The 131756-nt window shown below is 37.5% G+C and overlaps 1 protein-coding gene across 1 annotated transcript; it reads left to right on the top strand.

Moving 5' to 3' along the window:
• Positions 1 to 16924: 16924 nt before the first annotated feature.
• On the top strand, positions 16925 to 95901 carry Vwde (von Willebrand factor D and EGF domains). The gene is made up of 29 exons (XM_035451400.1): positions 16925 to 16994; positions 21650 to 21834; positions 26369 to 26600; positions 38693 to 38758; positions 41367 to 41614; positions 42581 to 42670; positions 44917 to 45061; positions 46644 to 46861; positions 47285 to 47358; positions 48804 to 49077; positions 51489 to 51697; positions 51839 to 52788; positions 54264 to 54400; positions 64041 to 64196; positions 64300 to 64404; positions 65836 to 65950; positions 67868 to 68118; positions 75648 to 75867; positions 77834 to 77971; positions 79807 to 80355; positions 81661 to 81756; positions 81840 to 81935; positions 82640 to 82735; positions 83323 to 83418; positions 84560 to 84655; positions 91078 to 91173; positions 91263 to 91358; positions 92810 to 92905; positions 95468 to 95901. Exons 1-29 carry the CDS (start codon positions 16925 to 16927, stop codon positions 95899 to 95901), a joined length of 5634 nt encoding a protein of 1877 aa, XP_035307291.1.
• The last annotated feature ends 35855 nt before the right edge of the window (positions 95902 to 131756 follow it).

Below are 131756 nucleotides of genomic sequence, written 5' to 3' on the forward strand. Positions count from 1 at the left end.
AATATTTTTAAAAATGAAGTGTGAGTTGAAGCTGGGAAACAAACCCAAATCATGGGAAATCCTCTGTGTGGTAGGTGGGGTGTAATGAAGTAAAGATCTGGATCTTTTGAATTCGGAAATTTGTATTTTTTTTAACTCTTTGGAGGCCTAGCACCCAGCTTCCAGATAAATACATGGAGACTTATTCTTACTTATGAATTCTTGGTCTTAGCTTGGCTTGTTTCTAGCCAGCTTTTCTAACTTAAATTATCCTGTTTCTCTTTAACTACATTTTGCCTCTGGGCTTTTTACTATTCTTTATTCTATATCTTTCTTTCCTTCTTATTCTGTGGCTGGCTGTGTGGCTTGGTGGATACTCCCCTCCCTCTGCCCCCCTCCCCCAACATCCTCCTCTCCTTGTCCTTTTCTGGCTACTCGTCCCTCCCTTCCCCCAGCCTAGATTTCTCCTCCTGGCAGCCCTGCCTATCCCTCTCCTGCCTACCTATTATTGGATATTCAGCTCTTTATTAGGCCAATCATGTGTTTTAGACATGTGAAGTCTAAACTAATATTAAACTAAACTAATACATCTTAAACTAATATTCCACAGCAGAGGCTTATAATATGAATCTGAGGATACACATGTCTCATGTAGTAAGCAAAATAATGGACAAATCAAGAGAGAATGGTTTTGCAATAATAAAATATTGCCAAGCACAATGGCATACACTAATATTCCTAGTATTCAGGAAATGCAGACAGGAGATTGTTATGATAAATCTTTCCGACAAAAGCGGCCTGAGCCCTACCGCCATGCGGGCAGTCTCCGCCAGCCACCTGCCGGAGTTTGGCCCAAATGAATACACAGAAACTTGTATTAGGTACAATGCTGCTTCGCCAATGACTAGGACTTCTCATCTGCTAGCTCAGTCTTAACTATCATAAATCTATATATTTTATAAGACTTATCTTATCGGACACCTTATTGGCGTCCCTCCTTGTCGGTGGCTCGCATCCTGCCACTGGAGGAGGCGAACGGGAAAAAAGGGGCCCTTTCTGTTTCTCCTTCGCTTAAATATGAGTCTTCTTGCTATGTCACTTCCTGCCTGGATCAGCACTTCTATACTACATTTCCCAGAATCCTCTTTGACTCCTAGTTCTGTCTAACTTGCTGTCTCATTGGCCAAACAGTATTTTATTTAACAATCAATAAGATAAACATATACAGTGGTACACTCCCCATCATCTCCTCTTTTCTGTCTAAATAGAAAGGGTAACTTATCTTTTATAATAACTGAAGAAAGCTATAACCATAACTATCTGTCTTCAACTCTCTCAAAGGCCACAGAAGGATAATATATAAACTCTAGAATTGACAGAGACATTTTTCCTACCTGGACAGTCACCCAAAGTTCCTCTGTAACGTTGGGGCATCCATCTTCAACTTATAGGCCATAGTGTGTCCAGCACACTTCTCCATTTTAACAGGAACCCTTCAGTACTGTCTTATTTTGTAAGTTCAGCAGTCACTTTCTTGTGGGTCCTGTATGTCCAGCTTATACTGTAACAAACAGTCCAGGCAAGAGCAATTTCTTGCCCAAATGGCTAATCTTGCCATGTTGAAAGCAAACTCCATAACGAGTTTCTTTGATGCCCATCCTCCTTTCTGACAGAATTGGTGTGCCAGGAGCAGTTGTGTCTCACAGCCAAGAAAAACCCTAAACCCAATTGCCATATTTCTGTAGGTCTTTGAAAGGTTTGAAGAACACCCAACCATCTCAAATACATGTCTGTAAATCTAGAAAATCTAATTGACCTAATTATAAGTTCTGACTATTATAGATAAAAGATCTATATAAACATAATACCTAAACAAGAGGAGACATATACCTATCACAAAATTAACTTTAAAGTTGTATCAACAAATGAAAATCTATACCAATGCAAAGTACTCATTCCTATATCCTATCCCCCTTTTCTTTCTTTAAAAAGAGATTGACTGTGCTCATTATTATTTATAACTAACCCCATTTAAATAAAAACAAACATTTATAAACAGTATTTGGGGATTTTTGGTGTCATTCCTTCTAAACTGCTTCCTGCTGATTGGGGGCGATGTTCCTATACCATGGGGATCATGATAAAACATAGAAACCTGACCAAGTCCTTGTTTTTGTAGTCTGTAAGGCTGTATCATCTCAGCTTCAGGGGGTCTTGCATGATAAAACCATATTAGTCTGGAAGGAATCCACAGCTTTTCAATTTCTGTTGAAATACAAGCAAAACCTTTACTTCTAAGTAGCCTGTCCTTGAACTTAAATTTTGAAGTTAGAGCATTTTTAAAATGTATAAATTGGATTAATTTAGCAGCATTTATAATCAAATGTATTTTAGCAGCAGTAATTCTTTCCTCGGCAATCAAACAATTTAAAGACAACAGTATGGCATTTAGTATCCAGATTCTCTGTGTATTTTTCATCTCTAGGTGGCTTTTTTACTATTCTACTTTTACTTCCTTTTGTTTCTTTTTTCTGAGAGAGGGTTTCTCTGTGGAAATCTGTCTGCCTTTGCTTCCTTCAGCAAATCCTACCGGTGTGTGCTACCATAACCGGCTACTCTATTTCTCCCTGTTATTTTTCTCTCACAACCCTATATATATTTTTAAATGTAGTGTAAACCTTTAGAGGTTTTTCTTTATCTGCATCTGTCTTTATCATCTCGGGAGTGCCAAGTCCAACGCCCAAGAGTGCCAGGACGGCGCAAGCCTATGGAAGCTGCTCCAATACCTCTCTGCGGCCCAACAGGGCAGGCTGTGGCAGGTTTTTCTCTTTCGCTAGGAACCTTGGGGCATGGGGTTATCCCGCTCACTGACATCAGGAGATCTCTAAAAAAAAGTTAGTTATCTGCTTAGATGTTACCAGCCTTGACATTCATTAAGGATGGGCCCCCTTTTTCATAAACAGCAGATTCTAGAGCTAAGAACTGAGAGTGTGGCACTGTGGTCATTGAAGGTACTGCTTTCCACTGTTTTAATTGAAATTGGGAACAGACTGGATGGTGGTTGATTCATTATTCTGTTTCAGCAGGAATACTTGGAAAAGGTCAATCACTATTATTATAAGTACCAGGAAAAGGTCAATCACTATTATTATAAGTACCAGTAACACTGCCCAGTGAGGGGCAGGAAGCCCCCTTAGAGTTTTCATACAAATCATAGAGTATGAAGAACTTGGTGACTTTGAAGGGAATAAGCAAAACTATGATCAATAACAGCCTGACGTCCTCAGGATGTCTAGCTTAGAGAGGCTCAGGTCTCTGCCTCTCTAAGGCTCATTCAACATGATTATTCTAGTTGCTGGGCCAAATTCAACGAGTTCCAAAGCTGTTTGCTGTTCTTCACCATGGCCCCCAACACTGTTCAAGACCAAGCCTATCAACAGTTACTCATGAATAGAAGAAGAGCATATGGGGTTAACTCTTGGCTTCTGATGGATTCAAGAGGGACAGTCATTATCTGGATATATATATATATATAATATATATATATATATATATATTATAAAATATAATATATATACTATACATATAACATTATGTATATATACTTATAAAAAATATATATAAATATTTTATAAGTATATATACATAATGTTATATGTATAGTATATATATTATATTTTATAAATATATATACATATATATATATATATATATATATATATTACCCAATAAAGAGTAAAGAGTAAGCTCCAGTAGATAGTTCTAATAGTTCTAAATCCATGGTAATGCAGATGAACCCAGTTAAAGTCAGTGGGCCTTAAAACACCACAAAGTCATGAATTTGGGAAGCAAGAATAGAGGTGGTATATGGAAGTATGGATAGGGAAGAAGGTAATAGAAGTAGAATAGAAACTGGAACCAGCTAGTAATAATCATAGTTCATGCTATAAATGTGTGAAATTGTCGGGAAATAAACTCAAGAAACATTTTTAAAAAGCATGTGTCAAGGAAACAACAAATATAATTGAAGATACATTACTATATTGTATTTTTATATGATTTAAAATGCATAAAATGCTAATTATACATTCTCAGTATATAAAAGTATAATTTTCATATAAATGAAGAGCAAATAATGAGTTATGTAGGGGAAGAGTTTTAAACCTTGCTGAAACTAGCTGATATTAATTAAAATGATATATTTTAGGATATTAGCTCTAACCTCTAGAACAGTAACCCAGAAAATAATAAACTCTACAGAAAATACATCACAAGAAGCAGTTCAACACAAAAGGAAGCAGTAATGGATGAATCAATGGTATACAGAGAGTGAATAAAAAATATCAGAAGTCAGACTCTCACCAGCAACTACTTTTAATATAAAATAATTAGCTATTTAGTGAAAAGCAATTGCTGACAAGATGAACTTGAAAACTTATCTGAAATCTAAAACAGATTCTTGTTTATAATCAAAGATGTATTGAAACTCCACCTTTGTAAGATGTCCAAACAGTGAACAAAAGAGATCAGGCGTGAATATGAAGATATCAAATTTGAAAGACAACAATAAAAATGGTACCAAAAAGAAGGTTAATATATATTAACTAATATCATATTATCAGGAAAAATTGTGATATTGTGTTATGCTGAAATGAAGGCTGTTGGTGGGGTACTAAAGTACGCTAAAGGAAAGATGATGAATTTAGAAAAGAGAGAAAGGAAAAACTCTATTCTAAACCAGAGATACTTCAGCACCACGGACAGAGAGAGGTATTGCCCCTTTGTTCAGGTCTTTACCCTATTTGTTAGGTAGGGTGAAAGTCATCAGTGAAAATGAGTAATGATGCTTGTTTAGGCCATGGACTCAGAAGACTTTGCGTTAGTAATATTTTAGAAACGTTTGGAAGAAAACTTCCTACATTAACTCTTCAAACTTGTTTTATTGAATAATCTCACAATGACATAGAATATGACCCACAGAAGAAAAGGAGGGGAGAAAGACTGGGGGGGTTCACAGAGTTGAAAAATAAATGATCAATTACAATATACTGTTTCAGAGAACACAGTTTCTAGGAAGGATTATGGGTAGGAAATGTGAAGCCAGTCAAAACAAGGGTGATTGTATAGCTAATATTGTCTTCATAGAATTAATTGACTTCTTAACTTTGTCTTTGGCACTGTTTGTAGACATCAGATTCATCTCCATTTCACTTAATACAATAAATAGAAAAAATAAAACAATGCTTCTACAGCAGACTGTAAGTAGCTTCTTAGTTATGAATTTGATTCCCAGCAGAAGACATTCCTTGTGGTGTTTGAAAGACAAGAGTCACACAAATCCAGATTTCTGCCACCTTAATGTGCTTTCTAGGTGAAAAGTCTGAAGTATGTTTCAAATTAGCAATGTTTCATGCCACTGTCCAGTCCTCGGTGTTGTGTGTCCAAGGGTACTTTCATCAGCGTAGGGCTACATTTGGTTCCATTTTCTATTCAGCACTGCTGCTGACATTGAGAGCAAAGTTTGTGGCTCTGGGGGCATAAGCAGCTTCCTCAACTTCCTACATTTTCTGCTTAGAGTTTTGTATTCTAAAACATCTGGTATAAACCTTACAACATAAATCATGTATGTCCAATTCCTCCACTAAATCCCTTTCTACACAGCAACAAATACAAGAGTTTCTATCTTAATATCACAATACATTGTCTCTGTTTCAGTTCTAAACCCAATAAATCATGCCTTTCTTAAGCAAATGTTTTCCATTCCATAGACTTTTTGAAAGCTAATTTTGTGAGAGTACAAAACTTAGCTGTTTCCAGTTTGGTTCTTACTCTAGTACATTGTTTTTAGAGATTATCATGGAAATTATATCATGTTAAAGTTTGTTAAAGGAATTTGATCATTTTTTGAAACTGGGATTGCAGGAGAGAACCCTTTGAAAAGAGATGCTTCTGCCAAGTCCTTTTAGAAATTATACCATATGTGGCTTGTATGGATTGAATGATATACCTGTTATAAAGAAATAAAATGTACATAGTGATTTATATTTTTCTGCAATCTTTATTTAATGCCTATGTTATTCTCTATCATCTTTCCTAAATACTTTTATTTACAGTTGTTTGAGGGTATAAGTCTTTTTCATAATTGCCTAGTGTAGAAATATGTCACCCAGTAGACTTATTTTGTGAGTCTAAGAAATATGAGCCAGGGAGCTTGGATTCCAGAGGACTAGAGGTGTTGCCTTTGTTTTTGCTGTTATGGAAGAAGGAATTTCATTTCAAAGCTTTCATTTGCCTGCAGTCTATGATTAAGGCTATGTTAAACATGGCTATTACAAAGGCTATGTGTTTCCTCAACATGCAATTTTTGGCAGCCTTTTGAAGTAAATTATATTCCCTTCTTTGCTTATGTTAAAGCATTGCCCCTTCCCCTTGCTAATTGAGTATCATAGTGGAAAAAAAAACAGATAAGTGCTTTCAGAATAACTGCCCTTTGTGAGGCATGATTGACATTTAAGGGTAGTTTTGAAGCAAATTTCAATTTGAAAAATCAGATGTGGACATTCATTAGACTGAAGACAGGTAGATGGTGATATAGAGGATTAAAAAGAAATAACAAATCAATTCACTTCGAAGCAGTTCTGAAAATGGGCTGATTTGTTTTAACATTGCTATTGAATTTTTACATGAGAACCTCTGTGTGTGCAAGTGTCTGTGTGCATGTTAGTACCAAGATGTGTTTATGAGAATCAGAGAACAACTTTCTGGAACTGCTCCTGTCCTTCCACCGTGTAGGTCCTTGGAATTCAGCTCAGGTTTAGAAGCAGACACCTTACCCTGCAGAGGTGTCACACTGCTCCTTGAGTGACATGTTTTAACAACTGGCTTTGTCCCTTCTGATCTAGGTGACTCTGATTAATTGACCTGAAATTTCTTTTATTTTGAGACAATGTTAATACTGGGATTTACCTAATGAAACTGCTTAGGGAATTAGAACAAACAATACATGTGAGGTCTTACCAAACATGGCATATAGAACTTGCTCTTGTTATTTCAAGTGTTAATGTTTTTCACTGTCTTATAAATAAGTCTTTGTTGATTTAATGATTTTGTTGCATGATAGATTTTTCCTAGGCAGACACAGTCAGTACACACACACACACACACACACACACACACACACACACACACACACACACACACGAGTCCTACTCACCCCAGGAAAAATATCCATAACAGACAAAAGTAAAACTTACACCAAAGTCCAATTTGGTGGTGACCCAGTGAGTCTTTTTAGAGGTGACTACCAGAAATGAAAGGCTATTTACAGGAGAACCTCTGCCACTAGAAGGTGTCACCAGCCAACATGTATGATGATTTCCTGAAGGTTCAACCCTGGAACTCTTTGCACAATTTTCAGGCAGCTCAATGGTTGGAGAAGCTCTCATCTCTTCAGCATGGCTGGTCAGAGTCCTTCCTCCGCAGCTGCTTCTATTTAGCTAGGGAGGGAATTTAAATAATCTTGGAAGTTTCAGTTTTTCTAGCCATGTGATATTTTTGTTTACTTCTGGGGTCTCATGAGCCTACCCCTCCCACCCTCTTGGAAAGAAATTTTAATTAGGTGAAAAGTGCTGTACAAAAGATTGAGGAAAACTAAATCTCAACAAATTATCAGTACTTTAGGGACTGCCCCCACTGTCTTTTTCTGCCACACTCCTTATAATTTATCTAATGAATCACTTCTAGCAAATGTCTCTGGACTTTTAAGTCTTGGTAAGGGTCCCTTCTTAGGATATGCTTCCATAAGTTCTCACTACCTTATTACTTCACTCCTGGTTTAAATTTGACATTGAGCATGCTACTTAGACTATCTAGAAAATTAAAATAATATATTAGTGCCTATTAATTGAGTGCCATAAAATATTATAAGCATATATATACACTTTTATGTAACACATAGATATTAATAATGGACAGAACTACTTTCCCACAATGTGTTGGTCAGTTACACATCACTATGAAAACTACCTGAGACAAGCCATTTGAAAGGAAGAACGGTTTCATTCCATGGCCACTCACTCCTGCAAGGTTGGGCTGATGTAGACACAATCAGTATGGTATAGGCAGGTGGCAGAGGGACCTGTTCCCTTCATAGAAGCGTGAACATAAACAGCATGATGTTTCTTTTCAGTGCAGGTGTTCTCAAGCTGTGGGTCATGACCCCTTTGGGGGATCAAATAACCTATTTACAGGGGTCACATATCAGATAGCTTGCATATCAGATATCTAAATTGTTATTCATAACAGTAGCAAAATTACGGTTATGAAGTAACAAGAAAAATAATTTTATGGTTAAGGCTCACTACAGCTTGAGGAACTGTATTAAAGGGGTCACAGCATTAGAAAGGTTGAGAACCACTTCTTCGGAGTTATGAAAATGTCTTCAAATTAGATGGTGATTGGACAGACAAAGTAAAGGAGCAGGGTACCAATGTCTCTTAAAGGGCATCTCTTTTGTAGTCTAACTTCTTTCCGATGGTTCCCACCTATTAACTAAGCTTTATCACCTCCCAATAGTTCTGTGGGCTTGGGGTTCCACTTAACACAAGTGTCTTCTGAAGACATTCAATCGGAGCAATCACAACTAAACACAAAGAACATTCTGAGTTGTCTTTATATGTGGCATCCCAAATGAAAATTACAGAAAGAAGTACAGATTAGACACTCCAGCCTGGAGGCTGAAGTGGAGATGAGTTATGAATTGACATGGTATTTCTCCTTATGATTTCACATGGTTATGAATTCACATGGTTGTGACCCCTTTGTCAGGGTCAAACAGCCCTTTCACAGGGGTGGCACATCAGATATCATGCATATCAGATATTTACATTATGATTCATAGCAGTAGCAAAATTACAGTTGTAAAGAGCAACAAAATAATTTTATAGTTGTGGGCCACCACAACATGAAGAACTATGTTAAGTGGTCCCAGCATTAGGAAGGTTGGGAACCAATACTTCAGAGTCATAAAAATGTCTTCAAATTTAATGTTAGCAATCAGATAGAACTGTAAATAGGTTGGTGGGCATCGAACTATGCACTAAAAGTAGGTAGACTTATGTACATACTATGTATATATAAACATCGGTATGATAGTCCAAAAAAATAAATAAAAACTTGAACATTATTTTCTCTAAACTATGCTTCAATGAGGATAGCTTCAAATGAGTTTGTGTCTACTGTATCTCCTGTTTTTCAAATTAAAGTACTGTGAGTCAATAACAGCTGGACAAAACCCAAATTTACAAACACCTTTTAGACTGTTTTGCAAACCTACCTACTTCCAGACACAAACCATGCATTATGCTACAAGTTATAATCTTGAGGCTCAAATGCTCTGTTATTTAGAAAGAATTGAATACAGAAATCACATAAACAAGACCAGAAGGGTCTCACAGCACCAGCACCTGCTGCAGCATTTCATTTACAGCTTCTGAAATAATTTAAATACATTAAACCAGAGCCATGGCCATTACTAGCCATGACACTTTGATTTCAAAGGAACTTTGTAATGTGTACTTGAGATGTCCCGGTGTTACTTTTTGTGTATGGCTACTTGTTGAAAGACATTTTGAAAATGTCTTCAAAGTTAGACTACAAAAGAGATGCCCTTTAAGAGACATTGGTACCCTGCTCCTTTACTAAATTACTCACCCTTTTCAATTTCGTTCAAAAGAACAGTAGCAGTATAATCACATTTTAAAATCATATTGTTGAAGCAAATTTAATTTCTGTATTACACATTTTAAAAGTTGCCTTTAATGTATTAATATGCTAAAATTGGACATTGGGACAGTACATTCCTAGACTTCCAGAATTTATTTGGTAATTAAGTTATTTTTCCACATTCAAATGCTCAAATTTGATAGTAAAAGAATTCACAGCAATTATATAATACAATTCTCTGACCTAGTTGGTGAGAAAGGAATGTCCTAAAAAATGCTATCAATATTTTTACTAATGTAGAAGTTATGTTTCTACTTAGGTACTAGCTATTAGTCACATGTTAGTGTGCTTGAGAATGATAGCTGAAGTTTTGAAGTCTCAGCTATAGTATGATTCACACACACACACACACACACACACACACACACACACACACACACACACACACACACACACACTATATCAAGATTCTAATCCAGCAAATTGTATGTTAATTCATAGGTAAGTTATTTGACATGGTAAAGGAACTCTGTAAAAGGGATTAAATTAATGTGGGAGATTAACCTGGGAGACTCTGATCACCCCTTTGTAATCCCAACTCTTCTTTAAAAGGAGTCAATGAACAGAGATTTAAGGAGTGAAGCTGAGGTCAGGTAGGAAAGAAGCTGCTGCCTTTTCTGCTCTCAGGCTGACTACAGGAATGGAAGCCAAGGATGCAGGAGGTTTCTGCCAGCTGGAAAAGGCTCACAAAACAGTCCCTCCACCCACCCCCACCTTGAGTCTTCAGAAGGAATTTGGGTCTACTAAAAAATAAGTTGATTTAAAACTGGATTTATTTTTCTTTTCTGTTCCTCCTTTTCTCTTTGCTTTTCTATTAACAGAGTCTCATTCCATAGCCCTGTCTGGTCGTGAAGTCATGATCTTTCTCCTCAGCATTCTGAGTGGTGGGGCTGTCACTGGACTTTCAGTAAGAGTATAGAAAAGAGCCTTAATTAGTGTCATACAGGTCTACTAGCACTAGATCTGTCCTAATGGGACTGGCAGGAACTTTCAGGTTTCACAGAAAAAGTAAACAAAGGAGATGGTTGTAGTATGTACAGTAGCAGTAGGGAGTTGATAGCCTTGGTTAGACCAGTGATACGAATAATCATTATAAGTTTTATTCCCACAAGCTCTCTAGAGTTGTTACTACTGTTCCTCCTTTTGAGGAGCAATTTAGTTCCTAGGTGGCTGTTGCTCTAGCTCCTTAAGGCCATTGCTTACATCATGAGGTAATTTGTACTGTGCAGTGTAGCATTGCTTCTGTGTGGTTCCAAACAATTGTCATAATGATATTAATGGATCAGTCTTGGTATTCTTAGAATACCAGTTAATCACAGAAGACAATAAGTAATGCTTTTAAAACTTAGTTCTTTGAGTTTTATCATATTCAGTAAACATGTACATCTTAAAATAAGGCATGAAAAATATGTGTATGAAAGCACATAGAAAAATTCCAACATTGTGCAAACCTAAACCACAATAAACTGTCTAGCATCTCACACCTATTTGAATGTCTGTTATAAAAAGGACAAAGATTGATACATTTGGAATGGATGTGGAGAAAAAGATACTCTTATACAGTATTGATCCAGGCATTGTAGAAAACATTACAGATGTTTCTCAAAAACTTGCCAACAGAAACCACAGGGCTTAGCAATCCTACTATCAAAATGAAATGAAATCAAAATGTAAGGAGAGGTCTGTTCTCCTATGGTCATTGTCATAATATTCACAATAGTTGAGGAGTGGAATTGATCCAAGTGTCTACTGAGGGTCAATCAATAAAAATAGTATATTTGTATGTATTATCCAATCATAAAGAGAAGGGAATGCTGCCATTTATGTCAATGCAATTAAATCTAGATGGTACCATTTAAAGTAAGATAAATCACAGAAAGGACAACACTTCACGATTTCACTTCCATGTAAATATCTAAAGAGCCAGTCTAATTGGTAGAATCAGGAAGCAGAATGATTGTTCCAACCATGGTCTGAGTAACCCAGGAGCTGTTGGTCAAAGGATGTAATGTCTCAGGTGGGTGAGCTGGGATAGCTTAGAAGGGCTAATGCCAGGGGACCCATTAACATCAGTAACACTATATGACTTGCTTGAATCTTGCTGAGTACATCTTAAGCATCCCTAGTAAGAAAAAAAGGCATATATGGAAAAATAGATATGTTAGCCATGTTAACAATGTAGTCACTTCATAGGGTTTATGTTTATCAAAGCAAACATTATGTTGGGCCTGGGAGATAGTTGCAGGCCCCTTTGCCTGACCACCTGAATTAGAAACTCCCAGATGAAGAGAATTACCTTTTGCAAGTTGTCCTCTACCAGTCACACCTGTTCTATACTACACGTGTGTCTATTGCAAATAAGTAAATAAATGCAATAAAATCTATATTCCTATGTTTGTTAACTAACTATTACTTGTACATCAATTGTATATCATTAAAGTTGGGAGGGGAGAAAAAAATAAATAGTCCATAAATAATGAAAGTCAACAATGTCAAATACACAGCAACTGATTTTACACTTTTGTTCTTAAATAATTATATTAAAACTTAGTGCTACATAAATTCTGGATCTGTCAATTCCTTAAATATAAGGTATGAGAAGCAGGTAACACACAGCACACTAGCAGTTATCTGATGCCTTCTTCTACTTCGATGATGAGAGCAAGGGAAGAAAACTATCTAGTATGAAAAGGTACTACATGAGTATAAGACTACATAAGCTAATGACTATTATTCTCATTTGTACCAATGTACTCATTCATATTAGCAGTTTGTCAATGTGAATATAAACTCCATAATTAGCTGGAGAACTTAAAGGCAATGAAACATCACTTAGTTATAATATAATATTTATCCTAGAAGAAATAATAAACTTCGGTTTGGTGCCAATTCAACTAATATTTCATTATTTGGAAGATTGTACATTAGCTAATCATGGATAATTATTTTATATCTTTAGAGATAATCATCTCTCCAATATGACCTTAAAGAGAGTTATTTCTAAGTGAGTAAGAAACATCAATTATAAAGTATTACAACACATTAAAATAGTCTTTTTAAAGTAAAAAAAAAGTAGTGCTATTTTAAGTTACATAAATTTGTAATTTATTAACTTAAACCCAACAATATTTGAAACCCTAAGAATTATTGTTCTTTTTCTGAAAAATAAAATGATACTAATTATTTGGAGGTATTTGGATGAGTTGATATTTAATTTAAAAACCTATACTCAGAGCATCGCTTCACAGCATGTGAACAGCATATATGTGCTATTCTTAAAAGATCTTTATGATAGGAGCTATGAAGATTGTCCCACAGTTAAGGGAGTTTGCTGCATAATCATGAAGACTTGAATTCAGACCCCAGAATTACTTAACAAGGTAGGCTCACCACAAATGCGAATAATGTTAGCTCTGACAGACCTGGGCACACAAGATTGTGCTCCTCTGCAAACAAATGCTCATAAATCTCTCTCTCTGTCTCTCTCTCTCTCTCTCTTTCTTTCCCTCCCTCCCCCCCTCTCTCTCTGTGTATTTAAAATAAATTTTTTAAAATGTTCCTGATGGTAGATATGTTTTCACTATAGATGCAGGCATGATGACACCTGTTTCCTTTTGCATGAATTTACTCCCTGGAAGAAAAAAATCTAAGATATATAATAAATACTGAATTTTCTTTAAATTCTAAAAAACGGCATAACTGATAATTGGCCCACACCTAGATAGCCCCCAAGGGTGATGCTTCCTGTAGTGGTTCCCAGGGCTTGGTGAGGGTGTCCTGGACCAGTGGAGCAACAAAGCAATACATATCTTTAAGTTTCTTGACAAACCTTCTCAAGGGTTAAACAGTGTGGAGGACATAGTGATTGAGTAATTCTTAGTTTGTGAGAAGAAACAGCAAATATTCTATTTTCCTAAGCAGGGAAAAACAAAAAGAGGATCCAAATATAAAATTTCAGGGCTAGCAATTGCATGGCTTTAGCTTTTTCTTTTTAAAAACAATCATTGAATGATTTTAGATCTACATGAAGTGAGAGTATCATGACTGAAACATTTTATAATACAGGCTTGAGGGCATTCTCTTTTTAGTGATGAAATGTTTTTCTTTATTAATATATTTTAATGGAATAAAGCTGGTTTTCTTTTTATTCATCCACATTTTTCTCATTAACTTTTAAGAAATTAACAAAGAGGAACTGTTTCAAATGTGGGAAAAGGACTAAGAGGACACTTAGCCTGTGAGTGAGAGTTTGTTGGACCTGTAGTATTTCAGTGATCCTCTCTATAATTGACTATAATACCATTATTAGTAATATAGTTACTATAATAACATTATAGCAATTTATGGCCATCATAGTTTACTCTGCAAAGACCCAAACTTCTTGTCTCTGAAATTATTTTTTTTATATTTTCTATGTGGCCTAATAACTTGTCTATCTGACCCTAACAGATGACTATTTAAATATAAAACATGGCAATATTTTCCCATTCTTTCACTATCAAAATGCATGAGTAACAAAATATAAATGACATAATTATTAATTTGCATCATTTGTATTTTCTCCTGATCTCTGACAACATTAATTTTAGGGTAAAGAATAGTAACACAAACAAAATGTCTGTCTTAGGGTGTCTATTGGTATGAGGAGACACAATGAACAAGGCAACTACTATAAAGAAAAACATTTAATTGGAGTGGCTTACATTTTCAGAGGATCATTATCATTATGGTACAACATGGCGGCATGTAGGCAGACGTGGTGTTGAAGAAGGACCTGTGAGTCCTACAGTTTTGACCCCCAGGCAACAGGAAGTGGTCTTCGTCACTGGGTGGAGCTTGACCTCAAAGCCCACCCTTACAGTGACACACTTCCTCCAACAAGGCTACACCCACTCCAACAAAGCCACACTTCCTAATAGTGCCACTGCCTATAAAATTATGTGGACCAATTACATTCAAACTACCAAAAATCTCTAAACTCACAACATATGGGGCATAACACAGACTGATCAAGAGGGATGCTCCAAGGAATTATGAAATGTTCTCTGTCTCTGTGTTGCTCTGATCGTGTTGTTTTCCTCTTTTTCAGACTGTGTGCCCTTCTGATCTTCGTGCAGGAGTGTGATTTACTGGTTATTGCCCTGGCATGCCCTCCTTCATCTTTTGTTTTCTTGAGCACTCACTGTGCTCTTTCTTCTCTCCACAGACTTCTGTATTTGACCACTCCCAGAGTAAATGTGACTTCACTTATGCTTTTGAGTGCCCTTATGTTCAGCTGCAGTGTACCACATAAGGAGCGCTATAATTTTTTTCATATTTGGGAAAGAGAATCTTTCATCTTTGTTCTGTCAGTACTGTGGCTAACATGACTTTTGGTAAAAGCAAGAGTGCTCTTATTTAGTAAAATGCGGAATTTTTATTATACAGATGTGATTTTTTTCACTGTGTCCTGAATGCAGTATACTATAATAGTGTAATAAGGAGAAACTACATGTCTTTATGTAATAAGAGATAAGGGAAGACATAATTACATAGGCTTTTATCCATTCTTTTAATAACAGTAAATTATCATGTTTATTCATAATAGCTACTTTGAACCAGGTGCTAGTCAAAATACGCCTTCCTCCCTCCCCTGCACACACACAAACACTTTTAATTCTTAAATTCTATGTGGTATGGGAAAAATGAAGTGAAGTGGCCATGAGCATGATGTTTAATGCTACGAAGACAAGAAGTGTGTATCAGATCTGGAATGAGAGCCCAGTTGTCCTATACTCCCAGAGTTAGTGTACCAATCTGCCTCTTATTCTTTATTTCTCAGTGATATTTAATAAATTTTACAAGTTGCATGAGTATTGATGAGGGCATCACACTTTATTTTTCATCTTCTCAATAATAAAACTGTAAGAAATTGAATGCTATACTAAATTTTATTAAAACCATGACACATGACAAAACATTTTATTGTTCTTTGGTTTCTTTCAATATACGCTTATGTACATGCTTGAAGTTCCAAGATTAATTTTCAGTGAGGGATAAGAAACATTCCTCAGTAATGTTTAGTGTTTTCCATGCTAGTTCATTTAATTGGAGAATAATGGTTTTTAGTACAAGGCTATTGTAAACTCACAGACTGACAGTTGTAAATCTTTCACTAGAGAGGAAAATAAAGACAAACAGTGCTGTAAACTCTATGTCTGCTGGAAATCGTATAAGTGGGTTTCAAGAAAGTATCAAGTTTTATTTTACAGATATTTCTGTAATTTAATATACTGTTTGTGGCATCTTTTGTCTTCAGCATCTAGTACCACACTGACTATGCAGTTCTTTATGGAGAATGTGATCTGAACCTGGTGTCCAACATGTCCCTCCAGTACCAGTATCTCTTATCTCCTCGGGTAAAGGCTTGTCAAGGTAAAGTCCTAGGTGATGGATCAGGGGAAGCTGAGTCTCAGCCTTCCAGACAAAATCTCTGGGGGATTTATTTTAAAACATTAATAAACAAACACACACAGAGTTGTACACACATGCACACATGCGTGCACACACACATGTGCACCACACGTGAACACACATATACACAGGTACACACACACACACACACACACACACACACACACACACACACACACACACACACACACACACACACATCTAAGGATCTGCTTTCTTCACAGAGGTAACTACACATCTGATAACTCAAAGGATGGGAAGCCATTCTCAGAGCAACCAGGAAGGTTGTGTGGCCGTTTGCTGAAGAATCCTGGGTCAGCTCCAGGCTTCATCAGTTTCTCAGTTTACGAGTCCTGGCCCTACAGCAAACCTCTGTGTCAGAGCTACATCCCAGAAATCCTGGCATGCTATGGTAATGCAGGGGATATCCTAGGTGAAGGGACATCAGTGGCCTTCCTGGGTGCTCCAGGTCCCCAGGGACAGTTTGGGCGTGGCTTTAGGAGAGGAGGGTAGCTAGGGTTAGCTGGGAGGAGTCTGGGGCTGGCGCGAGGGACCAGAAGTCTCCCTTAGAAGGACTGACTGGTTTACTGCAGGCAGACGACTCCCAACTCCCCTGAAGGCCGAGCGGGAAGAGACTTTAAGAAAGTGCAGGGAGTTGAGGTCTGAGGACAGGTTTTCCCCATTTGTGGGACGCAGAGGGAAGCACGTGATGCCGGGCGGAACCTGGACAAGGCTGGTGACCGCGCTGATGCTCCTGGTCCTGGGAGAAGGCCAGCTAGGTAGGTGGCTGGAAAGGGTAGCACAGAGGCTGCCTGGAGCTGGGCACGGGGAGGGTGTGGGGGGGACACCGGCTTTTCTGCTGACTCAGCGCCGTGCCCCTCACCTGGCAGCATCTTGGTGGGTGCCTTTCACAGCTAATTGCTCCTTGCATTTACTTTTACGCTCAGGCTGCCGGAACCTCATCTTCCTGACACCCTTTGGTCCTGTTTTGTTTTGTTTTATTCCCTTCGTATCTCCTGATATTTAAGTTCCGTTTAATTGGCTGCAAGAACATTTGCCGAATCTGCCGGGTACTATAAAGGGGGAGCGGATCCGAATTAGTTAGAAACTAATGAGCTCCAGTCCCAGGCCACCTCTGGAAACAATTGGTGAAAGTTGCATCTCTTTGTACACCACTGGGCTAGTTCTGTGTATGGTACAGTCATCTGGTACAGTCAGTTTTCTGCTGCGAAAGCGGACCTGATGGGAAGAATACCCTCTCCCACATCATCAAACCATGACCGAAAAGTGTACAGTAGGGTGACTTTAATGACACAGTACAGAGCCACATCCCTTAGCCTTTCTGCTCTTCTTTGTGCTCATACTGATAAGAATGTTAAACAAGAGGTCACTTGGTCTTCTTAGTTACCTATTCTTTTTTGAGAGGTAAATGACACATACATCTATCCACAGCTTGAAGCAAAGCCACGTGCAATATCTCTAAAGGTTGAAAATAAAATTGTCGTTGCATCGTCATGTCAATCTTGAGCAGTTTTATTAACATAAATTTGATCCGAAAGAGCAGCGGTGAGGGAGCAGCAGACATTTCCCCATGTGAATTTCTTTTTAAACAGATCATCAACACTCAATTTATTTCTGGAAATGCATTTCCTTAACCAGATGTCATTCATCCGTGACTCCCTAGGTTTGCTCAGATATAGCAGGTGTTCAAAAAAGGCTTTCCTTAAGTTAACAGGGTAGTTGTACATATTCACAGGCACAGAACTGCGCAATTGGATACAGGTATCCAAGCATTACCGTCCCTGTCTCCTTAAAGCTGCTTTTGTGATTGTTACTGAGAAGTTTTGATTTCTTCTCTTTCTAGTTCTTTATAAAGTACATGGCATTTTTGTCAGTTGTAGTCATCTTATTGTGCTGTGGAACATTAGAACCTATTCCTTGTAGGTATTCACAAGCCCATTATTCCATCACTTTTTCCTTCTCTCCTTTCCTTATATGTACTAAATATGCAGCCATTATGTTTCCAGAAAAGGCTTGTAAACATGTTTATTAATATAGTCAAATATTTAGAAAGATGCTTCTAAATAAATCACATAAATCTATTTGGATGGTTCCTATACCATACCTATTACTCACCTAAAGTGCACTATGGTATTACATCCATATATCCACAGATATGTACAGCTAGAGTCAAGTTTAGAATCAAAGCCAAATATTGTACATTTTGATATCAAAGCTACTAACCCCATTCCCCTTTCTGTCTCCCTAGTCATGCACCATCACTAGTTTGCTTTCTGTTTTAGGTATTTGCTTACTCTGTGTGTACCTGTTTATATAAACAGGATCATATTACAGGTATTATTTTTCACATATTACAATGTTTTAAAGATTACCATGATACAGTATGTGTGAGCATATTCATTTGTTTTAAGATTGAAGAACACTCCACTGTAAGGAAACTACATTTTGTGTGTGCATTTTTAAGTTGGCAGATTTGTGTTGCTTCTGTCTTTCTGCTTTTACAGATAATGCTGCTATGAATATGTCTATGCAAATTTTTATATGAACACATTTTTATTTTTTACCAGAAGGAGATTTGCTGGGTTGGAAGTTAGCTATGATTAACCAGTTTAGAAAAGTTAGTGTCTCCCCAAAGTGACTGCTCTATTTTATATTCCTATAGCATGTGAAGGTTTCAATTCATTCACATACCTGCAAACACTTGGTATATTTGGTAAATACCTAGCATTTGGTATATTTTGTTGTGGCTTGATTTGCGTTTCCCTAAATAATGGTTTCAAGCATGACTTATTCATTTGTACATTGACATTTCCATATGTTCTTTGGGATGAGCCCTACTTAGATCTTAGCTTCTAAAAATAATGATAAAATAAGTTCTTGACCTCTATGCTAACTTATTGTTGGCCTAAAAAGGCTGGGACACAAGGCCTAGTAGAACTTCCTGAGCCTGTTTAGAGTTTGGCGACCTGTCTCAGCAAAAGTGTCTCTGCCCAACTACTGCTGGCGTAGTGAGATATCATTGGCCCTTACACCTCACCCCATCCTGAGGTCCCCACCCACTTTCTCAACTCTATATAAGTGCATGCCTCTTACAGTAAATCGAGACTCTGCTTTGACAGGTTTCCACGACTCAGTGTGGTTCTCTCTGGTAGCTAGGAGGGTGGCTGGGTCGTGGACATTCACCATCCCGCTCATCCCTGGGAAGTGACTGGCTGGACCAGCCCTTTCCACAGCCCTGACTGCCGGAGGACTGGGCAACTTATATGAGTTCTTTGCATATCTTACACTCTTTTCTCTTACCACCTATACAATATGCAATTGTTTTTCCCATTATGTCTAATGAATTGTCCTCTTGTTTTCTGTATGCTTTGCAGTACATGAGCAATTTTTGTTTTATGGTGGATAAGGTCTTACTTATAGCCCATGCTTTTCTATATCTCTTACTCCCTTGCTCCTCATCTTTAGCATATAGGGGTTACAGGTATGCACTACCAAGTGGCATATATCACTACAAGGAGTTGAAATCTTTAAATTTAAATGAAGTTTAAATTTAGTTAGTGTCTGAACATATTTCTGAACTAACTCCCAGCTTTATATAACCATGATATTGGCTATTGTAATAAGCCAGAAAACAGTCTATCATCAGTAACAAATATATGGAAAATTCATTTACATATTCTACCACTGTGTAACTATCATTTATAGCCTGGCACATTCTCTCAAAGTATATGAAATCTAAGTATTGAAGATGTTATTATAAGTTGCTTCATTGATCTAAATCACATCAGAAAGTAGATGACAGACAGGAGCATAAATGTATATGAACTTCTGTATTCAGGGAAATTTAGACTTTACTAGAGAGTGTGTCAAGTTGACTGATGACTATGAAGGATTAGCAGTGCTATTCCTTCAGTAGTTGACCAAGATAAGCTTGTCCTTACATGAGAGCCTAGGCATCACTACAATGCTTGCCTATCTGTGGGATGTATTCTAGAGTCAAGGCTGGACTAAGGTTTTTACAGGGTTGCCTTTTCATCACTAATGTTTTTTAAACCTTCTGCTCCACATTCTGTAATAGACAAGTGCATTTTTATGAAAGAAATGATGAAATGAGCTAAAAAATGGGAACTACTACTAATTCTACTTGCTACGAATTTTCTCAATAAAATAAAATGAAGTGAAATAAAATTCTCTTTTAAATATTATACACTCCACCAATATTGGTAATGTCACAAAGTAATGCCCCCTAAAATTATTCCTTCTACTGCTTTGAATTAGGGAATAAAACAGCATAAGAAGAAAGTTAGGACTATAGAGATACTGATGGGGATATAGTACATAGACTTAAAATAGACTTATGTGCTGGGATAATTGCTAAGTGGTTAGAACACTTGCTATGCCAGAGTGAAGACCTGAGTTCAGATGCTCAGGATCCATGTAAATACTCTACAAGCACATCTGCACACATTCAAACATGCATAGCACATCACATATCCATGCACATGAGAAAGAAAATGAGCTTACTGAGTTTTCCCAAAAGAAAATTATATTAAAGATAATAGATCAACAAAAATATTTCAGTAATTCATGTAAATCCCATTACTAGTACCCTTTAACATAATGTCTTTAATTTTTAATCGTTTGCAGTGTTCTTATATTGAAAGACATTAAAATTCTTTTAAAATTAAATGAAATGATGATACATATACTTAATAAAATATTTATCATTAATATTTATGATAATTAACAAAGTTATGAGAATTACAGAGGTGAAATTCTTCCTAGAAAATTTACAACTATGAAAGAGCAAGACCCTTGTGGTGATTCTAAAATCTTGTAGTAAATACGGGAAACTTAGGTAGCAGGCTCTTCACAACGACAAAGATAAGAATGTCATTAAGAAATTAGTTGAGGATATTACAGTCTGCTATATAGCAGAGGTAGGATTTTAGTGTCTGCATTAGAGAAAATTTGTTTGAGAAAGGCCAGTATTGACATTGAAATCTAGAGGACTAGACCCAAGAGGAATTCTTTGAGGATTGGTCACTTGTGGTCGCAGTTAACACATTTTAACTCAAGAGCATTCAGCTCTGTTGCTCTCTATGTTCAAGTCAAATAAAAATAAAAACCCCAATGATAAGTGTGTCAAGCTCGATCTGTGACAGTTCTTGAGTTGCCTGTTGCATTCTAGAATGTACAATCTAAGTCATCTTTGACTCGCTAGAAGTCCCTGACATTTTGTTATTTTGCTGACCGTGTGTGTGTGTGTGTGTGTGTGTGTGTGTGTGTGTGTGTGTGTGTGTGTACAATAGTGAGTTTATTTGCTTTCTTTGGGAAAGAGAATCAACTTTTAACTGAAGACCTAACTATGCTGGTGAACAAAACACATGAAAATTCTCATCTTTCTGTCTAGCTCCAGAGTGTTCTCCTGGGGGCCACCAGTTTCTTCAGAGTCCTTACAGAAGTGTCTACTTTGACTCAGTGTACTTCCAGCAGTCAGCTCCTCAAGACCTGATCTGTGACTATTCTCTTACCCCTGGATGGTACCGATTTCTCATCTTTGACAGACCTGCTGAGATGCCAACCAAATGCATTGAGGTATTTTTTTTCCCTTACTGAAGTGTTATCTACATTTTTAGTAGATTAACTTAATTGGAAATATTCCTAGAATACCTAGTTCAATGGTAATAGCTATGATAATCCATGGGTGTTTTGAACCAGAATATTTTATATAATTTCCACAGATGCAAAACATAGTGTAATAGAAATCATTCTCCAGCCAAATATGTACAACACATTTGCAAAAGTCTCATGGTTACCCCATTAACAGGTGAAAGAGTAAAATTTTGAATATAGGTCCAGGTATATAACTGCAAGAAAACTGCCACTAAGTAATGCTGTTGAAATTTTGCTTCAGTTGTTATCTGGCATTTCCTTTCTTAACTGTGGACTTTGATTGCTTAAAACCTACAAACCCTTCCCCTTGTATTCCATAACTGAAGAAAACTCAGACTGTCACTGAAATTTCAGTGTTTTTCAATGCAAAATATATGATTTGTGGTGTGTGTGTGTGTGTGTGTGTGTGTGTGTGTGCGCGCGCGCGTGCGCGCGCACACGCGCACACACACACACACAGAAGCCAGAAGTTGATATTGGATGCCTTCTTCAATTGTTTTCCACTTTAGTTTATGAAACAGGATCTCTCACTGAATCAGGACCTCCCCAAATGTGGCTAGCCTGACTGATCAGAAAGTCCCAGGGATCATTCTGTCTCTACCTTCTCAGTACTGTGATCTTTAGGAATGTTTCTTGTGACCAGTTAATGTTTCAGTCTGTCCCATTTATTGGTATTATAATCTTGTCCACATAATCTATGGAATAAGACGAAGTATAAAGATTGGAAATATCCATTACTTCAGAATCTCTGTGGTATGAAAATGATGAGAAAGTATTTAGACATGGTATTTATTTGATAATTGATATGTTCCTTCACATATCAATTGTGGGTATTGTATGTAGCCTCACTTGGTTTCACAGTGAGACCTTGTAGTAGTCAGTGCACCTCATTATAAAAACATGGATGCAAAGCCAGGTGTTGTGTGTTGGTGGCACACGCCTTTAATCCCAGCACTTGGGAGGCAGAGGCAGGCAGATCTCTGTGAGTTTGAAGCCAGCCTGGTCTACAGAGTGAGTTCCAGGAGAGGTTCCAAAGCAATACAGAGAAACCCTGTCTTGAAAATAACAACAAACAAACAAACAAACAAACAAACAAAAACATGGATATAGACAAAGCTTTTGAGCAATGTAACAAAAGTCATTACTATTAGGGGCAAGATAACATGCAATATTGTCACAGCATGAGTCCTTGCCTTATTACAAACCTCTACATAGCTCAGTGGAAGGTTCTGAGGACTGTTCAGGCATAAGTATTTTTTTTGGTTGAAATATACAGCTTTGTTCTAGTATTGTAACCTTCAAGAAATATGCTCAAGTTGAAAATCATCACAAATGACTGTGTCCTTTGTCACTCTGTATTGGAATATCCTTATTTTTTAACCTAGAAAACACAGAGCTATATTTAAGACTTGCAGTGTCAATATATGATATAAAACCATGACTTTAGCAGAACATTTGTTTATCATATTGTCATTCATATTTGGAGGATTATTTACAGGCGGGGTTTTCCTTTCTCGATACTAATGTAAACAATTCAGAAAAAATATTCAATTTTAACAATACTTAATGTTGTTAACTTCTGTCATGGTTGTCGTATTTTTGTTCCCTTTTTTGTTTATCTTTTAAAAAATCACTTTGGTGACATTTTATTGGAAGGAAACTAAAAGCCATTAAAATTTAAAAGTAAAACGAGAAAAAATTGGGCAAAATCATAATATTTTTAAGTATTTATGTTCTCTTCCTTTGACTCAATTAGTTGATTCTAGATCCTTATAGAAATGTATACATGCAGGGTTTTGGTGTCCCACGTGTTTTAATCCTAGCACTCGGGAGGCAGAGGCTGGTGGGTCTCTGTGAATTTGAGGCCAACCTGGTCTACAGAGCGAACTCTAGGACAGCCTCCAAAGCAATAAAGAGAAACCCTGTCTTGAAAAAAAAAAGAAAAAAAAAGAAAGAAAGACAGAAAGAAGGAAGGAAGGAAGGAAGGAATGTATACATGAAATAGATGCCCTTGTTTTTTCCTGAAATTCAGCAAATGGTCATCACATTGTCTGTGGTGAAGAAGTGTCCTCTGTCTACATGGCTTCACATTCAAGTGAACAATCAATAGATTTTTCTTTTTGTCCACAGGATGATACAAGCCTATTGAAACAAGTTTCTGTTTCCCTGGTTTGCAATACTACACACAAATCCTAGGAAACCCAGCAAAGAAAGGACAGAGATCACAGTAGTGTTATTTCACAATCCACCTCAGTTGTAGCTATCATAAGCATTTTCCTACGGTTTCCTCTTTATTTTTGTGCAATGTGTTTTTGTAGGTAATTAGATCATTAGCAAGCCTATATTGTACATTATTTCCTTGATTTTAGAAGTAGCACATATAATAATAGCAATTTTAGTATGATTAGTGAGGCTTTTTGATAAGGAAAATTAATGAAGACATATTTTAAGGTTTTGGAACATATATTTAAGCTATTAGAAACATAATGATAATTTTTATTATCACAGCAGTAGATAAAAAACATCTTTTTTTGGAAATGGATGTTTTATTATTATTAGAAACAAGGTTCTTTTACATATCAATCCCAGTTCCCGTTCTCTCTCCTCCCGTCCTCCCCTGTCCCCCCATCCCAAACCTTTTCTGCTCCCCAGGGAGGATGAGGCCTTCCATGGGGGATCTTCAGTGTCTGTCATATTTGGAGCAGGGCCTAGACCCTTCCCCGTGTGTCTAGGCTGAGAGAGTATCCCTCTATGTGGAGAGGGCTCCCAGATTCCATTTGTATACTAGGGAGAAATACTGATCCACAACCAGAGGACCCATAAATTGCCTAGACCTCCAAACTGACATGCTCCCTCAGGGCGTCTGGAACTGTCCTTTGCTGATTTCCCAGCTATCAGTCTGCGGTACATGAGCAACCCCTTGTTTAGGTCAGCTGTCCCTGTGGGTTTCTCAATCTGGTCCTGACCCCTTTGCTCATGACTCCTCCCTCTCTGCAACTGATTCCAGAGTTCAGCTCAGTGTTTAGCTCTGGGTGTCCGCTTTTGCTTCCATCAGCTCCTGGATGAAAGCTCTCTAAACTGACTTCCTCATTCAGGAGATCTGGAACAGTCCTATGCTGGTTTCCCACCTATCAGTCTGGGGTCCATGAGCTCCCCCTTGTTCAGGTCAGCTGTTTCAAAAATGCATCTCTTGATTCTGCTTATTCTCACACATCTATTAGACATTTGAACTTCTTGTAAGGATTATGAATTTGTAGTATTGGAGTTTGTAGATGAATAAGTGACCTGAATAAAATAAAATAAATACATTAATGTGACAACAAATAATAGCATACTAAAAAATACTACTTACAAATAGTTTCCTCATTTAATTCTTATTTATTTTTTATTTTATTATTACTGCTTACTTGTATCTATCAACCTCTCCTTTAAATTTTTCCTTTGCTTTGAGGTATGGAGCATGGAGGTAACATGATTAATGACTATACCCTGGATAGTGGTTATTGGTTATTCCTGCACAGGTATTGCATTTCTATTTCCATTATAGCTGAGCTTTTAAGGGCCATTGTCTGAGTACTAACAGAGAAGGATGCTAGGAACCTTGTTCAAAATCATGTGCCTTTTGGATCTTCTCAAAATTTTGTCTTTTTTCACAACTTAATTTGCCATTGAATTACATTTTTCTACCTGGAAATAATGTTGATAGTAGGCCTCAAACAAAATATTAATTCCATTTTTCCAAGTTACTAAGCAGTTTTTCTATATCAGTCTATATAATAATACCTTTCTTCTTTCTCCACTGGTTTTGGTTGCATCTTGACTCTGGACTGACATCAAATAGACAATGTCTCCAACAATTGTGCAAAAATCTCTAAGATCAGTTGGTATTTGTGCTGCATATTAATACACTTTCAGTTTAACTTGTCTTGCTTTATGATGTGTCCACTGTTTTAGTAAATTATCTGGGGTTGAATTTTCATTTATAATGCAAATGTAAAATAAAAATATTTACATTAAATAGGTTATATTAGCATTAATTAATATATTAATTTAATGTTATTAAATTTACTTTCTGGTGCAGTAGATATGTAAGTTGCTTGGATTTTTTTAAATATTTGTTTATGTGTATAGGTGTTTTGCCTTTATATATGTACTTCTACAACATGCAGGCTTGGTTCCGAGAGAAGTCAGAAAAAGGTGCTGTTGGGTCCACTGGACCCGGAGTTAAGAATGGTTGAGTCAGAATGTGGATGCTGGGATCCAAATCTAGGGCTTCTGGGGGAGCAGGCTGTGTCTTAACTGCAGAGTCATATCTCTTGTCCCAATTTATTTAAATTTGATAATTTGCTATTTTGAAGATTCTGTTAGATCTGAAGATTTAAAAAAAAAAAAGTTAATCTTTTTATTTGTATGAAATTCATTGTATTTTCAACTTCTATTTTCTCTGATACAAAAGATGAACCACTGTGGAACTCAGGCCCCCATCTGGCTGTCTCTGAGTGACTCGGAAACACTGCCTCTTCCTGGAGAGATCAAGCAATTGACTGGTTGTGCCACTTGGCAGCTTCTTTTTAGCACTGAAATGGACTGCTGCCTCTTTCAAATCCCCGTGTTTGTTAGAAACTGTGGAGATTTTTTTGTGTACTTGCTACAACCCACTCAGGGATGCATGGGCTATTGTGCTGAAGGTAAGAAAGAATCAGTAATACTTTGAACTGCTAACTGGGGAAATATATGTGAGTGCACTGGTACTCTGACCAGCTTGTACTGAGCTAATGTCAGCAGGAGACTTGGTCTAGCATTATTGCTAAGTGAACCTATCCTTGTTTTCAGATATTTATAAGTATCTTTAAATGCTCAAAAGTTTATTTTGCTGTGAAAGTATTAAAGCAGACTCACTGCACTTAACACCTGCCTGGATGGCTTAAGAAATGTGATTTCTGCCAGGCGTTGGTGTTGCACGCCTTTAATCCCAGCACTCCGGAGGCAGAGGCAGGCGGATCTCTGTGAGTTCGAGACCAGCCTGGTCTACAAGAGCTAGTTCCAGGACAGCCTCCAAAGCCACAGAGAAACCCTGTCTCGAAAACCAAAAGAAAAAAAAAAGAAAGAAAATATGGTTTCTTCTTGCCCTCCCCTCTCTCTAATTAAGAAATGACAGATAGTAAGCAAATGTGTAAATATTTGTACTTCAGCATTGTTTTATTTTTAATTAGCAAAGCTTATTGAGTGTTTATGCAGAGCCAGAACTTACTTTAAACCCTGGTGTTGGCTACTGTAAGGATCAAGATGAATGTGCTCTCTCCTGTAGTGGAATACCTAAAACAATTCATAAAAATAAGCGACATGTAGGAATAAATAGCTATGCATCCCACATGCAAAGTGCCCTAAAGAAGAGTTTGCTGTCACTGTCATGTTTGCAATGCACTCGCATGCTGGAATCTTGCCTAGCATCTACATTTTTGTAACACTACATAGTGTCACAAAAACTATAAAACAAGAGAAAACAAACAAAACAATAACAAATAATATTTGTAGCTTCTGTGTCACCTGGATTTTTCTCTAGTTTTTGATTGTGGTCTGGACTTCAGAATCTGCTTGCAACTAGTAGTGTATGGAATGGGAAAAACAACAGTTGTTTCTCAGGAAAGAGGACTAGTGGATGCTATATTTGATCCATGATGGTAGTATTCCTGGTGACAGAACACAGGGCATCATGCATCAGAACATTGGGTACCATGTATCATCTGTGAGCTTATAATAAGAACCCTAAATATCTTAATCTTCCCCAGAGGCCAGTTCCTCAGCCTAATCACGAGAAAAGTCATATGATCACAGATTAAGCAATATTTTAGAGAACACGTGAGTGATATGTTTCAGAAGTAAGAAGAGCAAGAAAATCACAGAAAAGAATGAGAAACTCATAGACTGGAGAAAAACATTCTGAGTGCCGGACTGTGATTTCCTGGAATGGATACTGGCAGAGAAGATGACATCAGTGGAGGAAATTGTGTTTGTTTTTTGACTAAAGTAGTTCTAAGATCAGCTAGCTAATTTTGACAAATACATCCTGGTCTTATAATGTGCAAACATTTGCATAAGATGGTTCAGAGGTGTATATGGGAATATTTTGTATTAAAACTTTTTGTGTGAATATAAACCTATTATAAACTAAATATTTATAACAAAGCAAAATAATTTTTTGACTGAAAATTATGACTATGGATTATTATAAATTTTGAAAGTCACCTGATTTATAAGTTTTAATTGTCAGGGATTTATATATTATATAAAATAATATATCACTTTTACTGTTTTCATTTTCAATACAAATCTTTTCTTCTTTTCTTTTTTTAATTAATTTCTTTAATTACTACTCATATTTACATATCCATGCCCCATTCCCTCACCCTTCCATCCTCCCATGTTCCCCGCCAAACCCCCCAACCCATTGCCCAACTCCACCCAGGGATAGTGAGGCCCTCCACCAGGGACCTTCAAAGTCTGTCGTATCATTTAGAGGAGGGCCCAGGCCCTCCTTGCTGTATCTGGGCTGCAATAGTATCCCTCAATAGGGAATGGGCACCCAAAGTCCATTTGTGCTCTAGGGTTAAAGACTGGCTCCACTGTTAGAGGTCCCATAGACTGCCCTGGCCTCCTAGCTAGCATGCACATTCAGAGGGCTTGGTTTGGTCCAATGCTTTTTTCCACAGCTTTATGACTAGGGTCTCCATGCTCTCACTAGGTCAGGTCCACTGTTTCTGCAGGTCTTTCCAGCCCTGTCTTGGCTCCTTTGCTCATCCCTTCTCCCTCTCCACTGTTACAATAAATCTTTCTGCCAAAAGCCACCCTAGCCCTACTGCCATGTGGGCAGTCTCCACCAGCCACCCGAGTTCTGCCCAGCTGCGTGGATGGACAAAATAATACAGAGACATATTAGGTACAAAGCTGTTTGGCCAATGACTAGGATTCTCATCTGCTAGCTCAGTCTTAATTATCATAAATCTATATATTTTATAAGATTTATCTTATCGGATGCTTTATTGGCGTCCCTCCTTGCCTGTGGATCACATTGTGCTCCTGGAAGAAGAGCAGAAAAAGTGACGCTTCCTGTTTCTCCTTCTTTAGATATGAGTCTCCTTGCTTGTCACTTCCTGCCTGGATCACCAATTCTCTACTACATTTCCCAGAATCCTCTTTGACTCCTAGTCCTGTCTAACTTGCTGTCTCATTGGCCAAACAGTATTTTATTCAATAATCAACAAGATAAACCTACAAAGAAGTGCATTCTCCATCACTCCATAACTGAATACCAGGAGTATGGTTCAGTGCTTAGCTATGGGTGCCTGTTTCTGCTTTGAATAGCTACTGGATGAAGGTTCTAGGAATGGTAACCAAGATACACACCAATTTCATTATAGGGGAAGGGCATCAATGGCATTTTCTCTACCACTGCTTGTATTCTTAGTTGGGGTCATCCCTATGGATCCACTAGCATTTCCCCTGTGCCAGACCTGTACTGTCTCCCTCTACCAAGGCATCTCCTTTCTTGCCCTCCTCTATTCCTCCCCTGTCTCAGTCCTTTTATTCTACTCCCCCTCCCCTTCTTCCCTTTCCACCTCCTTCCTCTCTACCCCTGCCCCATGCTCCCACTTGGTTCAGGGGTTCTTGTCCCCCTCCCCTTCTTTGAGGGATTATGCAATCTTCTCTTGGGGCCCTAGTTTTTTCCTAGCTCCTTTGGCAGTGTGGATTGTAGACTGGTAATCCTTTGCTCTATGTCTAAAAATTATATATGAGTGAGTACATATCATGTTTACCTTTTGTAACTGGGTTTCTTCTAGTTCCATTCATTTGCCTGAAAACTTCAAGATTCCATTGCTTTTTGCTGCTGAGTAGTACTCCATTGTGTAAATGTACATTTTCTCTATCCATTCTTCAGTTGAGGGACATCTAGGTTGCTTCCATGTACTGGCTATTACAAATAATTCTGCTATGAACATAGTTGAACATATGTCTTTATTGTATGAATGTGCTTCTTTTGGGTATATGCCTAAGAGTGGAATTGCTGGATCTTGTGGTAGATTGATTCCCATTTTCCTGAGGAGTCTACATACTGATTTCCAAAGTGGCTGTACGAGTTGGCACTCCCACCAGCAGTGGAGGAGTGTTCCCCTTTCTCCACATACTCTCCAGCATAAACTATCATTGGTGTTTTTGATTTTGGCTATTCTGATAGGAGTAAGATGGTATCTCAGAGTTGTTTTGATTTGCATTTCCCTGATGGCTAAGGATGTTGAACACTTTTTTATGTATCTTTCAGCCATTTTAGATTCCTCTATTGAGAATTGTCTATTTAGTTCTGTACCCCAATTTTTAATTGGATTGTTTGGTGTTTTGGAGAATAGCTTCCTGAGTTTTTTGTATAATTTTGGAGATCAGCCCTCTGTCTGATGTGGGGTTGGTGAATATCTTTTCCCATTCTGTGGGCTGACATTTTGTCTTGCTGACTGTGTCCTTTGCCTTACAGAAGCTTCTCAGTTTCAGAAGGTCCCATTTATCAATTGTTGATCTCATTGTCTGGGCTACTGGTGTAATAATCAGGAAGAGGTCTCCTGTTCCAATTAATTCAAGGGTATTTCCCACTTTGTCTTCTAATAGGTTCAGTGTGGCTGTATTTATGTTGAGGTCTTTGATCCATTTGGACTTAAGTTTTGTGCATGGCAATAGACATGGATCTATCTGTAGTCATCTACATTCCATCATCCAGTTATGCCAGCACCATTTGTTGAAGATGCTTTCTTTATTCCATGATATGAATTTAGTTTCTTTGTCAAAAATCAAGTGTTCATAGGTGTGTGGGTTAGTATCGGGGTTTTCCACTCTATTCTATTGGTCTATTTTTGTGCTGGGATTAAGCTGTTTTCAGGACTATCGCTCTGTAATAGAGCTTCAAGTCAGGGATGGTGATGCCTCCGGAAGTTCTTTCATTGTACAGGGTTGTTTTGTCTATCCTGGGCTTTTTACTTTTCCATATAAGGTTGAGAATTGTTCTTTCAAGGTCTGTGAAGAATTGTGCTGGGATTTTGATTGGAATTGTATTGAATCTGTAGATTGCTTTTGGCAAGATTGCCATTTTTATTATGTTGATCCTACCTATCCAAGAACATGGGAGATCCTTCCGTTTTCTAGTATCTTATTTAATTTCTTTCTTAAAAAGACTCAAAATTCTTATGATACAGCTCTTTCACTTTTTTTAGTTAGGGTTACCCCAAAGTATTTTATGTTGTTTGTGGCAATTGTAAAGGGTGATGCTTCTCTGATTTCTTTCTCCATGAATGTATCATCTTTATATAATAGAGCTACAAATTTTTTTAAGTTAATCTTGTCTCCTGCCACTTTGCTGAAGGTGGTTATCAGCTGTAGGAGTTCCCAGGTAGAGTTTTTTGAATCACTTATGTAGACTATCATATCATCTGCAAATAGTGAAAGTTTGACTTTTTCCTTTCCGATTTGTTTCCCCCTGATCTCCTGTTGTTGTCTTATTGCTCTAGCTAGAACTTCAAGGACAATATTGAAGAGGGATGGAGAGAGTGGACAGCCTTGTCTTGTCCCCAGTTTTCGAGGAATTTGCATTCAGTTTCTCTCCATTTAACTTGATGTTGGCTATCGGCTTGCTATATATTGCTTTTATTATATTAAGGTATGTTCCTATTATCCCTGATCTCTCCAAGACTTTTATCTTGAAGGTGTGTTGGATTTTGTCAAAGGCTTTTACAGCATCTAGTGAGATGATCATGTGTTTTTTTTTTCCCTCAGTCTCTTTATATGGTGGATTACATTGTTGGATTTTCGTATGTTGAACCATTCTTGCATCCCTGGGATGAAGCCTAATTGATCATGGTGGATGATTTCTCTGATATGTTCTTGGATTTGGTTTCCAGTATTTTATTAAGTATTTTTGCATCAATGTTCATGAGGGATATTGGTCTGTAGTTCTCTTTCTTAGCTGTGTCTTTGTGTGGGTGGGGTATCAAGGTTATTGAAGCCTCGTAAAAAGAGTTTGTCAATGACCCTTCTACTTCTGTTGTGTGGAATACTTTGAGGAGAATTAGTGTTAGCTGTTCCTTGAATTTCTGGTAAGATTCTGCACTGAAGCCATCTGGTCCTGGGCTTTTTTTGGTTGGGAGACTTTTAATGACTGCTTCAATTAGTGGTTATACGTCTATTTAAGTTGCTTATCTATTCTTGATTTAATTTTGGTAAGTGAAATCTGTCCAGAAAATTGTCCATTTCCTTTAGATTTTTGAATTTTGAGGAATACAGGTTTTCGAAATATGACCTCATGATTCCCTGGATTTCCTCTGCGTCTGTTGTTATGGCCCCTTTTCATTCTTGATTTTATTAATTTGCATGTTCACTCTCTGCTATTTGGTAAGTGTGGATAAACGTTTGTCGATCTTGTTGATCTTCTCAAAAACCAACTCTTTGTTTCATTGATTCTTTGTATTGTTCTCCTAGTTTCTACTTTATTGATTTCAGCCCTCAATTTGATTATTTCCTGGCATCTGCTTCTCGGGTCGTATTGGCTTCTTTGTGTTCTAGAGCTTCCAATTGTGCTGTTAATTCTCTAGTGTGATTATTCTCCTGTTTCTTCATGTGGGCACTTAGGGCTAAGAACTTTCCTCTTAGCACTGCTTTCAAAGTGTCCCATAAGTTTGTTTGTTTGTGTTTTTTTTTGTTTTTTTTTGTTTGTTTGTTTGTTTGTTTGTTTGTTTTTTGGTTTTTCAAGACAGGGTTTCTCTGTGTAGCTTTGGAGCCTATCCTGGCACTGGCTCTGGAGACCAGGCTGGCCTCGAACTCACAGAGGTGTGCGCCATCAACGCCCGGCAAGTTTGGGTATTTTGTGTCCCCATTCTAATTGAATTCTATGAAATCCTTAATTTCTTTTTTATTTCTTCCTTGACCCAGGAATTGTACAATTGGGCGTTACTTTATTTCTATTAGTTTGTAGGTTTTCTGCAATTCATTTGTTGTTGAATTCTAACTTTAAAGCATGAGGATCTGATAAGATACAGGTATGCTATTGACGTTTGCTATGTTGCCATGTATGTGGTCTAATTTAGAGAATGTTCCATGTGACACTGAGAAGATGGTATATTGTTTTGTATTTGGATTGAATGTACTATTGATGTCTGTGAACCCAAATTTTGCCGTAACTTCTATTAGTTTCTTTGTTAAGTTTTTGTCTGGTGTTCCTGTCCAGTGGTGAGACTGAAGTGTTGAAATCTCCCACTATAAATGTGTGCAGTTTTATGTGTGATTTGAGTTTTAGTTATGTTTCTTTTACGAATGTGGATGCTTTTGTATTTGTGGCATAAATATTCAGAAGTGAGACTTCCTCCTGATGGATTTCTCCTGTGATGAGTAGAAAGTGACCTCCTTCATCTCTTTTGATTGATTTTAGTTTAAAGTCCAATTTGTTGGATATTAGGATTGCTACCCCCACTTGTTTCTTGGGTCCATTTGATTGAAGTTGAGATATGTTTCTTGTATGCAGCAGAAGGATGGGTTCTGTCTTCTTATCCATTCTGCTAACCTGTGTCTTTTATGTTGAGGGATATTAATGACCATTGATTGTTCATTGTTGTTCATTTTTGATTTGGTGGTGGTGGTGAAATTATGTGTGAGTTTCCGTCCTTTTTTTTCTTTTGGCTGTTGGTTAAGTGGGATTATCTATTGCCTATATTTTTTCTGGTTGAAGTTAACTTCCTTGGGTTGCTGTTTTCCTTCCAGAACTTTCTGTAGGGCTGGATTGGTGGATATGTATTGTTTGAATCTGGTTTTGTCATGCAATATCTTGTTTTCTCCATTTATATTGATTGAAAACATTGCTGGGTAAAATAGTCTGGGCTGGCATCTGTTGTCGTCTCTTAGTGTAGATAGAATATCTATCCGGGACCTTTTGGCTTTCAGAATTTCCATGGAAAAATTGGGTGTAATTCTGGTAGGTCTGTCTTTATATGTTACTTGACCTTTTTCCTTTGCTGCTCTTAATATTTTCTCTTTATTCTTTATGTTTGGGGTTTTAATTATTTTGTGGTGAGGAGACCTTTTATTTTGGTCCAGTCTATTTGGTGTTCTGTAGGTTTCTTGTACTTTCATTGGCATGACTTTCTTTAGGTTGAGAAAGTTTTCTTCTATGATTTCGATGAATATGTGTTATGCACCTTTGAGTTGGATTTCTTCACCTTCTTCTATACCTATTATTCTTAGGTTTGGTCTTTTCTTGGTATCCCATATTTCCTGGATATTTTGTGTTAGGGATTTGTTGGATTTTCTTTGGTCGATGGGTCTATTTCTCCTAATGTATCTTCAACTCCTGAGATTCTCTCTTCCATCTCTTGTATTCTGTTGTTTATGCTTGCAACTGTGGTTCCTGATTGTTTATCCAGCTTTTCTATATCTAGCATCCCCTCAGATTGTGCTTTCTTTATTGTCTCTATTTCAGTTTTTAGGTCTTGACATGTTTCCTTGAAAGTTTGTTGATATCTTGTATTTTTTGGTTTGTTTTTTTCTTCTATTTCTTTAAGGGATATTCTCATATCCTCTTTGAGTCCCTCTATCATTTTCATGAAGACGTTTTTAAGGTCATTCTTGTCTGCTTCATCTGCATTTTGATGTTCTGGTCTTGCTGGTGTAGGGTCCTTAGTCTCCGGTCATATTGGTTTTTCTGTTGTTAAATGTGCTTTTATATTGTCTTCTTCCCATCCTTTCTTCTGGTTGGTGTAGCAGGACTCTCTTCCTCTCCAACATTCCCTTCTGGTAGATGCAAACAGTTCCAATACTCTGTTGTCTGTCCTCTTCTCCTGGGCTTGTGGATGGAGGCGGGACTTTGCCATGTTCAGATCCCATGAGCCTCCACTTTCTCTTCTATCCAATTGTGAACATCTTGTTTTATGTTGAGGTCTTTGGTTCACTTGGACTTGAATTTTTGCAGGGTAAAATTATGGATCTATTTGCATTCTACTTGCTGATGTCTAGTTAGACCAACACAATTTGTTGAAGATGCTTTGTTTTTTCCATTGTATATTTCTGATGTCTTTATCAAAATTTAAATGTTCAGTGGTGTGTGGATTTAAGACTGGGTCTTTGGTTTGATTCCATTGATCAAACTGTCTGTTTTTATGCCAACACTATGCTGTGTTTAAAGCTTTGCACTGGAGCTTGAGATCAGGGATGGTGATACGTACAGAAGTTCTTTTATTATATACATTGTTTTAGCTATCGACCTTTTTGTTTTTCCATATGAATTTGAGTATTTTTCTTTCAAGTCATGGAAAGGATTGTGTGGAATTTTCTTGGGGATTTCATGGAGTCTGTGAATTGTTTTTGACAAAATAGCCATTTTTATTATGCAAATCCTACTGATCCATGAGCATGGGAGATCTTTCCTTCTTCTGATAAGTTCCTCAATTTATTTCTTCAAAGACTTGAAGTTTTTATCACACAAGTCTTTCACTTACTTGGTTAGCATTACCCCTAGATATTTCATATTATATGCAAAAGATATTGTTTCCCTGATTTCTTTGTCAGCCTATTTGTGCTTTGTATAAAGGAGGGCTACTTAATTTTTGGAGTTAATCTCATATCTAGTCACTTCACTGAAGGTGTTAATCAGCTGTAGGTGTTCCCTGGTAGAATTCTTGGGGTTGCTCATGTTGTCTTATTGTTCTAGCTAGAATTTCAGGTACTACACTGAATATGTATGGAGAGAGTGGATAGGCATGTCTTGTCCCTTATTTTAGTGGAATTGCTTTAAGTTTGCCTCTATTTCATTTGATGGTGGCTATTGGTTCTATATATTACTTTTATTGTGTTTAGGTATGTTCCTTGTATCCATGATCTCTCCAGTACATTTACCATGAAGGGATTTGGGATTTTGTCAAAGCCTTTTCAACACTGGATACGATGATCATATGTTTTGTTTCAGTTTGTTTATATGGTGGTTTAAACTGACAAATTTCCATATGTTGAACCATCCATGCATATCTGGGATGAAGCCTACTTGATGACAGTGGGTGACTTTTTGATGTGTTCTTTGGTTCAGTTTGGGAGTATTTATTGGGTATTTTGCATCAATATTCATGGAGGAAATTGATCTGTAAGTCTCTTTCTTTGTTGAATCTGCGTCATTTTGGTAACAGTGTAATTCTGGCCTTCTAAAATGAATTTGACAATGTTCCTTCTGTTTCTATTTTGTGGATAATTAGAGGAGTATGGGTATTAACTCTTTTTTTGAAAATCTTGTAGAATTCTGCACTGCAACCATCTCGCTCTGAGCTTATTTGTTGTTGTTGTTAATGACTGTTTCTATTTCCTTAGGGGTTATAACTCTTATTTAAATTGTTTACTGATCTTGATTTAACTTTGGGAATGGTATCTATTAAGAAAACTGTCCTTTTGTTTTAGGTTTTCCAAGGTTTTAGAGAACAGTTTTTTGAAGTATGACCTAATGATTCTTTAGATTTCTTCAGTGTATGTTGTTCTATTTCCCTTTTCATTTCTGATTTTTTAAAATTAAAATATTCTCTCTGTTTTAGTTATTTTGGATAAGGGTTTGTCTACCTTGCTGATGTTCTTAAAGATCCAACTCTTTGTTTAATTGATTCTTTGTATTGTTATCTTTGTTTCTATTTTATATATTTCAGTCCTCAATTTGATTATTTCCTTTCATCTACTCCTCTTAGCTGTATTTGCCTTTTTGTTGTTGTTGTTGTTTTAGAGCTTTCTCTCCAGTTTCTTAAGAAGGCACTTAGGGCTATGAACTTTCCTCTTAGCACCACTTTTGTGTTGTTGCAGAAGTTTGGGTATATTATGCATTCATTTTCTTTGACTCTTAGGAAGTCTTTAATTTCTTTCTTATCTCTGTCTTTACACAGTAGTCATTTTGTAGAGAGTTGTTAAATTTCCATGTATTTATTTCTGTTGTTGATATCCAGCTTTAATCCATGTTGGCCTGAAACATTACAGGGAGTTATTTAATTTATATCTTTTGAAACTTGCTTTGTGACTGAGTATGTGATTAGTTTTGGAGAAAGCTCCATGAGATGCTGAGAAGAAGGTATATTCTTTTGTGTTTGGGTGAAATATTCTGTAGATATTGGTTAGGTACACATCTGTTAGCTCCATTATTTCTCTGTTTAATTTTTGTCTTGATGACCTGTCCATCTGTGAGAGTTGGGTATTGAAGTGTCCTATAATTAATATGTTCGATTCAATTTGTGATTTAAGCTTTAGTAATGTTTCTTTGACAAATTCGGGTGCCTTTTTGTTTGGGTCATAAATGTTAAGCATTGAAAAGTCATCTTGGTGGATATTTCCTTTGATGAATATGAAGTATCCTTCACCATTTATTTTTATTAATTTTGGCTGAAAGTCTATTATGTTAGATACTAGAATAGCTATACCAGCTTGCTTCTTGGGTCCATTTGCTTGGAAAATATTTTTCCAACCCTTTATCTCTTAGAAGCCAATTCTTTTTTAATGAGAGACAGAAAGGAAATGGATACAGAAGAGAGGGAAGGTAGAACAGAACTTGGAGGAAGGAAAAATTATGATCAGGATAAATTTATGAGACTATAAATTTATTATATATTATATATATTGTATATGTTATATATTATATATATTATATATTAGACTATAGATTTATTGTCACAGAAAAAAAAAGGAAAATAAAGGGAAAGAACCCTGAGGGAAAAGATTCCACAAATACTCTGTTAACCAAAACAAAGGTATAATTATGAAAATTTCTTTTATACTTTGACATCTTTAGATGAACTTGACAAGGTAGTTAAAATATTTCTAGTTCAATACAATTTCAAAAAGATCGCCTAGGTTCCAGGTCATATTGAGTAGAAATTTTCTAAACATATTAACTGGAGATAATAACAATTTTATTTTAAAAGATTCTGGATAAATGATAAGGAAGACTAGCCCTGAGAGAGAATATGTAAGCTCCTTTTGGAGCCAGTGTTACTCACAATAACCAAACACAGATGTATAGGACAAGAATATTATAGAACTTGTATGATGAAATACTCAACAATCTTCCCAGCACATAGGAGGCTCAGGTCACATGAGGTTTATGAATTTGAGGTCAGTCTGGGTTACACAGCAAATTTCCAGCAAGCCTGCAGTAATAAGTGAGACTCTATATTGAGAAAGGGAAAAAGGTCACAGAAATCTCCTAAGATATAAACTAAAATTATTGTCTGCACAACATCCCTATAAAGTGGACATTTACTACTAAAACTTTTATAAATATATGTGTTCATTTTTCTTGAGGAAGTATTTCTGAAAGGCATTTGAGTAAACATCAGGAAAATGTGTGACTTATGGTAAGAATATATTCAGTTTTATGAGAAAATGCCAAATTCTCCTTCAAAGCGACTTGCCACTTTGCATTTCTATAAGAAATGACGATTTCTGCAGCTCAGGAATTTGAATTTTATAAGTGTGCTCTAGTATTTAATAATTCAGAGCCCAAAGGAGCCATGAAAGCTACAAGTACTTCAAAATAAAATCATTGATCATAGATCATCTCTTTTTGATCATATACTTAAAGGTGAAAAATTCCTTAGGAAAAAAATTTCAGAAAGAACAACTAAGAAATCTTACATCCATGTTAAAACATACTTTGCCAATGAACTGTTCATAGATATATGTTGATTTACACATTTGTGGTCATTTAATTAAATATACATACTTTAACATTTTGCAGCTATTTCTGATGTGAAGTTACATGCATGTGGCCCTGGAGAAATAGAAATCGGAGGTGACTGTATTGGTGTGTATGGCACTGGTTTTTATATAATGAGGTCATAAGATAATGACTGCTGTAAATATGCTTGTTTTGTGGTGTAAAATGTTGAATTATATAAGGACCACCAGCCTGGTGGAAATCAACAATAACAATAACATATTTGTTATATGTGTAGAATATATCCCTGAGGCTGGCGGAAGTGCAGTGATAAAAGCAACTGAAATCCTGGCAGAATCATTCACAAGAAAATTTGACAACTGAACTTAGTCTTCATAAAAACTTTAATGTATATAAACCTATTTTAATTTCAAAAAGTAAAATAGTACCTTTAAGGACTATTCAAGAAAGCATGAAGCACAATTAGTTACAACAATATTTCTTTTTTTTTCTTGATTCTTTTTGTGTGTGTATGTGTTTTTTTTGTGTGTGTGTATGTGTTGTGTTTGTATGGTGTGTGTGTGTGTGTGTGTGTGTGTGTGTGTGTGTGTGTGTGTGTGTGTGTGTTTCAAGATAGCTTCTCTATGTAGTCCTGGATCTTCTAGAACTTGCTCTGTAGAACAGCCTGGGCTAGAACTCACAGAGGTCCATCTACCTCTGCCTTCTGAGTGCTGGGAGCCATCAATTGGCTCATTTTTTTATAATATGGAAAAGTATCTCAAAACTACAAATAAGCCAAGCACGGTGATGTGCATCTCCAATCATAGTTGAAGCAGGAGAATAGTTGTAAGTTTGGCTTCATAGGATAACCCTCTCTCAAAACAAGCAAACTAACAAAAATTAGTCATTTTTTGTGTCTACACACAAACATGATTCTTTTAAATTAGGACGTAGAGTTTTCATCTAGTTACTCTAATTAATAGCTCCTAGCTGCTTCTTGGCATTCTTCCAGTTGCTGATTGATTTTACAGGTACCTTTTCCAGTAATTCTGCAATCAAACCATTAGGTTGTCTCAAAGTCTCAGCTTTGTTAGAGCTTGTGATTTAAACTTTTGTATTTCTTTTCCTTCTTAGCTTATAATATAAGAAACAATATTCCTTAATCATTGTAACAATAAGCATATAATATGATTGTTGATCTATTATGGATATTAGGCATGGATTTTCCTAACTAGTGATTCACATTTAAAAAAATGTATTTTCTCTCTTGAATAAACACATTTCAGCTGGTGCTGGGCCTGTAATTGAGTGGTACAGAGATTTTCTAGTTCTGGGTTCAAACCAGCATCAGAGAAAGCAACAAACTAATTACTCACTTCTTTATTTACTTATTTCCTCAAATTGTGATATTTAAAATATTTGTGTAATTGCTTAGAAAAAACAAGCTATTCAAAACTGTAGAGAATTTAAAACAAACTGAGTGAAAAACTCACTATGTTTATAGTCACTTGGCTTAAGGATTGCTAAAATACTTGCAGCTGGGCACACTTTATTTTTTTTTATTTTTTATTTGAATTAGAAACAAGATTGTTTTACATGTCAATTCCAATTTCCTCCCCTTCCCCTCCTCCCCTGAACACCCCCAACTAACACCCTACCTATACCCTTTCTGCTCCCCAGGGAAGGTGAGACCTTCCATAGGGGTTCTTCAGAGTCTGTCATATCCTTTGGGATAGGGATCCCATCCCACATAGAGGGATACTCCCTGAGCCTAGACACATGGGCACACTTTAATCTCAATGTTGGGGAGGCGGAGGCAGAGGAACAAGCTTTTGAGGCCACCTTAGCTTTGTAACAAGACCAAGACCCTCCTTTAAGAGACTCCAACGTGTTAATTGTTGTTTGTTGTTAATTTTGTTAATTGTAAAAATCCATTTTCTGTTAGTCATTGGGATATGGTGACCAACTAAATGATACTTCAAAAAATCTGAGTGTTTTCTTTGTACAAAGGCCTTAAGACAATGTTTCTCAGAGTATTCCAGCATCTGCCTGACAGATCTAACAAGTTAGCTTTTCAACTGTCACCAAATAATAATAGGAAGATGTATATTTCATAATATTGTAAAGCATCTTGTTAATTTTTAGTAGGATATTTTTCAATTTCTAAAACAAAATAATTTTTACAGACCCTTAGATTTAACTTTGCAAATGCTTAGAATTAAAAAAACAAACTGTTACCTCTTCATACAGGCCCAGAAGAAACCAGATTTATCTTTAATCTCAGAAACATGAAGAGTAAGAGAGTTCTCTAGCACTTGATAGAGTTTACTGCCAGCATAATCACCATGCAATGAACAGCTCATTCAACTCAAAGTTATGATGAATTGAGTTAAAAGCAAGTTATGAAATACGTATTTGGTTTGATGCTATGGTAAATAGTTATCTTTATAACAAGCAATTATAATGTGAATCACTTTTCCTTTTGTATTCCATGCTTTGTAAAGGTTCTGTGAGGTTAACCTAAGCTTCAGCTGAATTACTCCACTGTCAATCAGTATTCATAATAGTTTAAACACTAGTGTTTCCCTTTGTTGCCTGCTAGAAAAAAAATGTTTTTCCAAACTTACTTTCCTTCTTCTTCAAGTGAGTCTCAATGCTAACACCATTTTATTTAGGGTCTTTGGGTCCCTTTTTGGTAGGGTTCTTTTCTTTCTTCAGGATGCCTGACTTCCTCACTGTGCTTTCATCCCACCAGGCCAACTCTCCACAGTGTTGCCTCCTCCACCTCCAGGCAGACCACAGGTTACAGTGGAGCTGGTGGGCTCCCAGGTGTTTTGTAGGTGTGCTTTTGATGTTCCTGCCACAAACAACTCAGTGGGATTCCTCATAGCCTGGTTCAGGCTTTCTTCCCAAGGAATCAAAGAGGAGCTAAGACAAGAGAACACTCTTCAGGCATTTTCTCTTTTAGAACTCGATGGCATAAATCTCAGACTCGGAGATAAGGTATGTAGAACAAAAACAAAAACTTTCTATTTTCAGGCTGGAGAGATGGCTCAGAGGTTAAGAGCATTGGCTGCTCTTCCAGAGGACCTGAGTTCAATTCCCAGCAACCACATGGTGGCTCACAAGCATCTGTAATGGGACCTAGTGCTCTCTTCTAACCTGCAGGTATACATGCAGACAGAACACTGTATACAAAATAAATAAATTAATCTTAAAAAAAACTTTCTATTTTCTTTTCACGCCTATTTTGGTTTTCAAAATTGGGGTTTAAATCAGATGTTGAACATGTCTTTTGTCCTCAGTGTTCTTCCTACTTGACAATTGTGCTAATTCTAATGGCAGCCAGAAGTGTCAATGATTATATGTTTGGTGACTGTGTTTAAGTATCTCCTTTTAACAATCTACTGATTATCAGTGAATCTTTAAAACTCGGCATCTCTTTCTGGTTTTAAAATTATGTCCTTCATCTATTGGATAGCAACCTTTTAATATTTCCATGCTCATACCATTTTACATACTTTCTATTAGATATACATGAAATAAAAAGTACATTGTACTTTATATTGAGGTTCAAATAACAATTTTTTTAGATAGAAGTTTTCTGAAATTTTAGGCAAATACGTGAAATGTTTTGATTCTTTATTTTTTAATTTAATTTTATTAATTTTAACTTATATGTGAGTGTTTTGTCTGCATATTTGCATTTGATGTCCATGGAGGTAAGAAAGTGTATGGAATCCCCTGAACCTGGACTTTTGGATAGCTCTGAACCACCATGTGGGGGCTGAGAACAGAACCTGAGTCCCCTGCAACAACAATAAGTGATCTTAACTGCTGACCCTCTCTCTAGTCCCCTTTTCTTAACTTTACCATTTACTAACAATTGAATAAAGGATTTAAGGATGATAATTGTATTTTTCTTTATAATCTCACTACTGAATAATTAGTTCTTAACTGTATTCATAGATATTCTGCAGTGCTTCCATCTTTTCCTTGGACAAACCAGAGGTCCAAAGCATAGCTGTTGAAAGCCAGGAATATTTTGCAGGAATTAAGGTATGTAGCAGTGAGTATGAACTAGAAATGTTATTTACTGTGATTTTCCTGTGATGATTCTTGGGCTTCTTCATTGGCTGAATCATAAAGTCTAGACTGAATGAATAATCAGCATCTTTGAAGAATAACTGAATAATTCTTATGTACAACAAAGCTTGAATACACATGTGAATGGGCTGAATTTGGGGTGTTCCTTGGCTTATGATGGCATTGCATCACAGTAAACTCATCATAAATTGAAAACAGTGCAAGTCAAAAACGCATTTAATGCAACTAAGTTCCTGGCATTGTATCTTAGCAATTAGCACACTGTGGAGTATTGGATGTTTACACTTTGTGACCCATGGCTGATTGAGAGCTATAGATGACTGCTACTACTTAGCATCATGAAAAAGTATGTTGTAGAATATTGATAGTTTCAGGAAATACAAAAATTCAAAGTATAATTTCTACTGACTGTAAAATTGTGTATGAGTCAAATTTTGAATTACCTGTTAATGTAAACCTTCACATCAAGCCATCATAGTTCATGGACTTGTGTGAAGGAAGGACTAGAGAAATAGCTCAAGTCAGAATAAGGTAAAGATTCTACTTTCATAAATCATTCTGCCAGATACTCTATTATGTATTATAAGTTTGCTACTATTGGGTTATTGTGCACGTTTAAGGACAAGTACCAGGTGAAGGGCTAGCACCTGGGACTTCAACAGAAATGACTTTATGGGTTGCTATAATTGTACTAACTAAGCAACATAATTCTTTGGTTACTACTGATCTCACTGGATCCAAAGAGTGATGGGTAATTCCAACAGGTAAGCAGAAGTGACAGGAAATCATGATCAGTGAAAGGTACTAGGTAGTATCAAGAGGTGGAAGCTGTAGAGCAACTCTGTGGGGGATCTCACTCATGGAATTTGAGATCTTATTGGGTTTATTTCTTGTCCAAAGACAATATATGAAATTGGCCAATTGTAACAAAAGGACTTAGGGATAGGATAAAAACCTTTGTCGAGCTAAAGTCCATGTGCACTTTGACAGAGTCCAGGAAGACTGGATTACGTTGTCAGGAGAGCTAGTGGTGGGAGGGCTAGCAGAGCTCTGACCCTGGGAACACAGGAACATTTTGATCTGCTTTTGTATACACAGTTACACAATGTTAGTGGTCAGCCACTGTTTCTAATTAGACTGACAGAGAAATAGCACTAAGATGCAATTCTTTTGAGAAATAGGTCTGACTTGAGGCTGTGAGGACAGCAACAAAAGAACCCTGCTGCCACACATGACTGCCCTGGGGACTGGAATGACTCGGACTGTAGCAATACATCTCAGGAAATCTAACTTAGGAGGCAGAAACTCAGAAACAATCTGAGAAGTTGATCATTGCAGTTGACAACATCATTTGGATTTATGTATTCAGCAGTACATGCATTTCAAAGATGACATTAAATCCTTGAAAATAACCAGGTCCTTCTCTGGTTGTGTCAGTAAGCATCAGTAGATAAACAGGATGGGGTCGGGGCAGGGACACAGTCTCTTTTCCTCTATTCTCCATAGTCAATGAAACCATCTTGGCCACAAGGCTGTCCAATCTATGTTGAGGAAGTGATTGAGTCTAAACTCAGAGTGGTGCTGGAACAATTTGGATGCCACTGCAGGTGGCTTCCTGTGGGATACCCCTTTCGTATGCTGTGAACATGTTTTATTCCCATTGGTTAATAAAAATAGCTTATTTGACCTATAGCAAGACAGGATAGAGCTAGGCAAGAAATCCAAGCAGAGATGGGGAAAGAGAAGGGCGGAGTTAGGACAGATGCCAGCCAGCCACCACAGCAGTAAGATATACTAGACCTCAGGTAAAGCCACGAGTCTTTGGGCACTACACAGATTAATAGACGTGGGTTAATTTAAAAATAGAAGCAAGTTAGCAATGTCTGAGCAACAGGCCAACCAGTTCATAATTAATGTTAAGATTCTGTGTGATTTGTGATTGGGTGGTTGGGACACAAACTTCAGCTTCCACTTATAGTGATATATATATATTTATATATATATTTATATATATATTTATATATATATTTACTGGTTTGATGTTAATTGGCTTTGTTTCTTTAAATAAAACTTAATGATTAAGTTATTAACAGCTCAGTAAACAAAAGAGAATCTGTTGAGAAAAACTGTTTTCAAAATTGATCTTCAGATGTACATTCTATTTGAACATAACTTCTGTGTGTATTTTCTCATACTAGTTAAAACCTGAGCTGAGCACTATATCAGAAGATGGGAAGGAATACCAGCTGAGGGTAGAGAGTACAATTCCTATTGTTTGCTCTGAATTTAGTGAGCTTGGTCAAGGGTGCAAAATCTCATTAAAGCTGAGAACCACCGAACAAGGTAACACATTATAAGTTCATTTTGGCTTACTACATTCCAGATACTAACTGATCCTCGTTCTTCATGGACCATACTCAGATAATAAAATGTTTCATGCTTCTATCAAGCAATAGCTCAATGGCATTAATGATCTGATATACGGTTGAGGTGATGATTGTCAAAGCGCTTCATGTTTTTTCTTCCTGGACTCAAAAATACTATCGAACCACATTCTCTTTGTTATCATTGGTCATCTTTCCTTTTCCCTCTACTTCCTCATTGCTCATCCTCCTCTCTGTCTCCCTACTTATTCTTCTCTTTGCCTTGATTTCAGAGATGGGAAACATCCAGCACTTTACAGTGTTTCAAGAGTTCAAGCTTATGAAACACAGGTCTCATAAAGAATTTGTCACACTTCTTTCCCCAGTGTAAGCTTCATATAGGATCTTTTGCATTAATATTCTCTCATTTAAATGACTAATCACATAGATACCATGATTTATGGCCCTCTCCCCGTAAACTTGGGAAATGAAGTCATAGACTGTGCCTAAGCCAGGCATATTCCACTGTCTCCTCATAGAACTGGCTAATGAATTTGTATGTTTCCATTATGTTGTCTGTGTATGAGAAAAATGTATTTCCAGAAAAATAAAAAGGAGAACATTTTCTCCAGGATTCAAACAAAGCATTGGGTACCTATATGTGACTACTGTAATTTCATACCTGGAAAATCCATGTGGGTGAAAAGAAGACAATGTTAAGAACTCATTTCTTCCTTCTCAAGTCTCAGGACAGCTTTCCTGTTCCAAGTTGGGTTTGAAAATCTATTTCTTTATACCCACTCTGGGGATGTATTCTTTTTGTTTGGGGGCACAAGAGAAATTTTGAAAATGATCTCTACTTGTGTTGTTGTTTTTTGAGACAGGGTTTCTTTGTATAGCTCTGGCTGTCCTGTAAATCACTTTGTAGACCAGGCTGGGCTCAAACTCACAGAGATCCTCCTGCCTCTGCCTCATGAGTGCTGGGATTAAAGGTGTGTGCCACCACTGCCCAGCTGCTTTACCTCCTTTTGAATTCCTTTTTCATTTTCTGTTACTGTTTCCTCTTGAAATTCTTTCCCTTTTCCTTGTTACTTAAACAGAGGTCATTTTTCGGTTTTTGAATGTATCCAGACAACTATGAAGAGAAATAAGATTAAATCTCACTCATGATCAAGAGCCCCACATTGTGTTCTTACTAAATGGATTTATTTATACATCAGAACATGTGTACAGTTTATGTTGGTGAAATCATGGTACTAACATGTTCATGACCTTATCCTACCTGTGTTACTGATTTTGGATTTATCTAGATGCACATGTGTTCATAACTTCTTGAAAATAGTAGTGTGTATGTATGCATATATGTATGTACATAGTTAAAATTAGTATTTATCTACAAATATCAAGTAGATTCAGTAGCTTCATTTTAATTTAGACAAACATTACAACATATTTTAAAATTATTTAAGAATAATATTTTAGTCTTAATGTTTCATATTAATCAAGTAGCTACATTTGGTTTATATGTATCTGCAAAAACTTACATTTTTTCCCCTATCTAGGTAAAGAACACCTAGGTTTAAATTTGGCGTTATCTTCCTGCCATGTGGACCTTCACCAGAATTCTTCCTGTGACAAAGGAATATGTAGCCATGCTGTTGTGTACTACACTGCTGTGACAGATTTTTCCCAGGATGGAGAAAGAATTACAGACATCACTGTGGAACCTATAGTCAGCGACGATTTCCTGTGGGACAGATACATTCCAGAGAGCATCCAGGTTGACTAGCCAGAGAAATAAGCTTCATAACTTAATATTTTAAATAATATGTTTGTGCTACATTTTTTATTTAAAAATTGTTTGATCGGACTGAAGAGATGGCTAAGTTTACTCGCTTAGCTTCTCGAGGATCCCAATTTGGTTCCTAACACCATGTGGAGCAGCTAAAAACTGCCTGTGATATCTCCTTCTGGTCTCTATTGTCACCTGCTCACACTTGGCATGTGTACATGTGTGTCCATGCAGACTCATTACATAAATTAATACATCTTTAAAAATTACTTGATATTTTTATTTTGAAAATGATCCCATGTTCAGTAACTATAAAAATATGAATTTGTTGAATATTAATTGCTAGATACTTTCCTGCATATAGCTATCCAACAATCAATGTTAACCTTTAAACATATCTTTCTTCTGAAGATAAAAGTCAAGGACGTCCCATCTGCTTACTGCTATTCATTTACTGACCCTCACATAATTACCTTTGATGGCAGGTAATGTCCTCAACTTTGCTCCTTTCAGTGGGCTCTATTTTCTTTAGTTTTGCTATTGTTGTTTGTTTTTAAATGCCAGACCCTTTCATCATTTCTTTGCTTTTTCAGTGATTTGTATTTTCACTTGTTTGTTTCTAGACATCAGTGCATTTGTGTTGAATAATTTTGCCTTATCTCCACTCCTGGGTAAATAATGTAGACAAATAGTGAGCCTGAATTTTTGGATTATTACAAGTGAAGATGTAATGAAGGTTTTTACAAATGAACATGATCGGTTTTGCTTGACCATCTACTTGTTTTTGATAATGAGTCAGTTATTTTTTCACTAAGTGTATTTACTGTGCTGTATGATTATGTAATAACAGAATAATCTTTGAGATTTTGTGAAATGATTAAACCAATTCATTAAATTTGTCTTAATACTGATTACCTTGATGAAAAGAATATTCATTTAATTTTTTACCATGAAAGCCTTTATGGTTATATCTAGAATTTAAGTAAAATGGCCAAAGTAATAAAAACAGGAATCAGAATGATACTGCTTTTAATGTCTCGATAGAAAGATTTCAATTTGGTGATGGAGTTCCAGGGAACTTGTGAGGGTAAGATATTTTTAAGAAGAAAGGCAACTCTTTGTCTAGTAAGAAACTTTCTTCCTGATACCTGATAGGTGTTTTAAACATAATAGTTGACAGCAAAATGATTCATGAGTGAATAGTTGTAGAATCTTCCATTATAAATACCACAGCACAGATTTCAATGTGTATTGAAAAGCTGTCAGCATGGCTGCACTTGTAGACTTAGCAGCCTCAGTGAGGAATCTCAAGGAAGCATAGTTTGATGTACTTAATCTGTGTTTATTCAGTAAGATTAGTTATAAAACATCCAAGTGACAAGCCAAGTTCTGAGTGCTGAGGGTAAAGCAGGGAATGAAGTCAATAACTCTCTGCCCTGGATAGAAGAAGAGATACTGAAGCACAATTAACAACAATAGTAATAAAACAGTGTTGGAAGCAAATACATGCCAGGAAGAAAATTAAAACAAGTAGAAAAAAGGGAGGGAAATAAAGTTCATGATTTATTGAAAGAGCAAGGTTATCAAATGCCATTAAGTAATTGTCACGTTGGACAATGGCTTTCTGGTAAGGAAGACAGCCAAGTGTATGTGTACTCAATAAGCATGCTCTCCTTTAAGAAGGAAGCCTGGTGGGTGGGCAACGAGAGAGTTGTGGGAAAGAGCTATGGTATTTATGGTCACTTTTAGTCATGCATGAACAAAAATCAATCTTCAGAACCATAAAGGTGCTGAAAATACAAATTTCTTATTCTCAGACCAAAAATACATTGACCACTTGCACATACATATGAGAACTTTTTATATTACATTTATATTGTTGTAATATTTTATCCTGACTATTAATGTAGTTGACTTTTGTTCATACTAGGGTGTATGATAACTTCAAGACTGGAACGTTTGTGCTTTATAAGAGTATGTCACGTGATTTTGAAATACATGTACGTCAGTGGGACTGCGGGAGACTTCACCATCCTGTGTCGTGTAACTGTGGCTTTGTTGCAAAAGAAGAAGCTGACATAGTCACTTTTGATATGTGCAGTGGTCAATTACATGAATCCCCACCATACTTATTTGTAAGGAACCAAGATTCATCATCAAGCAATATCAGAATAACTGAATCTTATTTAGGAAGAAAAATCACGGTATGTAAACACAGGTCAAAGTTTAATATTAAAAATAAATGCTTTTATCGTTTTGGATGAACTTCTGTTCATCATTACAAACTAGACGCTATTATGTTTTGATGTTAATTTGTTGAAAAAAATAGCATATGGAAGATAATGGATGAGTATGGTTAAAATAATTATATACATCTATGAAATATTTTACTCGCTGGTATGAAAAAGAAAAACATAGCTTTAAATAGACTCAGATATTGGAAGAAAGCTTCTTTTTTATCCTGCTGTTCAAACTAGAATACATCTGAAGCATATCTAAACTGTCCATTTAAAACAGACTAATATTACAGTTTTGTGGATTAAACTATTTGGTAGTTTCTGATCAATGTATACAATAGCAAAATGACAATTAAGAATCAATATTCAAGAAAAGCTAAGCAGTTTTCAGTTACTACTCCATAAGTTGGTAGATATATGAAAGAGATTTAAAAAAACACCAAGCAAAAGGCCCCAAAATTTTATCTTGTAAATATTTTTATCATTAATATATATAAAGATACTATTTCATACCAGTGAGAAAGATATTTGTATCAAATGTCAAGCTCTTCTTTTCATCTCTCAAAAAGTAAATTTTTGGTAACTATATATGAAATTAAATAAAAATTTAAATGTGTTATGGTTTTATTACACTTAGTGAATAATAATTTGCACACAAAGCATTATTTATCTGAATTCTGTCATACAAAACCAAATTGTTAATCAGAAATTAGAAAAACATTTGCTATGTGTAAGACACTAAGGTTATAAAACATTTGCATATCTGATTATATATACATATATTTCAGATATTTGTGTACCATATATATCTGTATATATATATATATATATATATATATATATATAATCAGTAAGCAATCATAAAAGAGAATGGTGAGCTCAAGGTGAACCTGGGTTCCATAGAGAGACTCTGTTTCAAGTGAATAAATAAATAAAAACAAAAAGAACTCACAGAGGAATAACACTGGAAACATGTCTAAATGTACAAATAATCAACAAAACATTGAAGTACCTTATTGGTAATTAAATAAATAAATAGCATTACCTTTCATATAATATTGGCAGGAGTAAAGATAATGGAAAAATTACTGTCTTTCTGAGGGACTCTATGTATATGTCTCCCCATCAAAATTTTCAACTCTGGCAGTTTGTGTAGTGAAATAATTGAGGGTGTAATTGTTACCAATGTTCATTGCATCTCTCCCTCTAAGGAGGTGAGTTACAAGTCACCATAGGTGAGTTTAATGAAAGTTAAATAAAATGAGACACAATAGAAAACATTATAGTTAAGAAAATGAGGGAGTGGGCATTTGTTGATTGCTAGGCAAAAGGATAAGGAATAATTCTAACTATCTTAATGAATAGGAAAGTAAAGTTTGTTTGCAGTTGAAAAGAAACTCGCATAATGAATATATATATATACATATATATATATATATATATATATATATATATATGTATATATATATATATATATAGAGAGAGAGAGAGAGAGAGAGAAGGAATATCTTTAAACTGAAAAACAAACACAGGTGATAGTCTTTAGTGATTTTAGGAAGTTACTTTGCCAGTTATACTTCCAGATGGCTGTCCTTAGGACATTGTTGGGACCAAGGGCAGTGGCTCATAATCACATGGCACAGGTTATTATGGTCATTAATCTCTGCTTGCTCTGTTGCCACTTTCCCAGGCAACCTGTATAACTTGGCTGTTGATTCCATTTGCCTACTGTCAGCAAAAGAATACTGATTCGCTACAAGGACTTGTGCTCTTTCCAAAGTATGTTTATTAGTGTAAAATCAATGACTTGGCAGTACAGTTCTGTATTATCTTACAATTATCTGTAACGTGACTTTGCTAATCTTGCCCTTACTAGTTTTAAGTGTTTTATTCACATATAATATCACATTTTAATTATTAAAAAGAAGTCACAAGCCATTTATTTCAATGATGTGGTCTGGAGAGATGGCTCCATAGTTAAGAGTACTGCCCTTCCAGAAGACCCAGATTCAATCCCCAGGACCTACAAAGTGGGTCACAACTGTCTGCAACTCCACTCTCAAAGGATCTGACACCCTATTTTGCCTCTGAGTGTACCAGGCACATGCATGGTGCATAGACATGAATGCTGGCAAAACATCCGTGTTCATAATAATAAAGATTTTAAAAATGGAAAATGTGACCAAATTTCAAGTTAACATAATGTAAAAATGCATTGCTTTGAAATACATTATCAAATGAAAGTTTTCATGTAAAAAACATCAGTGTTTCATTCTTTGTATGTATGGACAAATAATGTCCTTACATCTTATCAGGCAAGCCTCTTAACCCACTGAATTCAGCGTCTTGCATCCCAGTGTTGTTTTCTCTGCCTTCAGGTTTGGTTATCCTCTGGAGCATTCATTCGTGCTGACCTCAGTGAATGGGGTATGAGTATAACACTCAGGGCCCCTAGTTTAGACTACAGGAACACACTGGGGCTTTGTGGCACCTTTGACGAAAACCCGGAAAACGATTTCCATGACAAAAATGGGATCAAAATTGAGGATAATGTCAACAATTATATTGCATTTATTAACGAGTGGAGGTGAGATTTAAGCTATTATTCATTTCTTATTGTGTTACTATGAAGTGTCAGCGGTGGTCACTCAACATTCTACCTTTTCCACAATATATTAACGGGGAATAATGTTCTTGTTCAAATAACTATCTGTTTTTCATCTGGAAGGCTTTTACCAGGAAGAAGTATGTTTGACAAGATACCAGCTTCCCGACAATTTCCAGCGAAACCATCCTACTGTAGCTGCCTGTTGGGTACCGCCTCGCAGCGTCTGCTTTCTAACCATCTGGACAGAGAGTCTCACTTAGAAATGGCTTACAGCTGCAAAGACCTCAAGCACATCCAGTTCTCTTCCTTGATACCAGACTTAGATATCACCTCTAAATCTATCAGTTCAGAAGTTCTTGTTAGAAAAATAAGCAGTCATGCACCCAAGAAAGAAAATAATTTGAATGTCTTACTTCAAGAAAAATCCCACACAAACCTAACCAAACTGGAGTTAAATTTTCAGCATCCCAGGAATGAGACACAAAACCCACTGAAATATTTCAGTAATGAGAGACACACACAGGACCGGGAGACAAGAAGGAATCCACAAAACAGATGGAAACGACAAAACTTGAACGCCTTTCTTCCCATGTTTGCTTTCCAGAGTCTCAGACAAGTCAACCTGGAAGAGTTTTCTTACTTTTTCCCAGAGGACCACACTGAGGACAACCAGCAGGAGTTTGTCTCCTCTTGGCCCACAGCTTCTGGCCTCACTGAACCAAGCATCTTGGCTCTCTGTGAGCAGACTCTTCTCAACTCCAGCATCGGAAGACTCTGTCTTCCGTTTCTTGGTAGTACTCTAAACCATGTTATGGACATGTGTGTGAAGGATGTTCTGCTAAAGGATGACGTGAGGTGGGCAGAAGCAGGAGTGGCCTTGTTAGAGAATGAATGTGAGAGAAGGGTTTTAGAAGAAGGAAAACACAACATAGAAGAATACAGGAAGTCAATAGGAGGCATTCTCGAAGCTTTAAAATGCCCCAATCTATGCCACGGCCATGGGCATTGTATGGACTGGGGCTGTGCCTGTTTCCCAGGCTACAGTTCCTATGACTGCAGTGACTCACACGGTATGCAAATGCTCTGAAACTTGGATATTGAAGATGGCATCTGATTACAGGAATGTCTTTGTCCATAGTATTTATTAAGTCTACAGTGAAAAGTTATTAGTTAATATTGTAACGATTTCCCACAAATGTTTCCTCTTATTTATTCAAAGTCAAGTCAGATGTCCCTGTAACTGCCCAACTGTCACCCTGCCATTTGATGGCCTCTTTCTGACAACTGTTGATCCTTTCTGGCTGCTTTCTTCTCTGTTGCTCTTCCTTGAAATTGCCAAGCCCAGTCAGATGCAAGGCATTTTGCACACAGTTGGTGCACCTGTCTGCAGAGAATAACCTTTGGCCTAGATCTCATATTTACTATACCTTAAGCACTATTTTATGTCGTTCTACTAAATATACTCATTTGCTTAAAATTGTTTTTCTTTAAGTCTATTTTGGGGAGCTCTTGCCCCCAAAATAGAAGTTTTTCTCCCACAACTCCAGTTTTTAATCTCCTATAATATAGTTAATATAAAATTTCTGCACATTGCCAAAAACACACATACATTTTATGTTTTCCCTCTTTTGAAATAATCTTTGTCCTTCCCTGATAAAATTCGAGTGATATGGGGGCTTTGTTTCCTTTCTCCATGTGCTTCATGTAATGACACTATATGTAATTATATCAGTCAGTCCATAGACATCTGTTACAAATGTGACAGAAAAAACTAATACAATGTTTTTCATGAGGATTTTGAGAATTCCGAGTGCATATGCTTACAATTTGTTCCCTAAGGCTAGCTGTTAGATTCTCTTAGGTTTTGCCAGGACTTCCGCAGACCAATGACTTTTTTCATATGCATACATCCATTATAACAAGCATCTCTCTCGGAGGCAGGTGAGATGTGTTCTCTAAGGCCACAGTGAGAAAAAGAGCCACATGAAAGCCAATTAACTCTGAGTGCTAAGAGAGGCATTCCCTGCCAGTGACTAATAAACTCACAGTTCTGTTCATCGGATGAAAATAAAACGTGGATGATCCTGGAATAGGAGTGTATATACACTTCAATATTTTTTCTAATACTAAAATAAGTTTTGGAATATAAATATTTCACTGCTATTTTATTATGACAGCATATTTTACCTGTACTCATCTATTTGGCAGAAACCAGTGTGGCAAAACCAACAGTTCTATTTTATGAAAGTAGTAATTTATTAACATCTACCCTTAATTGGTAACAAATATTACTGAAACAGTGAAATGTGTGTTTAAGAGTTATCGATTACAACAATGTTTTCCCTCTGATGGTTAACAATACCTCTTTAAAAACAAGATTATTAAATGTTTAATTGATTAATTACTATAAATAATATTTTGAGTATATTTTTAAATGTTATTTGCCCTATACTTATAATTTAGACCCTCAAAATAATTATGCAGTTTTTTTTTTAAATGTCATTTACGAAGCACGTGCTGTTTATTGTCATTTTCTTTCCTAAAGACATAGGTCCTGAAATTATAGAGCTTGAGAATGCCGGATTCTGTGATATTCAGAAACAGAATTGTGTTACAGTGAGAGTATTTGGTCAAGGCTTCAAAGAAACATCGTCGATCAAGTGTGAAGTTACTAAACTGGAGGTATGTTAAGAGCAGGCTGCTGGTGCCATGTTTAAAAACAATCTAGTTTATGATTTCTTTAGGTTAATTTTATCTACCAGATATCAACATGATCTCAGGGTGTTTGACCCACTGAGGCATACAAGAAAATGAACAAGCTGCTTCTCCAGCAAAGCCACCCTGTAAACTTTACTAAGTATTTTGTGTCATTTTCTTTTGTGAGAAATTGGGTCATGATTTTCAGTCATGATTAACAAAAACTAAAAGAATATCAAGCTTGTTATATGGAAGCATCTCCCTTTCTTGAGCTATAGAGCACAATGAAGGCAATGATTTTCAGCCAAGGTATCTGGCAGGGAGTGTGGGAGACGGAGAATCCTGAAGATGCCCTTACAAAGTAGAAACTGGGATAATTGTGCTCACTGTTCACATTTCCTTCACTGTGGATTTCAGATTTTAAAATACTCCCATCTCCCATCAGTTATTTGTTTCTCAAGGTTACAAAAGCAGAGCATAATTCAGTTTGAATGTGAGCACATCCAGCTATGCATTGTGTGTGTGTGTGTGTGTGTGTGTGTGTGAATTATATAATCGTTTTATTTATTCAAGTAAAATTTTTATTGCAAGGACACATCTTTAAATTTGGGTGTTCATTTGGACAAGTGGAAAACATAAAACTGTCAATCATATTTTTGCATTCTTATCTCTAAGTTGATGAAGTAAAGTGTGAATCTGATACTGAGAATTAGCTGAAGGAAATAATTATTGCATATATTTTACTTGTACAATTATGCATAAGTATACTCATTGTATTATGTTATGCAATGAGCCTCTAGGGTTTCAGTATCAATGGAGTAGAAATGGGGCCTCGGCAGATTTGTTAATATAAGTTTGTGATACCAGTAAATGATTAAACAGAAGTGAGTTTTACAAATTTATATTCTCTTGGAAAATATATCTTGTATTTACTTTTAGATGCATTTTATGGGTTGTGATTTTTACTTCTCTCCCTTCCAAACATCTGACATGGAATTTTGGAATTCCATAAACATTATAGTCACTTTGGGGGAAATGAAAGGAGTAAATTTAGTTGCCAGACCCAAGAATGGTCTATGTAACAAATATTTATGTTATACTGAAGTTGAATCGGTCTCTGCAATCCCTAAGCTTTAAAAAATTGAAATATATTGACATTGCTTCCCTCTTCTTCTCCTATATCCAAGCTCTCCTATGTGCCTCTCTCTGCTTCTTAAATTCTTGGTCTATTATTTTTTTATTGCTATTATTACATATTAATCAAATAAGAATACATCTAATGTTGCTTTATGTATATGTTTATAAGCTGTCCACTTGGTACTGGGAAAAAACAATCAACTAGGTCTAATCTTAACACTTAAACTTAAAACCTATCCAAAGTTGGTTTTAAAGGCTTTCTTGATTGGCACAATATTAAATTCATGCAACTATATAGTCTTTAGAGATTTGTTGAGAGCCCCAGCTTTCATTTGGATGAATGGTACTTTGTTTCAACTAAGCTAAAGACTTCTCCGAATTTCATTATTTATTACAGGCTAGTTATTGTTTGTAAATGCTCTCAATGGATAGAGCATGCGCACATGTCTTCTCATCTTCTGTCTTCTATCATTTATGTATCTATGTTTCTGTCATCTACCTTCATCATCTTCATCTGTCTACTTGGTGTCTATCTAATCTACCATCTTCAAAGCTGATAATAATGTCTCCGATTCAAATGGGATGTCAGTGTTTACTCTAGTCTTTGTTCCTTATCTGTCTTTCTTCTCTTCACAGTTCTCATCATTCATAATATATAAACCCATTTGTCATTCTTTGTATATATTATATATATATATATATATATATATATATATTTGTATATATATATATTTAATACATATATGGATTTCAGATATTTTACCCTCTGCCTTTGAAAAGCAAATTTATAATATGACATAATGATATGACATCAAGTGATGTTCCCAAAATGATGGACACTATTTTCTTTGCCTTCCTGTTCACAGCAGTTATGTATTTCATTGTAATGCAATTAGTTTAAATATTTGTATTTCTCTTTGAGTTTCCTACACATTCTAGTTTATAAACATGAAAAATTATTTAGAGAATATCTGAAACAGTATCATAATTCTAATAGTTGGATCTGTCTGAAAGATGTATACAGAGAATTGTTCATTTCTTCTCTTCCTTATCACTCATTTTTCCCATTGTCCTTTATTGTTCTGAGTAATGGGTTCTTACTACCTCTTATTTGTATACTCTTCTCTCCATATCCTGACCTACGTGCCCATTGTAATTTTCTGGTTAGCCCTCACTATATTTCTTTTGTACAAAGCACACATAAACACTTCCTATTTTATGTAAAGAATAGAACACCATTGCCTACAGTTCTTTTCTACTGTTATAGTAATAATTTCAACAAGTCTTAGTCTATGTTGTGGCCCGGCTTGCCACAGCTTTAACCCACGACAGCCATGAGGTTCTACCTGAGTGGGGGATGTGTGTACTTGGAAGTTTCCAGGAATGCAATGACGATAAAGACCAAACACAGGCATCTTGTCATCTTCAGAGAGCTCTCAGTTCCATGTTGTGGAACTAGAGCCATTCATTTATTAATCATCTTTTCTGGTGTTCCTTAACCACCATGCTAACACTATGAGGCAACCATTTCTCCCTTTGTTCTCCTCTCTCCCTCTGGCCCTTGCCCGCTTTGTTGTCTCCTTCTGTTCTCATCCATTACTCACAAATCTCTAGCCCTAGGCCAAGGTGAGGAGGGCCTATCCAGATGCTTAGGCCCATACAGATGTAAAATAAGAGGCATATTACCCTCAGGCCAGGTAAAGTTACAGCCTGGTGTTAATTAACAATACAATGGTGACTCGGAGTTTCCTGGCACCATCACTGTTTATGTCAGCCAGGGCCTGAACCCAGAATATTCCATAACAGGGATATTAGGTCCCCCACAAGTCTAGATATCCAGTCACTTGATCCATCATTTCTTTCATTCTTTCCACTAAAAGCCCAGCCCAGCATTTAACCTGCTGATGTATAGCATTAAGACCAACCAGAAACCCTGTGAGTAGAGGGCTTTCTGACCTAGTTCTTCTCCCCTTCTGTGAGCACCTTAAACCTCCCCTTAATCTCTTCGCTTATTACAGATCACGATGTTTTGTACCTCCTTCCTTTTCACATACTGATCACCCCAGCTATGTTGGATTTCTCCTGTTATCCTCCAGGAAGAGAGAATAACTTCCCCTGCTCCTCTGAAGACTTCTTGACTAGATAGACTTGGGCTTTTGTATTATACCTTATTTCAATCTCAGTTATCAAAACAAAATGATAAATTCTATGTCTTTGCTATTGTGTTTTCCCTCATAAGAATACCAGTAGCAAGCGTGTGTATGTGTATAAGACTGGACACACAGGATTCGATAGATATGGCTTAAATACAATACACATTTGTGAACCCCTCAAAAATTAAAATACTTAAAAAGAATATCTCCAGCACATAATAAGCACTCACAAAATATTGAATATAAAGAATGTGGAGCTATATTCATCACTTGGGGTCTACCTTTTCATAGAGGGATAGAACTCATATCTTGAGGATGAGACATTGGCTGCAGTCTGATTTCACACAGGAAATCAAGAGATATTACATCCTTTAAGCATGGCTATAATGTGAGCCTTGAGACATTCCTGTCATTTCTCCTCTGCTAAAGGAACCCACTGACATATTTCCTATAACAGACTTCTCCTCCATGACTATAGATATCTGCAGAACTTCAGGCTGTCAATCACCAAGTCTTCAAAGCTAGGTAGACTCTGTTCCACACACACTGGAGAGATGTCTCTGTCCTTGCTCTTTCCTGCTGACCTAAAATGCTGAGGCACTATCAAGTTGTATGGCCAATGCTACATGTTTGAAAATCTTTGTGCAATCAAAATGTGTTTTTATAAATATGAATTCAAATGGTGTCAACAAACTATGTCCTTCTAGTTTTTGATATAGGTGTCAGTGCTCAGAAAATTATTCTGCCCCTTCCTCTTCACACACCAAGACATTTTACAGTCCATAAAATAATACCCAACATGTAAGTTAAGCATGCTATCCCAATGGTATTAAGTAGGATAACTGGATAGAAATCTACTCAAATGGCATAAACTAGATTAAGCAAAAAGAGACATTTTACTGAGGATAGTGTATGTCTTAGAGAACCAAAGGAAAGAATGTATTTGAATCCTCGGGGGGGGGGAAATATTTTTTTGTAATTTTTTTATTAGTTTAAATTAGGAACAAGCTGGCTTCACGTGTCAATCCCTTCTCCTTATCTCTCCCCTCCCACCACCCCTCCCCCTCCCCCCAACTTACTCCCCACCCCATCCACCCTCCATCCCCCCAGGCAGGGTAGGGCCCTCAACAGGGGCTCCTCTGTACAGGCCAGCTGTTTCTGTGGGTTTCACCCCTTTACCGACCCCTTTGATCTTCATTCTTCTCTCTCTGCAACTAAGTTCCAGAGTATTTCAGTATCTGTGGGTGTCTGCCTCTGTTTCCATCAGCCACTGGATGAGGGCTCTAGGATGGCATAAGAAGTAGTCATCAGTCTCATTATAAGAGAAGGACATTTAGGTTATCCTCTCCACCATTGCCTAGATTGTCAGTTCGTGTCATCATTGTATTTCTCTGGAAATCTCCCTAGGGCCAGATCTGTCCTCGGACCTATATTGGCTCCCTCTAATATGGTATCTCTCATCCTGCTTTCTTCTATTCTACCCCCAACTCAATATTTCTGCTTCTCCATTTGATCCTCTCCTCTCCTTTTCTCCTCCTCTCATTCTGGAAGCTCCCTCCCACCTGCCCTCATGATCCCAATTATCTCAGGAGTTCCTGCCCCTTCCCATTCCTGGAGTCCATGCATTTTCCCCTTAGAGTCCTTGTTGCCTAGTTTCCTTGGTGAAGAGTATTGTAGGACGGTAATCTTTTGCTCTATGTCTAAAATTCACATATTAGTGAGTACATACCATGTTTGCCTTTTTGTGACTGGGCTACCTCATTCAGGAAGGTTTCTTCTAGTTTTATCAATTTGCCTGCAAATTTCAAGATTCCATTGATTTTTTTCTGCTGAATAGTACTCCATTGTATAAATGTACCACATTTTCTCTATCCATTCTTCAGTTGAGGGCCATCTAGGTTGCTAACAGTTTCTGGCTTTTAAAAACAGTGCTGCTATGAACATGGTTGAACATATGTCCTTGTTGTATGGATGTGCATTATTTGGGTATATGCCCAAGAGAGGAATTGCTGGATCTTGGGGTAGACTGATGCCCATTTTTCTGAGGAACTGCCATACTGATTTCCAAAGTGGTTTTACAAGATTTCACTCCCAGAAGCAATGAAGAAATGTTCCTTTTTCTCCACATCCTCTCCAGCATACATTGTCATTGGTGTTTTTGATTTTAGCCATTCTAGCCGGTGTAAGATGGTATCCCAGAATTGTTTTGAGTTGCATTTCTCTGATGACCAAGGATTTTGAACACTTTCTTAAGTGTCTTTCAGCCATTTCAGATTCTTCTGTTGAGAATTCTCTATTTAGTTCTGAACCTCACTTTTTAATTTCATTGTTTGGTGTTTTGGTGGCTAGCTTCTTGAGTTCATTGTATATTTTGGAAATCAGCCCTCTGTGAGATGTGGGGTTGGGGAAGATCTTTTCCCATTCTGTGGGCTGTTTTGTCTTACTGACTGTTTCTTTTGCCTTAAAGAAGCTTCTCAGGTTCAGGAGGGCCCATTTATTAATTGTCTGTGCTACTGGTGTAATGTTCAGGAAGCAGTCTCCTGTGCCAATTCATCCAAGGATATCTCCCACTCTCTCTTCTAGAAGATTCAGTGTGGCTGGGTTTATGTTGAGATCTTTAATCCATTTGCACTTAAGTTTTGTGCATGGTGACAGATATGGATCTATAGCAATTTCTGCATGTCCAAATCCAGTTGTGCCAGCACCATTTGTTGAAGATGTTATCTTTCTTCCATTGTATAGATTTAGTATCTTTGTCAAAAATAAGATGTTCATAGGTGTATGGGTTAATATCATGGTCTTCAATTCAATTCCGTTGGTCTATCTGTCATTTTTGTACCAATACCAAGCTGTTTTCAGAACTATGGCTCTATAATAGAGCTTGAAGTCAGGGATGGTGATGCCTCCAGAAGATCCTTTATTGTACAGAGTTGTTTTGGCTATCCTGGGTGTTTTGTTTTTCCATATAAAGTTGAGTATTGTTCTTTCAAGGTCTGTGAATGATTGTGTTGTGATTTTGATGGGGATTGCCTTGAATCTGTAGATTACTTTTGGCAAGATTGCCATTTTTACTTTGTTGATTCTACCTACCCAAGAGCATGGGAGATCTTTCCATTTTCTGGTATCTTCTTTAATTTCTTTCTTTAAAGTCTCAAAGTTCTTATTGTACAGGTCTTTCACTTTTTTGGTTAGTGTTACCCCAAGATATTTTATGTTGCTTGTGGATATTGTGAAGTGTGAAGTTTCTCTGATTTCTTTCTCATTGGATTCATCATCTGTATGTAGTAGGACTACTGATTTTCTTGAGTTAATTTTGTATCCTGCTACCTTGCTGAAGGTGTTTATCAGCTGTAGGAGTTCCCTGGTAGAGTTTTCCTGGTCACTTATATAGACTATCATATCTTCTGCAAATAGTGAAAGTTTGGCTTCTTCCTTTCCAATTTGTATCCTTTTGATCCCCTTTTCTTGTCTTATTGCTCTAGCTAGAACTTTGAGTAATATTGAAGACATATGGAGAGAGTGCCTTGTCTTGTTCCTGATTTTAGAGGAATCACTTTAAGTTTCTCTCCATTTAGTTTGATGTTGGCTATTGGTTTGGTGTATATTGCTTTTATCATGTTTAGATGTGTTCCTGTTATTCCTGTTCTCTCCAAGATCTTTTTCATGAAGGGATGTTGGATTTTGTCAAAGGCTTTTTCAGCATCTACTGAGATGATCATGTGGTTTTTCTTTTTCAGTTTGTTTATATGTTAGATTACATTGATGGATTTTTGTACATTGAACCATCTTTGCATCCCTGGGATGAAGCCTACTTGATCACAGTGGATGGTATTTTTGATGTGTTCTTGGCTTAGATTCCCCAATATTTTGTTGAGTATTTTTTTGCATCAATGTTCATGAGGATATTGGTCGGTACTTCTCATTTTCAGTTGTATCATTGTGTGGCTTGGGTATCAAAGTCATTGTAGCCTCGTAAAAAGAGTTTGGCAATGTCCCTTCTGCTTCTATTTCATGGAACAATTTGAGAAGTTCTGGTGTTAGCTCTTGTTTGAATTTCTGGTAGAATTCTGCAGTGAAGCCATCTGGCCCTGGGCTTTTTTTGGTTGGGAGACTTTTATGACTGCTTCTATTTTATTAGGGGTTATAGGTCGATTTAAACTGCCTATCTGTTCTTAGTTTAATTTTGTTAAGTGATATCTACCCAGAAAATTGTCCATTTCCTTTAGATTTTCCAATTTTGTGGAGTACAGGTTTTCAAAGTATGACCTGATGATTCTCTGGATTTATATTTATATTTATAATGTCTGTTGTTATATCCCCCATTTCGTTTCTGATTTTGTTAATTAGCATGCTCTCTCTCTGCCTTTTGGTTAGTTTGCATAGAGGTTTGTCTATCTTGTTGATCTTCTCAAAGAACCAACTCTTTGTTTCATTGATTCTTTGTAATGTTTTCCTAGTTTCTACTTTGTTGATTTCAGCCCTCAGTTTGATTATTTCCTGGCATCTACTCCTCCATGATGAGTTTGCTTCTTTTTGCTCTAAAGCTTTCAGTTGTTCTGTCAACTCTCTAATGTGACTTTTCTCCAGTTTCTTCATGTGGCACTTAGTGCTAAGATCTTTCCTCTTAGCACTGCTTTCAGAGTGTCCCATAAGTTTGGGTATGTTGTGTCTACATTCTCATTAAATTCTAGGAAGTCTTTAATTTCTTTTTTTATGTCTTCCTCAACCCAGCATGGTGTGATCGGTTGTTAATTCAATTTCCACAAATATGTAGGTTTTCTGCAATTTGTATTGCTGTTGAATCTAACTTTAAAGCATGTTGATCTAATAATATAGAGGGGGTCATTTCAATTCTTTTGTATCTGTGGAGGTTTGGTTTGTTGCCAACTATTTGGTCAATTTTAGAGATGGTTCCATGTGGCGCTGAGAAGAAGGTATATTCTTTTGTGTTTGGATATAATGTTCTATAGTTATCTGTTAAACTCAGTTGGGTCATAACTTCTGTTAGATCCTTTGTTTCTTTGTTAAGTTTCTGTCTGGTGGTCCTGTCTGGGGTGAAAGAGGAGAGTTGAAGTCTTCTACTTTAAGTGTGTGTGGTTTTATGTGTGGTTTGAGCTTTAGTAATGTTTCTTTTACAAATGTGGGTGCCTTTGTATTTGGGGCTTAGATGTTTAGGATTGAGTTCATCTTGATGTACTTTTCCTGTGATGAGTATGAAATGCCATCTTTGTCTCTTTTGATTGCTTTTAGTTTAAAGTCTAATTTGTTAGATATTAGGATTGCTACACCAGCTTGTTTCTTGGGTCCATTTGATTGGAAAATCTTTTTCCCAACCATTTACTCTGGGGTTTTGCCTGTCTCTGAAGTTGAGGTGTGTTTCTTGTACACAGCGGAAGGATGGATTCTGTCTTTGTATCCATTCTATTAACCTGTATCTTTTTATAGGCAGGTTAAGACCATTGACATTGAAGGATATTAATGTCCATTGAGTGTTGGTTCTTGTTTGTTTTGGATTTATTGTTGGTGGTGGGCTCAGCCTCTAGTGTCAGCTGGATGGCAGAGGATGGTAGGTGGACAAGGGGGGTGTGTCTGGTCTCAGAGTGGGCCTTCCCGGTCTGGGCAGATGGGCTCAGGCAGAAGCTAGCAGGGGTTGGTGGGGGAGGTTGGGGAGCAGAGCAGCACCCAGACTCACCTGAGGCACAGGTGCCTGCTGCAGAACCGGGAAAAATTTTAACTTAGGACTTGGATGCCACAAAAAAAAAAGTGTGTACAAAATTGTATACATGCACATCTGTTTTTAGTTCTTCTATTTTTGTAGGCTTCATTTTAACTTTACTAATGCTAAAATTTTTCAAATAGTTGAAGCGCTAACCTCTCTTAGTTATTCCTCTGGACCAGTCAATGGTCATATAAGAACATAAATGCCCAGTGGGTACCAACTGGAGATTTGTTCCAAGGAAATGAATTTAGGAAATTTTGTAGAAGAAACTCTTACATGGAAAAAATTCTACCATGTGCCAACACATACTCCATTGCTTTGCTTCTTGCTTTGAAATCCATTGTTGGGTGAATAATTATACATAACCAACCTTGGCAACTTTTATGGGTAGAACCTATCAGTAATGTATGCTTTGAGAGCAGGTTTATTTATTACCAATTTATAATGTATATTTCTTATTATTCTGAATAAAACTTTCAATGTGATTTTTTCTAATTATTTATCCCATCATATGGGATATATGTTTTAATATTTCTATGTTGACTATATGTAATTTAGTAACAAAGGTACATCCACAATTTATAAACATTAAATTGACTTTTCATTATACCTTCAGTATGATGGTAGCAAGTGGGTGCCTGGAGTAAGTGTGTACACCCAGACAGTCTTTCAAGACAGTGGAATGGTTGATTGTCAGCTGGCAACAGATGACAGGCATTCTGATACCATGGATCTGATGGGGGAGAAATCCTTTGCAAAGTTGCAATTAAAGGTAACAAATAAAAGATATCATTTAATGCATAAACAAAATTTCATAGTGAATTGATGGACAATGTTTACAAAATATAATCATATTGTAAAACTATATCTCACAGGTATCTAACGATGGCTATACATTCAGTAATCCCAAGATAATGACCATATATGATGGTGCTTGTCAAGTCTGTGGTCCCTATGAAATTGACTCATGCATTATGAAGGTATATATCTGATTTTCATAGCATATAATACATATATTCATATGTCTTTGGCATATTACTGTACTTTTCCCACCTTATGCTAATGACATAGACAAATTCTTACCTTACATTTATGTTAGTCTAACAAGAGCTTCTTGTAGCTCTTGTTAAAGTGGCAGAATATTTTTTCTCTGAAACATTGAAGGAAAAGGTTGAGAAAATAGCAAATAGTTGTAATTCTATCACTTGGGAGTTGGAGACAGAATGATCGAAAGTTTAGGGTTGTTCCACCATGTAGGAAAGCCAAGGCTACACGAGACTCTGCCCCTCTTCTCTGTAACCCTCCCGAGGAATCAGAGAAAGAAAATCATATTGAATCATTCAGTCATGTGGCCCTAAGTACATTGTTTCTCCTGTAGAAACATTTTTTTCAGTAAGATTTGTCTTTGTGATTAACTCATCTTTCCTATAGCAAATGGCTTGTATTTCAAAAGGGTTAATAAAATGTATCTAATGCTTTTACTGAAAGTTGTATTGGTTTTGTTTGTTTTTGCTTTTTACTTTTTTCTTTGGTTACCTACAGGGCTTTGTTACATGAAAATTGATTACTCGGTAAATACCATGGACCTAATATCATTCAACTCTTCTAAATCTAAGAACATAAAACTAGTATCCAAACATATGAAAATAAAATATCTTGTACTCTTTCTTTATTTTTCTTGAGATAAGCATCCAGAGTACAAGAAATTTTAGTTGTAGAAAGTGATTTGTTTTTATTTTATTTAGAATATTTTGTTTCTGATTGTTTAAATGCACTTTTAATGATGACTTTCAAGGTTGTCATGTCCTCTCAGCTATTTGTTCTATCCTATAGCATTGTAAATTGGTATCAATAGAGTTGTTACAAAACAAGCAAAAATGATAAAAAAAATGTCAATCTTTTGAGGAAGTTAAAGTATATTGCACTCCACTGCTTTCTCCTTGTGGCAGCATCACTATCAGTGATTCTTGTAGCTATATCTATTATGCAGTGAAGGTAATTATGACCTGAATCTGGGATAGTAGTGGAATTCAAAGTACAAAGTAGGCTACAAAGGGAAACAGAATGTAACTATAAATTAATGTCATTCTTTTAGATATACAGGAAAATGCCATTTTTATTAATAAACCACTGCCAGGAGGAGCTGACAGACAAAAATGGTGACTGTACTTACTGTTATTGTTGAGCGATGTGATAGTCTTTCATGACTTACCTGCATTTTTTGTTCTCCCAATTAATCTGTTCTATTGATTTTTACATACCATGAATAATTTGTTTTCAAAGAGGTATTTGTGTTGAGTTTATGAAACTCTTTCCAAATCCAAGTATGTACGCTGCACTTCCCATTTCTAGCTTCTCTGTATTAGGCATTGGATTTCTTATTGATATTTTCTTTTTTCAAATTCCACTAGGATAATATTTGTGTTATTGATGGTCTCTGCTACACTGAAGGGGATAAAAACCCTGCCAGCTCTTGTTTGACTTGTAGACCACAAATATCAAACTCTACTTGGTCATTTTTAGACAGTAAGTCTTCTTTACTAATTCAACTATTTCTTATACAAAAGTTTTAAGGTGATTTAAGCTGTAACTGATACTTATGTATTTCAGATGGATGAACAATGTATTTAATTCAGGATCTTTCATTACTTTGTAAATTTCTTTGCTTTAAGAAAACAAAAGACAGGAGCATGGTTTTATACATGACATCAAACACCAAATAACATTTTGGTTAACAGTAAGCTTCACGTGTGTTTATATTACCAAATAATTTCACAGCTGTCTTAATTTGTGACTATGCACTACAGATGATACCATGATAAAACTGATTAGTAATGTATTTCTTAGAACTTATTCTAATGTTAAGTGATACATGACTATATGTAATTTATATCATCATACTGTAATAGATTATAAGATATATATTTAAACAATTAATAGTGAAACAGTGTTTTAATTGTTCATGGAGGAAAGAAATGGGATTTCTTAATTCACACCATTTTCTAAGTCTAGCTTCACTTTGTTCAGTTTTATGACAAAGAATTTAGGTATTTCAGCTCCAACAGACATGAATTTGTCATTTGCTATTTAAGGTATTTAGACTCAGTAATCTATAAAGTGCTTTTCAATACTCTTTTTCTATGATTCTATTAATATAATCCTGTGTACAGATACATTTAGATACATACATTGTTCCATTCAAATGGTAGCACAAATTGAGGTCACATAACATAACTTCACTTTCCCAAGCACTATGGTAATTTTGTGTGAGTATCTGACTTCTTTCCTCATGTGGTGATCAGGTGCTATTAGGTACATGGATTAGTAAGATATAGCTAGACATGATTCTCAGAGACTATATAATTTTTTCAGAAGCAATAAAACTTAATATTTACACAGTAGTTTGTGATATTATACACATGATTGTGTATGTAAACTCCATTGCTTTGTTAGAAAAACATCATATTCACCACTTAGGATCCAGATTTACAGAATATTAGCCAAAGGAAAAACCGGTGAAGGAGATAAAGAAAATGGAGACTACCTTCTGAGTTGGAGTCAGTCTTTTAATGACTATAGTATGACAGATTTGTAAATAAGCCATAGTGTTCAATGATATAAGGAGTCTTAAAATAAGCCTTATGAGGAGGATGAGGGTAATAAGATCAATAGTGAAACTGCCTTTGAAGGTATACAGGCATAGACAGGGAGCCGGAACTGGGGTCTCTTGGCATCAGAGCATCCCATGTACACATAATGTGTTTGCAATCTAGATGCCATAGTGAGGTTGGTTTACTTACTTACATTTAACTAGCAGTTGAGAGAAGTACATATACTAAAACAAAGACAGCATAAATTATATTTTCAATGCTTTCTGCATATAAAGGGAACATTCTCTATTCCTGACACAGCTTCACTACAGTGTGAGCTTGGCCACTGGAAGAGACTGAGAGGAACAGGAGTTTGGTGTGACTCTTCACTCCCAATTGTTACAAGTGGGAAAGTACGTAGAATAAAGAAACCTTATGGATTTGGATGGAGGGTATAATGACAGGATGTTATGGGAGGTGCCACAGGAGAAAGTGAGCTGAAAGAGCAAGTGCCCACAGATAGAGAGTCTAAGAGTACCCAGGATCCCCAGGAAATGGAATGGTCACCACAAAGTTATATAAGACAAAATAGGAGTGTCTCCATCCCAAAGAGTGAAAAGATGCCTATATGTGCTATGCAGTATACAAAATCTTTGTAGATTTCCTTGGCAAAACTCACCCTGAACCTGTCAGTTACGTTTACATTTACACAGAATGGAATAATTTTTAAAAAAACAATCACAACAACAAAACAACTAATAGAACTTTAAGCAGTTAAGTCCTTATTAGACTCTTGTTCCTGTGGGAACCATCAGAATCATGATTCTCTATCTTCCTACTTTCTCTGTTACAGACAACCAGCCCCCTGTAATTCAAGCACTGCAAGACAAATTACAGGCATTTTACGGAGAAGACTTTGAATACCAGTTCATGGCCTGGGATCTGGAAGGCTCTGAGATACATTTTACACTGGATGCCGGTCCTGATGGAGCAGGCGTTTCCTCTGAAGGACTTCTTACATGGAAAACAGAGTCACTGACTCCTCAGAGATTCATTCTCCGTCTTAGGGATGACTGCGAGGCTGAAACTACAGTCACAGTAGAGGTCATAATTAAAATTTTATATATGTCACTGGCTCTTTTATAAATACAACCACTTTACTTTAAACCCAAGCACAAGACGTAGTCTTAATATCAGAGAGCAATGAAGTCACTCAGTGTTGCATGTCTGACTTTTGCTTGTAGCAGCAAAGCACCTTAGAGAAATTTTTAATCATTTGTCTAAACTGATAGCTGACATTGTACTCTGTACTTGATAGACAAGGGTAAAAAATCTCACTCATTTCCACTCCCGTGCAAGTCCTAACTAAAACTGCCCCGTCCCTCGAGGCTCCAGTAATTTGTGAGTCCGAGGTGGATCACGCATGCAACTAATGGGCGGGAAAGAAAGAGCGGGACCAAGCAGATTCCATTGTCAAGGCCACTTTATTGAAACCAAGGGGATTTTTAAAGAGAAAGGAGGAGCAGAGGAAAAAGGAGGTGGGGGGGGAGGGATGAGTTAATTGTTCTCAGGCAGGTTGTTTATCTCAAGCACTAACTAAGGAAATGGGGGAGGGGATAGGTGTTAGTTGCTTCTCAGGCAGGTGTCCAGAATCTCCTGTGATAAGGGAGTGGGATGCTAGACTTGCTGGCGTCTATCTAGGCATAGGGGGTCACCAAGGCTGGCTTCTGACATCTCCTCCTACTAAGTATAATAAAATGGATCATCTGGCTTAGGTGATGGGCACCCGCATCCAGGACCCTATGTTTTATGATATTGTCATTTATATGACAGTGAGGGGTAGTGCCTCTCTCTGTTTTAGGTTACGTGAGATGCATTTGTCCCCAGCACTCCGAAGACCCTTCATAAGGCTATCAGCTCGGGAGTGCTTTGGAGTGGGCATCTGGGGGTCAGTCTCACGCTAAACCCGTCATGGAGGACGCTACAGCTGCTGTGAAGGGTCGGCATCTGGCTTGCAGCATCACGATACATTCCCGTCACGGATGGCTCCAAGGCCAAGGAAATCAGGAGGTTCGATGTTCGAGGCCTGAAAAATCCAGTCCTTTAGGACTGGGGGGAGGGTTCTTGTCATCAGGCAGCTCAGAATCTAATGCCTCCAGGCAATGGTAGTGGACCTGAGACTTAATGAATCTGCTTAGTAGAGGTAGAGGTGACAGTTTAAGTAGTCAATCCAGTAGAACAGGCAAGGTAGGAATTAAATGCCTGCAATTCCCTCAGAAAAGGGAGGGGTGGAAGAATAGCAGACCCAAGAGTCCTCTATAAGGGGGTGGTTGGCTTGATGAAGGGCCTGAACAGTAGGGTTAACTAAGGAGAGAATAAGGTCAGAGGGAGCTCCTGGGGGAAAAATGGTCAGGGGTTCCCTAGTCTGGAGAGGCCCCTAAGGCTAAAGCACATAAGTCAACTATCAGGGGGAAATAGGAGGGGGTGGTCGCAATAGCTGTGAAGGCGTTGGCAGCATCAGTTGGCAGCATCACTGGCTGGTTGATGATCATCCAGGTGTAGTTGTAGATCTGATAAGGGCTTCCAGTGGCAATGGCAATCGAAGGTGGGAACACACAAGTAGCCAAAAAGACAGCATCTTTTATCTAGAATTAAGCAGAATTAGAAGGCTTCTCAGGGGCTTCCCCTGGGTGGATTATATAGTTTTAAAAGGCATTTAGGCAACCATCTAGCATTATTGGCCTGATTATTAAAACCCATGCATGTCCTTTTCCCCAAATGAGGACCGGATCTGGTCCATGCCATTTATAAGTTAGGGGATCTTTCCATAAGGCTTGAGCATAATTTTGAGCCGTTCATGGATGCCAGAGGCGATCCATGGCTGATTTTTCTGTAGCATCATACATGAGGAAATTTAGCACAGACAATGCATGGCATAGAACTCCTCCTCCTCAGGCAACCTGGTGGTCGCCTGCTCTCTGGAGGTCACCATATTGATGGTGAACTTAGTGCGGACACCCGATCAGCATAGTGCACTACAGCCCAGAACTCCTGGACTCAAATGATCTGTCTCAGCCTTCTGAGTGCTGGGATTAAAGGCATGCCATCAGCCTGGCCCGTGCGTCCCTGCAGGCTCAGGAGCCACCGCTCCCTGGGATGTGGGCTCGCCGCATGTCTACAGAAGTGTGGAGCTACAGAAGCACAGAGGCAGGCGCTTCACTCCCCCAAGTCAGCGTCATGCCGCATCCCCAAGGGCCCAGTTGTCCCCGCTGCTAGCCCGGGTTCGGCAGGCAGGTCCACGCGCATTGGATGGGACTAGGCCATATGGGCTGTTCCGGTAGCACCGGTCTGGGGAATTAAGCACAAAATTCCTGGAAAACACCTGGAAAGCTTTGCTAGTATATCCAGACCCATTATCTGTTTTTATAACTTTTGGCATTCCCATGTAAGCAAAACATCTTAAACAGTGACTTATAACATGCCTGGTGGCGTCTCCTGTTTGTGGAGTGGCACATTTTTAACTTGCCAAACTCTGTAATGTGAGTCACATCCATTTGCCATAAATGGTTGGGGAGCAGGCCTTGAGGATTCATCCTTAAATTAGCCATAGCCATATTGTGGACATATTCCTCATTGTTTGATGATTTGACCAGCAGTCTCTCTGGTTACACCAAATTTCTTACTTAGACTTGCTATTATGATGAAGAAAGTTAGAAGCCTGTCAAGCTTTTTCTATTTAAGGCAAATCAACTGATTTTGTTAATCAGATAATTCATTCCATTTGGCCAGTAATCAGGGAAAGACCTATTTAAAAGGTTCCCCGTGTGACCCATAAACATGATATTCTTAGGTGAATAACATTTTGAATTTGTTTAAATAATATTCTGACTTGACTATTACTAGACCCTGTGTATGGGACTGTTTCTGTTACCTTATAAGCCTTAAATATATAGTGACTGTCAGTATACAAAGTAAATGAATTATTTACCAGGATCTGTAAGACTATTGCAACAGCTTGTAGTTTGATTATTTGAGCTGAAGCCAGAGCTGTCTGTTCTATTTCTTTTTATTAATGACCTATGCAAGTAACTCTCCCAATAGAACTATTGGTAAAAATTAACATAGCATATTTTTATAGGAATGCTTTTTACAATTTTGGAAATACAAAAGGATGCATAGTGCAAATTGTAACAGTCCATGAGCTAGAAATTGATTACCAATTCTTCCTGAAAATTGAGCAAAGGCAATCGCCTATGACTCATTGTTCTGAAACCATCAATTAAACTGTTGCTTAGAGTAGGAGACATGTATCATACTTGGTTTTCTCCTAAACTACTTCCTAAAATCTATATGGCATTTCTGTATTATGTAGGCTAATGCTTTACAATAGGGTTTAAAATATCTAGGCTGGTAAGACAGGTAGGCATAACCATAGTAATAGTTCCTTCTGCCATAAACCAGAAGTCGGACTATGCTTTGTAGGGAGTACATAAGTTTCCCATGGTTTTGCATAGTCAATATATCTGATGATGCTGAATCGACTCCTCCAATAATAGAACTTGTCTACCTTTCTAGTTAGCTGTTTGGGTATATCTGGATCATTATCTCCTTATAGAATCTTACTTAAAGGATTTAAATCATCATTAGATGTCCCCAAAAAAGGTACTTAACCAATGAATATTTTATAATAATTTCTAAAAAATTTAAAGATTTTTAAACTATCTTTTCCAACTGCTATCTATTAAGCCTTAATTTCTTTAGAATATAACATATGTCTTTAACAATTCTCTAGATTTATTTAAAGTTTCTGAGTAGTGTTTTCTAATCTAACCTTCGAAGCTGACTAGCTGATAAGACCTCATTTGCATCTTGGCTGACCTGGCTTAAATTTGCATATGTAAAGACACATTCAAGCTGTGAATCTAACAGGTTGGTTCTTTCCTGAGGCTTTTTATAAACCCCTTTTTTAAAAATCATGTATCAACTTCAATTTTCTGGATTTCCTTTTTTAACCATAAAATTTTAGTAAGATCTGTATCCTCTCATCTGCCAAATTTTACAGAATCATCCATAGAATCCTCATGTCTCTAAGCTAACGCTATAGGCTTTTGTTAACTTTTTAATTGACTGTCTCCTAGGGCTGAAATCAAAATTTTTCCTGCTAAGACATTGACTGACTGATTGGATGCTCCTTTTGGCAACGTTAAAATGATTTTGATATTTTTTAAACAATATTGAGGCAATGTAAATATCTCTAATCATATCCAAGGCAATTTAGGCATTTTCATACATCCGCATTCATAAATTCACAATCACATCACACATCCAGGTGTGGCCACACCGTTCATTCATAACTTGCATACATCTCATATTTCTCCTTTTGCCTAGGTTATGATCAGTTTGTTGAAAAGAAAAATCCCTAATTGAAATTTCTAACATAGTAGCTATAGTGAATCATTGAAATATGAGCATCCAAAATTTGAACAATTCTAAGCTTAAATATGTTGTCCTTTCTTCTCTATAAGTCTCAAAAACAGTTTCTGTCTGTCTGTATCAACAGCATTTATATAATTAATTTATATTAATTAGCCATCAACCATGGCGGCACCTCCCAAGGCTGGAAGTTACCACGTGGAGGCAGGCTGTCCGCCGCCCCGGCAGCCATTTTGTCTAGCTTGCTGCAGACGCCAGCATGAGGTGGTACCAAGCCGCCGGCTGAGGGCCGGCAGACCCTGGCCGCTGCCATGGCTGACCTTGGCCTTAGCTCGACCATGCCCTCTGGGCTGCTGAAAAGTCTGCGGCTATATTTTGGGCACAAGCCTGATCCCTTATTTTTTCTTTTGTTGGGACTCTGTCTGACCTGGAGCTCTTCCTGAACATGCCCAAGGCAACCTCTAGAAGGCTCTATGCATTTCTTTCCCTGTGCCTTGCTTTCTGTGTAGGAATAACTTATTTTTAACTGAATTTCCTGTAAGGCAGTCATCATCACTAATCCCTAAGTGTAAGCTAGGTCCATATTTGAAAAATTCTTAATGAACTGGACACATCAGTCCTCTTCCTGTGAGGCCTTAGTGTGGTCTGGCATGCATTACCAACATTCTCATAAGCTAGCTACTTTACGACCAAAAGTCCAGCCTCTGTATCTCCCCTTATTCTAGATGACGCTTGCATTAGTCTAGAGACAAAGTCCTGAAACAGTTCTGTCTGGACCCTGTCTGATTTTTGTCAAATCCTCCACGTGCACCCCAGCAGCTGGAAGTTTATTACAAGCTCTTCTGGCCGCCGCAGCAATCTGTGTGTATGTTGATAGCTCAAAATTTAATTGTTGATCTATATTTTTGTACTCCCCTTTACCAGTGAGTATCTCATAAGAAATAGGAAGTCCTTGAGCATTATTATTATTATTATTATTTTAGCTGTAACCTGACATTGGTCTGTAAACTTTGTCTTCTATAACAGATAATCTCCCCCAGACAGGCAGGCTTTGGCTATCTGCTTTCAATCCCCTGGGGGCAGAGCTTCCACAGCCATATTCTCTACCATCATCTGGGTAAAAATCGCCATCAGTCCATATTGGACATAAGCCATTAATAGTTCCTAGGGCTGTTTGAATGATATTGGCACATGTATCCTGCCATGTTCCCCTGAGCCATTCTCTCTGATCCAAGGAAACCTGTAAATTTCTTATCTCCTGTAATCAATTTCCCTAAAAAATTTCCAATTCTCTTAGCTCTTGCTGAATTTTACCATTGAGGATTTGCCTTTCTGTATTTCTAGTTTAAAATGAAAGAAGGAGGTGAAGACTCTCCATTTTGGTACTTATTAACTGTTTTTCCCTGCTGATCCCAATCATTTGTCCTGTATATTTTTTACTATCCAGCCCCCCTAAGTAGGCTCGGAGTTTCTGTTCTCCATTACATTCCTAGAATCTCCCGAGGGCCTGCGTGTATGCAAGGGCACCTATGTCTTCCAAGCCCCTGCGCAACTCAAAATACTGCATCATGGCAGTGGCTTTTGTAAGCAGGAAGGATCCTTTTAAAACTTTTAAACTCTGAAATCTCCTGTACTTGAGCAGTCTAGGCTTCTACTATCTGTTTTTAGTTTGGGGTTTGAACTAAAGACAGGGTAATTTTTAAGGTTTTTAGGAGAATGAGGCTCAAGGCCGGTAACTAAAAGTCTGTGAGGGAACTGCCTCAGCTCCCTTTTCTATGAGCAATCTGTTAAGGTCCTTTTCCGACCAATCTGTTAAGGTTCTTTTCCAACCTTTATCCAAGTTAGGGATGAATGTCTGGGCTTTCTAAAATGACCCAGGGACATTTTTTTTTTTTTTTTTGACAAAAGGCAAAAAACTGAATCAAGTCCTTACATTTTACTCAAACTCCTCTTTCCTGAAAGGAAGTGTTTGACTTCCTTAGACAATTTGGCCCATCATTATGGAACGGAATGAGGGGGGACTTACCAGGGAATCAGTCACTCATGAGTGGTGAGAACTTTTCCCAGACTACCGTCCGTCGAAATCCGGCGAGCAGAACTCCCTTGTCGGTGTGCACTACCGAGGTTTCCTTGAGGGGGGTCTCCGTTCGGCGAAGAATCCGTACCTTGAGCCGCACGTTTGGGCGCCACCTGCCCCGGCCCTCGGGGCTCCGGTAATTCGTGAGTCCGAGGTGGATCACGCCTGCAACTAATGGGCGGGAAAGAAAGAGAGGGACCAAGCAGATTCCATTGTCAAGGCCAGTTTATTGAAACCAAGGAGCTTTTTAAAGAGAAAGGAGGAGCAGAGAAAAAGGAGGTGGGGGGAGGGATGAGTTAATTGTTCTCAGGCAGGTATCTGGAATCTCCTGTGTTTATCTCAAGCACTAATAAGGAAATGGGGGAGGGGATAGGTGTTAGTTGCTTCTCAGGCAGGTGTCTGGAATCTCCTGTGATAAGGGAGTGGGATGCTAGACTTGCTGGCGTCTATCTAGGCATGGGGGGTCGCCAAGGCTGGCTTCTGACAAAAACAAAATTGATAATTATGCCTTTTCCATCAAATGAAAGACTCCTGGATGCTGAACTAGAGACCAAAAACAGAAAGAAGACACGAATGAACTAACTGACAATTTTCCTTTATTGATATATATAGTATGTCAGTCACAGGCATGAATTCTCATAAACTCTTTGTGATGTGCATGTGGGCTTGAAGTATGGCATGTGTGCTTTCACACAGACACATGTGATGAGAGGTAATTGTGTTTGGTCATATTAGCCTTGACACTGAATCTCTGCTCTGCTCTTATATTGGGGATGCATGGATACTGACTGTTCTCAACATTTTTTACTTTGTTTCCTAGTGTTCTGTTTGCATTATAGAAATTTAGGTGTTACATACCTAAAACATCTGTACTTGGAAAACTGAGGAAGAAATATAAATAAAAGGCCACTCTGCACCAAATAAAATCTATTTTAAAAATTAGAAAATGAAAATAAATTTTTCTACCCAGAACATTTCTAAAAGTGTTCCCCTGGCACATATATTTCAGTTGTGCTCTCAAGAGAGTAGATGTAATGTCATGATTTCATGGGGCATTAACTAAACATAATTTCATTAAAAAGTAAGTCATTTTTTTATTTATTTATTTTTTTGTCTTTTGTAGGTGACTGTGAAGTCTTGTGACTGCTTGAATGGTGGTTCATGTGTGTCTGACAGAAAATTTCCTTCAGGAAGTGGAGCATACCTGTGTGTCTGTTTGCCTGGTTTCCATGGTAATCTTTGTGAAGTTGATGCCAGTGGATGCCAGTCAAACCCTTGTGGCCTTGGCAAATGTATTAGAGGGTTAAACACTTACTCTTGTGACTGTCCTCCTGAGCTCACAGGTTAGTATGGGTATGAGCCAAATGAGAATGTGAATTAATTAGAAAGAAAAACTTCTTGCAATATTATCTGTGGAAACATGCAAATCTAGGTTCTTAATATTTTGATGAATATTTTTAAAAGTCTGTCAAAAAGTATTCCAGACCTGCACAGTGCTTATATCCTGAATATTTTAATTGTTTAATTATGATTTGTTTAATTATTTTGAGTACTTCCATATAATTTTGCTTTCATATATTCCTGCAATTTTGTCTAATTTGTAAATCTGACTGCAATCAATGAAAGTCTATTGCATGTTTATAGACATTTTCTACATCTATTTCGCAAGTAAAAATACATTTAAGTGTATTGATATTGAAATATAATATAGACCAGGGAGCCCTGTGGACAAGGAGGCAGAAGGAGTGTGGGAACCACAGGGGATAGAGGTCCTCTAAATCAACTGAACAATGCTCATATGAACTTACAGAGACTGAGGCAGAAAGCACAGAGCCCACACTGATCTGCACTGGGTCATCTAAGTATATTGTAGCTTTCAATTTAGTATTTCTATGGAATTTCTGAATATATGAATGAATGCGTCTCTGATTACTGTACTTCTCTTAGGCGTTCATTTCCTTCTGTTGGTTTGCCTTGTCAAACTTCGATGTGATGATTTTTATTTTATCTTATTGTATTCTCTTTCATTAAAAAGAGAAACATTTACATATATACCATAAAATAAGAAAACATTATGTCATGGAGAATAGAAATATTATCACACAAGAAATGTTTTATAATAATTTACTAACTTAGAGATATCATGGGTTAAGTCAGAGTTGGAAACAAATGAAATGCTAGCATATTCACTTACTTATTACTTCTCCTAAAATGCTGGGTTCCAGAATTAGAGATATTAAAATAATAAGCCTTTATTTTATCAAATATTCAATGGTTTTATACAAATAGTTCTTCAGTCATATAGATGTAATGATTAAATTAGTATAGCCATTGAGCTGACTTTTCTGAAATATATCTGTTTTAAAATATATGAACAAAGCAGAAATTTTACTTGTCTTTTAATCTTTTTATTATTTTAAAATTATCACTTAGACATTTGAGTGTAGATAACTTTTTTGTATTGTACTACAGACTATATTTGAAAATCTCCAAATATTAAGTGCCTCAGAGATATCTGTATTACAAGGGCTATGATTAGTCATAATATGAATTTATTTATCCAAATAAGATGTTAAGCTTATCAAAGGGCACTCTATCATCGAAAATACCTTATTGAAAAAATCTTGACTTTTTAACATGTAAAATTATAATTTTCAGAGTGAGTAATTTGACTGAACAGGTTATCCTTAGCCTAAGCAAGAAATGTTCCAAAACTTAGAGTTTTTAAAGAAAAGTAGAAATTCTCTGGTTATATATATATATATATATATATATATATATATATATATACAGTCTATGTTATATACTGTAATTCTTACCTCAGTTATTGATAGACTGTTTCTTGAAACAGATCTGGTTATGTTCCTTGTGCTAACCAACTCAGGGTCCTCTTACCTGGCCCTCCATAATGATGAGCTTCCTCACCTTCTTTATAGAAAAACAAATTTAGGTGTGTGAATACTTGAGTTTACTATTGAGGGAAATGTAAGTGATTTTATAGTAGGTTTTAATTAAAGAGTAAGTCACTTCCTCAGCAGAGGCTAGGATTTGCTAAATGAAGAGTAAGAGAACATACCAGGTGTGATGACATGTGCTTGTAGTAACCCCAGAACTCAAGAGGTGAGAGTATCACACATTTTAGGTTAACCTGGGATATATAGCTAGTACCAGGCCACCCTTGTCTACATGCCAAGCTCTTCCTGAAAATTCAACAGACTAAAACACGATAAGCAACCAAACAATGGAACATTAGACATATATTGTATTTCAAATTAAGTAATTAGAAATATTGGTCTGTGTTTTCTGTAGGCAAAAACTGTGAGAAAGATGTTGATGAGTGTGAATCCTGGCCCTGTTTCCCAGGTGTGGAGTGCATCAATATCTTTGGCTCTTATCATTGTGGCTCATGTCCAAAAGGATTTCATGGTGATGGGAACATATGTCACGGTAAAAGCCCCTGCTTGCTGCTATGCTTTGTGCTGCAATTATCTAATTTGGAATCACTCAATTGCTTTTTTTTCTGCTCGCATGTTCCTTCAGTATGTATGCATCATGTTACATGTAGAACTAGATGCACAGGATACAGAAAGATGTCACATCTGTCCTCCCACTTAATATATTATCCCGTGGGAGGAAGAAATGTGATTAGGAGCTCCGTGGTGCCTGAAAGATGTTTTTTGTTGTTGTTTTGCTTTGATTTTTGTTTGTAATTTGATAGCAGTTCCTGAGGAACACACAAGAGTACTATGCAGGTCATCATCCCTGCCAGGAAGGACAATGAAAGAAACTTTAAAAAGCAGGAATTGAGTCTGCATAGAGAGAGACTATGTAATACTCATGTAACAGTCAGGAGAGAGGACCGAGTATCACATGCAACTCTTATGATTATTATTCCAGGAGACAGATTTTTAGAGGAAGGGGGACAAAACAAACTAAGGCACATCAGTCTGTTAAAAGTGAGTTCCAGGAGACAGCATTAAAGAACTATTGGTGCCACAATTAAGTGTATAAAGATCTGGTTTCGATGGGAAATTGGTCACCCAATCTTTATATCACGGTGGGCCTATCTGTGGAGGTAACAAGTAAGAAAGTCAGTACGAAACTCCCATTTGTTTTCCCTAAGACTGAAGTAATTACCCCGGGATATCTCTATTTTGTAGAAAGGTAAGGATTGTATAATACAGCACAAAATATGACGGGTTTTTTGATAATTCTAATTCTAGCATCTGGAAGTTCAAGAGCAGGGTCCTAGTCTGGTTGGCTTCAGGGAAACTGTCTTCTTGGACAGCAGTGTCATCACTGGGCCCATTTTCTTGGAATGCATGGGCTTCTGGTACCTCATTCCCTTCTTGAGGTGACTATTTCTTAGATCAGACATTTACTCTTCTCACCTTACACAACCAGAATTCTTTTTAGCAGGACTTGCTCTCTAAACACAGCCATGTTTAGCTTTTACACTTTTGCAGATGCGTTTTCTGGCACACAGATCATTCTACATCTAAGGATTTGGTGGAAAAAAGAATAATATCCTAACTGTGTCTTTGATCTAATTTGCAAAGAGTTGAATTCAAGTGACTCATGAATCCTAGATGATTCATTGGGTTTAGTTTGCAATAGTTTAGCCTGGATATGCTTCGGGTACTGATTAACAGTTGAAACAGTTTTTAAAAGGCTTTATTAAAAAAAAAAAACAAAACAACAACAACAACAAAAAAACCTGTGGTTCTTATGAGGCCTGACCAAAGTGTCATTGAAGAAGAGGATGGAAAACTTCCAAAACCATGAAATCTGTTAGGCCAATAGATGGAAATGTCCCCAGTAAGTTAAGGTCTTGGTTCAAGACTAATGCAGAGTACTTCTTAAATGTTATTACTAAGACTAACAAGTTGTAAGTTGTACCTCAGTTAATTTTATTTTTAGAAAGACAACTTAAGGGTTATATAAATGCAATTTGAAATACATTCTTATCCTTGCTAGTCTCCTGAATCCTTGGGTATATTCTATAGAAAAAAAATGAACAAAGGGAATTTCAGGGATGCTTTTTAGTGAATATTCACTAATTCACAGCTTACTTTCTGTGTTAGCTTTTGTATCTAAATAGGTCACACCATCCTTGAAGGCTGGAACACTATCATGACTTTTAGTACTTTGTGATTCCTAATCTTCCATGTTACAAACCACACATAAAAGAATGAATAACTTGGCACCAAATTGTTGATATCATAGACTATGAATAACCATTCTGATGAAAATTTCTATTCGTCTTTGTTGTTTTCATTTAGAGTGGAGCATTCAGTCACCATCAAACGAGCATTTACTATCAAGTCCAAGCTTCACTCAGAGTCCTGCAACAAATATCTATGAGTTCTCACACTCAATAGGTACCTCCAACTTGACGATAAAATCGGTTACAGCTCAAATGGATAGTACAACAAAGGTTGTTTCTCCTCAGACACCGGCTCATGAGTATGCAGATCACATTCTCAGTACAAATCTTACTCTGAAGGGGCTAGAAATTCCTGCATACACTGGTACTCCTAACAGTTCTTTGGGGCAAATAAATGATGCTATGCAGAGCACTGCTCAAACAGAGACAGGAGGGCATGATGGTCCCACTAGGCAACCTTTGCAAGATTTCACTCAGCATGAGTTTACATCATTGACCACTGAAGAAATCACTATATTACCAGAGAAGTTTGGATCAAGCAAAACATCAAATTGTACAGAATCATCTTGTTTCCCTGGTGTTTCCTGTGTGCCAAGCATAGATGGCCACTTGAAGTGTGGACGCTGCCCCGTTGGGTACTATGGAGATGGGATCAACTGTAGAGGTAATGTGAAAATTTTCAGAACATAGAGTGAAGATAGCGCCTAAATAATTAAGCAGTTATCCTTCTCTACTTGCTGATTTCAACTCCTTCTGTTTCATTTAACACATTTTGGGAAAGTGGTTTTTTGGAAATTCTCTTTTTAAAATATCCTTACTATATTATTAAAACAATGATACCTACTCTATTCTAAGTTCCGTAACAACATTCAATTTTAACCATCATAACAACCTCACATATTGAGTGCTGTTTTCTGTGTGTACTGATGAGAGAGCAGAGCTTTGCAAATCTGGTTGTCTGGCATCAAGCACTTAAAGAGCTGAATCACAGCTGTGAATACAAACCTGATGGCTATTGTGGCCCAGTTTCTTTTCGGTCCACAGTTGGCAGTTAGCACCTCAATTGCTGGTTCTGACAAACTTCGATTTTCTGTAATTTCTCAAATGCTTTTGACATTTAAACAATTTTCTGTCATTTTAATTTTACAAGTACTATTTATATCTTTGCTCTTTATCGTCATTGTTTTTGTTTAATACAAATATATTTTTGGTTCTGACTACTGAGAAAATGTTTCTTAGGTGTTTCTTCATCATTTCAGTTATTTCTTTGCTACCTATATTGTTAATGTTCATTTTGGTTTGAGGCTAAAATTAAACAAACATTTCTGTAGTTCTTGTTATAACAAAAGAAAACAATCAAAACAAAAAAACAAACAAAAAAACTAGCCTTCTTTCTTTGTCCTGCAAGAATATAAAGTCTCAACACCTATATGTTTAAAATACAAAATTGCTTAATATTAACAAATAAATTCAGCCATCTCATGAGAAGTGATACATGCTCACTGGGATATGTCACATGGCTGAAGATGCTCAAGGAATCCATTCTATTAACGTTTGGCTTCCCGGAACCTTGCTCTTTGGGGATTCTGACCATCATTGTCCTATCATCAACATTTAGCTGTACAGCATCCAAGTCTCCATCACACTCTGCAACATGAGAGCATGGCTGGTTTCTTTCTATGCTGTGAGCTAATGCTATTGGAATACTTGCAACAGAATATATTTCTCTCTTAGTCTAATAATCATTTTTTCTCATCATTCTAGTCATGAAAACAGTATAAGGAAAAAACTTATGATTAAATGTAGTAGCTGTGATTTAATAATTCATTAAAATGTTCACATTAGAAAACTTTAGAAAAACTTTACTTCTGATACCACTAAATCTGAAGGAAACGTATATATATATATATATATATATATATATATATATATAATCTATAATTCAGAAATTCTTCCTTGATATTTGCAGCATTTTGTAGATACTCATGTGGAAGAAACATGGAGTGTGTTGCCCCAAACATATGCAAATGTAAACCTGGTTACACTGGTTCCAACTGCCAAACTGGTAGGTACATGATTCATTAGTTTGTATAATAAATTGTATTTGATAATCAATATTTCTAAGCCATGGGGTTTATTTTTATGTAGCCATCTGTCAACCTGTTTGCAAAAAACATGGAAAATGCATTAAGCCTAACATCTGTGAATGTCCTCCAGGGCATGGTGGAGCAACCTGCGATGAAGGTGATAATTCCAATTAAAATCTCAAATTTGGAACTAAATATGGTGTGATTTTCTTGAAAATACTTTAAAAGATAATTTTCTTACTGTGTTCATGATAACAAGTACTCATCAATGCCTGGATAAAAGCTCACGGTTTAAAATTTTTCAATATAAATAATTCATTATACAGATATAACTGTATGGGTGTTTTGCCTGTATGTATGTCTGGACACCATATATATGCAATGCCTGTGAGGCCAGAAAATGGTGTTATATTTCTTGGGACTAGATTTAATGAGAAAGAAAGCCACAAAGAAACAAAATAAGTCTAGGACAAACAGAAATCTTCATCACTAACAGCAAATGAAAATAACTGTGGAAATATAAAATTAGGACAGAAATTCATAAGTCTATGCTCACATTTTAGAAGAAGCTGAAGGTCAAGTGCTGTCGTCCAATTAACCAAAGTTTTTAAAAACCTTTCATACAGCTACACTGGATTTTATAGTTTTCATTTATAAACCAAAGCATGGTGCTGCTTGATAAGTGCTTTGGAGTTGTGAATTCATGTAGTGGATCCCTACAGAAAAGTAACTACACAGTAAAAGGAAACTGAATTTACTCCAAATTGGTCTTATAATGGGCTTTATTGTAACCTTTCTGTATATATTCTGTATATATACATATATTGTTAAAACTTGACTTAATAATAGCTGTGTCTGCAGAATATTGTAGCCCTCCTTGCCAACATGGCGGCACATGTTTGCCTGGAAATCTCTGCACTTGTGCTTACGGATTTGTGGGACCAAGGTGTGAAACTCGTAAGTAATGCTCTCTTGTAGTTTGCTATAACAAACTTTTCCTTTGACAAGTTGACCGATGGTTTTAATGATAAATAAAACAAAGCAAACCCTAAAAAAAGATGATACACTTAAAGAACCTAGGAGTGCCCAGAAATGAGGTAGAGAAGTTCAGATGGACATGGTTGTTACCCTATTATTGGGAAACTGAGATAGGAGACTCATGAGTTGAGAAGTAGTCAAAGTTACATAGAGTGGAACCGTGTCTCAAAAAAATGATGGGATAAAGAAATTTGTTCTGAATAGCAACTTATTCTTTATAATAAGTGAAGGTAAGACTTACTAATTTGCATGCTTATTTGATTTATCTTTAATTATGTTCACCAGTTACTGAAACTTTCCCTACATAACTAATTCTCATTCAGTGCTAATAATGTTCTATGTTCTCCATCTCTATCAGTAAGAAAAGCTGAACATGAGAGCTGAAGTGCATGTAAGCCAGAGTATGAATCATCCTGGTCTTTCTCTGTGGTCCAATTCATTGCTAGAAGTATTGGGCAGTTATGAGCTAAATTTGACTTTCTTTTGTCTTTGTTCCATGATCTTAGTGGTCTGTAACAGGCACTGTGAAAATGGAGGCGAATGTGTTGCGCCAGATATTTGCCAGTGCAAATCTGGCTGGAATGGACCCTCCTGTAGTACAGGTAAAAATCAGAACTGTGCACAATAAATGTATCAACAAAAAGAAACTTCAAATATCCCATGCAGTCCCACACTGAACTGACAAGAAAGATATGCGGTGGTTATGTCTAATACATTTAAAAAATTCTTACCTTTCATCTTTCTTTTTCTGTTATCAAGAACCTTATGCTGTCTCACACGTTATGTTTCCTAATCAGTACCATCTTGCCTTTGTATTTCCATGATTCGCTTACCTGATACGGACACAGAACACCTGTCTCTGATGCAATGTCTCCATTTAAACTCTTTCTCTTTTTCCAATCAGGACACAGACATCAGACTTTATGATGTTAAGCACAGCTATCACGTCAACCCATTTATTTATCAGTATAAGATATGCTTCCTTAGCAGAAATGTTTGCAGTTGGTCTCTTTATTCTAATTTATGGTGATCTAATGACTTTTCCCAGTGAAAATTTAACTCACCATTTATAATGTGATAGTTATACATGAAGTCTGTTGCAAAGGAAAATGAATACAAAGCTGATTCTTGCCCTTATTTCAAGTTTCATATCATTAGTGAAAAAGACATGGGATGTGGTTATTATTTTAAATGAGACTGTGAAGCAAGTTGGTTTATGATAGAAAACAAACCATATATTACAAGATGTGAAGATATCAATTCATTCCAACGAGTTGAATTTGGAAGAAAACTGTATCAGTAGTTACACCAAATAGAACTAGAAGTACAATCAAAGCAAAACAAAGGCGATGAAGCTTTGGCCATTTTGATCATGGAAGAGGATTGAGTAAAATGGCCCTGATTACTTGCAAAGGGACAAAGGTATATGTACCGCCTCATCCATTTGCCAGGGCTGTTGAGCTGCCCTTTCTGAACCTATGATCATTATCAAAAGCATTCTGAATTTTAATTACACTCACTCCACAGTCTTAACTTTGTAATTGATATTATTAAACAAATGAGCATACTTTCAAAGCAATTACAAAGTTATTTTACTTCTTCTTGTCTGTTGAATTCTAAAATGTAGGCTATTTTTACTTGTGGTTCAATATATATCATTGTGCTTCCTTCTGTACATCTGCGCCATGTTCAGTTTCAAAATAACAGCATTTTGTGACCCCTTTTCTTCCTCTTGTTCGTTAGCTCTGTGTGACCCTGTTTGCCTCAATGGTGGTTCCTGTTATAAGCCAAACACTTGCCTCTGTCCTGATGGATTCTTTGGTGCACAGTGCCAGAATGGTAAGTATTTTTCCTGAGTCACTACAAAAAGTCCTCTGGAAAACTAGGAATACAAAATAGGAAAGTGGGCCTTGCAGAAACACATGCCAACTGTCAGATGGGAAAAGACTATGTTCCCCCTTTGTTTCTGAGTATGTATATTTGGCCATAAAAACCAACTCATGCAAATGTACCAGAGTTGCCAGTCAATATATGTTTGGTTAACAGCATGGGCATTTTCTGTGAAGTTTTGTCAAGCCAAAATGTAAAATGTACAACTTGATAGTAAAGTTTATAATGAATGGTGGTGTTTCCATTGCTTTCAACCCAATAACTTTTGAGATGTTTTTTCTCATGTCTAAAGTTTTCCTGTGGTCTTTCTTGACTTTAGTTTCATTAACCATTTGTGCAGTGCATCTGTGTTGAACTCTCTGCAAGATGATATGGAGACACAAGGATCGTTTTTCCTTTTCTGAACCATGTGTTAATACATTTCCCCATGTAGTTAACTCTACAGCATGGTATTTCTCAAGTTTCATAATGCTGTCACCCTTTAGTATATAGTTCCTCATGTTGTGGTGATCCCCCAACCATGAAATTCTTTACATTGCTGCTTCATAACTTTAATTTTGGTGCTGTTATTATTGTAATATAAATATCTGATATACAACCCTTAAAAAGGGTCATTTGACACCAAAGGGGGTTCATGACCCACAGGTTGAGAACCAATGCCTTAGAAATTCTCTCTCTCTCTCTCTCTCTCTCTCTCTCTCTCTCTCTCTCTCTCTCTCTCTCTCTCTCTGTCTCTCTCCCTTTCTCTCAATTAATAGAAATGTCTCAGGCATGAGCTTATATGGATAAGAACTAGGAACAATGTCAGCAAATTAAATGCACACAACATTTCCTGTATCTTTATTCTTACAATTATACCCAATGTACCTTAGAACATGTTTGAACATCTTCATAATTAAATTTATAAAATTTATACTTTTATGTGATACAATTTGATTTTTATCTATAGAAAATAATTTTTCATGCAATATATTCTAATTATAGTTTGCCTTCCCTTATCTCCTCCCTAGTCCTCCCCACTTCCCCTCCCACCCAAATCCATACTTCTTCTTTCTCTTATTAAAAACAAACAGGTTTCTAAAACAATAAAATTAAAATAAACTGTAATAAGACAAAAAACAAAAAAAGCACAAGAAACACATACAGATTCACACACACACACACACACACACACACACACACACACACACACACACACACACACACAAATCCCATAAAAGAAAAGAAAATGTCCTGATTTAACACTGGGTGACAAAGAATCTCCAAAGATGCTTTTGAGTTAATTTCATGTTGCCCATGTACTGCTGGGCATGAGGCCTGCCCTTAAGAAAGATTTGTATACCCAGTGAGACTCTACAAAACACAAACAAACAAAAAACCCACTAATTTTCCCTTTCTGGGTAGTTATCATTTGGAGATAGCTTCTTGGTTAGGAATGTGTGTGTCTACTTTCCCTCTCAAAGCTAGGGCTCCATCTGTCTTAGACATTTGCAGGCCCTGTGCATGTTGCTATGCTTTCTTTGAGTTTGTATGGACATTGGTCATACTATGTTTAGAAGGCCTTATTTCCTTGATGTTCTTTATCCCCTCTGGCTCTTATAATCTTCCTGCCTCCTTTTCCAAAGGGTTCCCTGAGCCCTGAGTAGGGAGATTTGTGAGACAGCAAATTTAAGAGTGAGTGTTCTAAGATTTCTTTGCACATTATCAAGTTGTGGGTCTCTTTCTTCCCATCTCCTGCAGGAGGAGGACTGTCTGATAATGGATGAGCAAGACAGTAAACCACGAATATAGTAGAACCCTGATACTGCTTGGGTGATCAGGAACCAGAAACTAGATAGGTCAGGGACCTGGGAGAAAAACAAATACTACTACCATTCTGCTAAAAGAATGCTGCAATAAGATGACTCCTAATAACATTCTGCTATATGGTGTGGTTTATAATCACCTCTCTTTTGTTGGGGTTGACTTAAGTCCATAGGATAAAACTAGAACAAAGAAGAAAATATCACTTAAACACTAAAGAGATGGGCATATGGAAAGTATTCCTTTAGCTCAGATTTCCTCTGAGGAAACAGTTTGTGCAATAGAAAGGGGATTAAGTTAAAATAAATCTTAGAAACTAGAATTATGACCAAATCTATACTAAAAAGCTGTAAATATAGTTTTGAGCACAGGAAGTAAAGGGGAAGTGACAAGCTCACAGTACCAAGTTACTTGTAGTAGGGTTAGGCCTGTAAGAAAAATACTCCTCCCAAAATGTGTGCAAATACTGAATAAAGGAGATGATCTCTAATCTATAAAGTTGAACAAAATGAACATGTGCCTTGTTTTAAGGGACTGGGACACAACTTGTGAAATGAATTCAGGGTTTGGAACTGGCTAATTTCAGCAGAGCAGGCTAGGACCTTGGAAATCTCCTGTAAGTCTACTGTAAGGGCTCAGATTTCCTGACTGTCATGCTTGGTGTAATATGATTGTATCCACTCATGAGAATGATAATGCGGGTGGATGGGAAGATAGCTAACACATTGAGGGCAACGGAATCAAATTATACAGAATATGGTTAAAAGTAAATATATTTGGCATACACACCATAGAATTTCAAAGGAGAAAGAAAAGAATTAGGAAGCAAATGTCACATAAAAGTATTTTCTTAGTAAGTATGGCTTCAAATGTATGGCTTGAGAATTGTTCTCTTAGTCACTGATCTATTGCTGTGAGGAGACACCATGCCAAGGCAACTTTTTAAAAGAAAACATTTAACCAGCGGTTGCTTACAGTTTCATAGATTAGTCCATTATCATCATAGCATGGAACATGGAGGCACATAGGAAGACATGGTGCTCAAGAAGGAGTTAAGAGCTATACACTGATCTACAGGAAAAGAGAAGGGGGGCTGGCATGAGGTTTTGAACCTCAAAGTTCACTCTTAGTGAAATACTTCCTTCAGCAAGCTCACACCTACTAATCCTTCTAATCCCATCAAAGAGTTCCACTCCCTGGTGATGAATTATTCAAATATATGAGCTTATGTGGGGCATCTTATTCAAACTACCACAGATGTATAAATACACCTCATAACTTTCTTTTCCATGACTAAAAAATTATGTTAAATATTTACTAAAAAAAAAATGTACCAGTAGGACTGATGAGATGGATCTCAGGGTATAGCTGTTTACTATCCAGTCTCACAACACAGTTCAAAATGCAGAATCTACACAGGGAAGATGATAACTGCCTCCTGAAACATGTCTTCTTTGATCTGCATGCCTCTCGGGACACATACATCACACACACACACACACACACACACACACACACACACACACACACACACACACAAAGTATGAACCAGAAGAGATTCAACCTAAAGCAGTACAAGTTGTCTATTCATCTATTCATTAAAAATATCCAGTTACATGTTCTGTACTGAAAGTGCTATTTTCAGTTATAAATCTTCTTAATTCCTATTATGTTTTTAAAGGGGTTAGAAATGAAGAAAGCAGTTATTAATGGTGATCAAATACCTACTGGCAGTTTATACAGGCCCTTTACCTAAACCCTTTAATTTGAAATTCATTTTTAAAACAAAGTAAAATTCACGTCATAATCTATCATCCAGTGTGATAGTTTGAATGAAAATGACCCCCGCTAGTAATGGAACTACTAAGAGGTATGGCTTTGTTGGAGTTTGTGTGGCCTTGTTGGAAGAAGTCTGTCACTGTGGAGACTGGTTTTAAGGTTTCATATATAATCAAGCCATGTCCAGTGTCACAGTTCACCTTCTGTTGTCTGAGGATTAGGATGTAGAACTCTCAATTCCTTCTCCAGCACCATGTCTTCCTGCATGCCATCCTCCCTGATTATAATGCACTAAACCTCTGAACCATAGCTTGGGCAATTAAATATTTTCCTGCAAAAGAATTCCTGTGGTCATAGTGTCTCTTCAAAGCAATAGAAACCCTACATAAGACAAGATTGTACCAGGGACTCGGGTATTGCTGTAATATGTAAAATAGCATAGTTGTATTGCTGACCATGCTTTTGTTTGGAATAATTTGGAATTTAGGAGTTTGTGTTAGGAAAGCAGTGGAATACTTTTAGCACTGCTTAATGGACCATACTGCTAGGAGCATAGAAGACCGTGGTGCTGAGTGTGATCTGATGAACTGTGGGGGTCTGGCTCAAGAGATTTCAAAGGAGAAGAATTTTAGTATGCTGCTTGGAGATCATTTTTGTGATATTTTGGTAAAGAATGTGGCTGCATTTTGCTCCTTGTCCAGTTCAGTCTGCCTGAAGCTAAAGTGAAAAGATTTGGATTAATTCTGTTGGCAAAGGAAATCTCAAAATAGCCTAGTGTAGACTGTGTCATGTGGTGATTAGTGGTAACTCTAATGAAGATATATATAATTAAAAGGAGAAAGCTGAGTAATAAAAATGCAAAATGTACAATTTATGGAGAAAAAGAGCATCAGGAAGTGGAATAGAGTTGTGTTCAAAGAGAAAAGCAAATTATGACATGGAATAAAGGGAGCGGTGAACTCAAGGCCATGCTACCAACTTTTGAAAAGGAATTAAGGGAAAGTTTAGAACCAGGTGTGGTCATGCAAACTTTTAATTCCAGCACTCCAGAGACAGAGGCAGGTAGATCTCTGAGTTTGAGGCCAAGGTGGTCTACAGATCCATTTTCAGGATATATAAACTTAATCAGTAAAGGAAACCATTGAAAATAGAAAGCTGGTGATGATTTAATTAAATGAGGGGGCCATGTTCCATCCCCAGCAAGCAGCAGGACTTGGCATGTTCAACCACATGGCTCTGGCTTTAGAATCAAGGATAGAATAAAGGGGTCATGGAATCTTCTTTTATAAGTAAGGCAAGATGCTGAGGCAAAGCATATGTCAGGGGTGTCCCCCTTGCAAGAAGCTGTGAAGTTGAACCTTAATTGCCTTGGAGACCCCAAGATGTTGGAGATGCCAGAATGGTGGGATACCTGTCAAGGAGAGCTGCTAACAAGGAATGGGACCAGCCCAAGAGAGAGAGGTGTGTTGCATCAAAATAGATGAAATGACTTGGTGATCTGAAGAACATTTTGAGATCAGATATGGAGATGCAGTTTGGATTTTGTCCATTTTATTTTCAGTCTTGCTTTAATCCAGTATTTCCTCACTATCTTCCTTTTCCTCCCTTTTGGAAAGGTAATGTATATACTGTGCCATTGTATGTTAGAAATATGTCATCTGCTTTTATATTTTGATATTACAGGGGATTACACTTAAGAGATTTTGTGAATCTCAGAAAAGACTTTGAACTTTAGAATTGACACTAAGTTTGAGATCATTAGAGACTATGGAGACTTTTGAAGTTGAACTGAATGTATTTTTGAATTATGATATGACTCCAAGCCTATGTGGGCCAGGAAGTAGAATATGGTAGTTTAAAAGAAAATGGTCCCCAAAGGGAGTGGTACTATCAGGAGGTATGGCTTTGTTGGAAGAAGTGTGTCCAGTGAGGAATTCAATTTAAAATTTTCCGTGCAAGGTACTTTGTACAATTACACAAAACAAATAAACAACAACAACAACAACAAAAACAGTATTTAAGTTCTATAGTATAGCTGGGTGGTAGAGCACTTGCTTACCATTAATAGGGTCCTGGTTCAATCCTCAGCACTGGGTGAGAAATAAAATACAATCAAAAGTTAATATATGGAAGAAACACAAAGCACTAACAGTCATCTCATTAAAGTGAAAAACATTCAGGTTTGTTTCCTACCACAGATACCCCTGTGTGGTCAACGCCAGGAAAGTGTATACTAAACAGCTAAGACATATTCCCAACAAAGCAAAAGACTTATTGTTTAAGAGATTTCTACCCAGCATTCCCAGGAACCAGTCATATGAAGTTGACGCATATCTTGACCAGAATGAAGGCGTTTGAAAGTATTTCCTAATAATTTTCTGAATTAGTGCAGCAAATGATGAGGGTCATTCTAATATGTACTGGAGGAAATATATTCTAACGTTGAGCTTAGCTTTGATTCCCTCTCTTGGTTCTGTCCAAATCATTTCAAGATTTGCTTTGCAGGCAAGTGAAATATAAGCTAAAGTTCATGATACATGCAGGATTATAGTGAAGACTCCCATGCTAAGGCATTTAAGTGGTATTAACCTGCTAGTGGCTGATGGCTCCGAGTTCTGCATTTTATTATTTAGATAGGACAGCTACAATGACTTGCAGTTGTGATCTTTTATTTTTATAGCACATTCCACTATCTTATGGACCCATAGATAACAAATCTAAGAGGCAATGTGCAATATATAATAATTGAATATGTACTGTTCACACATTACTGTCATGTGTTCTTTTAGCTGTCTGTCACCCTCCCTGTAAGAATGGTGGCCACTGTATGAGAAATAATGTGTGCGCCTGTCGTGGTGGGTACACCGGAAAGAGATGCCAGAAAAGTAAGACACCACTAAAACATTTGCGTACTACAGGTGAAACTGAATATTTGCTGTTTGACGTGTCTTTTTTTTCTTCTTTTAACCTTGAGGCATCTGTGAACCTATGTGCATGAATGGAGGAAAATGTGTGGGACCAAATATTTGTTCCTGTGCTTCTGGCTGGACTGGGAAATGGTGTAACACACGTAAGTAAAACAAAGAATATGACACTCAGAGTGTGAAGGCCTACCTTCATGAAGGTGTACATCAGACTTTAAGGCAGAGTCTTTTTCTCTTCATTTGTTCACTTTTGTTTCTGCTCATCTATTCATGCTTTAGGAGATATCATTTTGAAATAGTGAAAGACCAAGTCATGTGCAGGCAGTGTACAGTGTTTTCCAGTTTTGCATATAAATATGCTAGCTTTAGCTTCAGTTCTGAACTCATAATCTGAAGTTAGGTTGAGAGGAAGATGTGAACAAGGCATTATTTCTTACCTCCACTTAAGTTCAGCAGTTCAGCCCTTTCTGGGGTGGGTTTCTACCCCTTCGAGCAGATTAGCTACAATGTTTTTTCTTTGTATAAAGCTGTTATTTAGTCTGGGTATGGTGTTACATTCCTTTAGTCTCAACATAGAAACAAAGGCAGGCTGATCTCTTTGAATTCAAGGTGGTCTACATAGTCAGTTTCAGGCCAGGCAGGGCTACATATTGAAACTCTGTCTCCAAATAAACTAAAATAATTTTTTGTAATAACAGCTATTATAATATATTGCCTAACATGAAAATCATTGTAAGACTCCAATAACGGGGGAAGAAGTTAGGATGAACCATGGTGTTCGGAAGATCATTAAAATCACATTTTTTCTTTTCTCCACCCCCTTTTGAGATTACAATATAATTGCATCATTTCTCCCTTCCCTTTTCTCCCTCCAAACTGTCCCATATGTATGCTCCTTCTTACTTTCTTTCAAACTCATGGTCTCTTTCATCGTGTGTGTGTGTGTGTGTGTGTGTGTGTGTGTGTGTGTGTGTGTTTGTGTGTGATGGATAGATAGATAGATAGATAGATAGATAGATAGATAGATAGATAGATAGATTTCTAAATACAACCTGCTCAGTCTGCACAATGTTTCTTTATGTATGTTTTCAGGGTTGGCCATTTTGTATTGACAATGAATTGGTGTGATCTTCTCTAGGAAGACTCTCTCTCCCACTCTCAGCATTCCTTAGTTGACTATAGTACCTTATGTAGAGTTAAGGTCTCTGGTCTTCCCCATCCAGTTTGACACGCCTATTTTTCCCTTGTTCAGCCTTTGTTTAGAAAGACAAGTTGGTAAGTCTTTTTTCAAGAACATGGTTAATTGATAAAGTGTTTTCTTTCTTATTTTATTTTATTTTACTTGAGTCAGGACCTCATGTCACCCAGGCTGTCCTTGAACTTCCTATGTAGCTGACGATGGACTTGAACTCCTGATCCTATTACCTTAGACTCCAAAATGGTGGGATTGCAGGTGTGCTCCCTCATTCCCAGCTGAGGAAAGAGCTTTTCTTCTTGACTTATAAATTTTCCTCTTTTTTAAAATTACTTTTTGTGGTTTATGCTAAACTTTGACTAGCAGTTTAAAATTTTAATTTGTTTATCTTTGTATTTGCAGCAATCTGCCTTCAGAAATGTAAAAATGGCGGTGAATGCATAGCTCCCAGTATGTGTCATTGCCCTTCAACCTGGGAAGGAGTACAGTGTGAGAAACGTAAGGAGCCGTTCTCTACTTGATGGCCTGAGTATGAACCTATGGGAATAATTGATCTGTAGCTCATGAATAAATCCACTGTAGAAACAAAATGTTAGGTTACTGATCCCTTTGTAAATAAAAAGATGGGCCCACAAAATGGCTCAGTGGGGAGGGAGGGGGAACTGGGATTGGAATATAAAAAATAAAGTAATAAAAATTGGCTCAGAACAGGGTGGTGGTGGTACACGCCTTTAATCCCAGCACTCAGGAAGCAGAGGCAGGCCTCTGTGAGTTCGACACCAGCCTAGTCTACAAGAGCTAGTTCCAGGACAGCCTCCAAAGCCACAGAGAAACCCTGTCTCGAACCCCCCCCCCAAAAAAAAAACAGGCTCAGTGGGTAAAGGTGCTTCTCATCAATCTAAAGAGAACAGAACCCCAGAAGTTGCGTTCTGACTTCCATATATGTGCCAAGGCACAGGTGTGCCCCCCATACACTATGCTAATTTCATTTGTGTCACTCTGATAAAATATTCTTACAAAAAGCAACCCAAGGAAGAAATCATTTATTTATTTTAACTTACAATTACAAGTCACATTTCATTGTCATCTGATGGTCACAGTGGCAGAAGCTTAAAGTTCACATACATCCACAGGAAAGAGAAGAGAGAAACCAATACTCCAGTGCTTAGATAGTTTCTTCGGTCTTCCATAATCTAGGGCCCTAAACCTGTGAATGGAGTCATGCACTTTCAGTCAGGCTGGGTGTTCCCACATCAATTAAGATCTAATCAAGATAATCTCCGGCAGAGGTGCCCACAGGACACCCTGAGCTAAGCAAAACTTCATCACGATGTCCTTCCTAGGGGGTCCTTAGGTTGTGTCAGATTGACTTTTAAAGCTGACACATGTACAAAATAGAAATAATTTAAAAATTTGGAAGTAAAAATAAATGCTGGCCAGTTTTATTCCCACTTGGAAGAAGTGAGAAGTTCATTTGATGGTTTGTTTCTCTTATTTCCTTTTAAACTTTTAAAATAATATATTAAACATACAAATAATGGGTTTCATTATGACATTTTCGTACATGTGTCTACTGTCTTCTAATCATATTCACTTCCATTGCCCTCTTTTGTCTGCTTTGTTCCTCATGATCCTCCATGATTTTGGAAGCTTCTCCCAGCATTATAGACTGATATTCTCTAGCCTGAAGCTGGGAGTATGATTTCTTCACACCGGAGGACCTTTATGTGAATCTGAAATAAACCATCTTCCTCAAAATGCTTTCTTTCGGTATTCCACAAACTACCTAAAGTACTGACAATGCTAACTGAACATGAATGTTACTGCTGTCTGTCTTCTGAGAAACACTGATAATGCCCATATCTAGAGCCCTTGGGTGTTACATTCCCACCAAAAGCATACAGCAGTCCTGATCAAAACATAGCTTGTCAACTCTTGAATTATATGAACTTTCAAAATTACTTACTACAACAGTGTGACTCCCATGAAAAATAACTACATATATAAAATTTTATGGTGTGCTTATTTTTATTCAACATTACTTAAAAACATATTACCTTCCTTAAAACATCAATTTAAGTATTACATTAAATTTTGTAATGCCACTGCATGGTACTTATATTTAATGCAATGGTCTTTCCCCTCATGGTGGCCATGTTACATAGCTTAAGTGATTATTTTATTATAAGCATGTTATAGATGATGATGATGATGATGATGATGATACATAAATAGACACTGAGATACATATAGATATTTTTAGTGCTATCTTGGGAGAGATTTCCTCAAAAATATGTCTAGTATGGACAGTGAAAATATGTTTAGGAGGTTACTGAATGAGCTGGCGACAGTGGTGCACACCTGTACTCTAAGCACTTGAAAGACTGTCCTGGGAGGACAGCAATGAGTTTGAGCCAATTCAAGCTATGTAGGGAGTACAAAGCTAGTGCGGGTCCATAGCAAGATTCTGTCTCCAGAAAGAACAGCAAAGGAGGGAAGAATTCAGGGAGCTTCCATCTAGATAGTGTCTAAAGTAGGATATAAATTGTTTTGTAAATATGCCAGTACCAACAGACTCTTTGGAATCCTTTAATAGTATGTATTTCTAATATCTTAAAACACAACTAATACAATTTTAGTTTTCTTTAATAAAGTGTCCTTGAGTTAGGGGTGTGTGCTCTAAAGTAAGAGAGCACATAGATTAGATCTGCCCAAAGATGGGTCTCTGACAGATTCTTTACATCACCTGCTTCTTTTCTACTCTATGGCAACTACCAGAAACTTTAAGTTGCACAGTTGTTTCCATGCACTTATTTCCACAGTCAATTTTAATTTATTTTTTAAGTGTCACAGAAATTGTACCTATCTCTGTATGGTGTTTCAATTCATGTATGAATTGAAGTAATGGCTTTGAGAATCACAGTAAAGGCTCCAATCACAAAATAGCTTCAGGCCAGTGGAATACTGTGTATTGCTGGATTCTATTTCAAGACATGGTGAATTAAAAACAAAAAACAAAACCATAACAACAACATCAACAACAACATTTGCCTATTATAGCCATCTGTGCCCAGAAGTGTCTTCATGGAGGAAAATGTGCGGTTCCTGGTGTGTGTTCTTGCCGCACTGGATACTCCGGTGTCAAATGTGAAAAGAAGATACAGGTACCTGATAATGCAAATAATAGATATAGGCACCTCTGTGTGTCTTCTCCTTGGTATCTGACCACTGTTAATATTTATTTCCAAAGTAAAGCATACATGGATTCAATATTTGCCTCGGAAGAACACATATCATTTTACACTCCAACAAATGTCTTATATTCACCTAATGCAGTGCAGCGTTTATGTCTAACTGTACAGTGGGATGCAGGATTCCAAGACAGCAGGGGCAGCTACTCTACAGCAGGACAAAGGACACAACTAATTTATGCTCTGCTCAAAGGGAATATCAGAAATCCAGCGTCCCCTCTCACAACATCCCCACCACTTTAAATTAAGGAGTCACTAATTCACTGATTGAAGTCTAGCCCTATACAATTCTAATAGCCATGTGCCACAAAAGTCCAGTCTGTTCTCAAATTTTTTTCCTGACAAAAATTCTCTCTTTATCATTGTGTATAAAAATCCATTTCTCAGAAAAGAAATGTGCCTATCACTAGAATCAGGCATTTTAGAATCACTGGAACTTGTATTTCAGAAACCAAAGAACCAAGGCATGAGCAGGGTTCTTTGCTGCGTGAGACTTGGCCTCACACTGACCTGTAAGGCAGCCACTGTAACACATTTATTCCAAAGTTTTTCTGTGAAAGTTTTCACTATACCTGTTCATCTACTACTCCAATTCCAGACTATCAAACTGTTGTTTGGTTCTAATATCTATACATACTGGAGATGTGTAGTGATGATACACAGGTAGACATGTGTGTGCACATTCAGCAAATCCCTCAAAAATATCTCACTCTATAAGTTTCATTTTTTCCTTTTTTATTTAAATTAGAAACCAGCTTCTTTCACATGTCAATCCCAGTTCCCTCTCCCTCCCCTCCAACCCTGTCCAACACCGACCCCCTATCCCATCTCCTTTCTGCTCCCAAAGGAGGGTGAGGCCTTCCATGTGGGATCTTCACACTCTGTCATATCATTTGGAGAAGGGCCTAGACCCTCCCCCATGTGTCTAGGCTGAGAGAGTATCCCGCTAGGTGGAGTGGGCTCCCAAAGTCAGTTTGTGTACTAGGGATAAATACTGATCCACTACCGGAGGCCCCATAGATTAACCAGACCTCCAAACTAACCAGACCTCCAAACTAACATACTCCTTCAGGGGATCTGGATCAGTCCTTTGCTGGTTTCCCATCTATCAGTCTGGAGTCCATGAGCTCCCCCTTGTTCAGGTCAGCTGTTTCTGTGGGTTTCTCCAGCCTGGTTTTGATCCCTTTGCTCATCACTCCTCCCTCTCTGCAACTGGATTCCAGAGTTCAGCTCAGTGTTTAGCTGTGGCTGTCTGCTTCTGCTTCCATCAGCTACTGGATGAAGGCTCTAGGATGGCATATAAGGCAGTCATCATTCTCATTATCAGAGAAGGGCATTTAAGGTAGCTTCTCCACTATTGCTTAGATTGTTAGTTGTGGTCAATCTTGTAGAGCTCTGGACATTTCCCTAGTGCCAGATTTCTCTTTAAACCTATAATGGCTCCCTCTATTGTCCAAGGCCATAACACCCTGAACATGCCCGATCTCGACAGATCTTGGAAGTTAAGCAGGGTTGGGCATGGTTAGTACTTGGATGGGATACTCTATGAGTTTTAATATAAAAGTTATCATATGCTACTTAGTACTTTAAAAATCTGGAGGAGCAAACACTCAAGATGTGAAGATGGGAGGATCAGAGGCTTAAGTTCATCTTTAGCTTAAGTGAACTGAGTCACTATGGCAAAATCAAACAAAATAGCTCAGAGGTCATGAAGTTATAAATATGTTGAAATATTATAATGCTTAAAATGATAAAAAAATTTCTTGAAGCTTGAAATTGGATCAGTCTGTGTTGAGTGAAAAGTCAATTTCTGTATGCTTTTCCCCTGGAACCAGAAAATGGTCCTGTCCTAAAAAGAAAAGGAACAAAATAAAGTCATGGTGTGAAATTCAGAAAGCAAAGTTGTTCAATGCAGAGCCAGTTAGATATGAACAAACCCTGTATAAGTCTGCTGTTATGTATTTCCTGGAAGAGAGGAGAGAGGAATAGTGGAGAAAGAAAAGGATGTCGAATGAGACTTGAGAGAAACGTGTAAAATATTCTGAATATGTAGTCCTTCCCAAATTATATGAAAGTCAGTATTATTGGCCATTGAGTATTTTAATGGAATACTTTTTAGAATGGGTCACATTATATATGTCAGTTTACCTTCACATCTGCTCTTGATTAGGTCTCTTTTATGGAAACAGTATCAAGTGTTGCAGCTACTGAAAGGGCTTTGTTTGCCATGCCAGAGAAAGGGAAAATAAATAGCAAATAAAGGTCAAACAGTTTGTACTGTTTACTGTAACTTGACTTACTCTTTCTGTTACAGATGAGACATCATTGAGAAACATGAACTGTTTACAATCCTCTGTCATTAGAAATGAAACTTGATTCAGAAAAAAGTTGAAGATAATTTTTGAAGTTTATTTGAGTATTGACCGGGCGTTGGTGGCGCACGCCTTTAATCCCAGCACTCGGGAGGCAGAGGCAGGTGGATCTCTGTGAGTTTGAGACCAGCCTGGTCTACAAGAGCTAGTTCCAGGACAGCCTCCAAAGCCACAGAGAAACCCTGTCTCGAAAAACCAAAAAAATAAAAATAAATATTATAAAGACAAAAGAAACTAATAAAATATGGACTGTTGTAAGTCGACAGTATTAGAGAAAAGCAAAATAAGAACTTTCAGTAATTTGAACTTGGCTTTCAAGTGTGGTTTGATATTTACACATTAAGTTGTTTTCTGATACTACACCATATTTGCAAATTTGTGTTTTTCTCAGTTCCAGCTGTGACTATGTCTGTATCAGGGATCAATCAGAATGCCATGCCACTTGATGCCTCCCACATACACACTGTTTAATGCAATAGTTGGAGATTATCAAGGCGTTTGTAAGAACTTCACATGAAGAGGGAGAGCTGGAGGTTGAGAAAGCATCTGCTGAAGGGCTGAGAGGTTGATACTGAAGACTCCATCATAAATCACCAACCTAGTGCTTTTTAGGAGCTTTGCCTGTGCTGATGCAGTCCTCGATAATCCTCAAACTCTGGCACCAATCCTCAGACAAAATTGGTTATTCTGAAGCATGTCCTGCAATGCTGCTATGAGGCTCTCGATTATCCTAGCACCTAGGTATAGATACCAGGGGAGAGAATAATAGCTTGGATCAGGTGACACCAAGAAAAAGATGGTGGAAAGAACACAGGAGCTGTAAGATGGGGAGGAGTCATGTGAAATGCTGTCTTCTGGACATGATACTGGTAACACAGTCGTGAACTGATAGCCACTTCAGTCACTGCACACATGCTACATAAGATCAACTCAGCCAAAGTTCCAGCATGAATGGCCTAGATGGTTTCCACACCCCATCTCTGATTAGCAATTGGCAGTAGATAGTTGCTAGGGAATAATTTCTTTCCAAGTATATAGCAGCTGGTAGACTTCTTATACTCCAGTGGATGGTTCCAGACCTAAGCACACATAGGAGTGTTAAGTAGACTGGGCTATCCAAAACAAACAAAAAGATGGAAAGTTGATGGGGGTCTTATTGGGAAGAATGTTGAGATTTGGAAAGTGTCAGTGAGGGTAGATGTAGAATACCTTTTCATTCATGGAGTTGTATTATTAAGAGCACAATGCAGGTGTAGGACTGAGATAGGAGAGCCAGAAGAGGTCACACCTAACTGAAGCCTGTGACAGACAGACCATGGTTGCACTTCAGCTCCAAATCCCAGCTCTATTTCAACCCAAGCATATGGAATTATGTAGAACACTTTAGCTTCTTATACTCTTGAATCTATGGTAAACATACTTATTTTCTAGGGCTGCTGGGTAAATTTAAAGTTAAAATGTGGTTAGTGTAAGTTTTTACAGTGAGTATTATGTAGCAACTGAACAAAGGCCAAGCATAGTGCCAGAGTATAGCTCAGTGGAGAACATCGGCCTATCACACATGAAGCTCTGGATTCAATCCTCCTCACTAAAAAGAAAAAAACAGAGCCCAGGATATGGATTTTAGTCTTGTTATTAATAATACTACTGGTATAATGTATCAGTTAAAGAAGTTGGTAGATGCCACTATTTGGTTTTATGTTTTTCAGTGATTACTACATTTGGTAGGTATGGTTTGTTTGGCAAGTTTAAGCGCTTATGATTTAAAAGCACCAAGTCAGCAATGTGTGAGTTAAGCAAGTAAAAGTGAGCACAAACTTTAAGTCAACTCAAACACACAATTCCTTGTGGCTAGTTTTTCTTGTTAGCTGACAGCTTCCAAATAATGGCAAAGAGACTTATTATTAATTATGAAAGCTTGGCCTTTAGCTTAGGCTTGTTCTCAACTAGCTCTTATAACTTAAATCATTCCATTTCTATTCATCGAAATTCTGCCCCATGGCTTTTACCTCTCTCACATTCTGTACAGCCAACTTGTTCTGCATCTTGCTATTGTCTCTCCTCCTGTCTTCTTCCCAGAGTTCCTCTCTTTCCCCAGAAATCCTGCCTATTCTCTCCTGCCTAGCTATTGGCCACTCAGCTTTTTATTAAACCAATCAGAAGGTACTTTAGACAAAGATACATCTGTATAATGTACAAAAAGATTATCCCACATTTCCCCCTTTATGTCTAAATAAATAGGAAAGGGCTTAACTCTACACAGTAAAACTATATCCAAGAAGAACAATTATCAAGGAAGAATTACATTCACAGTGTTCAGTCCATTTGCATTTAGCAAATTGGAGAGATTACTCTCTTAACTATCCTATCATGATGACTCCAAAATTTTATACCTACACAAGCCACTTTCTATCATAACTTGCATTACCATTCTACAATTATCCTTTTAGACCTCAAAACATTTTCTTAGATAAACAACCTTTAGCTTTTATGTTTCTCATACTTATAAACTTTTCATCTCTAATGTAAGTTTGTTTTTTTAATTTGGTAACAAGGAAACTATAACACTATATCTATTTTTAACCCCATCATAGACTTGAGAAGGATATATTACCTGAGTAAACAGGAAATGCAAAGCAAGTAACTTCCAAAACTATAGAAATGACAGAAACAATTTGCTTCCTGAACAGTCATCCAAGGTTCCTCAACGACATTGGGGCATCCACTGTCAGGCTCCAGGCCTGGAATATTTGACAGACTTTTCAGTAAAGCCAGAATTTTTAAACCAGTATCCTACCTTGTCATGGCAAAATTCTTCAGTCACCTTCTTTTATGTCCTGCTTGTCAGTTTGGCCAGCATACTATCAGGAGTCAAGGCAAGGGCAGTTTATTGTACCTAACTTTGCCACAATGAAAGCAAACTCCATATGGAGGTTCTTTGATGTCCATCATACTTTTTTGAAGTAAATTGGTGCTTCGAGGAGCAGACATGTCTCACTGTCATGAAAAGCCTTATGTTATTAAAACATCTTAAATGTTATATTTTGTAGGTCTCTGAAATGTTTGAAGACCATCTGCCTATCTAAAATATATCTCCATTTGACCTTGAAAACATACCTAACATGGCCACAAATTTGATTGTTATAGATAACTCCCTAATCTGTATTTTTTCTTTTTTTCAAGACAGGGTTTCTCTGTGTAGCTTTGGAGCCTATCCTGGCACTCGCTCTGGAGACCAGGCTGGCCTCAAACTCACACAGATCCACCTGGCTCTGCCTCCCGAGTGCTGAGATTAAAGGCGTGCACCACTAACGCCTGGCTAATCTGTATTTCTTAATTATCCTAATTAGTTTGTAAAAATAGCTTTTAAAGACTAGAACTATACATCACATTTTTAAGGAGCTGCATAGGTACACTATCTTAAACAAGAGTAGAAACATATATACACTATAACAAAAGTAACCTTAAATTTGCATCAATATACAAAAATCCATACCAATATAAAGTATTTGAGATTAACAATTGCTTTTTAGTTTAAATGTAGATTCAATAATCTATTCTTTTATCCTATCTGCCAGTGACCATGTCATAGGAGAAGCAGGTGGCAATTGAATTTTGGGAGGTCACTCCACCAGGAAGCAAACCTCGGATGAATTAATCTTGGATAGGCAAGGCCCTGAGGTCTTCAACCCAAGAATGTCTCTTGCTACTGCTGCGCCTTTACGTGTTTGCCACTACCATTATTCTCTGGTATCTGACATTGTGTGAATGGTCATGGGGGAGATTGCCCACTGCCTTTAATGCAGTGATTTAATGCATGATTATCTCATGGGGATATTCCATACTACTGGGCATTTTTGACTGTGGATTATTATGAAGATGATTTCTTTTTAAGCTCTTTAAGTTCAATTTTAAGCTTTTTAAGTTCAATTGTTAACAATTTCTGTTAACAATTGAACAATTGTTGTATAATAATAGTGTTACTTTAAGTAGGATTTTGATGATTGAGAGTCTTTAATAAATACAGTAAGGGATTATGATAGAGGTTAGCTTCATGGGAAGCTTAATATAGGTAAAAGTAAGATATGGTGTTGACCCCACCCCCAGTGAAGCAGGGGTTGCAGAGGATAAAAAGTTAGAACTAGGAAATGTCATGCAGCTAGTTTCCCTTAAGAAGCCATATACATTGTGGCTTAGATAAATAATTAAGAAAAACTATTGTGTCCCAGAAGCTAAGTTAGTTCAATTTCTTTCCACCTAATGTCAAGGGGTGTGTTCACAGGTTTTGGTGTGTTTCATAGTTAAAACAAAGCTTTAAATAATGACTTAAGATTAGGCTACTGCTGACTGACATGCCTTTCTTACTAGGATAGGTTGGTGGACAAAAGTGATGATAAATTCCTTGTACCAATTTCTGCCTTTAGTTTCCTGACAGAAAAAAAAATGTTGACAAATGGTTATTCATCCTAATGAATTAAAATAGAGATGATTGATTCTTTTTTATATATAAAAGTTTAGATTTATGATTCTTCTAATATTTCTTATAAGATTACTTTTTGAGCTAAGTAATAAATGATTGGTTCTTTGTAACCACAAAATGCAGCTGACAAGCAAAAGAACTGGCTTTAGGAAAATATCTTGCTTACTTACTCTCTGTTAATCTTTAATAAGTTGCTTGGATATGAATGTATATGGCTTCTTTGGATAATTTGTTTTTCATCTATAATATGTAGAATGTTTAGTCATGTAAAGGAAATATGAAATATGTTTTTACTTGTATTCATTGTAATAATTCAATTAAAAATACAATGTAACCACATTGTAGTTTTATACTGCTTGAGAGATTTTGCTGCAGTATATAAGCTATAAGGGAAGACGTCAAGAAAGACAAAAAGGATAAATCTGGATAGAGATAAGGCAAGAAATAAAGAACAGAGAGAGAAGATGATGGAGAGAGCCTAAAGGTAGGTAGGTAGGTAAGTGTGTGTGTGCTCCTTTCTTGCCGACCTCAGAAAGTTAATTTAAGCCTCCATCACTGGCCCCAGTAAATTAATTTTTAATCTCTCAGATAGAAAAGTCAAGTTGAGTGATTAGTTTGCTGACTTCCTGACTTCTCCCTCAATCCCTGAGCTACTGAAGGCTGGTCTTTCCAGCAGCAGTACTTATCATTCCTATATCCCCCTATATAATTCCTATATAATAATTCCTATATAATAAATATATATATATTTCCTATATATAATTCCTTTATGTAATTCCTATATAATAAATAAATATTATTTATTTTTTGTCTTTTTAGGAAGAGATCCTTGAATCTAATCTCCTTTGCTTAGTTTCCTTCCTGACCATGACCAATAACAACTTGCAACCAATCCCCCTAAATGATGATAAACTCCATAATCCATCAAATGACCAAAAAAAAAAAAAAAAAACCGAACCCCGTAACCCCATCTCTTAGGAATTTGGTTGTTGCAATCTCTAGTGATAGAATCTTTGGATGACCCTGAGAAAATTGGGATAATGATCAAGTCCTGGGAGAGCTAACCATTGTCCAGTCTTGGTATGATGGAAAAAATGCAGCTTTTAAGCTGTTTTGGATGTAGATTTTGAGGAAACTGTAACAGAGGCATTCTGAGAGACTAGATCACATAGGCTACTTGTCTTCATTGGTGGAAACAAAGGCATAATTTCTCTCCCAATGCAACACATTTCCTGATTCTCATTCTAAAGTTAAGACATTCTTAAAATATATAGGAGGGTTTAATTTAGTAGTTTTTTCTACAATTCAATGTCTCTCAGCAACTGTTGTTTTTTTATTAGCATTTAAAAAATTAAAGTTAACAAATCACCATACAGGGTCTAGACACCTTATATATTTTCCATTCTTACATGGCTTATTTTTCTTACACATATTATTCTTTTTAAAGATTTTATTTTTAAAAACCATTTTTATGACTGTACCCATTTCGTTTTCTTTCTTTAGCACCTGATAAATTTTCAAACATATTGTACCTGTCTAGAGCTTTTCTGGACTTAACTTTATGCACATCTGCAATCTTCTCTCATTGTGTGAGCCAGACGTTACTGGCTAGGCTCTCCTCAGAGCAATTAGCTTAGCGTGTGGCACTGGCAGCTGGCCCCACCCTTTTCATGTCTGCTGGTAGCAGCTCCTGACCTTCCCAGTTCTGGGAAGTTGTGTCTGCACCAGGCAGCCATTTGTACCTGGTATTTAGTAGCATATCAGCTGTTCCAGTGCTTGGCTGCACAGCAGGGCCTCTTAAAGGAGCCCTGCATCTGTACATCTCAAGTACAGGGCCTACTGGAGAGATGGTGGCCAGTGACCAGGAAGCCACACATCTGACACTGTGTTTGGAGTCCTTTTTCTTGTCCTTTTTAGGCCTTATGTGAATTTATGTGCTGTACATTGGGTGCCAAATGTAGCTAGTTTTTTTTTTTTTTTTTTTTTTTTTTGTCGACTGCCAGCTGTAGGGAGCCGTCCCTGCATTCTCTATTACAAGATGGTGCCTGCATCCGGCAGGCACCGAATGGTAAACAAGTTAGTGCGCAGGCGATGGGTAACTTTCCATCCCTTGGTCTCTGCCTCTCCCGTGGCGTCATATGGTCCGATGAGCTGCAACCAATCATGGGTGACGCATCCGAGGCGGCGGTTGCCAGCCTATATAATGGATGGGTTCTTGGGAGTTTGGGGTCTCCGAGCTGTAAGCTTATGCTCTCCCTCTCAAGACGCATTAAAGCTTTACTGCAGAAGGATCCTGAGGAGTGTGCCGCGTTGTTTTTGCTGGCGAGACGGTAGCGCGGGACAGCCAGCTCCCAAATAAGACACAGAGACTTATTATTTATTAATGGTGAAAGCTTGGCCTTTGGCTTAGGCTTGTTCCCAACTAGCTCTTAGAAGTTAAATTAACCTGATTCTATTAATCTACATTCTGCCATGTGGCTTTTACCTCTCTCCCACTCTCTATGTCCAACTTGTTCTGCATCTTGCTGGCATCTCTCTTCCTCTCTTCTTCCCAGAATTCCTCTCTATCCCTGGAAATCTTGCCTAAGCCAATCAGAAGGCCCCTTAGGCAGAAACACATCTTTAAAATGTACAGAAAAGATTATCCCACAACAATTCTTAATAACTAGATGACAAAAGGCTAACAAGAACTGACATGGAAGGAGGAAACCCGGAGAACTGAGTGTGTGCTGTGCTGTTCTGTGGAGTTGAGCGTTCAGTTGATGGAACCACGAGATTTCCTGTGTAGTTTCTCAGCATTCAGCAATTGAGCTTTGAGACCCGTGTGGGCCTTAAACGCACGTATTGTCACATGATTTCTACATTTAAAAATATTTAAAACTTAACCTGCTTGAGGTTCAAAGTGGGTGTATACACTTAGCATTCAGGGATGCTGTGGCTTTAATCCTCCAGAAGCAAAAATAAACAAAATTTTGTTTTATACCTATGTTGATATAAAGATGAATGTTTGGGAGCCCATTTCACATAGAAGGATACTCCCTCAGCTTAGACACACGGGGGGTGGGCGGATAGGCCCTATCCCAAATGATTTGACAGATTCTGAAGACCCCCCATGGAAGATCTTACTCTCCCTGGGGAGCAGAAACAGTATGAGATAGGTAGGGTGTTAATGGGGGAGGGGCAGGGGAGAAGGGGAGTGAGAAGGGATTGGGATTGACATGTAAAGCAATCTTGTTTCTAATTTAAATAAAAATGGAGAAAAAAAAAGAGAAAATTTTAGCGGCTGCAGGAAACAATTTTGTTCAGAAGGTCCAGGAGGGACAGTGGTGTCAGTATTATTTTACATTCAATCTGGTTTGTAGTCTTTCTGTGTTCAGAACGGTTTCAGGGTAACTTCTGTGGTCCAGATTTCCCTTGAACTTAGGACTCAGCTCTGTATAGTCTCTGTGCATATTATAAAAAGAGGGGTGCTTCTAGCTGGTGCAACTCTGTGAGCATCGTGTGGCTAGAAGGAGAGTGCAAAAATATCAAACACGTCTCTAATGCTCTCTCTTCCCTTCCCTTCTTTTCCCTTTCCCTCTCCTCCCCCTCCTTTCCTTTCCCTCTCCTCCTCTCTGTTCCCCCTCCTTTCCCTTCCTTCCTTTTCCTTTTCTTCTTCCCTTCCCCCCCATATTCCATTATCTTTTTCCTTTTTCCATTTTCCTCCCCTTCCTCCCCCCTTTCCCTCCCCTCCCCTCTCCTCCCATTCGTCCCTCCTCTACCACTCACCCATCTATAAACCCAGTGCTTGGGAGGTGGATGCAGGAGAATTGAAACTTCAAGGTCATTACCTACAGAGGAAGTTCAAGGCCAACACGAACTGTGGGAAACACTGTCTGTATCTCCACTGCATTCCCACCCATTAAAAGGTAGAGAGAGGGTGTTAAGTGCTTCATTGGATCACACTTGTCTATTTCTCATTTAGGTTTCTTAGTTTTTATTATATATTCAAGATTATGTTATTACTTGAAAATAAAATCAGAATTTAAAAAGTAAAGATGAATGCAACAGTGCTATGCTAAAAGACTACACCTTAAGTTCGATTCCTCCAGTCCCCATGGCCTTTTAAAGCATCATAGGTGACAGTTGCTGCACCGCTCTGATGATTAGGAAGAGTCTTGCTGCAAGACTGAAGTAAACTTAAGCACTTGGCTTGATAGATTATACAGTTTTTGTTTGATGTCATGCTGTGTTATCTGTGTGGGAAGTGTGCCACGGCTTAAGGTGGCCTCACACTCAAGCCCCTTCTGGGTAGTACTCTTTAAATATCCACTGAAGATATTTCAAGAGGATAAAAAAGGAGAGCAAAATAGGTGTTGTTCCAGTTGTGTGTGTGTGTGTGTGTGTGTGTGTGTGTGTGCGCGTGTGTAAGATAGCCTTGTCTGTCATTCTTCAAGCCATTTAAACCACTACTGTAACCTTACATACTTTCTGTGGCTAGGTGAAATTAGCAGATTTGACCTGCAGATGGTGCCAGAGCCTCAGTTCTCATAGTATGCATCCTGGGTACAAAGCAACCACTGTGACAAGAACATTTAAGGCAAGCCAGACTTTTTCAATAAGAAAATTATTTACAAGCCTAGACATCTCCATTACAGGTAGTGACTACCTGATAATTGTAGGCACTTGTCTTGCCAGTTCACAATTCCTATTCTGCTAAACAAGGCATAGTGCATCCATGTAAAGATGGAGTGATGTGCTGAATTCACCAGTGCTTTACATAATCTTGAATAGTGTTCAGTTAGACAGAATGTATTTGCCCCTTTATTCTGCCGATTTTGAAATATTGATCAATTAAAAGAGACAGTTTTCCAGGTATTTGAGAGTATATTTTCTGGTGCCAATGAAAAAGAATATAATCCCAGCTGTATATATGCCATCATGACGGAAAGAACCTCTATAAAGGATGCAATTCACCTGCGTGTGTTTCTAACCTCCTCTATGTTTTGTTTGTCTGTTTTGAGACAAGGTTTTTGCAGTGTAGCCCACAAGCTGGCCTTGAACTCAAGGTGAGCCTCCTGCCTCAGCCTCCCGTGTGCTGATATTAAAGACATGCATCATTATACCTAGTTTTGTCACTTCATTTTCATCAAAAGTACCTGCAACTCTCATGACTAGCTGTGTTTGTCATTGTCTGAGGAGTCTTTGATTTGAGATACGATGGGTTTAAGAATTAGCAAAGTTATAGCCATTTATAACATAGCAATAATTATGTGACTTTCTTAATTTTAAATCAGTGCTAAAGATCAAAGCAGGTCCTAACACCTTCTAGTAAAGGCCTTGACCACCAAGGCAAACCTTCAGGCATTGTTTTTAACTTAAGTGATGATAGATTTAGACAAAATATGAGAAGAGTTACAATGTCAAATTGAATTATCTTGACCAAAGATTCAGTGATAACTGCTGCCTAGTATGGTCAAAAGCTGTTGTAACTGTGTAGCTTGCTTTTTTATATTCAGCACAAACTCCCGCTATTCCTTCACTGTGTTAGCTCCATATTGTTCAAGCTGAGGTCCTCTCCTGGATAACAGCTCTGATGACTATTAAAAGCAGATTCTTGTGTTAACTCATATTCCATGGACCAAGGTAGGTTCATCATGGAGCAAGAACTACCGAGTAGTTTATGTGGCCATCTCTGCGTTGACTGAGTTGATAGAGGGGGTAACGCATTCTCCACTCCACTCTCTGAATATTCTGTGCCCTGTTACTCTCACTGCTGATCCTCTGATGACTGGAATGTTATGATGTTTCTGGGATTTAAGAGGAAACAATGTAAACCCCTTCTTGAGACAGGTCAATGCTTTCTTTGGATTTCAGCTGAGATCCATCTCCCTATTTTGAAGCATACTCACATACTCAATACTCACCAAACATTACCATTATAGATGAAACAGATAATATAGATGAGTTTGCAGTCTGGTCATTCTATCTGTGGTAGGAAGCAGTCTGATCAGAGGATTTGAGTGATTTAAGTTAGGAGAAAACGACGAGGCGGCCACAGAGCTTGCTAAGAAAATTTTGAATTCTAGGCAAATGTGTTGAAACCGTTCCACTTTCAGTCCCTCACCGTAAATCACCAAATAACTGTGAGAGACGGGAATTTACACTACCCAAACAAAATGCCTAAATTTGTCATTTTGAGGTTGTCCTTCAGCTGTGTGCTTCTCTCTGTTCACTAAGAGTGGGGTTTTCTAAAGCCTTAAGGTTGCATCAAAAAGAGCATGGCAATGGAGAAGAAGGAAGATGGATCACAGTTAAATGTCAACACGCAACATAGGTATAAAAGCTTCTAGGAAAAAAACCCTTCATCATTGTTTTTGTGGGAAATAAGAGGCCAGAGGCCAGAGCTGTCCATATCTGTCCTTCTCAAATGAGGCAATCATACAGCTTTTTCTAATCATTTTCTACAACCTCACTGCTTTCCAGGTGAATAAGCACTGAATTTCCACATCATTGTGAAAATCTTTTGCTAGCCTGTGAATGCAGACACAGCTCTGCCAGTTTCTATTACTAAGCACCATTGAGAGGACCTGCTAAGAAAATGCTGTTTCCTCCCTCAGGGACTGCTAACATGACAAGCATGCTCGAAGCAAAAATGAATAACCAGTTTGTAGCATCCCATAGAACGTTCATGCTGAAAACATACAAGTACACCTCTTGCTAATTAGGCCCCAAGTTCTTCTTAAAGGCCACATTGCGATTAATTAAAATGATTGCCACTCATTACTTTAAAAAAAAGACAATGGAGTGAATTCTTTATTGTGTGTACATGTAAGAGAACACTTAAGCTGCCATATTACAATTTCCGTGCTGAACCATTTAGATTTATTTAATATCATCATTCAACTATGGTTTGGTTAAAACTGTCAAAACACTATAAATCCTTTATCTAATATTTACCAGTACTTAACTAACAACTGAAAACTGTGATTTTTTTTTTTAATCATCGGCCAATTTAAGAAGAATGGCCACATCCACTTTTGGCTCAATGCTATGAAGAAGGGTCAATTAGTGGAAGCTTTCACTATTTAGGGAGAAAACAAAACATTTCAGGCATGTGTGAGACCCCAACTTCAATCTCCAGTGCCACAAGTTATAATAAAATTGGTTGGGGTTATAACTCTTTCTATACACATATGGATATGTTTATTCACACACTCATTGAAATATTATCCTTACAATGACAATTCTATTGCCAATAATATTTATTATGTTCATTTTAATGTAAAATAAAATTTAACAAATAACAAAATTATTAAACTACTAGTATTATGTAAAGGGAAATGCTGACCATGCCCGCCTGTGCCAGCCCCCAAGTGGGCGTGGTCAGCATTTCCCCTTACAGTATCAACTAACAAAATGACAACTGACAACTATTCAAAGATTTTAAATACCCATAAAATGGCAAATAATTAACTATATATCCAGCAATAGAATTTCTATGCATTTAATACAACAATGACCAAGTAAAACTGCCCTGATCAGACAAAGAGGTCTGTACTAATTTAGATGAAAAAAGATGCGGGGTTATAATCTGAGTTTCTTCCAGTTAACAGAACTGAAAGAATGACTAAATACAGCAAGCATTATTACATTGCTTTACACAATATGATGTGGGGAACCCAACAGGACTGTCAGCACAGTGGAGAGGCTGAGAAACCTGGTGATGCTCCATCCAAAAGCCTGACACTGGAGGTTGGGAGGGCTGGTGGAGAGAGACTGGACAGAAGCTGGGCTCTGCTGTGAAGGGCAACAGCAGTGATGGCAGCAGAACAGATACACTCATCAGCAAGGAGGAAGGCCAGGAGGCAAAAGTGACACCAATTTTCTCCCAGAAGAGCTCTTCTATCAAGGCAGCAGTGGTCAGATGCTGCGTGTGCTGGCTAAGGGTCTTCCCTTCTCAGTCCACCTAAGCAATGCCCTCTCGTGTCTGCCCGGGGTGTACTCCCCGTTGATCCCAGAACCAGCGAAGTGAATGCCTAATTATTACAAATAGAAAGGAAAGTTTCCAGACATAGTAAAAAATACACTTTAATTTTGAACTTGTTTTCCAGCCAGTTGGGAAGGCATACACCTGCAGTCCTGCAGTCCTCACACTTGGGAAGCTAAACAGGAGGATTGGAATTCAATCTTATCCTAGCTATGTAGCAAGTTGGATATCAGCCTGGGCTACATGAGAATTTGTTGCAAAACAAAAAGCACTCATGTCTACATATGTAGCCACATACAGATATTTTAAAGTCATAGTAAATATATAGAAGGAGAGATAACTAACTTTTAAAATCGGTTATCTGAAGAGAATAGGACTGTGAGACAATGGAAAATGGGGGAGACTTCACTTACTGCCTTGTATGTAGCTGTATTGCTTATTAATTTATTTATTTCATTTTATTGGTCTGGGTGTTTTGCCAGCATGTATGTGTGTGCACTGTGTTGGTGTCCGATGTATGAGTAAGTCAGAAAAAGCCATAGCATCCCATAGAATTGGAGTTAAAGATGTTGAGAGCTACAATGTGGATTCTGGGAACCAATCCAGGTCCCCTGTGAGAACAAGTGTTCTTAAACACTGAGCAATCTCCTCTCTGTACTTAATTGCTTACATTCTTATATTATATTGATATAGGGAGGGAACTAAGGGCCTTTTACGTTGCTGGAAGGAGATTTATCACTGAGCTGTATCTCTAGCCCTACCATGGTCTTCAATTAGTTTTGAACTTTTTCTTTTTCTTTGCCCCTCCCCCAGGTACTTTAGTTATAATTACTCTCTTAATTGGTGTTTTATTGCTGTGATAGAACACTATAACTGAAAGGAATCTGGGGAGGAGAGAATTAATTTCAGCCTGCAGTTTCACTTCACAGTCCATACCTCTGAAGGAGTCAGGGCAGGAAGTCAAAGAGGAGATAGAAACCTAAAAGTAAGAAGGGAAGTAGAAGCCATTGAGGAGTGTTGCTTACCAGATTACTCTTTATGGATTGCTCGGCCTTCTTTCTTATACCATCTAGGACCACCAAAACCAGGGTGTTACCACACCTTGTGGGATATTCCCACACACATCAATCAATGAAGAAAGAAAATTTACCAAAGGCTTGCCTGTAGACCAGTATAGTAGGAGCATTTTCTCAACTGAGGGTCCCCCTTCAAATAGTACATTAGTTTTGGTTGAGTTCACATTTGTCAGCACAGTTACAAGGTGTCTTTATGAAAACATAGAATTAGAAACATTGCAAATAAAGTGAATTGAAAAGTAAACAAAAACAAAACAAATAAACTATACTATTTTTCTTTTTTTTTCTTTAAATTAGAAACAAGCTTGTTTTACATGTTAATCCAAGTTCCCTCTCCCTGCTCTTCACTGACCCCTATCCCATTCCCTTTCTGCTCCCCAGGGAGGGTGAGGCCTTCCATGTGGGATCTTCAAAGTCTGTTTATCATTTGGAGCAGGGCCAGGCCCTCTCCCAGGTGTCTAGGCTAAGACAGTATTCCTTTGTGAGATATACATTGTCCTCGGGAGAAGGAGATGCGGACAGATATGGAGAAGATCTCCTGAGCAAATTGGCAGCATGGGGAGAGGGGAAAGGGAGTTAGGAGAAAGAGAAGGGAAGAAGAGGAGAGGAGAGGAGGGCATGAGGGAACAGGAGTCCACCAAAGAATATACTGTTTTTCTTACAGGAAACAATTTAAAATTAAAAATTAATGTTATTATATGAAATTTTAGTTCATGATAGGTAAAATTGTCCTCAAACATTAAGACACTATTTTTTAAATTCTTAAACTTGGAAGCTGTGGTATTTAAATTAAAGCAAGTTGTTCATAAACCAGAGATTAATTACTTGGTTTTCATGTGAAGCCAAACTGTACAAATACCCGTTAGTTATAGGCTGGTATTTTTTAATCATGATTAACATCATTAAGCTATATGTCTGACATCATTAGAGTAGATAATTGGTAGGAGAAAAATATATAGACTTTAGAATCAAAATAAGATGGTTTTTGCATTAGTTTTAGTATTTGAAGTTCTTATTTATAGCAGACTTAAGTAGATAGCTGAACAATTCAAGCAGAAAGCTCATATCTATATAAATATGGGCATAAATAAAACCACAACCAGTATTTTTTATTAAGTTCGAAGAGCATCTTTTGCTGCAAATTCTAAGGCATTCTAAGGACTGAGCCACTAAATGGCAATGTTAATCAATATTTTTTTTTACTTAAGAGGAGAATTAAAATACACTATTAAGTTTATCTGGGCTGTGTGCTGTATGCAGGAATAAAACAACATATCTGGAGACCAACAAATCAGATGACCTGTGATTATCAATTCATAGTTGAACAGGTCATTGGAACTAAGTCTCCCCCCTATTTATAAATAGAGATTCTTTTCTCATAAAATATGTTCTGAATACAGTTTCCTCTCTGTCTACTCCTTTCCTCTCATTACAAAAGAACAGGTTTCTAGGAGATAATGTCAAAACATAATAAAATAAAATATAATAAGATAAAATGAAAACCATCATACGAGGTTGGACAACATAAGCCAACAGAAAACTAAAGCAGTCCCAAGAAAAAGGCACAAGAACTAAGATGTACTTGTTTATAGATTCAGAAATATCATAATAGTACTAAACTGAAAGCCATAGTACATATGTGGAGGACCTGGTGCAGACCTGTGTAGGTCCTATGCTTGCTGCTTCAGTCTTTGTGAATTTATGTGAGCTTTGCTCAGTTGTTTTAAAGGACCTGTTCTCCTGCCCTCTCTCTTCCTGAATTCCTTCTGCCTCCTCCTCCACAGGTTTCTTGGGCGTTAGGGGGTAGGGGGAATTGATGTGTACATATCATTTAGAGCTGTGTGTTCTAAACTCTCTCTCTCTCTTTCTCTCTCTCTCTTTCTCTCTCTCTCTCTCTCTCCACCACAAAATGTCCAAAGGTCTCTGTATTTCTTCCCATTTGCTACAGGAGGAAGCTTCTCTGATGATTACTGAGAATCAGATCAATGAATATAGCAGAGTATCGTTAGGAGTCATTTTTTTTTTTTTTTATTTTTTCAGACCAGTAGTAGTTTGTTTGATTCCAGGTCTCTGGGCTCTTTAGTCTCTGGTTCTTGGTCACCCATATAGTTTCAGGTATGGGTTCTATCTCATTGAGTGGGACTTAAATCAAATCAGATATGGATTAGTTACTTCCACAAGATTTGTACCACTATTACTCTAGCATATTTTACAGTTAGGACAGATTATAAATCAAAGGTTTTATGATTGGTTAGTGTTTGCTTTTCACTTTTGATAGCCTACAGAGTATCTTTCCATGTCATAGACACTAGAATATGGGGGTGAAGATTCTATGTAGGCCTCAGCTTGACGTCTACATGTTCAGTTCAATAGGTTGTGTGGGTATTGTCTTCAGCAATGGGGCGTTGCTGTCAGTTTGGTAACAATCTGTGTTGTTTGGAGATTTCCATGGGACCCTGTTGGCCAGCAACTCAACTGAATGAAACCCAACCCCAGCTCTGGAAGCTTTGTTTGGTGACAAGAGATGGCCAGTAGGGGTCCTATCTCTTTTATTTGGAGACTTCATTAGGATTGCCTTCATATATTACAGGAAGTTTCCACTGTATTAGGTTTCCATACCTCCCCTGAAATGCTCTTCAAATCTAGCTGACTGTCCCCACATTGCCTCCCTTAGCCCTATCTCCCCTCTCCCTTCCCACCTGTTCCCTTTCACCTCAGCCCCCAGTTACAGTCCACGCATAAAATCTATTCCATTTCCCTGTCCTAGGAAGAGTCCTGTGTCTCTCCTAGTCCCTTCTTCTATGACTAGCCCCTCGGTCTACGTATTGTAGCTTGTTTATCATTTATTTAATGGCTAATATCCAAATATAAGTGAATACACACCATATTTATTTTTCTGGGTTACCTCACTTGGGATGATGTTTTTTGCTAGTTCTATCAATTTGCCTGCAAATTTCATGATGTCATTTTTCAAAGAGCTGAAAGTGGTACTCCATTGTGTAAATGTACCACATTTTTTTATCCATTCTTTCGTTGAGGGATGTCTAGATTGTTTCTAATTTCTGACTTTATGAACAGAGCAGAAAGGAATAAAAAGCACATGCAAAAAAACAAAAAGCAAACAAACAAAAAGCCTTGAAGGTTATTTTGTGTTGGTCATCTACTCCTGCCATGGAGTGTGGTGTATATATCCAGTGACACTCCTTTGGAGAAAACAGATTAGTGTTCACTGACCCTTCACAGTACTGGAATTTTGTCTGCTTTGAACTTGTACAGGTCTTCTGCAGACTGTCACAGATTCTGTGAGTTCATGTCTCAGTACAGTTGTTATTACATACCTTCATTCCCCTCTTCTATATAGATTCCTAAGCTGGGGGGGGGGGGTGATGAAGACATTCCACTTAAGATTGAGTGCATGGAAATCTCTTTCTCTCTATACACTGACTAGATAATGACTTTACATCTATTTTTTTCAGATCTCTCATTATTTTTTGAGCTGTGTCTGTTGTGCTGTTTTGCCCATCTGTGCTGGTGGTCAGTCATGTGAAAACACTGTCCACTGCACATGATTCTGGGCTCTGCCGACTAATTTTTCAGAGTGCTTCATCTGTGCTTCCTGGTGGGATGGCAACAGTAGGTGTCAGCATTCCCAAGGTCAAGGTCAGAAAGAGAAGTGTCAGCCTCATTGGTCCTTTCCTTAACCATGTGTTAGCAAAACACTGTGTTTTAAGAGTTAACACAGACTTCATTGAGATGCTGTGATCCATTTATTAATATATGAAAGACACAGAGAGTGCTTTACCTCAAATAAGGCCAGGTTAATTTCCGCACAATTGTGACCAATTCCCAAATAAATGAGAAAACAGAAAACGTTTTTGCTTCACTTTTCTATTGTCATACCCATCAGAACTGTTTTATTTGAAATTGCCTCAAAACTGTTAAGGATAAATAAACCCTTTCCACTCTAAATGAGAGGCAGAGCAATTCTCTTTAGAGGCACCACATCTGGAAACAGAATGGCCATTGTTGAGTGAAGATGAGGAAACTGATTACAGAAAAAGAAAAAAAAATGTTTAGTGACTACAGAATGTGAACAAAAGCTTTCAGAAAGGAAATAATGCAGACAGATGAAGGGGAAAGTTTTGAACTATTTTTTTCATTTTGCTCAAATAAAATAAATTATGGATGATGATGATAATAAAAATGAATTCCTTCTTCCTTATATCTTTTATTTATTTATATGCAACTGATACAATATTAATAGGGAGTAAGTAAAGCTGAAAAATTATGAGTTAGCTTCTACTAGAATTAAGAAAAAACAGAAATTATTCCATGTTATATACTCATATCTCAGGGCTTGGAACTAGAAACAACAAATGAGAGATAGCATGCTATGCTTGTCTTTCTGGATCTAGGTTATCTCACTCAATATAATCTTTTCTAGGGCCATCCATTTACCTGAAATTCTCATGACTTCATTTCTTTACAACTGCATGGTATCCCATTGTGTATATGCACACATTTTCATTGCCCATTTATCAGGTGAAGGACATTAGGTTGTTTCCATTTCCTGGCTAATGTGAATAAGGCCACAATGAACATGGCTGAGTAAGTATCTGTGGAATAAGATGTTGAATTGTTTCTTCATATGCCAAGGAGTGGTAGGGCTGGGTAACATGGTAGATTTATGTTTAGGTTTTTTGTTTTCTCCATCCTGTTTCTGGGGAGGCTGCATCAATTTTCATGCCCCAATTGTTTTGTTGATTTTGGCAATTCAAATTGAGGAGAGATGACATCTCAAAGTTTGCAAATCACCACATGAAAACATATGCTTTCAAGCTTCTGGGATATCACTTGGTGGAGAGGCCTTCATCAGGGAACTCCATTCTTCTCCTGTCTGCTAGACAGAAGCTTAATTCAAATCAACGGCCTATATATGTTACTGATACCTGAGCATAGAAACTACCAGGCCAGTTTAGGAACACAAAACTTGTTAGTTACCCAACCCACTCACCCAGTGGTGCTTTCTTTCTTACTTAAATGCATTTCTAAATAAGTAAAACGACCAGAAGTAATCAGTAGCAAATGATTTTTTAATCTATTTTTTTATTTTAAAACAATCATTTCTCATTTTACATAACAATCCCAGTTCCCACTCCCTCCCTTCTTCCTGATCTCCCCAACTTCCCCCCACCCCACCCCTATCCACTCCTCAGAGAGGGTGAGGCTTCCGGTGGGGAATCAAGGAAGTCTGGCACATCAAGTTCCCCCCTCCTATATCTAGGTTGAACAAGGTATCCCTCCAAAGAGAATGGGCTCCAAAAAGCCACTTAAAACACTAGGGATAAATCCTGGTCCTACCACCAGTGGCCTCACAAACTGCCCAAGCCAAACAACTGTCACCCACATTCAGGGCCCCTGGTTTGGTCCTATGCAGGTTCACCTCCTCCCCTTGATGTCAGTCCAGAGTCAGTGAGTTCCCACTTGCTGAGGTCAAAAGGGAGGGAGCAAGGAAAGGGATTGAGAGAGTCATTATGGGGATTGTGAGAAAACTGGCACTAAGGAAAGTTCGAGGAATCTACGGGATGACCCCAGCTAGGACCCTAAGCTTTAGTGGAGAGGATGCCTGAACTGGCCTTGCCCTGTAATCAGATTGATGACTACCTGAAATAGAACCCTCTTCCAGCGACTGATAGAAGCAGATGCAGAGATCTACAGCTAAGCACTGGGCTGAGCTCCCTGAGTCAAAGACGGGAGGAACGATAATAGGCGCAAAGGGGTCAAGATCATTTTGGGGATACCCACGGTAACAAATGGTTTTGTAACTGGTGCCTAATTTGTACTTACTGAGTTCTCATGTTAAGTTAAAGGTCATTGATTACTTATGTGAAAGACTCTGTCTACATTTTTTTCAGCAAATATAAGACATGATTCACTTAGTCAAAAGTATCAAGCATTTGAGGGGGTATTAATTAAGTTGAAGCCTCAAGTTCCCCATGTGCCTATGTAGACAGACTGCATGGAAAATTGGACTGCAGCTAATGGTACAAATACTTGAGTTTTAGACATAGTAGCTGACTGAGCTCAGACCAACTTTAGATCGATTTCAACAAGGTACACACCCAGGTGCAGGCAATTAGGCTGACTACATGCTGCCTCCATTTACTGTCTAAAATGTTATGTGGACACTTTGCCCTAGCAGTTCTTGGATCGTACAAGTGGTAGAAATACAGCTCTACTCTAGAATTGTGAATCTGAATTAAGGTGCTTCAACTAAAAAGATTACAGTTTTGTCTTTAAATACAGGAAAATCAAGTGAGATCTGACCCAAAGCAATCTAAGAAGCCAAAGAATGACAAGACCCACCCACATGTCAGAGTTGATGAGTGAAGCTTGTTTTAGAATTTATAGATTTATCCAGGAAGGAATCATAAATTCAAGACCCTATTGGCTTGAATACACTGTAACAGTGTAGAACTTGATTCAAGCCTACCAAGGCATATGCTGTTTCCAAAGTACAGAGGACATAACAAGCAGGGATAGTTCTAACACCAAATGCAGTTCATTCTGATGCTAAATAAACTGACCAGAGAATAAAATCCTCATGACCTCATGAAATAGTATTGCTGCCTTTTCAGAAAGAGAAGCATGGAAAACCATGGGAAAATGTATGTGCCTTGAAAATTATGTTACTGGATTCCGCAAGTGAGATACATTTTATTAATTATTGAGCAGGCATGGGAAGAGGCTTTGTTCCACACACATTGCAGCATTTCCCCTCTATTTAAGTATGAATTATTGTTCCGTTTGTGCATTCTAGCCCTAGAGTCATCATAAAGGGGACAGCTAAAATTAAGGGACTAAGGAATAGTCTGTCAGTATTTGCCCCTGGTGGGAACACAGCCATGAAGAAAATGAAAAATGAAGCACCATTAGGAATAATTTGTAGGTTTTTAGTATGCTTTTATTCTCAAAATGGGTTTCCTTTTTGAGATTCGCCTCTTTCCATTTGCACCGGCTTGTGTTATAAGCTGACGGTGGCATTCTGTTTCCAACCAAGTCTCCCCAGATGTTCCCGACATTTACAGGGTAAATTTCTACTTCCCATACAAAGCTCTGTGTGCATCAGCCCCATCTGTGCCATTAGGGTTTAAAGCCTTAAAGTTTCCAGAAACTTCTTAGAAATTGTGATCAAACACAACTGTCACACAGAAAAGAATAAGGAGTGACAAAGTGTTTTGAATCAAATGTGATCAAGCAAGACATGGAATATGGATTCAGGTAACCAAAATGACATGTTCCACTCATGTGCAAATGCATTCACAAAGAAACACCAGTGGGGACAGCAGTTACAGCAAATCAAGGAAAACTGCAATAGGTTCAAAGTTGATCTGATAAAATCCTTGAACTTTCTTCTTCAGTGTACACTAGTGGTTCAAGAATACATTGCAAAGGTTTTACCTGACACTCAAAGGGAACATAAGGATCAGACAACTCAATTTCCAGGCCAGCCCAGGCTATATAAATAAGTTCTTGGCCAATCTGAGATAGAAAGTGAACAACAAGCTAGCTGAAAAATAGTCCAAGATAATCTGGGCTCTCAACCTGCAACATCCCAGCTTCTACAAGCAGGAATTTCTCACTAGTCAGTCTGTAGAATCTACAAGACAAGCATAGCTTCTTCAGAGAAAATTTCAGCTCACAGATCTATGACTTCTGATGTGGGTAGAACCTCTAATTCAGATACTGTCTGATTTTGTTTCATTTTTTCATTGCAAGTTTTTCTGCAAAACCCATGGCAACCCTCCTGCCTCAGTCTCCCAAGTGCTGGATTACAGGCATAAGTTCCCTTGGCTGACCATTTATTCATGATTTTTTCACTTCTAATGTAAAGGGACATGATAATTGTACTAAAACAGTTAATGGGTTATAATATTCAATAAGAGTCCATGTGAAATATCTTCTGATTTATAAAACAAATAGAAAATCATTTCAGACTTTTCATCATAAGTCTTCTAGACTTTGTGTCAATTATTGCCTAAATCCTTTGGGGCACACAAACAAACTTGATGCAAACGAACATTAAATATTCTCTACATGTTACCGGGTAGAAGGGACAGTAGTTGTTTCTTATCGTTCGTTCATTGTCTCAATACATTAAACCACCATTGCATTGCCTTATCACCTCTTTTAAAACTAAACCAATATCATCCTATTTTCAAAGGGCAAAAATTTTATTAGTTCATTATGCTACAGTTTGTTAGCCCCATCAGGATAAGAATCAATGACTCAGCTAATGCGGACAGTCAGGTGGTCATCCATGGGGAGCACATAAACAGTCAGGATTTCCTAGAGTAACAAAAACATGAAAATGACTTACAGGCTAGCTAACCCAACAATGGCTAGCAATATCTGGAAAGTCCAAGAAACCAGTAATTGTTCAGTCCACAAGGCTGGATGCCTCAGCTGGTCTTTAGTATTCACTAGAATCCAGAAAAAAAGTTCTAATGCCAGTGAAGGAATGGACTTGCTATGGAGGTGAAAGCAAGCTGCCCAAGAGCCAAGCTTCTTTCTTCTATATCCTCAAATAGGCGTCCCATTGAAGATGTGGCCCGAATTAGAGGTGGGTCTTTCTACCTCAAAAGATCTGGAAGGTGTCTCTTCCCAGTTCGAAATTAAGAAGTTGCTCTTCCTACTTCAAATTAAGCAAAGATCCCTCACAGCTGTGTTTCTCCACTTTTGGGTTTTATTTAATTTCAAATGTAGTCAAGTTGACAACCAAGAATTGATGGGGAAAGTACTTCTGTGTATGTTTATCTTATTGATTATTGAATAAAGTACTGTTTGGCCAATGAGACAGCAAGTTAGATAGGACTAGGAGTCAAAGAGGATTCTGGGAAATGTAGTAGAGAAGTGGTGATCTAGGCAGGAAGTGACATAGCAAGGAGACTCATATTTAAGCGAAGGAGAAACAGGAAGGGTCCCTTTTTCCCCTTCCTCCTCCAGCAGCAGGATGTGATCCACTGGCAAGGAGGTACGCCAATAAGGCGTCCAATAAGATAAATCTTATAAAATATATAGATTTATGATAATTGCGACTGAGCTAAACAGATGAGGATCCTAGTCATTGGCCAAGCAGCATTGTACCTAATACAAGTTTCTGTGTATTCATTTGGGCCCTAACTCAGGCAGGTGGCTGGCATAAAGCTCACACATGGTGGTGGGGCTCAGGCGGCTTTTGGCAGAAAGATTTATGGTAACAAAGAATAGCCATCACAGATACAAATTATCTGATCTTTGTCTTCTTTCTTTCCTGTCTTTCATGTTTTCTTTTTCTCAGCTTTCTCATACCTCTGCTGCTATCTTTTACAGTCTTTTGCTTTCCATTCCAACCACCTATCCCTTTCCCACCTCTTTCTTTCTCCACAATCCATCATTCCTCATCCCTCAATACTTTCTTGCATTTCTTCTTTAAAGTAGTTGCCCATGCACACACGCAGGGCACTCACATCCAGCTTCCACAAGCTATTCCTCACTCTCCCCTCCTGCCTTGGAGCAACAGAGTACAGACCCCAGCAAGTCTGATGAAAGTTGAGCTTGGCCCAGCCATTGCCCCACAACTTCCCAGGAAACTCAATTCCTGTGCATAGGAGACAAGAGGTCTTTGTGGGAAGATGCGGAGTCCTGCACAATGGCCCAGCAGGGGCCTTCTTCTTTCAGCTCTTTGGTTGATAAAACTTGAAAAAAATGAAATATATTCAGTTTTCCAGTCCTTCAGCTCAAGTTATAAAGTTTGGGATCGTCTAAAGGAGACTTATTCATCCCTACTAATTTCTGGAGCTTTCTCCTTATGCCTAGGGCTGATTGCTATACAATGGCAATAATTGTGGCTCACTGGTTTGGATGGGGTTTGGGGGAGGGGCATCTGGGACTATGAGGGTAAATACCTGATACGCCTCACAGATCCTTTCCAGAAACCCATCAGGTCCACAACTGACTTGAGTTACCTTAAATTAGCTGATGGATTTTTTTGGCTGTCACTTTTAATCTTCCAAACAACACTTGTTAAAAAAAATCTGTCCAATGCCCTCTTATGTGCCAACAGTTTCAATAGGCTGATAGGAGCCTGTGGCTTCTTCAGAAATGGAGAGCTTGGGATCTTCCAATTATACAAGTTACTGGTAGAGAGAAGATGACATAAACCATGAATGGGGAAGAAGTTGAATTTACATACACACACACACACACACACACACACACACACACACACACACACACCACAGGCTATAAGGGTGAGGAATTACTTTCCCCTTCCCCTGTGCAACCAGCTGCTTAAAGCAGATTGGGAAGTACACAGCTCCAGGAACCATTTTCTTCTCCTGCAGTAGGCAGGGCCTGAGAGAACAGGCAGAGTTTGGGATTTGTCTTGGTGACCTGGTTGGTCTAAAAGTATTCAGGTTGAAGAAGACACAGGTCTTAAGTCAAGTAAAGGCTCCTGTACCAGAGAAAGTCATTGATTATTTCAGGGAAACTACTGGTTATTAGAGAGAAACTGGTGGCTACAGCCATTTCTTGAGAGCCAACATAGCCATAGCTACAACATAGTCATCTTCCACATCTGCAGGGTCACCAGATGTGGCCCATGAGCCTGCAGGAAATTGTGTGCCACCTCAGGGCCCTCTGTAGATGTCGACTTGGGATATCTCACTCCTTCCATTTAAGATCGGTTTCTCCAACTAACAGAATGGACAGAAACACAAAGAGACACACACAGGGAGACGTAATCATACAAAGAGACACAGTAAAGACAAATGACCAGCAGGGGTGGCCATTGCACGTTTCATACACCTGAACAGGCCAGAGGATTTGGTGACATCTCACACAAACGCGGGACACAGGATCTATGCTTGCACCCAATGTCCTCTCCTGTGTCCTAACCAGATGGTGCCTCTTATAGACCAAACTTACTATGAATGTCATCAGATAGTTTTCAATTTACAGGTATTATTTGGGGGGCGGTTAGAAATGTCAGGGTGCCTGCAGAGTGCATGGCAGTTACTGGGCAGACACAATTTTCTTGGGACATTGGAACGTTTCATGTCATGTGCTATGTTTTCTCCAGCCTGTACCTTGTCCCCACTCCTGAATGTTCAAAGGCCCATTAAGTATCTGGGTCCAGTCTCTGGGATTTTGGTGTGTCCTTCAAAATATTATAGGTAGTCCACCGAAAATGACCACTCTGACATAGTTCATAGCCAAATTAAAGTCTTTAAACTAGCCAAGTAGGACCTCATATAAGAGTTTTGGGGCTTATGTGTGTTGTCCAGAATATGGGGTTATTAAAGGCAGAAACCACATTGTACTTGGCAGCTGAAGGGGAGTACACATAATCAAGCAATTTAACAGAAACTAAATTAGTTAGGACAACCTGACCTTTGGTTCTAGAATACAGTTGGTTAATTTCCCATAGTGTTCTTCTTCAAGTTAGACCTGAAATGGCCTCAGCAAGAATACAAAGTGGGGCTAGGTGGTGGTGACTCATGCCTTTAATCCCATCATTCTGGAGGCAAAGGCAGGCCTCTGCCTAGCTGTTCCAGGTATGTGGATGACCAGAGTTTTCTATTCAAGCTCTGAGACAGACATATATCTGTAAGTTCTAGGCCATCCTGCTCTACTGAGCTAGTTTGGGGACAGGTAGGGCTACACAGAGAAACCCTGTCTCAAAAACAAAATGAAACAAAATGAATGAAGAATCAAAGGGGAAACCTTTGCACTGTCTTGTCCTGTCACACACTTTCTCAGGCAGCAGTTTGTGAAAGGGCAGAAAATAACAGAACAAGCCAATGAGACTTGCTAATGCAAATTTCTCTGGTATAATATATAGAAGAGTTTAAAGTTGTCTTCTGTATTTCACCTTCCTTCTGTAGAAGGGAAATACTCTTTGTCTTGTAAAGGCATCTCAATTTAGACAAATGGAGAGTAGCAAGTTCTCTAACATCTGTTGCTTCTTATATTCAGCTTATGTTCCTCGGAGTCTGAATGGAAAACTCTGGTTACCCACATATCTGTAACAGCTAGGCAGGGTCAAAGGAAATCCAGTAACTGTTGCAGATGGGATTGAGCTGTACCTGATTCTAAGGCACCATTTAACAGCAGCATGTACAATGCAAGGTAGCTAGTAGTCATATTATATATCTCTTTCTGCAAAGCTGCTAGGCTAAGAAATCTTTTAGATGGCCTCCGAAGTGAAAATGTTAGCCTAGAAATAAATTACAGTGTGACTGAGTGTTGTTTTTTATCTTTTGAAATGCAGTATGTAATTTGAGTCAGAAATTTAATGATAGGGTTATTTTCTCAAAAGTTAGAATGTATGAGTGAGCAAGAAATGCTGGTGTTAGACCCCTATGGACCATTTTTGCTGGAAAAGATGACATGTGTTTAGGAAACACAATAAAAGCAAAATTCTTTCAATTCTGAAAACTTAACTATAACCCAGAATCACTACCATAAAGAAACATAAAACACATCTTTAATTAAATAACTGTTAAGCCTAGAATGGGAAGCTGACCCCAGGCAATCTTCTGAGTCTATAAAGCAAGAAGGGAATTCTACTCTTTGATGTAACCAAGGGCACATGGGAGAAAAAGCTAGTCTTCGAGGAAGAGTATTTCACAGCAGTGTCTTTATAGGTTATGCCAATTTTACCTGATTGCTGTGTTAGCTATTTGACCTTATTCAGAAGAAAGTCAAGCTTCTCCTATCTTTATGATGAGGCGGTTTCACAACTCAGGGCAGCAGGTGTACTGGTAAATTCCTACAGGTGTTGTAGTTGCTGAGAACTTGGATCTGGGAACTTGGAGGCTAGCACTCCTGGTGCTTAGATTTCAAGAAGATTCACCCAATTCCTTAGGGGGACATGCCTCAGTCAGATAGTTTGGATTTCTAAAAAGAGTCATATATATATTTCAAAAACAACAAAATAGTTAGAAAACTCTAAGGTAAGTTTCTGAACAGTCAATAGAGGTTGAATGTTTTTATATTTTCAGCAGTGATATTAAATTTCTCATAAAATTTGAATTCTTATTTTCAACTTAAGACAGGGTTCCCAAACTTTTCCATATCAGACTCCAACTCCTGGGCTTAAGGACTTTTCTTGCCTCTACCTCACGAGTAGCCGGAACTATATATGTGGCCTCAAACTTAGTTTAATTTTATTTTTGTTTTCCTTGTAGAACAGATGTTCTGGAGAGCAGAACAAGGGAGCAGACAGTATCTGATGACTTCCTCTACCCATCGTTTCCCTACTACTAACGTCTTCTATTGGTATGGCATATTTTGTACAATTATTATCCATTGTTGTAAACTAAAGCCTTGGTTTACAGCAAGGTCTTTCTTTATATTACACAGGCATTTGGCAAATGCAAAATGGCATACACATTTTGAGAGAGATCATACAAAATAGTTTTGTTACTTAAATATTCCTTAATTCACTTACTTATGCTTTTCCGACTCCATCTCCTGTTATCATCACTATGTTTATTGTTTTAGCTTTTGAAAACTGTCATATAGCTGGCACTTTTTAAAATGGAAGTTTTCTTTTCCTTGTTTTCTTTGCTTGAACAAAATACCATTGATCCCATTGATACCATCCATGTCTTATATTGACTTGAGAGCTTATATGTTTTTAAGTACTGAGTGATAGTCCATAACATGGATACAACACAGATTTGTGTAGTCAGTTTTCAAAGGGAATCTTGGTTGTTCCAGATTTCAGCTATTTTTAAATTAATTTTGTCTTATTAGATTTCATTATTTCTTTCAAACAAAATCCCTTGTTTCTCTCTTCCACCTCTTCCCTTTCCCTACTCTCTCCAGTTTGACTCCTACCACCAGTAGTCCCTTTTCCAATTCCACATCCCCCTCCATTCTCAACTCCTCTTCTTCCACTCTCATGGTCTCCTATCTAGTTTCATAATCTATATCCAACCCCTTACTTGCATACAGTCAAACATTAAGAGTGAAGTTATACATATGAGAGAGAAAAGGCAATTTTGTCTTTCTGAGACTAACTTGTCTCATCTAATACAATACTTTCCAGTTCCATCCATATTCCTTTCCAAAAATTTCATATTTTTTTAAGAGCTAAGCAAAATTCCATTGTGAATATGAGTCAAATTTTCATTATCCGGTATTCTGGTGATGTGCATTTTCAGTCTAGGACATAGAATATTTGGGGTACATGCCCAGGAGTGTTGTAGACAAGTCATATGATAATTCTGCTTTTAAGTTTATTTAGTTTATAAAAGTTTATAACAATCCATAATGATTTTTATAGTGGCTGTACTCTCAACAGGGTAGATGAGGGTTCATCTTTCAATATGTTCTCATTAGCATTTTCTGATTTCTGTTTTCCCCATCTTAACAATTCTGGCTAGATAATATAAAACCACAAAGTGGTTTTAATTTTAATTTCCCTGATGACATGTATGCTAGACTTTCCTATAGATAAACTACCTTGACTAAGGCAAGTTATAGAAAAAAAAAGAGTTTATTTGGGCTTATGAGTCCAGAATGTTAGAGTCCATGAGGGCAGAGCAAAGACATGATAGCTAGGGCAAAAGCTTAGGGATCATATCTTTCTTATTAAGTCTGATATTAGTTAGCATAAATGAAAACTATTAATTTTGTGTGTTGATCTGAAGTCCTGCAACTTTAATAGAAGTGTTCATTAAGCCTAAGAGTTTTAAGGATCTTTCAAGTATAGAATCATGTAATCTTTGGATAGGGGTAATTATGCTTCTTCCTTTTCTAATTTTATTCTTTTTATATATTTCTCATATATTATTATTCTGGCTAAGAATTTGGGCACAATAGCCAATAAGAGATTAGTAGACTCTTTTGTCTTGTTGCAAATTATACAGGAAATATTTTCACTTTTTCTTTTTAGAATGACATTAAATATGGGTTGATAATATATCACCTTCATTGTTTAAAAGTATGTTCCATCTGCTTTAATTTTTAGTTCTTATGTTTGTTTTCTCCCAGTGGTTTCCCCTGGCAACTGAAGTCCTGCCTTCTGTTCACAGTAGACTAGAAGTACCAAGGAATGAGCACATTAGATGTGCCCTTAGATCCAGAGGAAGATAATTATGATATGTGTGAATTTCCCAGCAAGATTAAGCCCCAGTAGCCATGGTAGCAACTTGCTGTATAACTTATACTTAATTACTTCCGCTTTAAACACACCGTCTCTTCATTTCTCATATTAAAATCCCACATATTTATCAGAGTACCTGAGCTTCTCAAATAACTTTCCTGTTCTTGAATCCTGTTTCGTTTTCACCTCAAGGGAACCAAACAAGTTTTGTTTGGGAAAGTCTGAGTACATCTGCTGAAACTAATAAATTATTAAACAGCATGATCAATGCACTGAACAGCATTGAGCAAATATGGAGAGAAAGCCTAAGGGAAATGTAGGGACTCCCCCAGGACTGTGGCCACAAGTTCCTCACTCCTCCACCAGCTAAGGGTCTGCCTCCAGCTTCATCAAAGTTAGCCTTGAAGTTTTACCTCCAGACTGTGCACCAGTAACTTCTACTCCAAAGACTGTTGGCTGTGAGTCTCTTTATTTGTTCATCTTTCTGATGCTGGGTAGAGTTTGCCCAGAAACTATAATTCTCTGTAAATCCAAGAAAAGTAATTACTGAAGATGTAGGGGAGGGGGCTTTCTTCAGCAATTTTTCTGTTATAAGAATTGATGGGGTGACTCCCAATCACTTTATTTATCAGAGGTTAAACTAGAAATTTGTAAGCAATTCTGGAAAACTTAGAATTAATTGGTCCAGAAACTGATGTGTTGTCTTTTTTGCCATACTTTCGAACTGGAGATACTGTTAAAATGTTTGATGCTTCTAGTGTAATTTCCTGAATTAATATGTTTAGGCTCTTTCGATACAAATCCTTGTGTTTCTGGAGCTCTAACAATGGTTCAGTGGTTAAGAGTACTGACTGTTCTGTCATAGGGTCCGAGTTGGTTTTCCAGCATCCAACTTGGATGGCACATAGTTGCCTGTTAACTCCAGCTCCAGTGGCATCTAATGCCTTTGTCATCCATGGCATGAACACATATATGAACATACATACATACATACATACATACATACAAACATACATACATACATACAAGTCTTTTTTAAATGTCTATGTTTCTCTTTGCCTGGCATTACTTTGGAAGTTTCCCTCTATTACAAGTAATAAACCTTCCCGTAACAGTGGAACTGATGTAATGGTGCTAGTAAACCATTTGGAACCCAGAGCTTACATTAGAGATTTTGGACATGGGGCTGTAGAATTTGATATATTCCTTCCTATATTTCTTGCCCATTCTTTTGTTGAGTTTACACTAACCAAGATGTGAATGAACTCCTCCTGTTTGGTTAAAATTATTAAGTGGAATTGGAAACATAGTAGCAAATATGGATGCTTTTGAAAAGATGCCCTCAAGCTTTATCAAACTATTCCCTACGTAGTCTACCCAAGGGGCTGATTATTACCTGATGTAGATTGTGTATTGTTTATCTGTCTGCAGTGATTTCAATATTTCTTTCCTTTCTAAAATTAATGCTGAATCTTAACATTAAACATGAGAGTATTAAAAATTAGGGATTTGGGCCAAGTGAGATGTTAAGTCATTAGTAATCTGCCTTCTTGAGTGGAGTCTCATCTGTTAAAATGATGGAGATGGTGCTGCTTTACTTTGTCCCTCCTGATGAGAACACACAGCATAAAAGTGATTTCTTGTGAGATTAAAGAATCCCTCCCCAGACACTTAACCCATTCCCTTCACCTTGAACCTCTTTGTTATATGTATGTTTTTACTCCTGTTTAGGTATTCTGTTTATACAGCTCATTTAAAAATGTAATGTATAACTAAATACAGATTACAGATAATACCTATAATAGTCATAACTTATGTTAGTTAGCTTTTCTAGATATACAGAAATATATTTCAAAAGAAAGGGTATCCTTTAAAATCTTTCAAAGATTTACAGAATATGACATTTAAAATGGTTATTATTGGTGCACGCCTTTAATCCCAGCACTCGGGAGGCAGAGGCAGCTGGATCTCTGTGAGTTCGAGACCAGCCTGGTCTACAAGAGCTAGTTCCAGGACAGCCTCCAAAGCCACAGAGAAACCCCGTTTCAAAAAACCAAAAAATAAAAAAAATAAAATAAAATAAAATAAAATGGTTATTAGGGTTTTTCATGATAATGAAACACAATTGCTCCTGGCAGCACCAAGCTATTCCCAAGAGTATGATGGGCACCAATGGCAATGCATTTGGAGTTTGTGTTCTCCTTGGCAAAACTGGCCTTTTGAGCAAAGAACTGCCCTTGCCTCAACCTCTGACAATGGACACACTGTCCTAACTGGACAATCAGGAAATAAACAAAAAGCGACTGCTGAACCTTGCCAAGTTGGGTAGTACAGTCTTCTGAATTTTCCTGCTTCTGATATGGCTGCCCTGATGCTACTATGAGATCTCTGATGATTTTCCAGGTAGCTGTTGTGTTACTTCTTGCACCTTTAGAAAGTCACCCCTTGCACTTGCTGCTTACTCAAGAATGTTATTTTCTTACTCAGGTCTTTGATGAGATTGAAGACTAGATAGTCACAGCTAATATCTTCCCTTATCTTAGAGCATATTAAGTATGAGACTTAGACTTCCCAGAATAGGACAGCTATTGGAATAATCTCTGTTACATACCATTACCTTGGGACTGGATATATAGTACATGTTTCTTGCTTAATTTTGCTCTTTCTGGTTGTAGGCCTAAATTTGTGTTTGTTTTTATCTGTCTTCCTCCTGGACCACACTTGATATTTGTTATCATTGTATATAGCTTTGCATCAGGTTTAAAATCCTCTTATTTAGAGAAAAAGGGGAAATGCAACGGCATCTTGTTCCAACAGTGAACTTGGGGTGGTGGTCACACCTTAGGGCACTGCTTCAGGTGTGCAGACGTGACTTCCTTATAAGGAAGACGAGGGGCTGGCTCGATTTCTTGGGTAGTGGTTGGAGAATCCTTAAGGGCAGAGACTGCGTCTTCAGGAGTAGGAAGACGGTGGCAGTTATTTACCATCATTGTGTGAGTGCTCCCCCAAATAAATACCTGTTAATCCTTTATCTGGATATTTGTGGACCCATCTTCATGTCTTAGCCACCAGAACTATAAAAACATACATTTCTGTTCGTCATAAATTAACCATGATTGGGGATACGACTCAGTAGGTAAACCATGCAAACCTGACAATCTAACTTAGTAACCCCTGATCCCATGCAACAAGGTAGATGTGGTGGCTCACATATGCCTGTCATTCTATCATATCCCTACCAGGAGAAGGAAAACACAGAAAGGAAGGTCACCAGAAGCTTGCAGGCCTGACATCCTAGCAGACACAACTTTGTCTCAAACAAAGTAGAAGTCTAAGACAGAGGCTGCCCTTTGACCTTCACATTTATGCTGTGGCACACATGTCCTGACATGTACACTCACACACACATGAATACACATACATGAAAAAATGACTAATCTTAACTCTTTTTTTTAGCAATAAAGACTAAGTCCATCTAATAGACACCTAAAATTGTGTTGAAACAGCAGTTTTGATGTTCGATTTACTGATAAGTACTCTTGGATCCATTATATTTTTTACTTCAGCAATCTATGTCTTAACTGAATTGCTACTTATTCAGAGTAACAAAATATTAATCACTTTGTATTTTAAAAGGTCTTAAATAATTTTAATGGAGTCAATTACTTTCTGAAGTAATCTCCACATATGTTCATTACAACTAAGATTTTATGGGCAAGTACAAAAGTTAACAGGCTGTTGACTACAAAATTTTATATTATTTATCCTACTAATAAAGTGATATGAAAATTCACCACATGGGAAATACCTACTTTATTTTTTATTAGGCATCAAGACATTTTTAAATTAGAGTAAGAAATGGTTATATAATTTGTTAAAGAACAATGAATTTTCAAGTGTTTATGTGAACTTATTAAACCAATTTTTTTGTAAATGACAAAATAAGTCTATCTTATAAAACAAATCTCTTATTCCTAAAGTTGCTTTAAACGGGGTGTGTGTGTGTGTGTGATAAAATATAGCTTAAAGGAGGTGGGGGTGGTGGTTCATCATTTAAAGGCACTTGTGCCAAGCCTGAAGACCTGAGTTTTATCCTTAAGGTCCACACAGTAAAGGGAGAGAACCAACTCCAGAAAGCCATCTTCTGAACCACTCTTGTGTCACCCACACATACACAAAAAAGAGAAGACACCAGAGACAGACATAGACACATAAAATAAACTAATATAATAGTAGCAGTAGTAACTAATAATAATAATGATGATGATGATAATAGTGTGGTGTGTATAAGAGAGACAGAGACACAGAGAGAGGAAGAGAGATAGATAGAGAGAGAGAAGAGAGAGAGAGAGAGAGAGAGAGAGAGAGAGAGAGAGAGAGGAAGAAAATAGGGCAAAAGTGTTCTCTCTGTAGGTGAAGAACTTCAGAGCTTTCCATCTTTGGTTTATGACCAAATGTTTTCGCTATTAGAGCAGACACAGGGTCTGGGTAAGGAGCACATGTGTCCTAAGGGTTGGATGCGAAGCAGAGCTGAGGACAATAACAGCACATGCATCAGTATACAAGGTTTAGCGAGAGGGCATCAAGAAGTAATGCACAGCAGCAACCCTAAAGTAAGGGTAAATTCTTCCTAGCTCTTACTTGAAGACCGGGAAGAAGAAAAGCATATGGAGAAGGCTGTGTGGGCACAGGCAATAGACAAGAAGATGTGACTAAGCATTGAAAATATAAATGAGTGAATGAATATATTCATAATATCCTCCTCTGTTTCTTAAGTTTTTGCCCTTTTCTAACACAACAAAGGCAAAAGCGGTGGCAAAAAAGATGGAGAAAGTATATGTAAAGACACTCAAGAAGGTACCCGGCATAGCCACAGAAACAAAGTATAGGTATGTGGTGTGTGTGTGTGTGTGTGTGTGTGTGTGTGTGTGTGTGTGTGTGTGTGTGTGTTGCCTCTTGCTGAAAATGATAGTTTACTTTTGCACTCTCAGCAACTAGGAGGATCAGGAAGAAAATTTGTGAGTTTGAGAGACCCACATCAAAA

This window comes from Cricetulus griseus (assembly GCF_003668045.3).
Source record: "Cricetulus griseus strain 17A/GY chromosome 1 unlocalized genomic scaffold, alternate assembly CriGri-PICRH-1.0 chr1_0, whole genome shotgun sequence".
Classification (NCBI taxonomy): domain Eukaryota; kingdom Metazoa; phylum Chordata; class Mammalia; order Rodentia; family Cricetidae; genus Cricetulus; species Cricetulus griseus.

Bases quoted from the DNA above. Each gene is read 5' to 3' on its own strand.
- Vwde (XM_035451400.1), top strand. From the start codon at position 16,925: ATGCCGGGCGGAACCTGGACAAGGCTGGTGACCGCGCTGATGCTCCTG. The intron at 64,405-65,835 runs GTATATATCTGA...AAATTCCACTAG, and splicing joins TTGACTCATGCATTATGAAG to GATAATATTTGTGTTATTGA. The intron at 81,757-81,839 runs GTAGGTACATGA...ATTTTTATGTAG, and splicing joins TGGTTCCAACTGCCAAACTG to CCATCTGTCAACCTGTTTGC.